The following is a 144,179-nucleotide window of genomic DNA, read 5'->3' as shown; positions in this document are numbered from 1 at the left end:
TCAACAGAGGATAATGAAATTTCTTGTAATGAAGAAATCATCATCGAGGAAAATAATACAGAGAACTTTGAATCGGATGTTATAGAGAAATGGACAGAAGAAAATATTGATGAAAGAGCAACAGGAAACACAGACACAGTAATGCAACCTGTAGATTTTCGTGAATTTAACGAAGTTTTGAATGTGGCACCTGGAGAACACAACACTCCAATAAGTGTGTTTAAAGACATTAATTCTGAGTTCCTGGCTTTTCCAACAATATATTGTGGCCAAGCTAGACCTGATAACAAAGACAGAAAATTCCTTTGCATTATAGTACACTATGTAAATGGGAACTGAGAAATGTGGATCGGAGATGTGCTACCTGTGTTCCAAATATCTTTTTCAAAATGAAAAAAACTGCAAATTAAGCAAATCCAAGACAAAGTCTCATTAGCTGTCAGAAAGTGCAAATTAAAGGGAAAGAAATTTACGGTTGCCCAGATATTGGATTCATGCACGGCTGATTCAATTATTCGACTCCGAGGTTCTCCACCTTACTGGGAGAAGGCAAAGAAAGACATATTTGGTATGATTAGACAACTGGGTCTTCCTAATTGGTTTTGCTCTTTTTCAGCAGCTGAGACAAAGTGGACCCCTTTACTTATAACGCTTGGGAAGTTGATCAATAAGGTTGAATATACAGAGGAAGATGTTTTGAAGATGTCATGGGAAGAAAAATGCGGATAACTCCGTTTACCTGATCAGGATATGGGGCTCACGGCGGGTGTGACCGGTCAACAGGGGATGCTTACTCCTCCTAGGCACCTGATCCCACCTCTGGTGTGTCCAGGGGTCCGTGTTTGCCAAACTATCTATTTTGTATTGCTTGTAGGAGTTATGAGATTGATCACTGTTCGTTATCTTCACCTTGCATCAAAGCTGATCCTGTTACATGTGCACGCTATTTTGACTACAGGTTTCAAAGGTTTTACCATGAACTCTTGTGTCATAAAACACACCCTGTAGGAGAAATTGTAGATTTCTTTTATAGAATAGAGTTTCAACAGAGGGGTTCATCACATGTTCATATGCTTCTTTGGATTAAAAATGCACCATCAGCAGAGTCAAATACAATTGGAGAAATTTCTGAATTTGTTGACAAATATTTGACATGCAGAAAAGAGCAAGTTGAGTCATTTCTCATTAATTATCAAATTCACAGGCACGCTAGAACTTGCATGAAAAGAAATAAACCTATTTGTCGATTTAATTTTCCAATTCCTCCGATGCCGTACACAACAGTTTTATGTCCACTTGAAAATGAAGATTAAGTACCAGCAGCCCAGAAAGATAATCAAAGGGTGTGCACATTTCTCGATTCCAAAGAAAACAGAGATTCGAACTTTACATTTGACAGTTTTTTTTAACAAACTTGACATGAATTTAGAGACTTATATATTAGCAGTTAGGTCTTCTACAAAGCAGAAGAAGATTTTCCTCAAGAGAAATCCCAATGAGAGTAGAGTCAATGCCTATAATTGCACACTGCTTAAAAGTTGGTTAGCCAACATGGACATGCAGTTCATTTTATATCCTTATGCCTGTGCTGTTTATATAGTCTCTTATGTTTCCAAAGGACAGAGAGGGATGTCTAATTTACTACATCAAGCACGTGAAGAAGCTAGGCGCTCCGATTCTGACATACGTCAGCAAGTAAGACGAATTGGAAACCAGTTTTTGACTCATGTGGAAGTAGGTGCTCAAGAGGCTGCCTACCTTGTATTACAGATGCCTTTGCGAAGAACTTCAAGATCATTTATTTTCATCGATATCCATCCCCCTGAAGACAGAGTTGTATGTTGAAACCAAGACATGTTTTAGAAGAAATGAAAGAAGATAGAACTGATGTTCAGTCGAACAATATTGTTGGACTTTATCGACAAAGACCAAAAGATATTGAAAAATGTATGCCTTGCAGATTTTGTCTCAAAATTTTCTGTTAAATACAAAGTGAACAAAACTGGAAATGAAGCCCAGATTAATCATGATTTGCTGGAAACCGAGTATGTTGAGGACACTTCTGATGACATTGAGTGCTCCTTGGAAGAGGATGTTTTGCAACATAGCTATGTATTTAAGAATGGCACAGAAATTGTGCTAAGGAGGAAACCATGTATATTACGTTGGGTTCACTTTGATGTCGAAACAGAGTCGGAGAATTTTTACAGAGAGCTTCTATTGCTTTTTACTCATTGGCGAAATGAGGAGAAGGATTTGATAAAAAAAAAATTGGTTCTTTTGAAGAAAGTTACTTGGCAAGATGTAGCTTCATCCAAAAGAAAAGATCAGAATATGAACACAATCAAGAACTTCTTCATGACATTGAACAAGCATGTCTGAACAATATCGCAGATGAAATGTGTATGGGTAATGTTGCACCTGAAAATGAACATCAAGAAGAAATTGACAGAAACTTGGGAGAAACGATATCTCAGCAACATGGTTGTTTTGATCCTGGACAAAATGTATGACGTTGGATTAGACCTTGGTATCAATAGAAAGCAGGTGGAAGAAAATCTTACTCATTGGGGAGAACTGGAAGATAGCGCTTACAGGGAAATGTTGAGAGGATTAAATGAACAACAAAAACAATTTATGTACCATGTTTTGCATAGACTGAAAACTTGTTCTGAACCATTATTCGCATTTGTCAGTGGAGGAGCTGGTGTTGGGAAAAGTGTTGTCACCAGAGCTCTATATCAAGCCTTGTACAAATACTTTTCACACAAATTGCACAATTCACCAGACAATTTGCATGTCTTGCTCTGTGCTCCTACAGGAAAAGCAGCTCATAACATTAATGGGTCAACCATACATTCAGCTTTCTGTTTACCTGTAGGACAAGGATTCAAATACAAACCATTGGATATGCAGCAGATAAGTTCCTTTCGCACAAAGTATATGCATTTAAAAGTTATTTTCATTGATGAAATATCAATGGTTGGATGTGGTATGTTTAATTTCATAAACCTAAGGTTACAAGAAATAACAGGAGTCAGGGCACCATTTGGAGGTATAAGTATTATTGCTGTGGGTGACCTTTTTCAATTGAAACCGGTGATGGATAGGCTGATTTTCTCTCAGCCAAATGTTGATTATGGGCCCATTGCAGCAAACTTATGGAAATACAATTTCAAGATGTTTGAATTAACACAAATCATGAGACAGAAGGACGATAAAAGTTTTGCAGAACTGCTTAACAGGTTGAGAGAAGGTTACCATACAGATGAGGATATTGAAGAATTAAAAAAAAAACATGACGGTCGAAAAGTCTGAGTACAAAGGTATACCACATTTGTTTACAACTAGGAAAGAAGTTGAAGCATTCAATTGCTCTGTATTTAATGCAGCAGCAGAAGATTTAAAAATTGTTGTTGAAGCTGTAGATTGAGTTATAGGATCAACAAATCCTGACTTGCAAGCAAAAATTTTGTTGCGAGTTCCAGATGACAGCACAAAAACAATGGGGTTAGCTAGCAAGTTAAAACTAGTTTTGAATGTCCCTGCTGAAATTACAAACAACGTGAGTGTTCAGAATGGCGTAACAAATGGATCCGCTTGCATAATAAAACGTTTTGAATATCTTGTGGAAGGATCTAACAGAGTCAGTATTATATGGGTTGAATTTGAAGAGGAGAAAATTGGGCAGAAATTGCGAATTGAATATGCAAGATTTTATCATTCAAGCATTAAAAAGAGTTGGACACCTATTTTAGAAATAACAAGAATGTTGAAAGTACAGTTCAATGGAACCTTTCAGGTGAAAAGGAGACAATTTCCTTTGCAACTTGCAGCAGCAAAAACTATTCACAAAGCTCAAGGTTCTACATTATAGAGTGCTGTTGTTCATTGTGGAACAAGGAAAATGGATCATATACATTATGTTGGTTTAAGCAGAATCACAAACATGGAGAAATTGCATATTTTGGACTTGAACAAAAAAAAAAGATATCGGTTTCAACAGCTGTTCTTGAAGAAATGAATCGACTTCGAAATGAAGCAAAGATAAGCTTAGTTATGAATCTCTTGAAAATCATGCTAATGCAGCTGCAAGAATTCTTTTCTTAAACACAAGATCACTCCACCGTTATTTTCTTGATTTGGAAAAAGACTTTAATTTGCTGTTTTCAGAAATCATTGCAGTGGCTGAAACGCGTTTCATTGAATCGGACAAAAATGAACATTTTTCATTGCCAGGTTTTCAGCTACATCGCTTTCATTACCCTTGTCAAAGTCTGCAAAGACCAGTATATGGATTGGCTATTTATGTGAAGAATAGTGTCTTGATCCAGAGTTTACAGAAAAACATGTATGGATCTACACAGGTACTTTCTGCTGAAGTTGCTTTGGGCCAAAGATGGATTACTCGAAAGTGCTTACATTTGCCACCCAAAACTTCTACTTCATGTGCACAAGAAATTCTAAGAATTGTACTTGGATCTGATTTGCTAGAAAAACCTCATGTGATAATAGGTGATCTCAACATTGATGCGCAAGCAACTTCACTGTTTCAGTCTTTTATGTTTGAACAGTTTGGTCTAAGATACTTGCCCACAGGTGTTAATACTGACTATAGTTCTGTGATTGACCATATTTACACAAATGTTCCTTTTGATCAGCTTATTTCTTGGGGCAATTAGAGACATACTATTCCGATCATAAACCCCTTTTTGTTTCCTTGAAATAAAAAACTATAAAATGTTCTCAACATTTGGTAAAATCAAGAGAGAAAAAAATGTGATGTATTCCAACATTCAGAAATAATTATTCCGTACCTTTTGATACTTATCACAAACTCCTTATGAAAAATACCCATTTATTACACATTATTTGATTGTAAAATCTCTTTTGCATATGTAACTTGGCTTGATATACAGCTTAAAACAAATTTCCCCCTTCAATTATTTGATCATCCTCTTGAACTGTGAGAGCTAAAATGTACAGTTTATCTATAATTACTTGAAATCACTCAAAACATGATTGTCAAGCATTTTGCTCTTTTGTATAAAAAAAATATATTGAATTCATTTCTTTTATTTTTAGATGTTCACAATAAGTAAGTTAAAGGGGACAAAACCCAAACCTTATTCAAACCCTCTTAAGGTCAAAGTCTGTGGTGTAGATACATCTGGAAGCTACACAACATCTGCAGGACAAAAGAAGGAGAGTGTTGTCATAGGTGTAGCGGACAGAGATTCTTCAATGAATGTGATCGTTTATAACCTTGAAAAGCTTTCAAGTTTGAAGGTATCAGACACTGTTATGCTCACAAACTATGTTTTCAAATTGGACCCAGAGCCAGTTGTGATCTTAACAAAGGTCAGCAAAATCATGAAAACATCCAGTATTGATGTCCCTCAAAAGGTCATTGATGAAGCAAAAAGCATTAGTCATCCACCACCTGCTGAGACCATCAGCCTAAAAACAGCAAAGACCTCTCCAGTTAAAACATTGATCAGTGTCAAAGGGAGAGTCACTTCGGTAAGTTGCCAAAATTTACATATAGTTTTCATCAAACTTGCCAACTATTTTCATTTATGCATTACTTTGTTATTGGTGTATTGAATTTCCAGGAAGAAATGGTGAGGACCGTTCAAGTGAAGGGACAGGATGTCGCTGTGCAAAACATCAAGATAAAAGATGACACCGATGAAATGAAAGTCAGTCTTTGGCGAGAAATTACTGCAACTTGTACTGTAGGAAACTTCCTAGAAATCACAAATGTAGTTGTGAACCATTTCCAGGAAGACATTTCCTTGTCAACCACTTCAAAAACACAAATACAGGTAAAACCATTAAACTAAACACATATGTAAATCTCACAGACATTAAAAGTGTTTCCTCGGAGAATTTTTAATGCGTTGGGGGAATTTCATTGAATCAAAGGTGCCCGGATGCACAGCACACCTCGTACATGTACTCCTGTAAATAAATTTATTTCTCATAAACATGATAATTCAATTTTTGAAATTAAAATGCAAATAAAAAAGACTACCAGTTTGTTGAAATTAAATTCGCAATCTAACTTTTTTAACTCACCTGAGCTGAAAGCTCAAGCGAGCTTTTCTGATCACATTTTGTTTGTCGTCTATCTGTCTGCCCTTCCATCTGTTAACTTTTCACATTTTCGACTTATCCAGAACCACTGGGCCAAATTTTAACCAAACTTGCCACAAAGCATCCTTGGGTGAAGGAGATTTAAGTTTGTTCAAATTATGACCCCCTGAGGTAGTTTGGGCCACAATTGGGGATCAATGTTTTACATAGGAATATTATGAAATTTTTTAAAATTCCTTTTCTCAAGAATAGTAGAGCAATGATTAGTTTTGTATTGATATGAAAGCATCCCTATGTAGTATAGATTCAAGTTTGTTCAAACCAAGACCCCCCAGGGGTATGGTGGAACCACAATGGGGGATCAAAGTTTTACGTAGGAATATATAGGGAAAAAAATTCAAAAATCATCTTCTCATGAATAGTTGAGCCATGAAATGTCATATTGATATAAAAGCATCCTGAGTTAATGTATCAAGTTTGTTCAAATCATGACCCCGAGGTGGGGGGACACACAATAGTGGATCTTATTAACATCATCTAAAATCAGTAATTTACAGAAAAAAATTCTTCTTTCAAAAAAACCCAGAGCCGTGATTAGATGTGTTGATATTGAAGGATGTTCAGGTAGTGTTGATTCATTTTGTTCAAGTCATGACCCCCCCCCCCCAGACGTAAGATGGGGTCACATCGTCAACTAGAGTGTTCCAAGGAACGCATGTGTTACCTGCTTTGAAGCTTCATTAAAGATGTAAATAAATCCAAGAGTAGTCAGCTATTGTAGAAACTGATAATCAAAAAGAAATATGGTTCCCCGACCCTCGAATAAGTAAACTTCAATTCTTAGAAATAATTATTTATCAATGTATTTATACTTTAGTCCAACAATCCTCCAATAGAGATTTCAATGTGATTTTACTGCAAATGTTAGTCGACACGATCCATTGTTGGAAAACTGATCCCAATTTATTTTCATAGTATAAGTTTGTGTTGTACTGTATATAATACACTTTCAAAGTACATTATCAGGAGTTTATAAACATGTATAAATACTAATTAGCAAATCTCTACCTCTCAAAATTCAAAAGACATAAGTTAAATTAACCCTCCTGGAGTATTTTTTGCAAAGTACTAGGTCTTGTATTTTTCATAATATTTTATGACGAACAATGCACCTGTTAAATAACACAGAATTAGCACTTAAATGTCAAAAGTACTGGTTATTTGCACAATGATATATTTTGAAAAGAAGCTCAAGGTCATGCTCAGGGGTCACAAGGTTGGTAACCATGGTAATTTGCAAAAGCCATGGTGACAACCAATATTTTTGCAAAATATCAAATCCATATCTCTTACGGTTCTCGAGATATGAGGTGTGACAGAGGGAAAGACAAACAGACAGAGGCCAGGTAAAGTGATCCCTAAGAGTCGGTCTAATCTGCAGTTATCACAAAAATCTTCCAAAGAACAGGAAATCCTTGATTAGTCACATGGATGCATCCTCAGATAGTGTAGATTCAAATTTGTTCAAATCATGACACCTTGGGGGGGGGGGGGGGTAGAATGGGGTCACAACAGATCCACTATATTTATTTCTTATGTACTTTGTTGAATAAGATTAAACTCTCATTTTATTTCTCACACTTACAACTGGACTAGTATAAAATGATTTTTGATAGAAAATTTTTCTCATTGTTAGCCTGACTGGGCTAGTGCTGAAAATTTTTAAGTGCACTCTGAACTCTGATGAACAATTACCCATCATCACCATAATGCTGATTCAAATAAATGTATGCACACATTTATTTTATTAAACTTATTTTTTTAGAAATGCGAAGCTCCACCATCCATTTTGAAAGGCAGTGTTATTGCTTATGAAAAGACTGAGTTGGGATTTTCCCTTATGATCGAAGAAGGAGAAAGCTTTCAAAATGTTGACGTATCAATGAACTTGGTCATGAAGGCTCTTCAGTGTCAAGAAAATGCAACTGAAACAACCCTGTCAGAAAAAATTCCATTCCAGTGCATTGTCCAAAATGTTAATGGAAATGTAGAGGCCTTCTCCACTGCTTGAACATCACAGAAGATGTGAAATGGATATATGTATAATGAAAACCAATTACATTGTATGCAGCTAGTACTTGTTAATTCAGTTATGGGTTTTTCTACTTTGTTAAAGATAACACATGATTTTTTTGTCCTATTCCAGACATAATTATTCATAAAGCAATTTTGTCAATGATACTACAATTACTTGTAATTGAAATAAAGGAAAATGCTCATGAGGTCATCAAAATTATGTTTTTGATTGTTTGGGTTTCTTTCTTTTTTGGGAGTGTGCTTTTTCTCCCTTTGATTAAAGTATTGTGTCATGTCTAGGGGTCCGTGTTTGCCGAACTATCTATTTTGTATTGCTTGTAGGAGTTATGAGATTGATCACTATTCGTTATCTTCACCTTGCATCATGAATACTCTATATGTAAATCTCTTGTTGACTGGACATTTGTGTTCTTAGAGAAATTTGTACTTTGTCAATATAATTTCCAATACTTAACACTTTTTTGTCTTCAACTAATACATTCCCTTTAAAATACAAATTGTGTAAGCTAACCACAGAGACGTTATGTTGTAAAGACAAACTTGACTGTATCAGCAAAGGATTTTTCACAATGATCGTCTCCAAAGTTAATTTGAAAGTGTGTCTCTCAACATTTATTTATAAATAGGTATTCTTTAATGATGCTGCTAGTCTTCTATAGTATATTATTACATTGTAAATATTCTGTTTTACTCATTTGCATTGACAACGTTTGTGATCAGTATTCTGAAAGATTTTTGTGATTTTGGTTTGTATTTTTCTTTGGACATGACATGTGCAAATAATTTGTACAGCTGCTTCTGTGACATCTTTTACTTGTAAGCCACAGAAGTTTCATATTCTTTTAGTTGTGATCTGAACATTGGTGTTACATTAGATTATTTTAGTTTAGTCAATAGACATTAGTGTTTCTTCATTTTCATTCCCATTTCTTGATGTGTCCCAATGAATATTAAATGTCTTCATTATAAATGTAACATACCATTTCTAGAGACATTTGTGATTTTGATGGTGCAGATTGTTCATTTATTGAGTATTTGTAAAGCACAGCAATTGTTAACAATTTTAATTATTGTAACATGTTAAGCTGAAGGTCTATTTGAAGTAGTGTTATTTAGGTATTGCTGTACTTGATTAGTATTTTGTTACATGTAAATATTTACATATACAATTATAAGTTTTTGGCATGTTTTTAAAATTTTCTCTCCGATTTTAAATATTCATGCATGTACAGTTTCAAGGAGAGGTAGAACAATTGTAAGTTAAAAAGGAATAAATAAAACAGTGTTCACCCTAGTTTAGTCAAGTCAGATATTGGTACATGTACATTCTGCACAAATGATACTGAATATTGTCATTTGTTGTTCTTTAAATGACAGCTTCCATATTTTGTATAACTTTTTCATTCAATAGTATACATGTAAAATAAGTAGTGTTTATTGTTTGTGACAAGTTTTAGATGGGTACTTTTGGTAAACTTGACTTTGTTCTGTATATCTGACAATTTTTATGAATAATGCAAAGTATTACTCATATACTCATCCTGATTTCTTATTAATGCTGTGAAGAATGTTGAAAATAGGATACACTTTTTTCTTTTGAAAATTACAAAATCTTGCAGATTTCCATTGTTATCTTAGTCTATTTTTTTTCTTTTTAAAAAATGAGCTCCTTTTTACAGAGCTATTCTAGATGCAGTGGTTCATCATGTGCTCATCTGTTTTCCATATTCCATTCACTGTACAATATTGATGGATTTTTAACTTTCATTTTAAGATATCATGTCCACGTATTTTGATGTAATTTCAGTTACTGTGCATGTACTACAGGATTGAATGTTCTGTCTTCCTTTTAAAACTTTATACCACTGGGATTTTTTTATTATTATTAAACAAGTTTACCACATATTGCTTGTTTTCTTTCACATTGCAAAACAGTGAAGTTTCATTCAACCATAATGCTTGTGTATTCTAAATTCATTGAAATTCACTGTGTATTTTTACAAGTAAGTGCTTAATAGGATGCTTGAAAGGATATTGTGTAAAAGTGTCAAATTCATGAACATTGAGAGTATACCTGATAAAACATTGAAATGTTAAGAGCATGGGATAAGGTGCTGACATGTATTACTTCACTATCAAAGTTTAACCCAGTTGCCACAATGTTGAATTTATGCTGCAAAAAGGATTGGAAATTGTTCTGGTCAAAACACATTGTTTATTTGTCTACAGATGAAAGAGACATGAGGATTCTCCCTCACACACTGAAAAAAAATAGTTATGGATCTTGTACATGTATAGTTTATTAATCACTATAAATTTCCAGCATCACAAGTCTGATTCCACTATATGCTTCCCATACTGTCAGGTTCATTCACCCCCTGTTTGAGCCACAGTATAACATCCCAAATACTTTGGCAATAAATAACATTATTTGACTAGTGTTTCATTTTTAGCGGAGTTGCGATGAAGTCGAACTCGGCTTATGATCTGATGAAGTGCCTTTGGGCGGGCAGGCGGGCACGCATCAACATTTCATTTCTGCACCATAGCTCTTGAGCAAATTATAGGATCTCATTCAAACTCAGATGGATTGTCACCCTCAGTAAGACCAGGAAGCCTATCGATTCTGGGATCACTAGGTCAAAGGTCAAGGTCACAGTGGCTATAAATAGACTTGAAATTTGGAGAAAATTTTGTTTTCCACACCATACATGTAGCTCTTGAACGAATTATAGGATCTCAATCAAACTTAGATCGATTGTCACCCTCAGTAAGACAAGAAGCCTATCGATTCCGGGGTCACAAGGTCAAAGGTCAAAGTCACAGTGGCTATAAATAGACTGAAATTTGGAGAAAATTTTGTTTTCTGCACTATAATTTTTTAAACAAATTATAGGATCTCAATTAAACTTAGATGGATTATCGCCCTTGATGAGACAAAGAAGCCTATTGATTTTGGTCAAGGGTCAAAGGTCAAGGTCACAAAGGATATAAGTCGGCTGAAATTTATGTACGCAAAATTTTACTCCCTGCTTGATAATTCTTGGAAACGTTTCTGCTGGTTCCCTCTATGCCCATTCCTTGCGCAACTCGGCTTGTGCATCTCCGATGCTGGACGATTTTTAATTTTTTTGCATTTCATTTATTTTGAGTTATTATACAATTATTTACCATTCCATTGATCCTCTACAGGACTGTAATATACTCAGGTGACAGTTTAGAATATTGGACTACCTTTTCAAGTAATGAATCCTTGGAATTAGCTACAACTAGGATTAAACTTGATTGTATATATACAGAGAAAAAAACTTCTTCATAACTGCAAGGCATTGATAACCATATTGATTTGAATGTTTGGGCCATAATATGTGGTCACATTTTTCATGAGAATATAAAGGGGTGAAATTCTAGAAAACAACAACACGACTTCAGTTACTCGAGGAGCGTTGTGGCCCATGGGCCTTCCATTATCCATGTTTGCTGTTGTAACGCTTTGAAAAACAACATTTGATTTGTATCTAAAATCATGATAATATTCAGTTATTTATCCCCCTCCCCTTCCAGTGCTATCTGTTCTAACTGAATTTCCACAATGTTCAACTCCCATGAGTACTTTCAGTACTTTGATATTAACAATGCATTTTGTTCATTTTATGTGCACTATATTTTGACGTGCAAGTGCCCATTTCAGGACGCTCTCCCAATAAGCAAACTCTCCCCGAGGAATATTTCATAACTTATGGAGGCAATGTAAACAAACGGCGATTCCGTAAATGAATATAACTATAAGAATTGAACAGCACTTTTGAGCTGTTCAATTCTTGAATATGATATTTGTAATAATATCAACAAAACTAATATATTCCCAAACTTTGTTTGGGGAACATAATTAAGGTAAGTAGGAAGTTCAGCTCTAGTTTGTCCAAGGACTTCATGAGGGCATTAAATAAGTTTTGAGATTTTTTTGTTTGTTTTGTTTTTGTTTTTGTTTTTTGTTTTGTTTTCTTTTCTATCCTTTTAAAAACAACAGAATCGAGTCTGGAATTTATTGATTTGATTTGCATGTATTTTATGAAATTGCAAAATATGTCATAGTGGATTACTTAGGATCTTCATTTGCATGGATTGTCATACGTATAGTCTTATTTGCCATAGCAAAGGAACAATTACATGTACAAGTATATAACGCCGCTTCTGCCTTATATTGTAAATCAGCCTTACGTTATGTCGATACATCTTTGTATTATGTGTTTACATCATTATGTTATGTGGTTACATCACTAAGTTATGTCGATACCTCTATGTTATGTGGTTAAATCATTACGTTATGTGTTTACATAACTACATTATGTGGTTACATTATTATGTTATATGGTTACATCATTACGTTATGTGGTTACATCATTATGTTATGCCGATACTTCTTTATGTTATGTGGATATATCATTATGTTATGTGGTTACATTACTACGTTATGTGGTTACATCATTATGTTATGTGGTTACATCATTATGTTATGTGGTTACATCATTATGTTATGCCGATACTTCTTTATGTTATGTGGTTACATCATTATGTTATGTGGTTACATCATTATGTTATGCGGTTACACCATTACGTTATGTGGTTACATCATTATGTAATGTGGTTACATCCTTACGTTATGTCGATACTTCTTTATGTTACGTGGATATATCATTATGTTATGTGGTTACACCATTATGTTATGTGGTTACATCATTACGTTATGCCGATACTTCTTTATGTTATGTGGTTAATCATTATGTTATGTTGTTACATCATTATGTTATGTGGTTATATCATTATGTTATGTCGATACCTCTTTATGTTATATGGTTACAACATCACGTTATGTGGTTACATCATTACGTTATGCCGATACTTCTTTATGTTATGTGCAAATATCATTATGTTATGTGCAAACATCATTATGTTATGATAAACTTTCAAGTGATCGAGATTGATACAGATGCAAAATAGCGCGCTAAAATTCACAGATTCAAACAGTGTGTTTCCAGGATTACTTTTAAAACAAAATTGGGATAGGGATGGTGAATGATTTGTGCCATTTTAGAATTTGTCGTCTTTTCGTTATTTCGAGGTGAAAAGACGACAAAACGATAATTAGCGACTTTTCGCCTTTAAAAAAAAACCGAAAGACAATAAAATACATGTACAGGTTTCCCTGTTATTTTTTCTGTCTGACTTAATATGAATTCAATATGAAATTTGCTGATGGTTGTGGATAATCATTAATTACACATACAAAGAAGGAAACATTTAGAATTAAATTATGGTGCTCAGATAATTGTATTCTACTGAAGAAATCTTTTTGTGTGAATGTTTTACCAGGCACGTTAAAACAGGGGGTTGGAGTGGGCAGGGTGCCTGGTCTGTCCCCTTTTTACAATTTACTTTTTCGTTATTTTAACACACAAATCCCATATGTTCTACATGAAAAGTTCGATTGATTTGCTGCCTCCTCCCCATTTTTTTAAAAGTAGTAATGAAAGGCAGTTGATGTTTGAAGTGCTGAATTGATTGATGAATTACATATACTGTTTAACGTCCCTCTCAAAAATATTTCACTGAAGATAAAGACGTCACCATTTTCGGTGAAGGGCTGCAAAATTTAGGCCTATGCTCGGCGCTTACAGCCTTTGAGCAGGGAGGGATCTTTTTCATGCCACACCTGCTGTGACACGGGACCTCGGATTTTGCGGTGTCATCCGAAGGACTGCCCCATTATGACAATCAAGGGCTACTGAGTACATATTCTAATCCGGATCCCCACGGGAAGTGCTGAATTGAAGAATAGGTGTAGTGAACTAATCTTTGCCCCACCCCCACCCCCTCCTACGATTTATAAGATAATGAGATTTGAACAGTTGCTTCTCAACAATTTTAATGCAAGTGCGAAGTGAACCCCGGCTGACCCTTCCCCTACTTTAAAAAACAATGCTACGTACCTCTATATTTCAATATCAAGAAGGAATTGTTAAACTTAGAGTTCCATGCAATTTGAGAGACTTTTAGTACTTTACAATTGAATATTTTTATGTCCAAACCCAAACTATTATTTTTTTTTTAAATTTCTAATTGAATTCAAATATGAACACTGATGTTACTCTTGTAAGTTTCCACTGTATTGTAAATACAAATTTTTTAAATTGTTGAAATTCATGAATGCTTGTAAGCTAACATTTAGTGATCAATGTTCTTTCCTCCTGTCGAATGACATTGTACATCGAAATAGGACTCTCTCTCTATCTCTCTATCTCACATGTATGTACATGCAAAGTGACGGTAAATAATTGTCAATCCAGAAGAGACAACCAGGGGCGGATCCAGGAATTGAGCCACTTTATGAGGCAGTGGCTCCTGGATTTTACAAATTTTATGGGGCTTGAAATATTTCTCCTTTTAAGTCATTTGTACTATTTTCTATCATTTTAATAAGGTGAAATTAATAAAATGACCCAAATTTTATGGGGGTTTTGGAAAAAATTAAGTTCTCCCTATAAAGTAATTCAAGAAATCAAAGGATTTTGTCATTTATTTCTCCTGGAGTGGAAGAAATTATTGCTTATTTCATCGTTTAGTACATTTTCCGAAACAAGATACCGCGATTTACCTTAAATTAAAAAATTTTAGGGGGGGGGGGGGGGCGGCTGCTCCCCCCTCTAAATCTGCCACTGACAACAAAGTTTGAAAACTGCACTATATTCCCTCCTATATACATTTTTTGTGTAATCAAATGTCTATTTTGGATTGTGCATGTCATACCCGTATTTTCACCCCCAAAATGTATGTTATCGATTATTAATCTTGCTTGTATATAATTGTCTATAAATATTGAATTGTGCATGCAATTTATCCAAATACATGCACTGTGTACATGTACATGCATTATCAGAAACTGCAAAAAACCTTGAGCGGTCAAGCATTGAATAAGGGAAAAATATTCGACTTCAATATTTCCCGATTCAACTTGAGGCATCCTTATTGGCACGGGTTTTCAGGTCCCTGTGGGTTCAGTGTGTCGCAGTCTGTATAATGGATTCACAACTGTCGAGATAAAAATGGAGTTTGTGATTTTGTTTCGTAGATTTATCAGCAGAACGAGCATCTAACAATTTAAAAGTACACATACATGTAAATAGCTGTCCGCATTTATACGTTTTCTAGGTAAGCATGCTATGTGCATTACTTATGTGTATGTACTGTATTTTGCAAGAATTTAATGTGTTGTATGTATACGATGCTCTTTGTGTATTTTATTCTATCAGTATGCAATTGGCAAATAATTTCTTCGCGTTTATTTCATGCTATTTAATTGATACAGTCGCTTTCATTTTGTCGTCTTTTCGCCTCAAAATAACGAAAAGACGACAAATTTTAAACAAGAGGCCCATGGGCCACATCGCTCACCTGAGTCACCTTGGTCCATATCAGAAGACTTTCCATATATATTTGCATGTAAAACCGTAGTCCCTATTATGGCCCCAAACCTACCTCTGGAGGCCATGGTTTTTGCAAACTTGAATCTACAAAGCTTTCATGTAAATGTGAACTTCTTTGGCCCAATGGTTCTTGGGAAGAAGATTTTTAAAGATTTTCCCTATATATTTGTATGTAAAACTTTGATCCCCTATTGTGGCCCCATCCTACCCCAGGGGGCCATGATTTTAACAAACCTGAATCTGCACTATATCAGAAAGTTTTCATATAAATCTCAGCTTTTCTGGCTCAGTGGTTCTTGGGAAGAAGATTTTTAAAGATTTTTCCTATACATTTGTATGTAAAACTTTGATCACCCTATTGTGGCCCCATCCAACCCCGGGGGCCATGATTTTAACAATTTAGAATCTGCACTACCTAATAAAGCTGATCTATAAATTTCATCTTTTCTGGCCCAGTGGTTCTTGAGAAGATTTTTTAATGACCCTACCCTATTTTTACCTTTTCTTGATTATCTCCCCTTGGAAGGTGGCCTGGCCCTTTATTTTAACAATTTAGAATTCCCTTTACCTAAGGATGTTTTGTGCGAACTTTATTGAAATTGGCCCAGTGGTTTTTGAGAAGAAGTCAAAAATGTTAAAAGTTTACAGACGGACGGACGCCGGAATACGGGTGATCAGAATAGCTCACTTGAACTTTTAGCTCAGGTGTGCATAAAAGGGCACAGGCCAGACAATGTTATAATTCTGAAAACACAACGTTTGAATTTAAGCGCGCCATTTTTCATCTTTATCGATCTCGATCACTTGAAAGTTTATCATAACATAATGATGTTTGCACATAACATAATGATGTAACCACATAACATAACGATGTAACCACATAACATAAAGAATCATCAACATAACGTAATGATGTAACCACATAACGTAAAGAAGTATCAACATAACGTAATGATGTAACCACATAACGTAAAGAAGTATCGACATAACGTAATGATGTAACCACATAACATAAAGAGGTATCGACATAACGTAATGATGTTACCACATAAAGTAATGATGTAACCACATGACGTAAAGAAGTATCGACATAATGTAATGATGTTACCACATAAAATAAGAGGTATCGACATAACATAATGATGTAACCACATAACATAATGATGTAACCACATAACATAATGATGTAACCACATAACATAATGATGTAACCACATAACATAATGATGTAACCACATAACATAATGATGTAACCGCATAACATAATGATATATCCACATAACGTAAGGCTGATTTACTCTATAAGGCAGAAACGGCGTTCCATATTATAGCAATGGAAGTAGATACATGTATGCTGACTCATGGTTGGTGCATTGATGTACTTTAAGTTTACGTATTCACGCAGTTCCATTCTTTTGACAGATGCCGGTTATTATATGTACCTAGAATCATCGACTCCTACTAATGTAAACGACACTGCGGTGCTTCAGTACAAAACACTTCCTACAGGGCAACCATTTTGCTTAAAATTTTGGTATCATATGTATGGTTCTACTATGGGATCCCTTCGAGTATTAGCAAAAGTGAGTATCACGAAATAGGGTTGTTGTTTTTTTTTTTAATTTAAAACAAAAATCATGTGTGGGCATTGTTTATAGTGTTTCAACTTTAAACTTTTTTTTATTTTACGATGATTAACAAAAAAAAGTCTACAGCTTCTTGTCGGCACTAATATTTGCGCGAATAAATGTGTTGCAAACATGGCGTCACCATATTGAATTCAAATTACCTGATTATATATGCTTGCCAAAGGAATTAGAGGGAAAACGATGTAATTCCTAGACGCCATCTTATGACATATATTCGATATACATGCATTCCTTTTCAGACTTGGGGGGTGGGGTGGGGGTGTATTTATATTTTGACACGATTTGTCTACTTCATGGTTACAGAACACCAAACATTTACTTTAGCAGATTTTTTCCCTTAAAGTTCCTGCTTTGAGAAATTATTTGTCATGTCACGTTATTTGCACTTAGTTGCTTTTCATACCAATATTATGAAGATTCCACTTCATAAAACAACCATTTACAGTCTAAATTCGTAAATTCTGAATCGTACAAAACTGTAACAATTCGGCGGTACTCATCTACCGGCTGCTGGACCCATTATAGTGTGATATTTTGTGTCGGGAGGGTGTGTGTGATATATATCAACAATGGTACTTTCCCAGAGAGAATAGATTATAATATACTGGTCGCGGTAGTTCAGTGGTAGAGCTTTCGACTCGTAACTGTGAGGACGTAAGTTCGTGGCCCTCTCGTGCATAAGACGTAAAGAAATAGGTGACTCCCGATGATTCAATTTTCGATCTCTCGAAGTGAAATCACGGTCCGGATGTTTTCTCTCTATATAACTAAGCAAATTCACTCTCGTTCTCTCGAAGTTCTCGATCTCTTCCATATTTCATTGTTTTTCACTCTCGATCTCTCGAAGTGGTGGTAACATATGTACATGGTTACTCTAGTGTATAATTATTTCCACTTGGACCCTACCTGGATAACGATGAATGCCTGGGGCTAGGTCGGCCGTGTTGATTAGATGTATATCTAGGTGAGACATGACCTGGGTTTTAAAATATGTGGAATCATCATTGTTCGAGGGAGTCAATGTCCATGGGTATTCAAAATTTTACTGGTTCGTGGCAACATAATTTCGTGGGTAGCTTCAACCAATCCACGGTAACTTGTTAATTGACACTCACGGGAAAATTGCATAGGAAACTTACGCAATTAAAGGTGTTCTATTTTTGCTGGACTATAAGACATGTATTACTAAATTACACAAAGGCTGGTTATCATTGTTATCACAAAATCATATTTTATTTTCATATTTAATCTACATTCAGCGATTTTTTCCCTTATATAACTGGTATCGATAAACGGTACCATTCCCAATGCCAAAAACCGTTGATTTTTCCTAATTTTGAGATTAAAAATTCTCAACTTACTTTCCGAAAAATAGACCGCTGACATCGTAATTTACTTAGTCTGAAACGTTGTACAACGTTGTACAAGTTAACTAAAATGTTCACTTCCGGTATTAAATCGAAAGTACAGATCATGGCAGTGCGCGTGTTTTGTAGAGCTACAGCGATTCTAAAACAATCTTACAGCGATTCCTTATGTCTCACAACAGCAAATATTACCGTAAAAAGTTTGTAAAGAGATGAATAGTTCTTGTTTTGTTCTCTTTTGTTCTTTTCTTTTAGTTAAAATCATTTGCTGAAACATTTGTAGAAAAGTCCCAATTTGTTCGATTTTGACGCTATTTTTCCCAATCGAGTGGGTAGAAAAAAAATCGCTGACATTACAAACTCTATCAGTCAACGATATTCGTTTAACGGACAGTTTAAGAGGGAACTTATACTGCCTCGCTAGAGAGCTAGCTTTTCTAGTGATGTGGTAGAGTTTCTCTCTTGATCACGCAAGTTAAGCAACGGCGAGCGTGATCAGCACTTGACTGGGTGACCGCTACACGTTACATTCGCATAGTTTCATGTTTATTAGGCCTAGGCCTATACGTGTAATCGTTTAGCTACACTAGTATTCCAAAAGTGTGTAATTTTTATTTTCTTATTATTAATTGTAAAATTCAGTTCAATTAAAATTGTAAATAAACCTTTCATTCTGAAATTCAAAAAGAAAATCATGAAGTATCATTCAGAAATTATAATTTATATGCCATATACTATATCAGTACTGATAACTAAACATGCTTATTTAAAAAAAAAATCCAAAAAAAAAAAAAATCATTAAAATAATATTTGAACAGCGGCGATGTAAAATGAGGAAGTAAATACCTGCTATAGAATTAAACGCAAGCAGTTTTTATATAACTTACGATTGTAAAATATCGAAGCAACCCCCCTCCCCTTCCCTATTAAAAACAATGATTTGTGAATTTTATACTTATATTGGGACACTACCTGATTATGAAGAACCGTGCACCAGTACGGCAGATGACATTCATGATACATTTGCCACATTTAGGGTACTCTACACCTACAACAACATTTTAGCGCTATTTCAATAGTATGTCCCCGTGGGCATCCGGGTTAGAATAGGTCCTCAGTACCCCCATTGCTTGTCGAAAGAGGTGGTCCTTTGAGACCGCAAAAACCGAGGTCCCGTGTCACAGCAGGTGTGGCACAATAAAGATCCCTCCCTGCTCAATGGCCGTAAGCGCCGAGCATAGGCCTAAATTTTGCAGACTTTCACCTGCAGTGGTGACGTCTAAATATGCTTGAAATATTCTCGAGAGGGGCGTAAAACAATATTCAATCAATCAATCGTATAAAAAGGAAAATGGGATTATCATTACAGATTTTAGACTATTTTTATTACAATAATTCATAAATGAAATGTACATAAGTTCATACGACTTCTAATCTTTTTTAGATGATACAGAATGTAGTTAAACAGCAGTATCCGATGGCATGGGGTCTTGAAATCCACAGGCATCTGATGTATGGACAGTACTACCCCCCCCTTCTGATTATTTTTTTGCGGCGATAATTTCTCCAAAATACGTGGATTCCCTGTCTAAGTAACACATATGTAATCATTTGACTTTCCCACTTCTTGTAAGATTTCGAGATTGGCCTCCTACTGGCTTTATTACCGGTAGATTATCGCATAAACATCACAAGATATTGAACATTCATCACAAGATTATCGAACATACATCAGAAGATATTGAACATACATCAGTAGATATTGAACATACATCAGAAGGTATTGAAAATAAATCACAAGATATTAAATATACAGCACAATATTTATATTACAAATCGCATTTTCCTCTATGAACCAACCAATTTCAGCGCGCGACACTATCCGTTCACATCGACTATGAACGGATTATGAACTACAGCCAACTGCCAAAAGTTTATAGACAAATGGCGGACGTCAACGTCTAAACGTCAACGTAATACGGATTTTCAGTGGCTATGAAATTACAAAGAGAATAAATCTTACCTCAGTATTTTGTTATATATCCCTTTGATCTGATCATTTTCAACATTCTGGAAGGTAGGGATCGATAGAGGTTCTGTATGTAAGTAACGGGTATGTTAATCCAGATGTCATTTATATTTCTCTCCAAGTCAGTGACATTGTTTATATTAGAAAGTCTGCGTTTAAGTTTATTTTTCAACAGAAACCAATGTTTTCAATTATATTTGCATCAGGTGACTGTGCTGGCCAAAACATACCTGGGATTCTGTTTATTTGTTTATATTCTTGTACAATTCGGGCACGGTGAACCGGGGCATTGTCATCTTGAAATATGTAATCGTTAGTAGGAAAAATTTTCACTACAACCGGCCACAATTGTTCTTCAAGGATATCAATATATTTATTTGCATTAATGTTGCCATTAACCACCGTTAGTGTGCCAACTCCATTCCAGGTAATGCATCCCCACAACATTAAACTCATAGCAGGTTTCGGTGGTGCGCCGGGGCTGATGCACGCTGGTAACCATTCTTCTCCTGCCTTTCTCCAAATATAAACTCGATTGTTTTGTCCCAAAACAACTTTACATTCATCAGAGAAGATCACTTTTGACCAGTTATAGTCAACAGTCCACCGTCGTTTACCTCTCGCCCATGCCACACGGTTTTTCCTATTTTGTTCCCGAATCCTAATTTTCTTCCTGCATACACGTCGATGGTACTTATTTTTTGACAAATAACGATGAATTGATCTTTCAGACACGGGAACTTGCCTACCTTGATTAAATTGTCCTGTTATGTCTTTTAATGGAGTGGTACGGTTAAATTTTACAAGCCGCAATAGTTGGCGCTCGTCTCTAACGTCCATTTTTCTGGGGCGTCCCGATTTTTTAGCATTTCCCGAACTTCCTCGAATTTCACACCGTTTTACAACAGCATACACGGTTTTCCGGTCCATTTTCAATACCCTAACAGTTTCAGAATAATTTCGCGTTTGTCTGTAACTGTCAACGACAATTTGTTTCACAGCTGGCGATAAATTCTTAGACTTTCCCATAGCTACATTCAGAAGCTTGTATCAGACGATCATCAAATAAATACCAACATATGACGTCACATATGACGACACAAGACCCTGTACTTATATGTGGTATGCATACGGAATTCCCGTTATCTATATATAGAATTTACAAAAGAAAAAACAAGCCACTTCCGTGAAGTTGGAATTTAGATCCGCCATTTTGTCTATAAACTTTTGGCAGGTGGCTATACACTAAATACCCGAAATATATAAAACTTTAAAGAAGGGGGAAATGGGTAATAATAATCTAAATGAAATAGAATAAACAAAAACAAAAAATTTAAAAAGCCAAGAAATAATGTTCAATTTCCTTCTCTAAGTGCAATATCACAAGAATAATGTTTTGATCAGTTTTAAGGTATTTGAGATTTTAAGTCTATCGGGTATTTAGTGCGTTCATTAAAACGGCAGCTCTTGTCAACAGTTGATGCTGCTGAGGAAAAATAAGTCGTGTAACGTCTACACGAAGAACATTATTAAAATATGAGGAAGTAAGTCGCGTATAATTGATGTGAAATTTTAATTGACAGGTCCGAAATCTTCCATACTAGTCTGAATTTCGCTGCTGTCATAGGCGAGAAACGACTCCGTGACCTGGACCGGTAAATGTCCTAGTAAAAATAAACAAGTGAAATCGAGAGAACGATGACGTATATCTTTGTTATTTTAAGAACCAGTGACTTGAAATTTGGCATGCAAGTAGTTAAAACATTAATCTATGCAAGGAAAACGACAAATTATGCATACCTTACCTAGTTTAAGATTTTTTAGGCATTTGAAGCGAGTGGTTAGTTTTTTATCTGTGTCAGAGTTAGACCCCTTTCTATATTTATGGTATCACAGAGTTCGGGCCCAAACCGGGCTTAGCCCCTGTGAACAAAATAGAAGCAATGTAAACAAACGGTGTTTTAGTACATAAATATAAATATAAGAAATGAACATCACTTTTGAGCTGTCCATGGTCAATATGAACGGATTTGGATTTGAGGCAAATTTTCTGTGAATCGCTAACGCGATTCACAGAATTTGCCTCAAATCCAAATCCGTTCATACTGACCATGAACAGCTCAAAAGTGATGTTCATTTCTTAAATATATTGAAAATACATCACAAGATCTTGAACATACTTCACAAGATATTGAACATATATCACAAGATATTGAATATACATCACACGATATCGATCATACATCACGAGATATTGAATATACACCACAAGATATTGAACATATATCACAAGATATCGAACATACATCACAAGATATTGAACATACATCACAAGATATTGAACATACATCACAAGATATTGAACATACATCACAAGATATTGAATATACATCACACGATATCGATCATGCATCACAAGATATTGAATATACACCACAAGATTATCGAATATACATCACAAGATATTGAATATACATCACAAGATATCGAACATACATCACAAGATATCGAACATACATCACAAGATATTGAACATACATCACAAGATATCGAAAATACATCACAAGATATCGAACATACATCACAAGATATTGAACATACATCACAAGATATCGAAAATACATCACAAGATATCGAACATACATCACAATATATTGAACATACATCACAAGATATTGAACATACATCACAAGATATTGAATATACATCACACGATATCGATCATGCATCACAAGATATTGAACATACATCACAAGATTATCGAATATACATCACAAGATAGTGAATATACATCACAAGATACTGATCATACATCATAAGGTATTGAATATATATACATCACAGGATATTGAATATATATCACAAGGTATTGAACATACATCACAAGATTATCGAATATAGTAACGTTTTACACACCATACTGGACTCTTGTTTCAAGAAATGAATTGATTTTGTACATATGAGCGAATATGTGAATATCTGATTAAATTAGAATGTATATGTAAATAAATCATTGACGCATTCCTTAATATATAATTATATTCTTTACATTTTTAATTATTTTGCAAAACATTAGCAGTGAATGCAAGGGAAACAGCTCTCATACTTAAAAACATTCTGCACACCGGACTTTGTGTATCCCGGATTAGCCCTCCATTATTAATGAGTTTAAGAATTTAAGACAACTACTTAGTCGAGTTAGATTTTAACTTAATTATTTATGTATAACCCCACCACCTAATACCCCTTTATCACTGTGGAGTTGGGTTTTTAGGTCACCTGAGTAAACTCAGGTAACCTATTGCAATTGGTTTTCGTCCGTCGTCGTCCGTCGTGTGTTAACAATTGAACATTTTTAACTTCTTAATAACTACCAGTCCAATTCTTTTCAAATTTAGTATGAAGCATCTTTGGGACAAGGAGGACATAATTGTAAATTTCAGGACTCCAGCACCCCTGGGGCCCTAAGGGTGGGGCAAAAACTGCCCAAAATTGACCAATTTTCAAAATCTTCTGAAGAACCCCACATATATAAGAAAAACTAAATGCATAGTGATATGTAGCAGGAAGGCTTCTACCAAAATTGTAAATTTCATGATCCCCGGGATAGGGGTTCTGACCCCAGGGCGGGGCCAAACTTGGTATATAGTGTTTATGTGTAAAACACTTCAATTACATCTTTAATGCTATTGATACTACAGGTAAATTAAAAGTAAATAGATATTTAGGAAGAACAGGTAGTCCTTTACCAAAATTGTAAATTTGATGATCCCAGGGGTAGGGGTTTTGGCATCAGGGTGGGGCCAAAATGGTCAGTTATTTAATGTGTGAACAATAAACATTTTTAACTTCTTCTTGATAACTATCATTCCAATACTTTTCAAAATTTGGTATGAAACATATTTGGAACAAAGGGAACATAAATTGTAAATTTCAGGATTCCTGCACCCCTGGGGCCTTAGGGGCAGGGCAAAAACTGCCCAAAATGACAAATTTCCAAAAAATCTTCTTCTCAAGAACCACACAAATGTAAGAAAAACTAAATGCATAGTAATATAGAGCAGGAAGGCCTCTACCAAACTTGTAAATTTCATCATCCCCGGGGTAGGGGTTCTGACCCCAGGGCGGGGCCAAACTTGTTACATAGTGTTTATGTGTATAACACTTAAATAACATCTTCTTTGCAGGTAGTCCTTTACCAAAATTGTAAATTTGATGATCCCATGGTTAGGGGTTTTGGTACCAGGGTGGGGCCAAAATGGTCAGTTATTAAATGTGTGAACAATAAACATTTTTAACTTCTTGATAACTATCATTCCAATACTTTTCAAATTTGGTATGAAACATACATGCATTTGGAACAAAGGGAACATAAATTGTAAATTTCAGGATTCCTGCACCCCTGGGGTCTATGGAGCAGAGCAAAAACTGCCCAAAAATGACAATTTTTCAAAAATCTTCTTCTCAAGAACCACACACATGTAAGAAAAACTAAATGCATAGTGATGTAGAGGTGGAAGGCCTCTACCAAAATTTTAAATCTCATGATCCCCGGGGTAGGGGTTCTGATCCCAAGGCTTGGCCAAACTTGTTATATAGTGTTTATGTATAAAACACTTAAATAACATTTTCTTTAAAGCTTTTGATACTAAATTGAAACTAAATGGACAGAGCAGGTAGTCTTTTACCAAATTTTAAATTTGATTTTCCCCAGAGTAAGGGTTTTGGTATCAGAGTGGGGCCAAACTTGGTATATATAGTATTTATGTGTAATTTTGCTGATACTGTATAAAATCTAAATGTATACTTAGGAATAGCAGAAAAGGATATACTTTTGTATACCCTTTTCTGCTATTCCTAAGTATACAATGGTGAATTTCACAACCCAGGATTATGACTTTAGGATGAGTCCAAATTAGTAATATATTTTGATGTTTTAATGTTAATACACCTATTATTTAAAGGGACTGGTTCACGTTTTTCGAAAAAAATGATTTTCAATTTTGATGTTAAAAATGAAAAATATTGCTCATTTAATGTTGACAACCAAAATTTGGACCGTCTGAATGCAAGGATAAGAGCAATATTTCAGCTTTGATTCTTTGTTATGTAAACAAAGACTCGAGTCTTTTAATGTAAACAAACAAACCAGTGAAACGTTAATTTTGTAATTTAAAGCATCTTCATTTTGTATAATCACAAATTTTAACTTTTAAATGACACATTTTACCTAAAGTATACTTGAGATGTGATATATATAATAAACTTGGATCAAAATCCATTTATTTTAAAAACCCCGTAAACAATAACACATCTCAATCTTTGTTTTCAAAACAAATGATAAACTCTCTATAATGAGCTTCTGTCATGATGAATAACCTTAATTTTTGTGTGAAACGTTCTAAACATATTAGACTATAAATTTTGATCATTTAAAGTGAAAAACAAAATTTAGAGGAAAATCGTGAATCAGTCCCTTTAAAGCCTTTCATCAGTGTATGCACTTTTGAGGGCAGTTTTAAGTTTTAAGAACACATCTTGTTTTATATTGTTGCTGAACATAAGAATTTAGCTTAGATATTCAGAAGAGGAATTTTTTTCTAGATTTCATAGCCCATGGAAGTAGTGATACTTTTTCACTAGTATTCAGGTGACCGATAAGGCCTGTGGGCCTCTTGGTTTTTTTGGTTTTTTTTAATTTATAAACAAGTTTTAAAAAAATACACATCAGTCTGCTAATCGGCATGTCATTGAAAATTATATATATATATACATACTTGAAGATGTACTACACTGGCAAACAACATATATTCCATGAGAATACTTAGAATAATTATTAATCATTCCAAGATATCTTGTGTGCGTTATTTTGTTTCATTATACAATGTACTTTCATGTAAAATACTTGAATCTGATTGGTCGAGACGTAATTGAAAAATCAAATTGTTACCCTCTGAGAGCAAAAAACACGCTTTAGGGTGATAGTATCTAGCAACGGGTAACAGACGTACGTTTTTCTGCTTTGTTGTATATATAACAGTCAGTATAATAAAACACCTCTGTTGACAATGGTTTTCTCGGGGTGAAAATTTTCAATGTTACCCTCAACTACATGAAATATTTCTATAATCATATTGAGGTCGGGTTGTTGTGATGACCTGAGAATGTTATGCTGACAGTGGGGACGTTTACAAACAAATTGTTAATCCGAGGCCAAATAGCGAACGATTACATTCAATTATGTCACAACTATGCATTGGGTAGGTCATTAGAATCATCAACACGTGCATCATTGTTTGTAATTGTTTGAGAATAAAGCGAACAGAGGAAAGTATAAACTGGTGTCCATTCTAAATAGGGATGCAGAAAACTTACTTCTCATTTTAATTTTTTCGGAGATCTATTACAAAAGGACTCTAGGTGCTCATAAACCATGAGTTCGGGACTCGCCTTAAAAAATCCTAGTGAAATCCTGGTAATAGTATTTATGCAAAACAAAGTCTGCAATGTGATAATCTACTTTTCAATGTCAAAAGGATAAAAGCTTCTGATGTTTGATATCGGAATCAGGACACAATAATATCCCTAGGTATGAACACAGAGCAGGTTTATGTGACGAAAGAGAAGATAGAAAGCTCGAGTATATTTGTTAACAAGAAGGCGGTAATCCAGGTAAATTGTTTTCATGGTTAAATAATTTTATAGCAAATGAGCTTTATATTGCCTATGTGTCAACAATATAATGGGAAAATGACAAGAGAAGGCGATTGATTTCTCTGTACATCCTGAACCCTTTTGTTCTGCTTGCTTTATGTTAGTATGATAGAATGTTACTAGTTTTATGTTAGTATGGTAGAATATTCCTAGTATCGATATCATTACTAGTGTTTAGTAGGTACATATAACACTTACATAGGCTAGAGGTGAAATTTTCATTATTAGAGACTATACTTTTGACATAGACAGTTGCTTGTTCAGCTAAAATGGAAAAAGGAAATATTCATATCTAGTGATCAGTCATTCAAAAAATTAACTTACTTTGTTAAACACCACTCTGATTCTACACACACATACTTTGATGTTGATATCAAAAAGATGTTGGAGGTCCACATTGATAATATCTTTGTGGTCTGTTGGAATTCCCATGGGCATGCATTGCGCTCCTTTGTTAGCTGACCTGTTTTTATGTTCTTCTAAGCTTGAGAAGAATAAATCTCTAGCTGTAGCCTTCAACTCGACATTTAGATATATCAACAACGTTTTATCTATTAACAATAATCATTTTCATTCATGTGTCGATTCGATATATCCCAGTGAACTAGAAATAAAACAGCACAGAGTCTTCCATATCTGCTTTGTATTTAGTTATTTCATGGAACATAAATGCTAACGGCAAACTAACAACTCAACTTTATGACAAATGGGATAGTTTCAGCTTCTCCATCTTTTTGTAGCAATATTCCTTTATCACCTGCCTATGGTGTTCGTGTCTCCCAACTGATTCGATATGCAAGAGATTGTTCTGTATATAATCAGTTTTTTAATCGAGGCAGGCTACTGACAAACATGTTTATGTTACAGGGATTTCAACAGTCGTTTAAAGTCAGCATTTCGCAAATTCTGTGGTTGTTATAATGATCTAGTTTGCCAATACAACCTGTCATTAGGTCAATGCTGTCTGACGTGTTTCATAGCTATTATTAGGCCGTTCTTTACACTGATTTTGACTACGGATTACTCCGCTTACCTGATCGAGATATCGGGCTCACCGCGGGTGTGACCTCTCGACAGTCGATGCTTACTCCTCTTAGGCACCTTATCCCACCTTTGGTATATCCAGGGGTCCGTGTTTGTTCAACTCCTTATTTTGTATTCCTTATGTGGGTTATATGATTGGTCAATGTTCGTTATCTTCACCTTTTCAATATAATACTGTAAGTCATCTCGATAGAACTTGATCAGATGGGAAATTGAGAAATTCTGAGATCTTCATGTCACCTGGCGTTCTGTTATAACTTATGGTATTTTGATTTCATGTTTCCAAAGAATTATTAAAAATGTCTGGCTCTTATCTTAAGACCTAGATGTCTTGTTTTAAAAATTGAGATAGGTCTATATTATATTGTTATGTTACCTTTGTGATCTCTCAGATTTTGTCATAATCAACGGGTGACATGCCTGAGAAATAATAATGCCGTAGAAAAAGAAATCCAAGATAATGAAAAATCGAAGAAAAATGTGACATATATTGCTTGACTGGAATATTTGAAGTGTTTATCAAATAGTTAACATCTTTATGACAAACCATGTGTATTAAGGAAATGTGGGAACCTGTTGAAATAACAGTGTAGGCAAGTTTGAGAGATGCACCGAAGAATCTAAATGTTAAGCACAGTATTTTGAGGAGAGTTGTCAAATATTTTAAAGAATTTCTTGAAATATCAGAACCTACATGTTGCAATGAATGTGAAATTCAAAGTAGAAGGTTGAAACATATTAACATATTAAAATATTTGAACTTGATGAGAATTTGTGACAAGTCAAAGGTATATAGAAAATATGACAAATCAAAACTTGTACATCCTTGTTTGATGTGACTGAAATCTTCACATGAGAAAATATTACAGCTGTATTTTAAGAAACTGTGAGAAATTGTGATACACACGTTCATGGGTACAATATACTTGTGTACAAACTCTTCTTTTTAAAACAAATCACATATCACAAACTATCACTACAGTGCATGATGATGAATCCATGTATATACACTGTATATTTTAGTTTCTTTTATGATGCCAATTTTGAAGCTATATGTGTATTGTCATTCATATTTTATGAAACTTGTTGATAAATGTATGTAAATTATGTATGTAAATAATAGTTGTATTTTGTGTGCTAATGAACTTAAGTAGACACGTTTGTTATTGAATTTTACAGTATATGCTTTTGGATGTATATTCCCTTGCACATGAACTGTACAACTTTCATGTTAACAAATGAGTTCTTTCCAGCCTTGTTGATCAGCAGCATTCACTTTTAATGTTATCAATTTTGCACATGTATACTGAACATCTTTTTAGTTCACCTGAGCCGAAGGCTCAAGTGAGCTTTTCTGATCAAAACTTTCCGATGTCAGTCGTTGGCGTCGTCGTTGTCGTCGTAAACTTTTCACATTTTCATCTTCTCCAGAACCACTAGACCAATTTCAACCAAACTTGGTACAAAGCATTCTTGTGTGAAGGGAATTAAAGTTTCTACAAATGAAGGTCCATTTCCCCTTTAAAGGGGAGATAATCACAAAAATGCAAAAGTAGGATGGGGTCATTTAAAATTCTACTCTCAAGAACCACTGGACCAGAAAAGCTGAAATTAACATGAAAGCTTTCTGACATAGTGGAGATTCAAGTTTGTTAAAATAATGACCCTGGGGGTATGCTGGGGCTACAGTAGGGATAAAGTTTTTACATGTAAAACTTATACGGTACCAATTTTGATGCACCAGATGTGCATTTCGACAAATAATGTCTCTTCAGTGATGCTCAACCGAAATGTTTGAAATATGAATATGTAGGGGAAATTTTCAAAAATCTTCTCAAGAACCACCTGGCTATAAGAGTGGAGATTCAAGTGAAAACGTCCAGGTATAGACTAGATTCAAATTTGCTCAGATCATGGCCCCCGAGAGTGGGGCACATTAGGGGATCAAAGTTTTGCATAGCTTCTTCTCCAGAACCACCGGGCCAATTTCAATCAAACTTGATACAAATCATCCGTAGGTGAAGGGGATTCAAGTGAAGGGTCATGCTCCCTTCAAAGGGGAAATAATCACAAAAATAGAGTGGGGTCATTTAAAAATCTTCTCAAGAACCACTGGGTCAGAAAAGCTGAAATTTACATGAAAGCTTCTTGACAAATTGGATTTATACGGTTGTAAAAATCATGACCCCTGGGGTTAGGGTGTGGCTACAATAGGGGATCAAAGTTGTACATGTGAAGGGAACAAAACTAAATGGCACGAAGCATCCTTAGATGCAATTTGTTAATATGAAAGGCCATACCCGTCTACAAGGGCATAATATTTAATGAATTTGTAGTCAAGGTAAATAATCAAGTTTGATAATTAATGAATTTTTAGTCGTTACCATTGAAAAGTTTTTTCTGAATCAAGCTGCTGGTGTAATGATAGTTTTCCTCAAGTTTGTTTATTGCTAGGAACTGATGCTCAGGTGAGCGATGTGGCCCATGGGCCTCTTGCATTAATAACTTCCTAAATTTTGCTTTCAATTGTACATATATTTCTCTGGCTTGTTTGGATTTACGTTTTCTTCAACCTGATTTTGAATTGAATCAACCTCATTATTGATTACCAAAAAATTAATTCTACTTTCATGTTTTGATTGCTACCAGTAATTGCGCACTGAACTCTGTAGTACAAGTCGTAAAGATGTATACTTATGTACATCTAAATGATTTCTGAAAAGGGGTGTAAAGTGTTTCATAACCCATTTATTATTATGTTGTGTTTTGAAATGAATATATTTAGCACTTGCTACGTGGTATACATACGTATGTAGTCAATATGTATTTTTTTTTGTTCAGTTGTTTGTTTGTTATTTTCTTTCTTGTCTGACAAATGTATCAAAGATTAGTTTCATTTTAGTTGTATTCTAAAAATGTGGTATGCACTCTTAAACTAGTACACAGTGGTAAGTTATTTATTAGATATGTAGTTGGTGTGAATGATAGGCTTAAAAGTTTCCATTCATTTCTATGGCATTTGGTCAGCGTCCGTCGTGCGTTAACGATTGAACACCTAGCTTCTAATAACTACCATTACAATTCTTTTTAAATTTTGAAACACTGCCAAAACTTCACCAATTTCCAAAAATATTCTTCTTTACAACCTCACATTTGCAAAAAGAATTAATTGCATAACCATGTAGTGCATGAAGGCCTTTACCAAAATGGTAAATTTCATGATCTTCGAGACAGAGGTTCTGACTTCATGGTGGGGGCCAAACTTGGTATATAGTGTTTATATTGTGTGTGTAAAACATTTCAATAGCTTATTCTTTAATGCTATTGATACTAAATTAAGACTAAAAAGATATTTAGAAGGAAGAGGTAGTCCTTTACTCTAGCTATTGATATTAATTATATTGTTTTATTTTGGTAATTTTACAGATATAAGATCTTATGACATTTAATTTCATTTAATTGTGTTTTAGTCCTCTTCTTACCTTTGTAAAGCGCCTTAGAGTAATTTGTTTTATATAAGGCCTATATAAAATTTATTATCATTATTATTACCAAAATTGTAAATTTCATTATCCCAGGAGTAAAGTATTGGTTCCCGGGTAGGGCCAAAATTATTAAGGTCTTCCGTAACAACGGAGACCTTCTACTGATTGTGCTGGTTAAGATTATTCTTATTATTCTTTTTCTTTTCTTTTTCCTAGACGCTAACTTTGAAGCTTCATATCTCGCTCATTTCTGCATGGATTTTGCTCAAATTTTCAGGGTTTATAAACTTTACAGAACAATTTTAAACTCATATACTACATTTCAGAAATTCCCTTCTGTTCACGAGTTATTCCCCTTTGAATGAAATTTTAGGGGCTTTGGTTTTCAGACAAAGGCTCTGAGACTGTATAAGCTTGAGCAGAAAGTGCATTGAAGATGAAAAGTAGGAGCATTGTAGTTGTGCACATCGTTTTTTGATTACAGCGTTCTAAATGGTAGTTGACAGGGTTAAAAAATTAGGAAGCCCAAAGGAGCAAAAAATTACACATATTTTCCTTTGTATCTCTTAAACTAAAAATATTTTGTTAAGACGTGTAGAACAAAGGTTGTGCAAAATGTTAAGAGCTTTCTTTTGATATCCCTAAAAAGGGGCTGGCCCCTTAATTAGGGATCTGGAGATCTTCAAAGTTTTCGCTTTATAACTCAAAAACGGTAAATATTTCGATGTGGCTTTCGCTGGAAAAGTTGTTCTTTAACATCTTATTGATCTCATAAACATAATATTTTGCTCGAGTATTGTGTTATATATGAGTAAAAAGCTTGACCCGCAAACAGGTAACCGTATCATTAGGTAGGTGAGGGGGGGGATATGCGTATAACTTAAATAAACTTGCTTTCATTGATAAATCTGACTTCATGAAATGCTAATATTCTTTTAAAATAAGGTTTTAACGAGATCTATGGTTCCTTTAAAATCATCTATCGACAACTTTCTTTTTTTATTATTTAGTGGCTTTAATATAAACAATCGTTCCAAAGAAAAAAGAGGAAAAGGTTATCTCTTCTACGTTTGTTATTAAAACAACGATATATTTAATTGAAGAAACAAAATTTCAAGCATAGAATAACTCAGTCATTAACTACACGTATCTTACATACACCGCGGGGTTTGTTTTTGTTTCCAATTACGTAACCGCCTCGAGGAACCATCACGTGTGAACCAGGGCATGTACACAGAGTAAACATTGTCGTCCTAAATATAACACAGAATGTTATGTTTTTGATCATATTGGATTTTTTGAATAATTCAGTCTTTCCGGGGATGTATATACTTGTTTATACGTCCCTGGTCTTACGTTTGATTTGTTTTAAATTCAAAACTCCAGAGCATTGAGTCAGGCATCAATTTTAAAATCTGCAATTTAATATACAGTTCGTTTCTCAATCACATTCAGTGTGTTTAATATCGGAGATGCATCACTGCTGGACTAGTGATCTGTGATTTCACACTACTATAACTGAACACACAAGCTTTACTCAAATTCTTTGTTGTGAAAAAGAAAATGGATACATTTTACAAACATAACGAATTATTTCTGAACATGTTTTGAAATCAATATTTTATAATCATGATTAAACCAAATCTAAACATGCGTATAGAATATTCAAAAACCCATGGCCGATCAGTCTCGTTTCAAATGATTTGTTGTTTTATTGTTTAAAAACAATGACTTTGATTAAACATTGATTCAGAACTCCTGGTCCAAATTATGTAACTTCGGCACGTGCCCCTGGCGTGAAATTCATACGCGACTTCTGTGCGCACTGTGTACATAATATGCCTACATGTATTTACGCAGATAGATATTAAATTTTAATAAAATATTCAAGATTTGAGAGCAATTTATTTGATTTGTATGTATAAATAATTCAAACTCGATGAATTATTCTCTTCAGTTTGAATATTATGCTATCATAATTTTGTTGTATGATAAAATATTGGTAACAGCTATAAACCTTTATTGTATGTCCTGAGCCATAAATTTCATAAATTTAAATAGTAATTTTTTCTTCATTATTGGGACTGAAAAGTTAAATGCTGAAAGAATTTAATCCCACATACACGCGCGCCTCAAAAGACTGATTCGTGGAATGAGATCATACACGCATGTACTTGAGTAGTATAAATTTATTAAACACCTAACGATAAAAATTTATAGTACACCTTTATAGCTTCATTCTAATGATATATATTAAATTCTCAAACTATTTCATAATTACATACGAGAAGTCAGAATCGCCAGCGTAGCCAAACTACTTATATCGTTACAACAGATTTTCATGTTAACTGAGGCTGCATTAGGACCTTTCCCAAGGACATATGGTCAAGTTCACGGTTTTTATGTCACACAGCTCCGACAGAAGACCCCTCGTTGCTTTGCAACGAGCTTTGCTCTAGTTATTATGACTATTGTGTTTATCAACGTCATATACAATTTATATTTCAACATGGTTGACAGTTTTAGGACATTGTTTTCCACCAATATCTGCTGTTTTCTGACATAAAATGTAGTATTTAGTTGTGTGCAAATAAAGAATAACGCTATTTCCCTGTGGTTCCTCCTCATTAACATTACAGACGGAATTTATGAAGTCATCTTAGCGCTTTTCAGTACTTTGATTTCTTTCTAATTTCATTGTGTAAACTAAATATCGTTGGATATGGATGAAAACCGTTCATGTTTCAAAAATATATAATTATTTGGTGATTTCTTTATTCATGATCAGGACTGTGTGACGAAGTCCAGAAGGGAGTTGTGGAAAATGACTGGAGACAAAGGAAATGCATGGAAAGAGGCATGTCTTACCGTTGAGCAACATGGTCACGACTATTATCTTCAATTCGAGGCTATGCGTGGTTCGGGTTACCATTCAGATATCGGGATCGATGACATTGTAGTCAGAACCGGATCATGTTTTTGTCGACAATGTGAATATTTTCTTGCAAATTTTAAGAAAACGAAAAGATTTATTATATCGCTAGGTCTTTTCCAGTGATCTTAAAATATCACTGGGGAAAACAATTGTACTGCGTCTGCTTTTGTTTTGTGATTTTTGTCTGGTGTAAACTTTACATTTTCGTCTCAAGAACAGCAGAATCAGATTTAAATTACTTGCCGTGAGCTACATGTATTCTTGGGTGAAAAGGATTCTTTGTTTAAATGATATTTTCCCTTCCAAGATAGTTAAGGAATAGGGTTTTAGACTATCTTCCATTCAAGAACGACATGCTTACCAGCTTCTTTATTACCAAGTTTGTTCACACTGTCCCACTATGAGGATGGTACCACAGCAGGGTTTTAAAGTTTGAAAACATACGGATTGATAGGAAAGTTCCTCACAAAATTTATTTTTAAGATCCACAAAATATCAGATGAAAATCAATCAGCATCATGTACATATAAGTAGATTCAAGTGAGTCCACAAGGGGAGTTGAACGTTTTACGTGGGAATGAATTTAGATCAAGATTATATCAAACTGATATGTAAGCTTCTGCTTCAAGTGGATATTCCAGTTTATTCACATAATTATTGTTGGATATTTTTAAGAATGAATCAAATCTTGAGGATTTTGGATTATTGTTAACATTGTTAGGAATCAAAACTAGACCTTGGATAAATGTAACTGTATATATTTCAAAATCCGGTCTTATTTCTTTCAGTAGTTAATATTCATTGCGACTTTGCGAAGGACATGTGCGAAGGTCAGGGATTTGCTGCCCAATATACCTCAGAATATGTTTTGCGATGGATTCGAAAATCAGGAACAACGCCATCCGTGGACACCGGACCGGACAGTGATCATACCACAGGTTTAAACTGGATCTCAAATTTTATAATTTGTAAAATCGTTATTGTTACGTAAAGAGAATCGAATACCTCATTATTCCACCTTGGTTCTCTCTTTTATATATTCATTACGTACTGCCTAATGACATTTTTTTTCCGGCTCACATGTTATTGTTTCGACATGCTGTATATCAATAAACACACGACGTTCATGTGCATGATTCAGTATCAAATGGATATTGCATTAAGTAAATCAAAGTACTGACTGTACAGGTAGACGGGAACCGAGTTGATCAATAAACATAGGCCTACTTTCCTTTCATGCAACTTGGAAACAATGAGAACTGAAGTACTATATACATACTCTAGAATCCACAAAGATCGCAGTCATATATAAGAATGCTGTTCTATAAGCGTTTCTCAAATTTTATCATTTCCCACTTCTCTTGACTTGACTTTTCAAACTTTCATTGCTCTGGCTCTGAGATTACAACTTGCACTTTTAAGATAGATTATGTGTTTGTATTTTCCCGCGGTTTTGGATTGTCAAACCCTTCCGCGTACAAAATGTATTTGTTGGTGATTTGTTTAAATATAAATACCCTATAAGATTATTCATTTGATTATGAAATTCATGTATGCTACATTGTAACAAATGCATAATAACGTTAACATCTTGATAAATAGTGCAATGTCAAATGCATTATTTTATGAAGCATAGCAAGAAAATGAACTAGGACAGTTGTAATAAGGCCAGTCATCGCTCGAACCTGTAAATCTGAGGAAGGGAAGTTCTTTTGGTAAATGCAAACAAGAATAGCTTATCTAGTCTTTGTAAATTGTAAAACATCCTTGAACGCGTTTTTCAAAATCTCAGATACCTCCTAGGCACCTGATCCCACCTCTGGTGTGTCCAGGGGTCCGTGTTTGCCCAACTATCTATTTTGTATTGCTTATAGGAGTTATGAGATTGATCACTGTTCTTTATCTTCACTGTTCATGCAGGTATACAGAAAATCCCTTTTTGTTATTACAATACAAATATCCTGATAATGAAAACTGCATGCTCATTTTGGCGGTGAGTTGGATCCCATTCAGATTAATACGCGCAGATCGGTGATCCCGATAGTCGTTTCCAAGGACCCCCACTAAATATGCTTGTTATTTACATGTACTTTGGGCTTTTCATATTTTCAAAGTATACAAATTTTTTTGCATTTTGTCTTACCTATGGTTGTAGTAATTAGTTCTAATAGTTCGTTCGCCGAAATATTGCGATAATTAACCACAATACAAGCCCCGATTTCAAAAAGGTTAGTTACATATGTAATTAGCTGGGTAGTCACGTGGTACCGTGACGTCATAAGCGACCTTCATCGATCAACTCATTGTGAAAGTAGTGTTTGATATTTTTAAAAACTTGGGATTTAGGGGCCTAATTTATTCCCCATGGACAACATTTGATTCGATGTTGACAAATTTCCCGAGTCTTGTATGTTTTAGTCACCGGTGCATTCAAATAGCGAGTAGCGACCCAAATGAAACAAGGAAAGCGAGTAATTGCAGAGTAAATAATGTTTACATGGGGTCGTTATCTAAGCACTACTTGGTCATATAATTCCTTTAAATATATGTAATTAAATATGGTTGTTGTTTTTTTAAATTAAACAGCGCATTTATAATTAGATTTATTTTTGGATTAGATAAATAAATTACATGTATGATACAATATATCAATGCAATATGATAATAAATTTAATTGAATACTGACAACTAGGCCTACTGTAACGGGTGCATTTCGAAAAAAAATAATTTAAACTAAAAATGATCAAATTTATAGTGGAAATCACAATACTTTATTTCAATGAAGCAATTTTATTTTTTAATCTACATGTTGTTAGGAAGTGAGAGAACTGCGTTTATAACTAATACGTACTGCATACGAGTATTGTTGTTACGTGTTCATAAAAACGAAGCATTATAATTCAATTCAAAGTTAGGAAATACAATATTTCACAATTGAAAGTTTTGTAAATCTACCAGTTGGTAGAAGTTATGCCTATATGTTTTTAAAAGGTCAGTTGATATTGGTGCGAGTATGTATTGAATTTGAAGACCAGAATGGAATGCATATGCTGTAGGCCTACATGTAACAGTGCTTAGCTTCGATAGAACTATTTTCTCGCAGTTTATCTACGTCTCTGTCCAAATGATTTTTTGGAAAAGTACATGCATGCATATAGGTTCTTTTATGACAAAGTCCTTGCGCCGACAAAAAAAATATCCACGTCTTTTTCCTCATACCTTCCTTCGAAAATTGGAGAGAAAAAACACAGCCTTAATCCTTTCTACTGACAGCTATTGCATCTTTAAACGACACAAAACACCCTAATGCAGTGTTATTATTTACAAGCCGTTAATGTGATAATTGGTTCTTTTGTCCATTAAATGTAATCTGTGTATAAAATGGCTAATAGCTGTTTTGAAACCTCGTTCGAGGTCGCATATTACGTTACACATACATGTAATGGCGCGTAAAATATTCAAGTAAATATGCATCGCTTTCAAACTCCAAAACTACGAAAATTGTTTCATTTAAAACACATGTAAAGTAGTTTTAGGCATGAAATGAATTAATTTTGCTGAAAAAATAAAAAAAAGTTTAGAAACATGCGATATGTCTTTTAATGATATTGCATCATTTATCTTTATATCTAGGTAGCGGCTATTATATTTTCGTTGAGACATCTGGAGGTACCTCTGACACGAAAGGTTCATTTCAATCACCCGAGTTACCTATCGGCCAAGAAGCGTGCTTGAACTTCTGGTACAGTATGTATGGAGCAGATATGGGAGCTCTTGATGTAATTGTTGAGGTGATTTTTTTTTTAATTTTTACTTCTTTAAAATGAAATGTGGAGAAGATGACGTATTCACCCATTTTGATCTGTTAATGTTGGTCTGTTAATTGATCTGTCCACAAAATATGTTAGTGGTTTGGTTCAGGATGTGTTAATGTATGCAGCTCCTTTTTTGGAGTGAAACAATTTCATTTGTTAAGGTAATTGTTCATGTCAGCTCTCTCTTGAATATAATGTATTTGTTTTTCTTTATTTGATGGTTAAATGCGTTCTACCTACTAAATGTAGTTGAAATATTGATTGCTTGTAAACATTTGTAGCCGATGGGTGGTAGTGATTTCAACATATTTCATGAATCTGGAGATCATGGAAATCGGTGGTTGGAAGCAAAATTAACGATTCCAAAACAAACTCATCCATACAAAATCGACTTCCAAGCAACAAGAGGAGCCAGTTTTCATGGTGATGTTTCGCTAGATGATATTTCTATCAAAGACGGTCCTTGCAGCTAATGTTAAAGGCTTAGACATATACTGTTATTCGTTTATAATAAAACGTTGACTGTCCTTTGAAAAACCGTTGAAGTCATGGAGTATTTACGGAAGCATACAGACCTTAGTACTGAACAAAACAAAATTCAAAATTCCTAAATACGATCGTACATAATGCTTTATTTTGAAACGAGATATATTTGAAATTACTTGGATAAATGGGTGAAAATAACGAACAGTCATCAATCTCATAACTCTTATAAGGAATACAAAATTAAGAGTTTGACAAACGCAGACCCCTGGAATTACCAGAGGTGGGATCAGGTGCCTAGGAGGAGTAAGCATCCCCTGTCAACCTGTCACACCCGTCGTGAGCCCTATATCTTGATCAGGTCAACGGAGTAATCGGTAGTCAACATCAGTGTGCAAAGAACGGCCTAACAATTGGTATGAAACATGTCAGACAGCATTTGACCTAATGACATGTATTGTAAACTAGATCTTTATAACGACAACAGAATTAGCGAAATGTTGACTATAGATGAGACTGTTGAAACCCCTGTAACACCAGCTTGTTTGTCTTTAGCCTGCTTTGATTTAAAAACTGATCACACGCAGAACAAGTTCTTGCGTATCGAATCAGTTTACAGACATAATCACCATATGCTAATGGAATACAATGAAACTTCTCTAAAACGGTCGGCTCTTGGACCGAAAAATCGACCGGTTTAGAGGGGTGGTCGGTTTACCGAGAAATTAGCATTTAGAGACATTTTATCTCAATTTTCACAAAGTAGGTACCGTTTTATTATTACAAGATATATTCTCGCTGAAATCATCTAATTTTAAACTGAAAAATCTATAACAGGATACATAAAGAAAACACAGACTTATTATTGGAATTCCTCTTGCCAATAAAAAAAACTGTTTACGACTATTGCTTATGTCATTTTGACGTTTCTGAAAAGTACAGTAGTAAATATGAAATTATAAATTGAATATTTCTTATGAATTCTAAGTCTATGGAAACCAAAAAAAAAATAATTTATCTTTTGATAATTATAATCAACAGTTATGGTACAACAATATGGCTTTAGATACTCTATTCATTCAATATGTCCCAATATCTGTTTATTACATTTTGTGCATAATTTGTAAGGGTCACTTGGATTAGCCACGTGTCACGTAACACCCTTGACACCACAGGTAAACCAAAGAGATTATAGAGGCCACTTGTGTTTTTCACACCTCCGGTCGATAATTCCCCACCTGGCTGGTCGGCCAGTCATTTTTCACATCTGACCAATCTTGATCGCCTATCGGCCCAAATTTCTCATCTTCAAAAAGTGGCCGGTATAATCAGGGTAAATTATACATGTTGGACATCAAATGTTCTTGTATATCCAGGGGCTCCTGTTTGCCCAACTCTCTATTTTGTATTCCTTATAGGATCGTTATGATATTGATCACTGTTCTTCACCTTTCATGTGCAATAAGGTTTCAGAATTTTCATTTTCAAATTGTCATTTGAAAAACGTTTTTCTATCTAGCCAAATCATCGATTGGGAGATGATTGGTGGTGTCCTGTAGATGTGAATAGGTTTTCGAAATTTTCTTTTTCACCATGAGGGGCCAATGGGGTGGGAAAACGACGAATAAAATCCTGGAATTCAGTGCATTGTGTTGTGTGCAACAAGATCATATTTGTTTTAAGGGTTGCAATGTATCATTTAAAAAAACTGAACAATAAAAAAAATGGTTGAATATACTAGTAGATGTTTCGTTTAAAGCAGATTTTCAATTTACAAGTTAATTTTGACCACAATTAAACAGTTTCTAGTGTTTACCACATCTCATTTTCTTTGGAATATGAAATTTTTATTATATACAAAACCCATGGCGCGAGCCTTTTTTATATAACAAAGAATTGTGAGTGCTGTATCTCATTTTTAACTCAGAAACTGACTTTCAATTTTTTCTGACCATTAGAAATACCTCCGTTAAGCATTGTAAACATCAATAATGGGAAAATAATATTTGATTTTTTTTCCAGTTCAAATAGTTCTCATTTCCCTTTAACACAGGTGTTTGACGATTGATAATAATCAACTGAATTCGGGTAGTGTCACGGTGATAAGTGAAATCATTATACCCCAGTAAGAGAATTCTATGCAATTGACCACAATTGAAATTGGAGTCCGCTCATCTATACATTGTATGTAGCTGATAAATTTAGACAGTCACGTGCCAGGGACGACAAAACTTCATATCTCCCTCTCAAACATCATATCTCCCCATCATATTTCACCCATTGGGCAGCCTCGGACATTTTCCATGAGTTTAACGTCAAGGTAGACGAAATTTATTGTGACGTCACAATAAGTCCGAGTTGTACTTTCATAGTTCGTAAGGCACAAAATATGCGGGTCTCTTGATACACAGTCTAAAAATCACCTGGTTTTGGTTCATACAAAAACAAGCATGTAAATCAGCATTCAAGGAGAATGGAAATACAAAACCTGGTTATCATATCACTGTATTTCGTTATTTGCACGTTTTAATACGTTGACGACGCAGTGTTACCATTAGGGCAATCTCAGCTACATACAATGTATAGATGAGCGAACTCCAATTTCAAATACGTTTTTGGAGTTTTGCTTTGTTTCGGTATAATAAACAATTTATTGCATGAATGTTCGGGAGATATGAAGATTTATTCACCCCAGAAAAATCCTATTCCCCTCGGGCGTATATTGCACATTCTGTGTACATGCAATTGCTTGTTGCATTGTACAAACATTCTGTTTATAGCTGTAAGTTTCATGTATTTTGTTTGTTATTGAATCTATAATCATTCTAAAATGAAATTGTGTTAACATCTTATGAATTATGAAACTTTACACTATATAGGTGCCCAATAGATCAATTGTCTATGATTTGGCTTTCCTGTAGATTAGATTCTATGCTAAACATTTACCCAATCCCCTTCCGTAGAAATCTGCCTCCGAGACAAAGCAATATCTCCAGGCCGATACACAGCCTTTAATGACAGAAATGGTTGATATGTAAGATACTAACACCTGGTAAGGTTTATCTGTACTTTATAGGCAAATTGTACACCTCTGGTATTACCCCCTACCACCTCTAATTCGGTAACCATCAGAACCCCATACACATTTATAGTTATAGCACCTCCAAAAGCTCAAATCGTGTGATCTCAATCCCTCTGGATCACGCTCGATTTAATTTCCCCAAAATGTATGAAAAGTGATTCTGGTTTGAAATAAAGTAAATAATCACTATTTTCAAATTGAAAACTTACCTGATAGGGCCTCTATACTCATAATGTTAACGACCTTAAAATCATGGGAATTCGCTAATTTCAAAGACTTCAAATATTGAAGTGTATATGGATGAACATTTAGTCCTGTAACTTCAATGTGAAGAATACTGTGACTACCTTAACAGGTACACTGTCTGTAGACAGTGCCGTTACAGGGAATGACTGATTCCGAGACCTATCAAAAGATCGGTATGTATCTGACGACTGTAATGAATATCATGGTGTAAATCGCATGTGTTTTGTTTGGTATTCAATCTATTTTCATTTTCACTCCACGCACAAGTACTCTGAAGTTGAATTAAAAAATATGCTAGAGTTTCTCATTAATAATATTTTCGTAGTCTTTGGTGATCAGGTCTTCCAACAGTCTTTTGGAATTGCCATGGACATGAATTTGCGCTCCTTTGTTAGCTGACCTGTTTTTATATTCTTATGAAGCAAAATTTATTCAAAAACGTTTACGTCAGTAAATAATCTCTTGCTGTGGCCTTCAATTCGACATTTAGATATATCGACGGCGTTTTATCGATTAACAATAATAATTTTCACTGTCGATTCAATATATTCCTGTGAACTCGAAATAAAAGATACTACAGGGTCGTCCACTTCTGGGTCATACTTAAGATATTTTAAGATAGATATTAACGACAAACTAACAACTCAACTTTATGACAAACGGGATGATTTCAGCTTCTCCATCGTCAATTCCCATATTTATGCTGCAATATTCCATTATCATCTGCATATGGTGTGTATATATCTGAACTAATTAGACACCAAGACCTGGGATCATGTGTCTATGGGGAGTAAGCATCCCCTGTCTATCGGTCACACCCGCCGTGAGCCCTATATCCTGATCAGGTAAACGGAGTTATCTGTAATCAAAATCAGTGTACCAAGAACGGCCTATCACACGTCAGACAGCATTTGACCCAATGATAGTTTGTATTGACGAACTAGATCGTTATAACGATCATAGAATTTTCAAAATGCTGACTTCAATCGAGACTGCTGAAACCCCTGTACCATCAACTTGTTTGTCAGTAGCTTGCCTCGATTTAAAAACTGACTATACGCAGAACAAGCTCTTGTGTATCGAATCAGTTGAGAAATATATACACCACATGCAGGTGATAATGGAATATTGCTACATAAATATGGGAAGTTGACGATAGAGAAGCTGAAATATCTGTCATGTTTGTCATACAGATTAGTTGTCAGTTTGCTGTTAATGTATACTTACAATAGAAAGTATGAAGCAGAAGTGGACGACTCTGTGGTGTCTTTTATTTCGAGCTCACGTGGATATATCGAATTGACATACAAATGAAATTGATTAATAATAGAATTGACTACAAGACCATGATCTGGCCTGAGGCATCTTATAATTAACTGGAAAACTAATTTGATTGTAATGTATATATGTATACAGCACAGCCAGCTGTGAGACATTTGGCCTACTGCCTGGATTGAATGTGACCATGACCTGATATAATGATGAATTAATCAAGTAGGTATGTCTGCACTTAGCTGGCTGCCCTTGTAGTCCTTGATAAGCTGCTTAGCAGCAGGATTAACAAGAGTGATACAAGTTTGAATATTTATTGAATTCATCAGAAACAGGATGCAACAATTACATATATGTTGGAAAAGGTCGCATAGAATTTTTTTGTGGGGAACTGGGGAGGCGGTCATTGTACCAGTCTAACTACCAAAGTAGGGGTAACACCGGGGCCCTATGTGAACATAGGTGCCCAGCCTGAACGGGTGACCACGTTCTAAGGGGGGTGGGGACCTCTGCACATCTCACCTGTCTCCTGCGTGCTACCTGGTTTAATTAGCAAGTGCGGATCAAGCTGTAGACCCCCTACAGTTGTTGCAACATGCACCAGCCTGAAACATCCCCTCCCTTGGTAGGAGGTGGATGTGGCCCCAGCTATGAACTAGCCAAGAGCCCCACGAAATAAACTTTACCGACTTATTCAAGAAATTTCTATATTCATTAATATTGACTGACCCTTGACCTATGTAAGTGGTCATCTGGAGGGTATACCTTAACTACCAGCCCCGTGCTTTAGTAGCAGGAGGGAGGAGAGCCGGTTTTGGCGCAGAATTAGTTATCAACTACCCCAACGCACTCCCCAGTCCGCCACAGACATTGTGACAATGTCCCCCACAATAAATTTGATATACATTAGTGCCCTGAATACTTGAACTTAAAACTACTTATTAAGCCGACCTAGGCATGTACGTGAATTACCTAACTTAACCCAGGAGTAAAAGTAGAAATTGGCTGTCTAGGCCAAACCATGGAATCAAAGGGGTCACTGAGGGGAATGGGTGCTGTTTTCGTCTTGGGAGAAGAAAGATAGTAACCCTGCCTGTAGATTATTGAAAAATACTTGGTTTCCCAAGCTAGATAAATGGGTGCCATCTTGACGGAATAACGGTATGTCTGAGAACTTAATAATAAGATCATGATCTATATAAAAACCTTGAACTTCCTTGGCCATGAACTTTAGCATTAGTTTGTTTAACCTTAGACGTTTTTTTTTTTGTTTGTTTGTTTTTTTGTTGATTTTGGACCCATTTTTTAAGAATACCTGATGCCAGTAGCGCTTAGCCAGTAAACCTGACCAGATGAGTTTGGTTGTTGGTCACAGAGCATTGTATCTATCTAAAGTGCATTGAATCATGTTGGCGAGGGATTGGGAAGTGATGTCAGAGGAAGTAAGATCGTTTGATCCAACATGGAAGAGCTGGAAGGGGGACATTATTGACCATGTTTGAGATTGTCTTTTGCACTTGACTCCACTTAAGGCCCCGAATACCGTTCCAAGTGATCCATGCTGGTAGGTTGAGGTAAGATCCCCCTGGCCTGTGCTGTGCTGCCAACCCAGCCCAATACGGGATAGATTATCCAGATAGACACACCTGGAATACTTGGTTTGAATTAGACATGTGATTTTTTAACCTTGACAAATATATAGGGATGGCAAATGGTAGAATTAATACTATGAAAAGATTAATCTAGGAGATGGGGCGAATGTAGGTCAGGTATGCACTGAAATTCCATCGCCCCATAACTTTGATCTGAGTGTCTGGAACCCCCTGCTTGGCCAACTCGGTAGCCATACCTATACGAAAGCTATGAGATCTGTAATAGTCTGGTACCTTCAAGCATGAAAGGCATTTTTGTAAAATGGATTGAAATTGAAAACGTGTTATAGGTTTGCCATTGATATGTACTAGCAGAGTACTTGTGATGCTAGGTCTTGATTTAACGTTAGACCTGACTAAGTTTACTGGACAGAAAGCTCCAAGGGTTTGCTTGTTAATTGTTACAGTGGTTGACCGTCCTAATTGATCGGTCATAGACTTGGGAATCGTGAATGAAATGTGGCCAGATGACTGGACAAGTAGGTCGGATACCTGGATATATAGCACTTCGCTAACTCGAAGCAACCCAAAATAAGTTAAACAATATGTAGCTGTAAATAGGGACGATTCGTAAGGAGATCTACAAATGGTTGGCAAGACCTGAATGATTTTTGGTAAAAAGCTGTAGGGAGATGGGGTCCCTGAGGTCCTTATTGTGACCAATGGACCTCCGAAAACCTTGCAATGTTTTAGACACAATGTAGATGTTTGTGGTGTCTGAATAACCTTTAAGTTTATGAAAGTGGGAAATGGCATTGATGTAAAGTTGGGATGTTCTAAAAGCGCCTCCTCGAATAGATAAGTAGGCTAGATAATGCAACAGCTGATCTACAGGGGCAGGTCATGATTGAGGCAATTTGTACTGGGTGTGAAAAATTTTAAGTCAAATATAAAGTTATAAGTCAAATGGGTGTTAGATGATAATGAGTTGTGTAAGAGTCTTGCTGCTTCTTCCTCTAAATGTCCCACATATGTCGGGGTAGGGGGTGGTGGGGAAGAATTCTGCTTCTGGTGCGAGACGTCGGAATCTGGCCCACTGTGAACGAGATATTGAATCAACAATAGAGTTAGATTTTGTGGGGATATAGGTAGCATGAATTTGGATGTTGTGTTGTAATGTGAGGAGCACGAGTTTTCGAACTAGGCACATGACTCCGGGGGGTTGGGGGGTTGCTTGTGGAGTTGTTGATAATGTGGACGACGGACATGTTATCGATGTGGAAGAAGAGTTTGGAATTTTGGAAATATTGATGCCATAGGGTGAGAGCTACTACTACGGGGAAAAGTTCTAAGAAAGTCATATCCTTGGTAATACCCAGTGTAGACCAGTGTAAGGGCAGGACCCCTATGCCCATTTGCCACTGAGATAGACCCCAAATCCATCCTGGTCGCCCCCAGTAAATAGTTGTATTGAATGGTCATCTAATGTTGGGGTTTTAGTAACTGAAATACCATTGTAAAATTTCAGATAACTAGTCCAGACCAGAAGGTCCAGCTTGATGTTGACAGATTTTTAGAATTTTGTATTCCTGCGTTTTAACACCGATTGTGGCATTGATTAAGCGTCTGCTGAAAGCACGACCGGGGGCTACAACTCGACAGGCAAAATTCAATAGCCCTAACAGAGACTCCATTTCGCGGCTGGGTTTAGGCCTTCCCATAAATACCAGTGCTGTAAAAATATACTTTACCACATTGGCACATTACATGACGTCACAATGAAATTGCGTCATGACGAAGGTTATGACGTACATATCTACAGTCCCCTTTACGATTGGAAATGTCAAAATATTTTTCCGTTATTTACTACCACTGTCAAACGATAAACCACAATTGTGTAAAAGTTTCTTTCAAATGGGTTATTTTAATTCTCTTTGATATTGAAATAGCTTCAATTTCTTCTTTATATAACATCTATGCTAAAGTAATATCCATATTATATTGTGATCTTGATCTCGTCCCTATAATCTGCACGTATAGTGACTTTCACAATGGACTCATTTGCATAAACAGGGTTTCCGTACATAAAATTTAACTACCATGTCCTTGAGAATTCGAGGCCGTCTGAAGGCTGCCATTGGTGGCTCTATTTTCTACCGCCTCATATTACCAACGATACAACGCCTTGCTTCACCAACTGGATGCATAGCAGTACCAGCACTGCCAACATCGTTGGCACTCATCAACAAGTTCCATTTTTAGTTTCTTACAAGTAACCAATAGTTTAGACATTACGCCAATTTCATTTACTATTATCTGAAATTTAGATTTTCAACAGTTTGATCTAGGGGAGAATACCACGATGTACGGATTAATTGTTTCACCTTTTGATCGGCCAAGTTAGTTCGTCCATTAATGAATTTCACACTTTACCGACTGATACCACAGTGACCAGACATGATGAGTTCACGCTCTGATTCTTATTCTTTTTTGAGTTAATAACGGAGCCTGCAACATGTAATCCGCTGGGAAAGTGTTTAGCTAGTTTTGTTTAGCTTTAGTGCTTATTGTTAATTATGTCTCCGAACACAAAGTGTCGGAGACATATTGTTTTTGCTCCGTTTCTTATTATTCTTATTTTCTTCTTCTTCTTCTTTTTATTCCTCTTCTTTCCAGAGAAATTTGTCCGCTCGATTTTATGAAAGTGTTTCGACAGATCCACTTCAAACTTTGTGAGCTGATAGGGGGTCATGAGGAGGGGTGCAATCAATTTTCAAAATGGCCGCCTTTTCAAAATGGCGGCCAAAAACGTCCAAAAATCAAGGTTGTCGGATTTCAACCAAATTTTATTTCTAGGGTAATTTGGTGACCCGAGTTCATTCCCACCATCAAAAAAAATTTGAGCCGCCATTTTCAAAATGGCCGCCATATACCAAAATATTTGAAAATGTTAAAATCTCTACAACATTTGGTTTCTGGGGTAATTGGGGGGTCCACAGTTCATTTCTAGCATCAGTATTCCCTTCCAATCTATTTTCAAATGTTTCAAAATGGCCGCCATTGAAGAAAATGGCGGCCAAAAATCAAGTCCGTCGGATTTCAACCAAACTTAGTTTCTAGGGTTTTTTGAGGATCCTGAGTGCACATCTGGCATCAAAAACCATTTCTGACATGGGGAGGTGTTCGGAGACATTTGTGTTGGCATCCCAACACAGTTATAGCTCGTTATTATTATTTTCTTCTTATTTTTCCTCTTCTTTAGTGAGAAATTTGTCCGCTCGATTATATGAAAGTGCTTCGACCGATCCACTTCAAACTTTGTGAACTGATAGGGGGTCATTAGGAGGGGTGCAATCAACTTTTCAAATTTTCAAAATGGCTGCCGTTTCAAGATGGCGGCCAAAAAACGTCCAAAAATCAAGGTTGTCGGATTTCAACCAAATTATATTTTTAGGGTAATTTTGTGATCCCGAGTCCATTTCCACCATCAAAAATTTTTTTTGAGCCGCCATTTTAAAAATGGCCGCCATATCCCTAAATATTTGAAAGTGTTAAAATATCTACAACATTTGAGTTCTGGGGTAAATTGAGGGTTAACAATTCATTTCTAGCTTCAGTATTTCCTTCCAATCAATTTTGAAATGTTTCAAAATGGCCGCCATTGAACAAAATGGCGGCCAAAAATCAAGTCCGTTGGATTTCAACCAAATTTAGTTTCTAGGGTTTCTTGAGGATCCTGAGTGCATATCTGGCATCAAAAAGCATTTCTGACATGGGGAGGTGTTCGGAGACATTCGTGTTGGCATCCCAACACAGTTATAGCTCGTTATATTTGTGTTTTCTCCATAATGTAATCCTTTCCCGTCCTGACGAGGGGACAGGTTGTCCCGAAAATATGACAATTCCAGTTGTTCATGTCGTTGGTCATTCTAGTGCTTATATATATATATATATATAAAAGACTCTAAAGTGCGATGGTTGCTCCAAAGTGCGAAAATCACGCCAAAGTGCAATGGTCTGCGCCAAAACGCGATGGCTTGTTAACGTTACAGACGCCAAAGTGCGATGGTCACGCCGAAGTCCGATGATGCGGAGCAATCGTAACTACTCGGCTATTTCCGTAACCGCAAATGAACCTGTATGTGGATCGACACCATCACAGTCTGTTGCCATGTGTACGCAAATGTAACCATGACGTCACAGCCGTACGTTACACTATGAAACGCGAGCTTTCAAATGCATCTAAGATATCATAAATATCTATGACATTCTACCACCATCATTTTCCACTTATATGTTTATGTATTACAATGAAAAAGATGTTAATGATACCAAAACCGAATCTTTGGTGAAAATTTAAATAACACAATATACAGGGATTTGGTTCTGGCCTTTTAACCTCATCCACAGGCGCGTTTCCGGCGAAGAAATGCATCGATGTGATGCAATTCTTGCGCTGATCCACGTCCGAGTCTTCTTACCGGTTACGGAAAAGGACGAGCACGTCATTCGATTGGGTGCGGAGTTCAGTAACATTTGTGACGTCACGTTATTGTGACGTCATTTTTAACGTCTTTCAAAAAAAACACGAAGAAATACAATATGAACGACAGCAACGGCAAGGTTTACACTTCACCCAAACACTCTTTAATTCATGACCATTTATTACTTTGACATACACGTATTAATTCCTGGGGGTATGCTATGATACAAAACATTCTATTCGATTTTGCGTTGGAAAATGTTGTGTTTGATAACACGACAACTAAATGGTAATATAATAATTTCTGATTTTTACTTCTGTGCATGGATTTTGCACTGAAATTTTGGTGAAACAACACACAGTTGGTTCAGTATGTACCAAAACACTATCGTTTACAAACCTATGGATTTCGGCATGTCACACCATCGCACTTTGGCGTGTCAGATCATCGCACTTTGGCGAATGAGTTTAGGCCATCGCACTTTGGCGTGTCACACCATTGGGGTTTGGTGCAGACCATCGCACTTTGGCGTGACCATCGCACTTTGGAGTCCCAATCGCACACCCAATGGAGTCCTACACACACACACACACACACACACATATATATATATATATATATATATATATATATATATATATATATGAATATATATATATATATATATATATATATATATATATATATATACATATATATAATATATATATGTTCTAATCGAGCGTCAAGGTAAGTAAAAAAAAACCTTTTCTATTTAGTTTTCTTTTCTATGTAAATATTCTATCGTCCTTAGGAAGGGAGAGGTCGTCCCGGAAATTTGATGATTTGTACATGTTGTTGGTCATCCCGTAAAGAAATGCAGAGGAAAAAAGAAACGGATAATGTACTCCAAAAGATACTCGAGGCGATTAGTCTAATGGAAAAGAAAATGGATACCACGAACGAAATGTTACATGATCTTATAAAGGTATGTGAAAACAATCCAAGGAACATGGGCAATGAGGAGATATTTTTTAAATCCGTTACAACCAGAATTGGGGCATGGATCCTGATCACCCCCTCCCCTCCCCCAATTATTACTGTTAATTTTTTTTTTCGACCAAAATGTTTTTTTTTCATATGTTTTGTAGATATGCATTTAGGATCATCCCAAAATTTTACTTTTCGTCTCTGTTACGTATTAGTCAAAATCACGTTCCCAGTCATTATAAGGAGAGAAGGCATGCAACTCTTTTCACGTCGTCTGTCTCACCTGGTTCAAACTTTGCCTGTTTTTTCACTCAAAGAAAGTCAAAACATTGGATATGCATACATCAATAAATTGGTCAAACTTCCTTCTTTCCTTTTGTGTTTTCCTTATATTTTTAAAACTCGCAGATATTTTATTACATTAATCAAATCACTCACAACTGGGGTAAATTTCGCTGTTCTGCATTAAATGGCCCGGAAGTGCACGAACGATAACCCAGACTAATGTTCCAAATATTATTAGCCACACGATGACACCCGAAGCTTCCGAGGGAGAGAAATTGGCGCTGATATTTGATATTGAAAAACCGGCAATTTTTCTAAACGATGGCAAGAAAATCAAAATACGCCGACAAAGAAATTGTTGCTTGGTAATTATGTTTGTTTTAAGACATGCAAGGTGAAGATAACGAACAGTGATCAATCTCATAACTCCTATAAGCAATACAAAATAGATAGTTGGGCAAACACGGACCCCTGGACACACCAGAGGTGGGATCAGGTGCCTAGAAGGAGTAAGCATCCCCTGTTGACCGGTCACACCCGCCGTGAGCCCTATATCCTGATCACGTAAACGGAGTTATCCGCAGTCAAAATCAGTGTGCCAAGAACGGCTTAACAATCGGTATGAAACACGTCCGATAGCATTTGACCTAATGCGAGGTTGTATTGACGAACTAGATCGTTATAACGACCATAGAATTTGCGAAATGCTGACTTCAATCGAGACTGTTGAAACCCCTGTAGAGGTGCAGGTACAGGTAAATGACTACAATTCTTAATTTGAAAAAAGAAAAAGAAATGATCAATCAAATAATATTTTCAATATTAGACCTATTATAAAAATTGATAAATGAAAAAAAAAATATTCCAGGTTTCTTGACGATATATGTGAAGAATCAGGAAAAAATTTCTTGCATGAAATAAATCAGACGAATTCTTTCTCCAAAGGCAACTGGAAATTTGATGAAAAAATTATTTCCCAATGCCCAATGTAAAAGAATAAGACAGAGGTCAAATTGGGAGAAGAAAGAAAGAGTTTATGTTTTTATTGGTGTTTGTACACATAATAAAGTACATGAATACAACAAGTTATATATAATTATCATTATGTGCATAATCAAACACCTGAATGGAAGTGTTACACAAAGCAGCATTCCCATGCACTGAGTCTCATAACATTGAATATCAATTTGAATATACATTAGACACCGTCACAAGATCCAATGAAATGGATGTATATTGAATATTTCTCATTCAGACGAAAAAATGCTAGTCTTCCCAAAACATTTACAATATATATTCAGATTCTAATAGTGTCCAATGTCCTTATCTAAAATGTGTGCATAGCTCATAAAATATATAAGAATTAGTTTTACTTGCATGTTCACACTCATGCAAGACATAAATGTATCACAAGAAAATTTAACTTGTTATATAGAGTTTTTACAATAAGTTTTTTTCTATGAAAGAGTACCAGTGGTTTTATTGGTAGTATTAGGTGTTATTTCCATAAAACAAAAAGGCTGCACATGTACTATTTAAAGCTTGAATACTAAACACTTTGCATCTCCAATTTGAATGAATCAAAATAAGAAGACAATACACTAAAACTTGATACAAGATGTTAATACATCTAATATTCAATAATGGATGCTATTCAAAAAAGGTCATATATATCTGTGTGTAAACTTGAAAATGATGTTCTACCTTAGTATCTAAGTGAATCATAATGCAGGACTTAAAGATAAGGTTAGTGACTTGCAGGTTTATTGAACTTGAGAGTGATAACCAGTTTGACTTTTTAAAGCAACTTTAACAAAAACCCTAATGAGCAAAACAGTGCAACAACTTTCAGTCTCTGTAAATTACATCTGCATGGTGACCTCGGCTTATTTTCATCTATTCAAAATTGATCTTCCTTCCTTCTGAATTAACCTAATTTGCACTCACTACACACATTTACTCAACAACACAACTATATCCTATACATGCATTTCCTTTATTTACTATACATTACGAGTAATGTTTAAAACTTTTAAAATGATAAAGTATAGTGGTTCATATTAAAACAACAAAGTTTCTTTGTGATATGTGCAATAAGTTTATAGGAGGATAAAGATTCATGTATTTTTAATGTCTAGTCTGAGAAACAGATTAATGAAATCATGTATCAAGATACATAAGGTGTCATGTTTAATTATTTAAAATTTCAAAAATGTTGAATTTGAAAAAACAAAATCGGATCAGAAGGTGCAGGATTATACTCCTGCTTATGTGATTTTATATCATAGTGATTTATAATATATATTAAATTTAGGATTAAATAAAGAGATGTTCCACTGGATGCTGACTGAAGCAAAAAATAAAAATATGCCACTAGAAGGCTATGAAGGTGGACTACTAATAGATGAGATGAGTATGGAAGAGGACATTCAATTCTCTAAAAAAAAAAAAAAAAAAACAGGTGGAATTTTAAGATGGTAGGGTTTAAAGATGTTACTGAAGAGTCTGTTGCTATGGATGTACTAACGTACCATAGAAAAATGTTCATTTGTCAACATATGTTCTGCAATTTCTTTTCTTGGGCAACACTCGATTCCGATTTCCATTCACATACTTTGCTTCCACTGGTGCATCAGCTTCTGAGTTATACTTGGTTTTTTGGAAAGCAGTAAATTACCTCGCTATGTTTGGTTTTACTGTAACATTCCTCAGCATGGACGGAGCACAATCCAACAGAGACTTTATGAACATTCTTATTCACCAACAACCAGCAGGTTCATTCCCATTTAGCAATGTTTTTAATCCAAGCCGTCCCAAGATCACAAGCATCATGAACTTTTCACATGTAATGAAAAATAGGTAATAATATATCAAAAAGTGGCAAGACAATAAGAAAACATTGACTCTTGGTGGAAAAGATATTCTCTGGGAACATTGGAGAAATGCATACTTGTGAGACATTTCATCCAACCCTTTCCCAATTCACAGAAAACTTAATCAAGATCATTTCTTCCTGACAAGTGAATCTAAAATGAGGAAACATCTTGCAGAAGATATGATTGATAAAGAGATGCTCCATTTGATGAAAACGTACAGGGATACTCTTGAATTACATGAAAAACATAAGTTGGACAGTTCTATTTTGCTTCTGGAAAACACAAGTATTCTTATTAAGAATTTCAGAGATTCGAAGCCATTAACAGATGCTTCAGACTCGAGACTTGTGGAAAATGACAATGTCCTATCATGGTTTACTTCTTGGGAAAGAGAAATCAAAGAAAACAAATCCAAAAAGAATCAGGAAAAGTGTATGATTTCTCATCAAACCCGACAAAACATAGCATCCTTATAACCGGGTTTAAGGAATTTTGTCAAAACATTTTCCTGCGACTAAATACCTCAATAAACCCCAGTAGAGTGAACAGTGATGTTATCGAAAACAATTTGTGGCCAAACCACAGTCTCTAAGAAATCCAATTCTGGGGGAAATTCTGCAGAGCCATTTCAGGTCATGCCACCATCCAATAAGAAACTGAAAAAGTGAGGTAAGTTAAAGTAGTTGTATCATGCATGTTTTAAACAAGAATTACTATATATGAAAGTTAGATATGACAGTGACATCAGATTATGTTTTTAATATACTGTACATGTACTGTCAGACATGTTGAAAGGAAGAGATAATGATAAGAAAGTTAAAGTGTAGTTATTTAGTAATAACATGATGGCACCAGTTAGCAACATAATCAAGGTTACAAGATCAAAGCATATTATATCAATAAAAAGAAGGACTTACCAAATACAAATGTTAAATTATATATGAAAGTCTAATCATTACCAAATCAAAAGTCATGGCCAGTGTTAAAGTTTTATGCCATTACAGACAGACTTAAGACTACATACTCCTGAATCTTTGATTTGGCCAGGGCATAAAACATCATACCATTCTGATTATATATATATATATATATATATATATATATATATATATATATATATATATCAGTCATGCCATTGTGGCATTGTCGTTCTGCTCCATTGACAAACTGCACCATTAATTGTCATCATGTTCACAAGGAGTCCTTACAGGTATATCACTCTGAAAGTGAAAATAAATGGATCAAGATACATATCAAACATGCATACAATGTTTATGCATCATTAAAAAACATTCTGATGTGCTCAGAAAAATAAATACTTGCATAGACTTTTACAACTAATGCACATGCATACATTTACACACCTGAGTCTCAAGTGAATCTTCAGGGTGCTTAATTTTCTTTTACTCCCCTTTCCCGCTACCCTTTCTTGTCCTAGTGCATGTACTCACTAAAACTCTTTTTAAACCTGAACTTTGCTTCCTTTGTTCTTCCTCTGAATGATAAGATGTTGATGGTAATGTCTCTTTCGTATTATCATTTTGCTCTTTGAGCTTTATGAGCTTCTCTGGATATGGCATATCATTCACTCCCATTTTCTGATGAATCAATGCAGTCATGTCATCTTTCTTATAGCGAATAGGAATTTGAAGTCCATACCCTTTCCCAATTAGAATTAGATTGTTTTTGGTGAAATTACTTGTGAGTAAACTAGGATCTGTTGATTGTTCTGATTTTAAACGATAATGACTTGAAGATTTATTTTGAGTTGTATCTGAAAATAGGAATTCAATGCCAAGCTTCTTAACACACTTTTTAGACTTTTCCATGACTTTCTTTCTCAAAGCTTTTCCCTTTTCTTTTTTCAGAAAAGTTAAGTAGTCTTTCCTGGATTGACTCGCACACACTTTCATAAATAGCTCACATATTTCTGTTTTCAGGTCAAGAATAATTTCTATTTCTCTCAATTCCTCCATGAGTACACCTGCCCAAGCAAGAGTCAGTTCCTTGTCACTAAGAATGCACATCTTCAATTCTTGAAAAGGGTTTTCACCATAGCTTAACAATGTTTTATAACTCAAGAATGTCCAACATTTCATCAAGCACCATAAAGAAGGCAAACACAGAGTCGATAATATTGATCAAGCTCTCCCTGATGTTTTGTCTCCTTTTTGTCTCTTCCAAACTCCCTGCATCAGATGTACATGCAACCAACTCAGTTTCTGATATACATACTGACTCAAGTAGATGCATTTTTCTTTGCAAATTTGCGAACCTCATCCATTAATTTCATGTTGAAAAGTTTATTTCTGAGTGATGTTGAAACTAAGTGTTTTAATTTTTCCACACAGTATCCAGCAATGTATCTTATTTTACCCCTTCCACCAGATGAAATGCTTTCATTACTTACATCACATTTAATTGTAGGTAGAGGTTCACAATGAACAGTATCCACTAGATCATTTAAGATTTTTTCTGAACGTTAAACATAACAGACGACATGACATGGTTCTCGACTTCAAATTTCTTTGATTTGGTATAACTGTAAATGACATCTGAGGTTACATATTAAACTCTTTATAAAAATTGTTCATATGTTTGCTGGTAAATTTAGATTCGACATGTGGAAACACTGCAACTGAAATTTCTTGCATTTTTTCCATTTGCTTGCCATACCAAAGTTGAAAAATATTTGGTTTGTAACACACAAGTGACTGGAAAAGTTTTGCCTCATTTTCCGTAGGTGTATCACAGTATTCATTGACTGTGTCTTTCAAAATATCATGAACAACATGATTTACATTTTCATCAAACATTTCATCAATTTCTTCAAGAATAATTGTTTCAGCATCAGAGAACTCTGCATCATTATCAAAGACAAATTCACATTCATCACTTTGATCACAAGAATTATCAGTATCATCACACAAAATGGTGCCTGTGTTTACAATATCCCTACAACAGGACAAATCATCATGTATGTCTCCAACTGAAATGTTTTCATGAAAAGAGTAAACTTTACTCAGGTGTTGTTTACAATGAAATCGTTTGAAATTAATAACTCTAAGAGAATTCACATTTGTTGCTCGCCCAACAGCAACATCCTGGGAAAGAAATGTTATTACAATGTACTACAACTGAATCTAAAGACATACCTTGTGCTTTGTGTATGATACTACCATAACTGGGTTTAAGAAGAAACTGAGTCCTTTTTTGCTACAGTCATCTTAAAAACAGGATCATAAGTAGTGAACATAAATCTTTTAATGGACACTGTCAAATGTTTTAGGGTCACTGGGAACACAACTTCTATATCATCCTGACCTATTTTCACTACTCTACCAATCAAACCATTGACAAGGACTTCAGAAAGATTTGTCAGCAACATTACACTACACATTTCTTCAATGGCAAGCTGTTTGGGTGCTATAATCTTATTTAAATAATGCCGACTCCCTTCATCATTGGATGCAAAACATGCCATGACGCCTGGCAGTTGTTGCAATTTTTGCATATTGTACAGATCGGCGTCCAAATTTCTTGCAAATAAATGTACAGCATCACACTCATTAGGTATTGGTCGTGATAATGAATTAAGGAAAGCTGATGTTTCATTTGTAAGTAAACCCTTTTCTAAATTATTAATAGCTGTTACAAGCAGTTCATCTTCTTGTATGTGAATGATGTATAGAGCTATCTGATGTTTAATCAAAGATAGAAACCAAGATGATTCGAAACAGAAGTGCCCAAAGTCACCATGAAGCTCATTGCTAACTGGGGGTAACTGGTAAAAGACACCACAAAGTATGATTTGAATGTTACCAAATATATGATTAGGTTTCCGTATTTGGCGACAAACAATTCGACCTGGTTTAGTACACGACTGCTGGTCATGGACACCTCATCAATAATAAGCACTTCAGTCTCCATAATTCTGTTTTTAACATCATGAAATTTCTCATCAGTTAAAATGATGTGCAACAGCTCTATATTTGTATAGCGACCGTCGTTGAGACCAGCCCATTTATGTAATGTTGTAGAACACAACTCTCCATAATGAGTTGCTGCAATCCCAGTGGATGCAGTGATCGATACACTCTTTCCAAGAGTCCTTAAATTCTTGACAATATTCCGAACTAAAAAGGTTTTCCCTGTCCCTGCCTGACCGGTTATCAGAATGTTGTGACCTTTACATGCAAGGTCGTATGCTACTCTTTGATCTTCATCCATCCCAATGAAACATTATACCAAAATTACGAAATTCGCCATGACTTACCGTGCATGTCCAACCTAAGCAAATTCGAGTTTTTTCTCCCTCGAAAGCTTCGGGCGTCATCGTGTAGCTAATGTCATTCGGAACATTAGTCTGAGTTGTCGTTCGTGCACTTCCGGGCCATTTGATGCAGTTGTGAGTGATTTGATTAATGTAATAAAATATCTGCGAGTTTTAAAAATATAAGGAAAACACAAAAGGAAAGAAGAATGTTTGACCAATTTATTGATGTATGCATATTCAATATTTGACTTGCTTTGAGTGAGAAAAAAAACAGGCAAAGTTTGAACCAGGTGAGGCAGACGACGTGAAAAGAGTTGCATGCCTTCTCTCCTTATAATGACTGAGAACGTGATTTTGACTAATACGTAACAGAGACGAAAAGTAACATTTTGGGTGATCCTAAATGCATATCTACAAAACATATGAAGAAAAAAATATATTTTGGTCGAAAAAAAAATTAATAGTAATAATTTGGGAGGGGGAGAGAGGAAGGGGGGGGGGTGATCATGATCCATGCCCTAAGTGCCTGTGAAATTGAACGGAACCCAATATCACTCACCAAGTGAAATTATTCAACAAGAAATAAATGAACTTGCCTTACAAAAGGAACCTAATAAAATTAAGCAAAAACTAAAGGTGATATGGAGCAGGATGCTGAATTCAAGAAAGCAGTTATTTTTTTTGGGGGGGGGGGGGGAGAATGCTAAAGACGCCGACCAGTATGAAAAATGGCTTAATGAAGAAATTCACGTTTTACCAAAGAAATTTAAAATAACTGAAATTCGTGGGGAACCCACGGAGCAAACAAAAGTTCAGGCGGATATGGTGATAGAGAGAGAGAGAGTAAGAGGAGAAATCCAGCTTATGAGAATGCGGTCCAGTGATGCTCAAAGTAAAGTAATTCATATCGATGAGCAAATGAATGACGAAATAAAAAAGAAAACAAGTGGACGTATTCTAGGAATAATACAGAGTTTGTGGAAAACTGATTGTAACAAAGAGGAAAAACGTTCTATGGACAGATGGGGATACAAAGAAATTTGGTATTTGGGTTACGTCTGAAAATACGGACGCAATGTCATAAAAGAAAAAATACAGAAAACCATCCCAGAAACAAATAAACAAATGAAATCTCAACCACCTGCCAGCAACCCGCCACGTTTTGCCCAAATAGTGCACCAAAATCAGGCGACTGACATAAGACTCTAATCAGGAAAATTCGTCGCCACCCCGTCAAATCAGAAAGGCTCAGCAGAACAGACATGGGCACCGAGGAACAACAAATAACAATGATTCCAATGTTATTTATTACAATTGTTTTGATTGGACAAAAATAAAACTGAACAAGAGTTTATACATCAATAAATCCGAAAACGCGATGTATTCATACAGGCCTGAAAACAAATAACATAGTGCGGGGAAACTATTCAAATTTTTGCAATTGTTAATAAAGTGAATGAATTGGAATTATAAGAATCAAACATTCTTTTTGAAGAATTTATCGATGTGTAAACTCCGGACATTTTACTCACAAACTTAACATAAAAGTGCGAAGCACTTTATTCAGTTTGTGAGTAAAATGTCCGGAGTTTACACATCGATAAATTCTTCAAAAAGAATGTTTAATCCTATAATAATCAACGAAGATTAGAAAATGGACCAAGAGTAAAATCTTACAGGTACAAAAACAGAAACCAAATAGTTAGGAACCACCAAGGTAATTTGTACAGAGAAAATGGTGTCACTTATATTGGAAGAAGAGTAAACCAGTATTTATAGGCGGGGGCAAACCAAGCTGCGGTCAGAGATTCAAAAATCCAAGGCTTCAACAATAACTGAGTGTCAAAATCGCATTGATCCAAAAGTTATAAAGCTATGAAATAGAATGCTAACTAAAAGTAAATTAAACTTTTAACAAAAGGTTTAAAATTTACCCCTACTCCAAAAAGTAATCACCAGGAATTGAAAAGAGATATCAAAGAATATACACGGAAAATAAGACTGGCGGAGTTCTTTCAAAACGGTGAGTGATGATGAGAATGCTAGTGAAAGAAAAGACTTGGTTAAAAATAAATCAAACTTTAATCCAAAGAAAGGGCGTAACAGCGTATTGGAAAAACACCAGAATTGCCTAGCTACAGGGCGCCGCCATTGTGGACACCCAAAGTTGTGCGGAGAAGAAAAGTTGACAGGAGATCTGATTGGTCATTAACAGAAAATCTTTGTGATGGAATTTAATAGTGAAATATAAGTGATAAAAATGACAGGTGACATAACAGAATATGTAGAAAGATACAGAAGTTATAAGGGAAGATCTGAGTGGAGAGGTGATATTTGGATGGACAATTTCATTCAGTGCGGATCTACACTAGTTGTTAACAGGCCAAAATTTGAAGGAAAAACGCAACGGCAAGCCATATATTTTTTGGTGGAATTTTGAAGGGGAGATGATGAACTTTGCTGAATGGTGACTGATTTTTTGAAAATTGGCTTAATAAATAATTGACAGTGATTGGAATTTGTATGGAAGTCTATGGGAAAACATTTGGTGGTGTTTGTCCTATACTGAGGTAGCGAGAACCAGTTTATGAGGTAAGTGTAAGAAAGTAGTGCATTTTTAGCGCCATTTGTCAGTTTTACAATAAAATGGATGCATTTTTTGATAATTTGAAAGAAAAAGTAAATCGTAGAAGTGTACGGGGCCCCCAAGGGGGCACCTGCATCATTTGGAGGGGTAGGATTTCCCCCTCTGGCTATGGGCTACAAACTGTCTACTGGCCAGAGGAGGGAAGAAAGGTGGAAAAGGCCCACAGAGTTGCCCTTATGGCAGAGTGGAAACTGACTCGGAGTCTGTTTCCACGTGACAATGTAGAATGTAGCCACCTCTGCCATACCAAGCTGTGTGTGAACCCCCAGCATTTGGTAGTGGAGTCCCACTCTATCAACCAGGAGAGGATTCACTGACAGTTGCAGGGGGTGTGCAGCAAGTCACACATGCCCTGGTGCATTGTATGTAATTATATGTATTTTACATGTAAATTTCATTTCATTTAGCATATTTAGATGGTGGTTTTGAATAGCTGTGCTCAATTTTTTTGCATAATTTCTGCTCTTTTGATGATTTTGAAAGCATCATATTTTTTCTATAGTTTACTTCTTCCTGATGTTGTTCATAAAGTTTATTAATATCAACTAATTTCTTACATCTTTTTTTCATATCAGACTTGTTTAAGGTGATTACTTTTTGCATAATGGTGTTGCTTGTTTTTTGTAGAGAAGACTCGGCTGGAGGTGGGGTGTTGGTTGACATGAGGATTTTACGAAGAGAAGAACTGCCAATGGGGGTTTGACTGAGACCTATTTGTAGGCCATAGTTTATTGCTGCTGCTTTCCTTCCCCTGGAACCGGATTCTACTTCGACATAGAGGCTATACATTTTGGACACGTAGGTGCAGGTGTTACATTTAAGCCGTAACCTAGTGCCCAGGTCACGCCTCTCTTCAGAGTCCAAGTCCCAGGTTACGTCACCATCACAGCCTGGATTGGCCCGCCCATGTTCTTTGAACTCTGCGTTGAACATGCCACATGTCTTTTCCAGATGCAGCAGTCTGTAGGAGTCATTTTCACACCTGCCGAAATCAGTTATGTACCTGATTACTTCCTAACCAGGCAAGTTCATTTTCAGAAATTAGAGTTACTTCCCTTTGACTATACTTGTTCTCAAAGTTGAGTCAAGAGGCTCATCACAGTCCCTAACAACTGTTTTTTGTAACTTTCTCTTCGTATGAATGAACAATTATTGTAATGTTGCTATAATTTAGAGAGTTTATTAATTATAAAATTAATTAAGCTAATTAAATTTACAGGATCTTAGGGATACCCCTTATTTCAGCCAATTTGGCCATATGTGGGCCTATTCTAAGAATTAGAAAAAATATTTTCTACTCAAAGAGGTTTTGTTTCATAATTTAAGAAAGTTAGAAGAATTGTAATCGTTACCCTGAGGATTCAGCCTGATTTAAAGTCTCATGGTTTCCTTCCTTTTTCAGGGGTCTTGGCCGAAGCAGTCGGTGGCACCCAGGCCTGAGCATCATTTCCTGCTCCTCGCACAGAGAGGGTGGATGCGTCACCAGTTGTAGGGTTTCCCTGTCAACTCTCGTGAATGGTGCAGGTGAGTTTTCTTTTTTTTTTCATGTAATTTCCCCTTGTTGTGAGGCACATATTTTGGCTTAAAACCATAATTATTCCCTTTTTTGAATTTTCCCATCTTTGAAAACTGACATATAATTCTGCTAGGAATATTCTGTCTGAAGTGAAATTCACTTGTGATGTGCTTTTTCCAGTGCTCTATCAGCATCATGTCAAGTTTAAGTGATATTGTGTAATAATTTATTATCATGATAGGAATTAGCAAGCAACCCTCACTGCAAAATGTATCTGAGTTAAAGAGGGTAGTGACAGTTTTACTGTTACAGAGAAACAACACTACTAGATCAGATTACCCCTCATATGTTTTAATAACCTTCTATTAATTGGCTGTCAGCAGCTTAGTGAATTCATTCTGAATTGGAAAAGTAAATGCATTTTGAAAGCATTTTTCCTTGATAAATTAAGATTTTTTGGCCATTTTTTCAAAAACCGGGTAGAATGTACCCTGAATATGTAAATTACATGTGAATCTTCACATCCTCTTGAAAACATAAAAAATAAGACAATAAGACTGTTATTTACATTTTTTACTTCAATAAGCACTGTAAAAAGTCATTATAAAGTTGACATTCAACACAGCTTCATATCACAGTTGAGTTCATCATGTGTGGGGGGTTACATTATATAGATAGTCATAATTTACATGTTTTTTCATGTAATTTTTTCATGTTACATATTTTACATGTACTATGTGCATGTTATCTAAAAATGTCAAATTGGCCACTTTTTCACTTTGTTTTCCATTTGGTTATACTGAGGTAGCGAGAACCAGTTTATGAGGTAAGTGTAAGAAAGTAGTGCATTTTTAGCGCCATTTGTCAGTTTTACAATAAAATGGATGCATTTTTTGATAATTTGAAAGAAAAAGTAAATCGTAGAAGTGTACGGGGCCCCCAAGGGGGCACCTGCATCATTTGGAGGGGTAGGATTTCCCCCTCTGGCTATGGGCTACAAACTGTCTACTGGCCAGAGGAGGGAAGAAAGGTGGAAAAGGCCCACAGAGTTGCCCTTATGGCAGAGTGGAAACTGACTCGGAGTCTGTTTCCACGTGACAATGTAGAATGTAGCCACCTCTGCCATACCAAGCTGTGTGTGAACCCCCAGCATTTGGTAGTGGAGTCCCACTCTATCAACCAGGAGAGGATTCACTGACAGTTGCAGGGGGTGTGCAGCAAGTCACACATGCCCTGGTGCATTGTATGTAATTATATGTATTTTACATGTAAATTTCATTTCATTTAGCATATTTAGATGGTGGTTTTGAATAGCTGTGCTCAATTTTTTTGCATAATTTCTGCTCTTTTGATGATTTTGAAAGCATCATATTTTTTCTATAGTTTACTTCTTCCTGATGTTGTTCATAAAGTTTATTAATATCAACTAATTTCTTACATCTTTTTTTCATATCAGACTTGTTTAAGGTGATTACTTTTTGCATAATGGTGTTGCTTGTTTTTTGTAGAGAAGACTCGGCTGGAGGTGGGGTGTTGGTTGACATGAGGATTTTACGAAGAGAAGAACTGCCAATGGGGGTTTGACTGAGACCTATTTGTAGGCCATAGTTTATTGCTGCTGCTTTCCTTCCCCTGGAACCGGATTCTACTTCGACATAGAGGCTATACATTTTGGACACGTAGGTGCAGGTGTTACATTTAAGCCGTAACCTAGTGCCCAGGTCACGCCTCTCTTCAGAGTCCAAGTCCCAGGTTACGTCACCATCACAGCCTGGATTGGCCCGCCCATGTTCTTTGAACTCTGCGTTGAACATGCCACATGTCTTTTCCAGATGCAGCAGTCTGTAGGAGTCATTTTCACACCTGCCGAAATCAGTTATGTACCTGATTACTTCCTAACCAGGCAAGTTCATTTTCAGAAATTAGAGTTACTTCCCTTTGACTATACTTGTTCTCAAAGTTGAGTCAAGAGGCTCATCACAGTCCCTAACAACTGTTTTTTGTAACTTTCTCTTCGTATGAATGAACAATTATTGTAATGTTGCTATAATTTAGAGAGTTTATTAATTATAAAATTAATTAAGCTAATTAAATTTACAGGATCTTAGGGATACCCCTTATTTCAGCCAATTTGGCCATATGTGGGCCTATTCTGAGAATTAGAAAAAATATTTTCTACTCAAAGAGGTTTTGTTTCATAATTTAAGAAAGTTAGAAGAATTGTAATCGTTACCCTGAGGATTCAGCCTGATTTAAAGTCTCATGGTTTCCTTCCTTTTTCAGGGGTCTTGGCCGAAGCAGTCGGTGGCACCCAGGCCTGAGCATCATTTCCTGCTCCTCGCACAGAGAGGGTGGATGCGTCACCAGTTGTAGGGTTTCCCTGTCAACTCTCGTGAATGGTGCAGGTGAGTTTTCTTTTTTTTTTCATGTAATTTCCCCTTGTTGTGAGGCACATATTTTGGCTTAAAACCATAATTATTCCCTTTTTTGAATTTTCCCATCTTTGAAAACTGACATATAATTCTGCTAGGAATATTCTGTCTGAAGTGAAATTCACTTGTGGTGTGCTTTTTCCAGTGCTCTATCAGCATCATGTCAAGTTTAAGTGATATTGTGTAATAATTTATTATCATGATAGGAATTAGCAAGCAACCCTCACTGCAAAATGTATCTGAGTTAAAGAGGGTAGTGACAGTTTTACTGTTACAGAGAAACAACACTACTAGATCAGATTACCCCTCATATGTTTTAATAACCTTCTATTAATTGGCTGTCAGCAGCTTAGTGAATTCATTCTGAATTGGAAAAGTAAATGCATTTTGAAAGCATTTTTCCTTGATAAATTAAGATTTTTTGGCCATTTTTTCAAAAACCGGGTAGAATGTACCCTGAATATGTAAATTACATGTGAATCCTCACATCCTCTTGAAAACATAAAAAATAAGACAATAAGACTGTTATTTACATTTTTTACTTCAATAAGCACTGTAAAAGGTCATTATAAAGTTGACATTCAACACAGCTTCATATCACAGTTGAGTTCATCATGTGTGGGGGGTTACATTATATAGATAGTCATAATTTACATGTTTTTTCATGTAATTTTTTCATGTTACATATTTTACATGTACTATGTGCATGTTATCTAAAAATGTCAAATTGGCCACTTTTTCACTTTGTTTTCCATTTGGTTATAGGAAAAACACCAGAATTGCCTAGCTACAGGGCGCCGCCATTGTGGACACCCAAAGTTGTGCGGAGAAGAAAAGTTGACAGGAGATCTGATTGGTCATTAACAGAAAATCTTTGTGATGGAATTTAATAGTGAAATATAAGTGATAAAAATGACAGGTGACATAACAGAATATGTAGAAAGATACAGAAGTTATAAGGGAAGATCTGAGTGGAGAGGTGATATTTGGATGGACAATTTCATTCAGTGCGGATCTACACTAGTTGTTAACAGGCCAAAATTTGAAGGAAAAACGCAACGGCAAGCCATATATTTTTTGGTGGAATTTTGAAGGGGAGATGATGAACTTTGCTGAATGGTGACTGATTTTTTGAAAATTGGCTTAATAAATAATTGACAGTGATTGGAATTTGTATGGAAGTCTATGGGAAAACATTTGGTGGTGTTTGTCCTATAAGACGTAGCATGTGATATGCTGCAAAATTATCCATTGACTGAAAATAGTAGTGTGAAGGCCATTCAAAATTTATCAAAAGTAGAGGATGATGCTTAAAAATCCTTATCAAATGATGAAACAATCGTTATAAAAGAAGCCGATAAGGGTGGTGCTGTAGTTATAATGGATTCAAATTACTAGAGAACAAAAATCATGCAGATACTTACTAATACGGAACTCTATGCAGAAATTAACGAAAACCAAGATTTAAAAAGTCTCACAGAAAATAAAAAAAACTGTTGAACAAATATCCGTCGTCACTTACGGAAAATGAACAGGATTTTGTGACAAACTTTGATTTTAGAGAGAGTAGTTTTTATGGGTTACCAAAGGTCCATAAATCGGCAATGATAAAAGAGGCAATAAAAACTCAAAATTCTGAGTGCATCACCTGTAAAAATCCAGAGGATCTCACATTCCGTCCAATTGTAGGACATTTAGCGCCGACTCAACGTCATAGCAACCTTTTAGATATTGTTTTCAAACCGTTGTAGCGGATGGTGTATTTATGGGAGGAAAAAGCCTGTGTTACCAAGCGTTTACTTCTGCGTACGTGTCTATGTACAGGTCTACATTTTCAGCACTCGTAGTCTCGCCACTTTTATTCATCATAAGGGAGCAATGTGTTTTTTTTAACAGACTTGGTATTTCATCGGTTTATAGGCCTAAAGGTACATGTATGTTAAATTTACTTGCGTATTAAGTTAATGTCGTAATTTGTTCCAGTTGTGTTGTGCCAATTTGAATAAGGAATTTTGACCTTCTTTACATACATTACATGTATGTACCTCTTTCGTGTTTACAAACACAATTGAAGTCTCACCTACGATAATTACATTATGACATGTAAGACCATATTCTGATTTAACTTTGCATCTAATTTTTAAAACTAATTCATGACAATAAATTGATTGTGTGGTTGCTTTGTGTTGGGGCTAATTTTAGCCTTCACGTGCATGTCATGGCTGCGCACGTTCATTTTATTCTTTGTTTGTGTACATTAAGAAAAAACGTCGACCAAAAACAACACTTATTGTAAACAAAAAACAACCAACGGGAGACTATATCTATCAATATTGGAGTTTGGGTTACCTATTTCACCAGTTCCTTACATTGATACCGAAGAGGACCAGTGGGTAATTTTATTACTCTCCATGAGGTAACTATTCCTATTGTAAATCTTACTGGTATCAGTTTTATTCATCAGTAGAAAACGCTACTATCATGCATAGGTAGTTGAATCCTGCTGATTATGTAAATGAAGTTGACCTTTACAAATGTTACATCATATGGTGCAGGCTACATGTTTGCATGAATGCGGTATATATTATATAGCTTTCGACTTGGAGAGCCTAGAATTGTGAGTCTGTTAGACCATTTCATCCGTCATTCATTCGATTTGGCGTCATCTGCTGTTCGCTTTTAAGCTATGTTTGCTTATATTCGACTTTTTCTAAGTTTTTGCCTCAGCCAGGTGTGCTGGTACGCTTTTACAAATGATGATATACATATTTTATATGGTGACTAGTCTATGGGCTGTTTAAGGTATGCTTGCTTATACGTTGCCCATTTTCCTTACACTACGTCTCTGTATATGTCAGCTAGTCCACTATTTGTTGGCCATTTTAAGCTATGTTTACTTATACGTTGGTCATTCCCTTACACTATGTCTGTGTATCTGTCAGCTAGTCCACCATTTGTTGGCCATTTTAAGCTATGTATGCTTTTACGTTGGCCATCACTTGACTGGACGCAGCCATGTTTGCTGTTTCCCCTTCACCACCACCCACCTTGGAGGAGGAAATTACCTCAGGTTTGTTTTCACCTGTCTGCTTCACCCCACCCACTTCAGTAACCCTAACACTAGGGGTTGATGATAGGACTAGGGCTAAAATTCACTCAGGTGAATTTGTTAAGTTCTCTTTGCTTCTTCCGGCTCAAAACACCGCTGAAATGGAGAACTATCGCTCCATCGAGAAGGATGGCCAATTACTCTTCCTGAAAACGAATGAGAAGGACTCCAACCGTACGATATCCAAATGGATGGAAGCCTTCCATATATTTGTTGCCATTTACACAGAGAAACATCCTAAGGAAATTGGCAACTTGATGGCGTATGCCCATACAATCCAAAAAATATTTGAGGCTTGTGGAGACAGTGCATCTTATGATGAGAAGTTCAGGTGTTGGCGACAACGAGAGCCCGAATCATGTCCCTGGCAGCGGAAAAATGTAGAACTGTACCAAGAGGCTGTGTTTGCGAGCCTTGAATTTAAGTTTTTTTATGGGGTGTTAACAAGGTGGCCCGATTTGTATGGGAAGCAGTGACATAACAAATCTGCCTACCTTGTTAATGTGGCGAGGTAACGCCCCATAACTGAAGTTTTTATTGAATGATCTCATTTTTCTAGTCATATATACTAGTACCAGTATTTTTGGTAAAATACCAATGACGAACTTTTGTATATATGTTACCAATTTAGTGCATAATGTAGCATTAGTCAACTCCTTTTTATTATTTGGAGTGTTTGCCTGGTTGGATGTTTTATTCATTGCATGTTGTGTATTTTTCGTATACCAGGCAGCTGTTTTTTATTCTGATTGATTTGTTGTCATTTATACTTAATAAATGACCTATTTTATCTTTTAAACGGAGTTGGTTTTATTTGTGGGTAGCAGACAAACATAAATAGTATCATGCATGACTGATTTTATTCAAGTTTTATGTAGCAATGGTTATAATAAACATACCAGTGGTGGATCAAGGATTTGTGAAAGCGGGGTGGGGGGGGGGCACATGTGAAAGTGAAGTATTAGCTAAATTAATCAGCCATTTTGGGTGCCAAATCTGGAGTTTTCATCTATATATCTTTGATAGTGGCACACAACAAAATACGCACACTTTCATGAGCGCCGCCATTACTGCTGGCACTTTGAGTTCCTGGAATATTTACGGCGATTCCCAATGGTCATGTATTTTAATGAGTTATGCGAAAATATCGGCGTTGTGTCCCACGGGAGTTAAACGTAGTGCGACCGACCGTGGGTTTCGGACGATGCCCCTCTTCTGACAGCTAGTACACCCGTAAGCGACACAAAATATCCTAATGCAATGCTATCTACTAGCCTTTAACGTGATAATTTGCTTGTATGTCGATTTAATATAATCCGTTTATATGACGTCACACATAATGGCGTATAAATTTTGAATTTCATCATTTTTAAACTCGAAAACTACGCATAGAATATCATTCAAGACACATTTCAAATAATTTTTGGCATGTAAAAAATTGATTTTTCTTGAAAAAGTTATAAAGTTTAGTAACATGCGATATGTCCCTTAATGAACATTAATTATTAGTGGATTTTATAGCATTAGTGGTTGCTACAGTGATGGTACCATACTTCTGTCATGTATTACAAAACACATACAAAGCACTAAACTGCAAATGTTGGAAATTATCAAAATAAATTTAAAATTCTTTTCATTTTATTTTTGCAAAAAACATGGACAATTCTTTTCGAAACCTCTTCTTTAAACCCACCTATAACTCCCCAAAGAAACCCCAATTGATATCACAGCACGTTTATTTCAGAATAAAAATCAACATTTGAGCAATTACAGATTGCAATAAACGAATGGAATGCACAACTGTTCTACGAAAATTCTATCTACAATTTATTTAGCGTAAAAAGTAAACATTAAAGGAAAAAAATACTGAACAAAATATCACAGACGAAATCAAACTGAATCAATCACACACGTGCTTAAAACCTGGATAAGAATTAACAATGCGATGTAGTGTCCGATGCATATTTGTTTTGGAGTTTACATAGGAAATGTATCTGGATATTGTATATATATATATATATATATATATATATATATATATAACAAACGACACGAACGATTCTTGACGCTCTTACCGATCAGACTTTTTGTTGCACCATCTTACACTCATTCATTTCAATATGTAGACTTTTGTTTGTTATCAACTATTGAAGTTTAGATTTAGTGTTATGTAGTTGGCATTTTTATTTAGAATTCATTTCTATGTAAATATTCTATCGTCCCGAAGAAGGGATCGCTTGACCATCTTGGCAAGCCGCTTTCATTGACAATGGAACGCCGTCACACGCTACACGATCAATGTATATATATGTGTGTGTGTGTGTGTGTGTGTGTGTGTGTGTGTGTGTGTGTGTGTGTGTTCATAAATTGAGAATAACGGTCCCCTGGAAACGCCAGAGCTGGGATCAGGTACTTATGTAATCTAATCGAGGATGATTGATACAACTACGAGAAATATAATGAATTTTACACAACACGCAGACAATAAAAATGAACTTAGAATTTAATGTAGCTCTCTAAAACAGCTTCCCAACAGTTTAAAAGACATATTCTGATAATTTAGAATTGATGTATTACAAAATAAAGTAAAAATATGGTAATCTTCACGCAAAAATATTTGAATTTGATAAATGAAGTAATAATGTTCATATTCCATTGCGGTCTCCTCTAAAGCTTTAATAATGTGACAACTTCAGCTAACACAAAGAAAAGGTGAAGATAACAAACAGTGATCAAACTCATAACTCCTATAAAGAATTATAAATTAAGAGTAGGGGAAACACGGATATACCAGAAGTGGAATCAGGTACCTAGAAGGAGTAAGCATCCCCTGTCGATACATATCAAAATATCATATCAAAGTATGCAACACAAGGAAGGTATATTGAAAAGGATACAATCATAAAATACCATGCATCGAATTTGTATTATATAGTCCATATCTAAAATTTGAAATACCTTTCAAAACCATTTTCAAGAATTTAAAGTTCTTCAGTCAAGATGAATTGCATTTATTTCAAAATGTATTCACGTTATCTTCTTGTGCATTCACTTGTGCTACAGGTTCACGTTTTCCATCTGCAGATTTTGTAAATCGAAGAGCGGCTTCCATTTTCTTTTCATCCTCTGTTCCTACGTTTATTCTGTTTCCGGTTCTACCAGCTTGGGTAGAGGGTCGACTTGGCTGTTTTCTAAATGTGCTGGAGACGGGTGGCTTAACTTGGTATCCTTATGGACAGAAAATAATCAAAATTAATCAAACCATTGATGAATGCAAACACTATATATTATCGAACGGTCTCAAGGGCCACTCGCGTAGTGAGCACTAAAGATTAGGCCGAGTATACATCGGATGAATTTTCAACATGTTAGTAAATACTGCCATAACCCCATCGATTGATATCACATCTCGCTGATCCGAGATTATGAACTTGCGTGGATCATCTCTTTGTAACCAACCGTCAAACATCGTCTACTGCTCCTCAAATACATTAAATCGCTAAAAGGTGGACGGAAGTTGACATAATTATGCAAATGAGAATTCTTTTGCTAATGTACCCGCTGACGCTTGTGCAGTGGGAAAAGGGGTGGCAATGAATACAGGGTAGTTGCAGCCCTGCAAACATTAAAATTTGGGCACAATTGTGTGATTTTGGGACAGGCTGGCACGGGAAGTTAGTAAATCTATCGCAATACCAAAACAACATTGGGAATGCTCCTCATGACCCCCCCCTTTTTTTTTTTGCTTCGACTCCCCCATTGTGACAACACTGAAAATTTACAGATAGCAGGACAGGACATTTGGATGTTTAAATGTCAATGTGAACGTTTGAGAGTATAACCACGTGTACGCGCGCGAGCATGTGTGTTTATTTAATTGTGAACTTCTCTTATTACGTATGACATTTACTTTCAACTAGGATAAGTGAAGTTATCATGTTTAACGTTGTAAAAAAAAAATGATAAAGTATATACATTTGTACTAATAGATCCATTACCTCGCTCTCTAGAACATATGTACTGCTAATTATTATATTTACTGTTTTTAATTTTATCGACCAATAATTATGTCAACTTCCGTCCACATTTTAGTGATGTTTTGCATTTGAGAAGCAGTAGAGGATGTTCGTCGGTTGATTATAGCCGATAAATGGACTTATTTCCAGTTCACTATGACGATGCGAGAGGTAAGACCTTGACAGAGTTGCTTATAAACGGTAGGGGTTTGATTATCATATTATATCGAACTTTTCACCGAAAATTGCAAGCGATGCAGCTGGTAAAGCCGAAAACCAAGTGATATAACTTGTGAATATTATGTTTACAGGAAGACAATTCTTTATTATAGATATTTAAAACATCGAGTGCCTGTGATATCCAACTACAAAGCATTGAATATCCTCTATGTATTAGATATAAAATATCATCGACGTACATTGAATATCTTTTAAAGCTTAACTGAGTATAATGAAATTGCAACATGTATTTGTAAGTAGTGAGTGCAGGTGCTCTGAACCAAATAAACCATATACAATGTATCGTGACAAATCAATGTAACTGGCAGTGAAGTTGATGCCAGTTGCGGACAAAATAGCATTGTTGTGACCAAATATTGAACAAGCAAAAGATCCCGCTGTGGTTCCGGGTGTTAAATCGTCCGTCACACTTTCTTCTTCCTTAAACTCCTCTTTTATTTTAAGAGCTGTCTATGATAGAACCATACAAAACCAAAAATTTATGATGATTGGTGTTGACGAATTTTCAGATCTTTCTATATTTCAAAAGTATTTTGCTAGTTTTATCTTGTGGCAAAATTGATGAATATCCCCGAACTCACATTTAAAGGACCATTCTATTTTAGCACATTATTCATGATCAATTTCATGCATAAATGGGGTAATTTCAATCAGTCATTAGAATATCAAATATAGAATAATCACATATAAAGTTAGATCCATATAGTCTTTGTATTAGTGAACATAGCTTTTCAGTCCATTCTCTGGATTTAAATCTTATAGTGTTTTAATTAGCCTAGTAAGATTGTGTAATTTCCCAATTACAATTTAAATGCTATATGGCTATAAAACCGAAAGAAACTTTAAATAAAGATTCCTGGTTTAAAACACAGAATTATGCATAAATTATTATACTAAACATGAATTTGGTTGCAATTAAATAGAAAGTCATTTATATTGGGGATAAAATTTGGAAATTTTATCAGAAAAGTACCTCCCTTTGTCGAAGTATACTTCAGCACACTCGAGATCGGTGCACTTCTAGTTTTCCGGTCCCCAGAATATGGCGCTAAAATAAGTGCTGTCGAAGGCGGTTTAGTATATACAGTATGTATATACATATAGTACGATCGCGTGAGTGATCGATAAAATCCTTAAAACGGCAAAAAAGTCGCAAAATTACGCTCAAATTTGAATTCCTTGTGCAAAATGAAGTTTAAATAACTGTGTGTTTTTAAACACAGTTTTTAAAATTCGAAATAAAAACAGAATGCAAAAATTTATGTTCCAAAATAGATACATGTACAATCCGTTGTTCAGGAAATAATCACGTGTGCGTTATTTTTCCTAATTTTTCTGAATATTCATATCACTGATATTGATATAAGAAAATTGATACTGATCTGGGATTAAGAAAGGATATTGATTCTTCCTATTTTACGATATGTATTTTAGCAAGTACGGCATTGGGAAAAATACTTTTAAAAATGTTTTTTCAACATTTGAACCTACGGACACTTCTAAATGGGAACTGCCCCCAAACATCCCTGATTTTATCAGGTTCCTAGCTATTATGATTTTTTTTTTTACCTGTATATGCAACTCGTTTGGTCAGCTTGACTTGGCGAGGGCTGCCGTCCCAAGCCCCGCTTAGTTTCTCTCTTGAAAACGCCGCTGGGCATTCTATTAATTAGTCATATACGTTTTACGATGTGACCGTTGAGACGAGCGAAGACCCGTAACATTTTGCAACACGACTTTAGACATTTAATCCGCCTATTCATTTAACGCGGGAAACAACACAGTCGGTGTCAATCGGATCACACTTGTCATTTTCCGTAACTCGGGCGTGGATCGGCGGATATATTGCATCAAATCGATGCATTTCTTCGCCGGAAGCGCGCATGTGGATGACGTTTAAAGGCTAGAACTGAATCACAAAACGCCCTAAAACTCATTTTTATAAATTAGCCATTTAAATTCTAACAGGTATGAACTGTGACTGTTTTAATTATCAAACACCCTTAAAGAAATTTTAAAAAAAACCTTTTAAATATATATCGATCTTAATTACAGTGTTTTGTTTTGATAATTTTACAGATACAATATCTTATGTCATATTGTCATTTACATGTAATTTCATTTAATTGTGTTTTATTGTTGTATTGCTCTTTTTACCCCTGTAAAGCGCTTTAGAGTAATTTGTTTCATATAAGGCACTATATAAATTTTATCATTATTATCATATTACTGTTTTAAGGACAAGAGGAAGAAGAAAGTCTGACGGATAGAAGGACCATATTCGAACTTTCTTTAGAAAGTGCATGTATAATGAAGTAATATATGCAGCTAGTTCACAGCAAATGATATTTGCTACATCTACATGTTCGCAACAATGGTTCTATATTTAGAGGACAGGGTGCTAATTGCAGTAATTGTGGTAAATTGTTCACTGCACGTTTTCTGCATATTTGTGGCATTGTGTTGCAAACAGCAATGCTCTATACAAATTTCTAATATAATCGCAACAAGATACAAGCAATGTTGCAGCTGATCTGCAGTAATGTTTGCATCAGGTGTACATCAATTGTTTTGCAGCAAGGAATTGTTTTGGTAAAGGTGTGAAAGAATAAGGGTGACGACTAATTGTGATGTTGTGATAGTTATCCACCCTTGTTCAGGGTGACGTGACATCAACAGTGAGTACCTCTTCCACAAAGCCGATAGGGTCAGGATAGAGATCTGGAAAACGTGTACGTCGTAAGCTGATTATCTTCTTCTTAACGTTTTACACAATCATGGTAGGTGTATCGTTACTGAGATATTTATATGTATAGAAGAAAATATTTCAAAGTATGACAAGAAATCTCAGATCAAATGATACGAGACATCTCAATAACACAAAAAGATCAAAATTGGGATGTCAAAAATTCCCGAACAATTACATACACTCGTCATTAGTACCAAATATCAATCGAACTGTCATTGTACTCACTTAGCATTCGTTTTAATTGCTCCGGATTGTATTACAGTACGATGATGATGGGGATGAAGAAAATTAAAATTCACAGGTAAATTGATGATAAAATGATGATAACGCAATAAGAATCTGCCTTGATATACACTGTAACTAGCAATAAAAAAGCAGAGAGCTTCTTGCCTTCAGACTCACCATCATCAGCTTTTTTTAAAGGCGGAGATGGGATTTTTTCCTCAGTCTTCCTCATCTCCATCTCATTCGGTTCTCCGGGAACGCCAGGATCATTCAACACTAGTCTACAATAATAGGACACATTCATTAGCGCTGGTGGACAGCGGTTACTTTTAAAGAATTTGATTGCGTGTAGCCATAGACAAGAAACAAAGTGTTGGTAGTTTGGGATGGAGTGGGGATAGGGAGAAGTTGGAACTTAACTTGTCTAAAATTCTTCACAAGCAAAAGAATTAAAAATATATATATAAATAGAATACAACAGGTTCTTGCCCGATCTTCAAAATTCTAAATCGTATAGTGTATATCGAGTGAGAAAGGAATATATGGTCTTAAACAGCTAAAACTGCTTCAAAGAAATTAGTTTTCCCAGTTTAGGATAGCGGCTCGGAAGTAAATATACTTTGACAGGGGGTGAGTCCATATACCCTGCCAAGAATCCATATAACTAATGATAATGATAATATATATATATATATATATATATATATATATATATATAAAGTCAAAAAATAAAATCCAATACTCAAAAAACATGTTTTGAAAAAAATTTGAGTAATTGGATTTATTTTATTTTTTGACTTTATTCTACCCCGATACCAAGAAAAAATTTATTGAATATATATATATATATATATATATATATATATATATATATATATAAAAGCACAAAAACCCAACAACACCTACTTTCTTAAAGTGTCGGATCTGAGAAGATGCAAGGCCAGTAAAGAAATTTATAAAAGCACTGAAAAGGCGACGACAATGTTGGTTATTTAAAACTCAAGTTTTAAATAACCAACAGTGTCGTGGCCTTTTCAGTGCTTATATATATATATATATATATATATATATATATATATATATATATATGCTCTGAAAATCATCCTATTCACTTTATTCATAAGAAAGTTACAGACGGTTTTTGTATTATCCAATCAAAATGATTGAAAAACAACACAGTGATTCCGAAGTTAGTGTACAAAATATTCCCAAAGACGTGCATGTTAAAATGACATTCATTCTGCCCAACTATCAGCCTAAAAAGGTTTCATCTTAACGCGTTGTTTAGTTTCTGAGAACACTTTCAGTACAATTAAGTTTTTTCTTTTGCATCAATCATTCTTCGTTCTAAGGACATTATCATAAAACTTAAATATCACCTGAACTGTCATAGCCAAAAAAAAAACAAAAAACAAAAAAAATAGAGATCGAGCAATCGCAATAACGGTATTGATTCTGAAAACAGGTTGAATTTAACTGTACTTATCAGACACTTTGGTAGAAATTTTGAAATCCCCAGTGATTTGTTTCCACGCATGAGAATATCAAACAAGAAGTCCAAAGGTCGTATCGGTCATCTGAATATTATTTAAAAGTTTCACTAGCCCCAAGGGATATGAAATCTATAATATTTTTCCTGTTCTCCATTTCTAGGTTAAATTCTAATATTCAGCAACAATACAAAACAAAATGTGTTCTTTTAGAAAAGCATAAAGGCCCTCAGAGGTGTTCATACAGATGAAAAACTTTACACAATATAATATATCTTACATTAACACTATCTGACTATTCTGCATCCGCCCTAGAGTTAAAACCCTGAGTTTGCGAAACTCACAATTTTGATATTTCCTTTCCTGTTTTCTTTTAAATATACATTTACCAAATCAGCAAAATTAAAGAAGTCTTTCAAATGATAAAGACATTTAACCACTATGGCCATTCTGACCCCACCTTGGTAACTAACCCCCGGCCCTACCCCTAGGATAGTGCAATTTTTGATTTTGGTAAATGACTACCTGCTCCTTTAAAATATCCATTTAGTTTCAATTTAGGATCAATAGTATTAAAGAAGATGTTATTCAAATCTTTTGCACATAAACATTTCATGCCAAGTTTGGCCCCGCCCTGGAGTTAGAACCTCTACCCCGCGGGGATCATGAAATTTACAATACACTGATCCACAGAAGTTCGTGACCTTGTATTTTGACAAATGAAATGCGCTGAAAAAATAAGCACCTCCCACCACCACGAGCCTCGGACAAACATCGGACATCCGTCATTGTTTTGTATAGTAAACACAGAAATGTATCGACCGATCATGCGGTAATGATACAGTGTGTATGTATCTTCTTGTATGAGGAATGATTAAACATTTTTCTTTGGAATCTGTAAATCACACAGTAGGTATCCAGACAAACTTAATGGAGCCAAATTCACACAATTTCCTTCAACGAAAGACAGATTTGCAGAACTGTACATGCCGTTTATTGCCTTGTGTCACAGGCCTCAAAATCAGCTAAATATCCACAAAATAACGAAGATACATATCTATGAACTCGGTAAAATGTTTTGTTGTTTATTGTACTACACAGACATATATAATCCAGGCACATAGCATCGTTTTTCAGGGGGGGGGGGGGGTAACTTGTTGATACAAATCTTCAATTTTTATGTACACTCTTTTTACAACTGTCACAAAAGAGGGGGGGGGGGTAGAGGAAGTGTACATCAGTATATCATAGCTGAAAAAAGAAGGAAAACTGTCATTGTAAGGGGAAAAGGGGTCGATACATTGTCACACTACATTGCACTGAGCACTACATGCATGTTTGCAAAGTTGCAAAAACACATGCAACTAAAATCCATTTTTTGCAGATCGTACTGTGCTTGTTAGCCATGGATTACATGCCAATGACATTGATAATTAATGCATAAATTTGTATAAATGTATCAGTTAAACTTAGTAGCAAATATTTCAACGAAACTTAAATAATTACCCTACCGGGATCTGCTAAACGTAATTTTGTTTTGTTTTCTTAGCAATATGATGAGCCAGTTACTCAATTAGCGGGGATCAACCCAGCCCCGTGTGACGGGAGAAAAGGCACCTGTCATGATACATATGGTGATTGGATCGAACAATAAACCAAATCAAGTGCTTTAAACTTTTCAGTAGAAAAATCAATATCACTACATAGTTTACAAATGTTTACTCATAATCTTAGATATTAATGTATATTTTATCAGAAATTATTAATGATTGTGATCATTATATTGCTACATGTATTTTAGTAAGATAAACGGAATTGCTAGTGATAAGAATGACATATATAAGTTTGTATAACTACAAAAAATATATTCTAAATTAAAAGCCCACTTAGTTTAATTGCCCCCCTAGTTGCCCCTACCACTAATGAACCAAACTAGTGCATGGAAGCTTTGGAGAAGTCTGGTTTAGTGCAGATCCAAGATTTGTCAAAAGGGAACCCAATAGGCTAGGAACTCTAAGAGTTTTGAGGCATTTTTTGTTACTTTTATGGGTTATTCTTGCTATTCTTTATATACATAATAAAATCAATAAATAACAACAATTATTCATAGTACCATTGTGTAGGCTACTATTGCTGTTCGTATTTTACAGAATAGCTAAATGCAGACAACTGCAATCTATTATGGAGCTAAGATTACTATGTATATAGATCTAATGATTCAAAAGAGAAAAATACGTGAGCACTCATGTTAATATCCAAATCAGAACACGTCTTCAGTCTGTAAATGGGTGATCATCAACTTATCGAATTTACCGAAACTGTAATCATTACGATATGTTAACAAATTTTAATCAATCTACTGACCAAGGAATGTAAATTATTAATTCAATGGATGAAAAACAAATCTCAACAGCCTGCTTGACAAGAGCAATGAGAATTAAGCATTACAAAATCCGAGTGAGGATCGTCATCCTATCGTTTCGATGTGATTTCTACACTTTTATGAGTGGTTACATTGATTGTATCTTGCTTAACGTCTCTCTCGAGAATTTTTCACTCATATGGAGACGTCACCAAGACCAGTGAAGGGCCTCAAATTTAGGCCTTTGCTCGGCTCTTACGGCCATTGAGTAGTGAGGATTCTTTAGTGTGCCACACCTACTGTACTTTGACATGGGACATTCGTTCTTAAGGTCATCTCCGAGGACCCGTGACATTCACGCCTGATGCCGAGCGTTTGGCGATGGAACTGTCACTGCCTGTTTTAACGACTTAGGTTTGTCGCGGCCAGGATTCGAACCCCTGTTTTCCGCATGCGGGGTGAACGCTCTAACCTCTAGGCCACCGCGGCGGTCTTTTGTGAGTGGAATGAAATATATTTGAAAGCATACAAATTACAATTGAAAGTAATCTAACAAAATTTTAACCGGGATTATCTCGAAAGCGTTTGCAGTCGCCGCCATTGTTTACTTTCTTTGTCCGAGTCTCCGTTATTGCTATGATGTAACCATTGTAGGCGGGGTTTATGCTGTGACAGTGGATCGGTGTGTTGTGGTAGAGGCCTTCTTCCTCTACATGACTATGCCAAATACATGTATATATGCATCTAGAATAACCTAGGTCAATTGATATGAAAACTATACGGACGTGACATACTTCAAATTGGTCAATACAGCATCAAATGACACCGATATATATTGGGATTTATGCAATATGGATAAACCTGGTTATTCCGTGCAGGTCCGTTTACTAGTACTTATTGTTCAAAGATCGATAACTTTTCCTAAGTGTGTTTAGTGGTAACTTTGTCGGGTTCGACGTTTAAAAGTTATTTACATCTGCGCATGTCAACTGAGTTCTTCCTTTTTATTTCATAATTTAAAGAGAGCAGACGGGGGAAAATCAAAACCCACCCTCCCTCGCATTTAAGTTTTGACGGTTGTTTTAATTTCTCTTTTCAGCGTCATGGCTAAGATGATATTGTGATGAATCAGGTTATACCAATCTAAGAAAATCGGGTGGTATGAGGTTTTTCCATGGTGATAACATGTTTTCCCTACAGTGAAATGGACTGGGTCAGTGCTATATATACAGCGGTCGACCGAAGATCAGTCAGTCTGATCTCCGCAGCTGTGCAGAGAAGTACACAAAAGAGAAGCTGAATAAGCCGATCCTTTGTAAGTAAAAGGCTACGTTAGGGCTGAATAAACCTTATATGTTAGGTTATCCGGCTGATCAACCATCGTAGCTTTGACACTTGGCAATAAAGGCTCAATAAGTATGTACCCCAGTGTCAAACTGAGACATCAACTGGCAAGAAACCTAAGGTCGGTAGCCTAAACCATTGGTAAAGACCAATTGTCCGGGTTCATTGATCGTTATAACGACCATAGAATTTGCGAAATGCTGACTTTAACGAGACCGTTGAAACCCCTGCACCATCAACTTGTTTTCAGTAGCCTGCCTCGATTTAAAAACTGAACATACGCAGAACGAGCTCTTGCGTATCGAATCAGTTGAGAGATCTAAACAACATATGCAGGTGATAGTGGAATATTGCTACATGAATATGGTAAGTTGATAATAGAGAAGCTGAAATCATCCCGATTGTCATAAAGTTGAGTTGTTAGTTTGTCGTTAATATCTACTTTCAATAAAATATCTAAGTATGAAGCAGAAGTGAATGAATCTGTGGTGTCTTTTATTTCGAGTTCACAATGATGTATCGAATCGATATATGAATGAAAATTGTCTTTGTTAATAGATAATATGTCGTCGATATCTAAATGTCGAATTGAAGGCCACAGCAAAAGATATTTTTCTTCTCGTGTAGAAGTTTTTGAATAAATTCTGCTTCATCAGAATATAAAAACAGGTCAGCTAACAAAGGAGCACAATTCGCGCACATAGAACTTTCCTTACTCCTTGTAACTATGAATAATTAATGCAAATTAGGTGATCTATGACGTCGCAACATTGAAGCGGGCCATATATTGATACGATCCTATCAGGTATGCGCATTTCTATTTTCAGACGGGATTTTCCCTTTGCACATGCGCACTGATCTGAAATTGAGAGAATATAAATAAGCGCTTCGTTGGGAAAAAAATTATAGAAATTGATCAAGAAATGAATTTTTAATGAATTTTTTAATATTTTCGACTGGTTGTGATTAAAGAGATTGATATACTCCCAATTCGGTGATTAAACTAATAATTGTTATGAGGATATTTTGATTTGAATCTTCGATTTTTGTAAGTAGCTTGAATTTCCTCTGACGATTAAGTTGCAGCAAGTCCGATTCAGAGTTTTTTCCTCATTTTCTGGGTAAATCATATTTCCTTACAGCAAATTTTGAGAAAAATGCTACTTCCGGTTGATTGTTTTCATTATTAAACGTAATTTTTCGTTAGATTTTTAAATTTTTCTCGGCTTTTGAAATGATATTTCAAAGAGAATTTGATTCAAATATGCATTCTTATCTCTAAAGTTTTCAAATTTAGGGAATACACTTGATTTTAGTTCCCATTTCTATACAAACCCCCATACAATAAAAGAAAATCATCAGTTATCTTCCTCAAGATTCAATAATGACTTGTTCTGGCAGATGGGGCAGTGCCTGTCTGAACTGTTTTACTTATTGCCCCTACACCACAGTCAACAATGTTTATTGTCCACTTGCTTTCATTTATATCAAAATTTAAAAATCATCTGATGTGCTAAGCTAAATGTGTTTTTATCCAGCCCTCTGCATACAATATTTTGTACAAAGACTACAAGCTCTTGACTGAAGAGGGGGGAATACTAATCCTGAAGAGATTATTTTGCCAATGGCATGGCCTATATTGAGACATCAGATTCCGTAACAAGGAAATCAAAATTTGTTGTAAGTCAAGATGATTCTTTCATTCGTTTGGCACCTAGCGCCCCCACTGAGCATGTAACTAGATTACTTCACCGTCTGATAATTCTTCTATTTTTAATTTCATATATGAATTTTCTTCTTGAGGTGGATAAGTAAAATTTTTAATTTCCAACTCTACTTTTCGCCATGTACGTAGCCTTACTAAACTCAGCTCAGGGAAGGTAGAAATCGCCAAGACATCGTTTACTGAAAATTTACATACACGTGCTTCCGCTTCTAAAAATACACCGGATGTTGATATTTTCTTACCTATTTACGTATGCCCTAAAACACGCATATTAAGTACATCCGGTAGGAGCATGATTAGTTCAAGGAAAGTTCTATGTGTCGCGCCCATGGGTACTGTGTTTAACAAAGTAATTTTTTGGATGACTGATCACTAGATATGAATATTTCCGTTTTCCATTTTTGTTGAAAAGCAAACGTGTATGATGTCAAAAGGTGTAGTCTAATTTATCGCGAGGAATTGTGGTATAAAGTGTTGAAAAATCATACGTTTTGATGTTGATTTGAGAAGTTTTGAGATTTCAAATTTACTAAGAGTTCTCTAGAATTATTTAGAATCCACATTTGATTTACACCACTTCTGGCATATGTAGGGGCACAGTACGTTTAATGTTTCTCTTTCACAGCTGTTAATATTTTTGTGAGGAGAAAAGATAGGGGCTTGGTAAGTATGTCATCATTTGGGGTAACAAATTGGCTTACAAAGAAAATAACATTCTACATAGACAATGATGAATCAGGCTCTTGTTGCAATACTTCCAGATCTGAGCTCGTTATGGTATTAGTTCGAGCGCGTGTTTTAAAATGCATGGAGCATGACATTTTATTCCGTGCTGAATATATTTCAGATAAATCTAATATTATTGCTGATGCCATTTCTCACAGACAGTGGACCAGGTAATGCCTAGTGCTATTCTGATACACTGTGGGGGAATGGTTTGGGAGATATTTCAGTTAGAAAACTCAGTTTAGTTACCATAAAAACTTTTTTCAATTTTTACAGAACAACTTCCTCCATTCAAAGGTGATATGGTCTTGTATTCTCCCACGTATGAAATGCCGTTACTCTGACAACACCCTTATTATGGAAACCCTACGTAAGCGCCTAAACTTTTGCTCATCTAACTTGACCTTTTGGTATGGGGGTGCAATTATAAGACGCCTTGATATAAAGCTTCACCCAACATTTTTTTCTGTGATGATGGTGGACACTTATTCAAATTTGCAAATGCTATGTTAATTGTTTTTATCTTTGTTAAGCCTTTCCAACAAATAACCCACCCTACCCACCCATTAGATATGGTTTCTGCTAGTTTTTTCCTACTTTTTCAGTAATTTTCTGATGAAAAGTCATCTGGAACGGCTGTTGTATGCCACTTCGAGTATCCAAGTGACATGACATGAATGAGTGGCACTGGTGATCAGAGACCAGTGTATGTTTGATTATCGTAAAAGACATGTAGGGATTGACTTCCCATGGGTCAATGGTAAATACTGAACTATTGCACCTCCCAGAATCAAGGTATTACAATTTTGAAATTTGAGTGAACTTTACTTGAATTTTGCGAACTTTGAATTGTTTGAATGTTGAATGATTATTGAATTTGATGTGATTTATTTTGGGGTATGCCTTTGCCCATTACCCTTTAAACAACCGCCCCCAATTATCGCCAGATTCAGTTAAACAATATCCAAAAATTTCTATCTTGTGATTTGTCATGCACTTTTCTGAGATAATAAAATTTATCTTAAATATTACATTTTAAAAGGTCGCACGCTGGGTGTGTTCCCCAATAATTCCGCAACTGCTCACCCCTCCTTTGTTATTTTTTTCTTGATCAATAATGCAATACATGGATGTACAAAAGTAGAATTTATTTCGTTTCCAATTCCGTTTTTTTTTTCTGGATAATTTTCGGATATTGATTAAGTTAATTATCGCTAATAAACTAGAAGCTTCTATTTGAAAACTTCATTTAAATGCATTGACAATGTGTATGATTTTCAAAGAGAGAGACAATTTTCACCCGACCCGCGCCATTCACTTTACCAGTATTAAGGCATAATCATTATATAGAAAATATATTCTGATTATTACATACTTTCAATTTCATCTCTTCTTTTTTCTTTAAAAGTTTGCGGGCATATATCACACGATATATGCCCGGAAACATCTCGGGCCGCAAACATTACGTAACAATTATTATAGCTTTCGGGAGCGCGGTTGCCTGTTTACAATATATGGTGCCAATTTTTGGGGGGTCTTTACATTACACTTTGTACACCATATATTTCTATTAAAATGACTTTCTATCACCAAAAAAAAAAAAAAATGCCACAGTATGAACATTAATTATTTGAAAAAAAATTAAATGCATATAAATGTTTGGACTTTTTTGGTTTTGATATTTTTATTTCACATTTACTCATTTTCCGACTTCTAGTACCGGTATTTGCTTCAAAGAATTGAAATTAATTACAATTAAAATTCTAAGAACCCAAATGTGTGCATTTTTCTGTTTAAAAATTTATTAACATATTTAATTGATCATAGTAGTTACTCTTTTAAAAATCCTATTTGATATTCTTCATTGTAATACATATTTTATATATACAATAAATTAAAAGAAAATCGGTGAAACATAAGCGAAAAAAAATAATTAAGAATATGGTATGGCGCGAAATCATAAAAGAAACACGACATGTCTAATTGGCCGCCGTTGTTCACTCTGTCCGCAAAACAAGTTTATCTCTCGAACGCGTTCTTATCACGTGACTGAGTCTTTTATAAAATCTTTAGAAATGATACCCGTATTTCTACTGACACGTATTTCTCGACTTGTTTGCACACATGGAGGGGAACATGGAAATAGAAAGTCTTTGGGACTTTGGGACCATTGACGATATTATCTTGTCTCAAGCTTCAAATGAGATTGAGTGCGAATATTTATTTGGAGAACTTAGTCTGAGTCAGTTATCCGTGTTTGATATGTGCAATTTTGATCTGAAGGAACTTCATACAGTGGACAGTGATGTTGTTTTTTTCGAGTTTGTGGGCGGGGTTTGAAGAAAAGTGTGGGTAATGTTCAGATACCCGATGAGCATGGTCATAATGACACGCTCCCTCGTGTCATTATGACCACGCCCATCGGGTATCTGAACATAACCAACAATATTAAATGGGGTAACTACTACATACACAAGCCGGAACTACATTGTACGTCGTCAATTTTCAAATTTGTCATGTTTTTCACCTTTTACTTAGTTAAACCAATAAAAAGAATTACTAAAAATAAAATTATTGTTAGTTTCTAAATGAAATTGAAAGTATATAATAAAAAGGTTATAGACTTTGTATGGGAAAATATGACGACCTCGTTTGTTTTTGTTTTCTGGGTTTTTTTTTTTTGGTTTTTTTTTTTTTTTTTGTCACAAGCTCGGTCCGTCTACACGCCAAAAAGTCGGTCGTTATATTTTCCCATACAAAGTCTATAACTTATGAATACAACCGTATAATGGTTGAAACATATGTACTGCCGGTGTTGTAGAATGAGCCTTCCACCATAATGAGACTCTCCCCCCAGCCCCGGAAGTCTGGCTCTAGAGTGAGCCTTCCCCTGGAAGCCTGGCTCTAGAGTGAGCCTTCCCCTGGAAGCCTGGCTCTAGAGTGAGCCTTCCCCCTGGGGGAAGGCTGGCTCTAGAGTGAGCCTTCCCCCTTGGGGAAGGCTCATTCTAGAGCAGGAGAACCCACGGGGAAGTCTCACTCTAGAGCCAGACTTCCCCGTGGGAAGATCTACTCTATCACTAGTTATAGAGTCAGACCTATAGCAGGATTTCCCCCTTCATTTATTCCTGGTAAACTATTATCACTTTCAGCAGGGCATTAAATGATTTTGCTTAAGGAAGTACTCTACATCGTCATAAAAGCACGTCGACTGCTGAACCGTAGATCGTGTTTCAGATATTGCAGATCCCTATAAACATGTGCATGCAAACGCTGACTCTTCCCCCATGTGTACGGTCACGCCCTACCCTGGTAAGTTCCAGGTCGAGTGGTCAAGCTAAAGTTTTCCTCGTTGCAGCTGGTGACTCCCGAGTCAGATAAATACACATTTGTTCATGCCTAAGCTGCCATAGCATCCGATTTAAATTCTACGCAATAACTTCATTTTTTGATAATCATGAGGCTACGGACTGCGACGCTTGACATATCCGTGCTTTATATGCCGGCGTGAAGCTTCGCAGTTCATACCCTCGTGTATTTTTTAAAATGAAATTTATTTCTTCAATGTGCGATGAGGCTGTTTCTTCTACTACAAACCACTGCAAATAAAGCAACAAAGTATGTGCTTGTTCAGAGTCAAACCACACTGAAATCTAGCGTGAAATACACACCCCTGCATAGCACTGAACATGTTCATGTTTGCATTCTCAGGATCAAGAGAAGCGATGGGGTCTCTGATCGTGAGTCTGTAAAATACAGATTCTTAAACCTAATAATCTAAAACACAACAACAATCATTTCTTTAAATCAATTCAAATTAAGACGTTTTAACCAACTGTACTAACACCATCTGTATGAAATTATGCAAGTATATTGATTTGCAATTTGCAAGTAATCGCTACTATCCACATTTAAGCATCATTATGTCACTCTCAAATACTTAGAACATAATCTTTTTTCTTTTCAATCATTTTTGTTATTGCCAGCAAGTACAAATTCATTAATAGGTAAATTAATTATTTCCTTTTTTTTTTTCTTTTTTATAAAACTTCGTTAATCATTTCATTTAGTGATCTTGTTCAACCACTCAAAGTTGTGGTAAACGAATAGCTATTGAACAGTTTCTGTACCTGTCTGATTTATTTCCTCCCCCGATTATCTGACCCGTTTCATTTATGGGAGGGAGTTTTGTCCTGTTGGAATCGTCAACATAATCTGGTTTGACATCCCTTTGGTAGTATTCGCTCTGGGAACCGATGGCCGACCTTATCAGGTCCATCACGACTCCTTTCTCTGCAATAGAATTTACCAACTAGTTATTAATGAAAGGTGAGATAACGAACAGTGATCAATCTCATAACTCCTATAAGCAATACAAAATAGAGAGTTGGGCAAACATGGACCCCTGGATACACCAGAGGTGGGATCAGGTGCCAAGGAGGAGTAAGCATCCCCTTTCGACCGGTCACACCCGCCGTGAGCCCTATATCTTAATCAGGCAAACGTCGTTATTCGTAGTCAAGATCAGTGTACCAAGAATAGTCTAACAATCGTTATGAAACACGGCAGACAGCATTTGACGCAATGATAGGTTGTACTGGCAAACTAGATCGTTATAACGACCATATAATTTCCAAAATGCTGACTTTAAACGAGACCGTTGAAACCCCTGCACCATCAACTTGTTTGTCAGTAGCCTGCCTCGATTTAAAAACTAACCATAGGGAGAACAAGTTCTTGCGTATCGAATCAGTTGAGAGGTATAAACACCAAATGCAGGTGATACTAGAATGGGAGAATCTTGGTCTACGTCGTTGGATATCTTCGATTGATTACGCTTCGTCCCTCTCTCCATCACTTGTGGGACTATTCATACCAATTGGCTAGTTGTCAGGAATACATGTAACTAATCAGGCAATTTAGTGGTCGCTCAGGGAGGACCAAACGCGATCTTGTTTAATTAACAAGTGATACTATCTTTAAAAAAGACTTCCGTTTCTATAACGATTAATTTGATTGTACAGTACTTAAATCATTAATCATAAAAACGAGCGATTTGGTAAGACCCATGGGTGATGAAGAGCATCGGCGGTATCCCATGATGCTGAAAACTACTAAATTTGAAGTAGATGTTTTGTATTATTAAACCATTCATTTAAATCATTTACGAACTGACATTGTAAAAGAATAATTTTATTCACTGTAAAGTCTACCTCTTTCCCCTGCGGAACAAAGCCAGGCTTGAATGGCATTGATGTCTTCTGTCTGTAGAATCTGACTTAACATCTGAAGTATCTGATTAAAAGAGAAACAAGATATTGAAAACATGTCTAGATTTAGCAATTAACCATTTTTAACTTATTTTACAGTGTGGAGGTTTATTCTACCATGGTTTCCATGTCTGGTTCTGCAGCTATATGTTGCAGGTTTCCGTAATATTTATCTCCGCCTTGTCTAGAAACAGTTCTACCACGTGACATCGCGCGTGATGGTGGTGGAATAATTCTTCCTGTTGTTTCCGAATACTGTGTTCTGGGTCTTTCCGTAGCACCAGGAGCTTGAGGTTTCTTGGGTACCACCTCTTCAAAGTCAAGTCCGAGAGTTTTCGTTAAATGTTGGAGTTCATCACGCCATTGTTCTGTGACGGGAACTATATATAATAGTATGAAAACATAATTTATATGATATTTCGGTGGTAAAATAATCTGAAGATTATTGATTTTAATTTTAAACTGAGAAAACATATTACACTAAAAATCAAATTACTTTTTAAAGAAATAGAAAATTAGTTGAAGCATTTATTTATCAAGATATCAATTTATCAAGAATGTTTGTTCAGATAACTTAATATTATATATATATATATATATATATATGGGTTCTATTGTAAGCACAAAAACCCAACAACACCCTACTTTCTTAAAGTGTTGGATCTTGTCACCAATGTAGTTTATCGATACTTGTCGTTTTTGCGTGTTATTTGTTTATGTAATATATGTCTCTTGATAAAGATGCGGGTTGCGTCGAAAATTCGAGTTTTAAATAACCAACAGTGTCGTGGCCTTTTCAGTGCTTATATATATATATATATATATATATATATATATATATATGTATGTATATATATATATACGTCACAATCTGTTAATATGACGTAATAATCAGTTGTTATTTTCACTGTAATAGTAAAACTATCATTTTTATTCAATGGATAAATTATAGTATTTCACTGTTGAAAATGTAATAACAGGTGATATCCACTGGATTGAGGAGTAAACATGTGATAAATAGAGGATATTCAATGTTTTGTTGTTGGTTTTAGAATTTATTTTCATGAGTGAGACAGGATTTTTTTTTTTTTTTTTTTCACGAGTGCGAAGCACGAGTGAAAATATAAAAAAAATCCTGTCTCACTCGTGAGATAAATTCTATATTCAACAACAAAAACATTAAATGTTCTGTTTATTACATTTTCTTCGGTTTTTTCTTCAGCACTTTTAGCTGTCCCTGTATAAACACTGATAAATAGAAATAACTTGCACCGCGCAAATATTCACTTTCAAATATACCAACGAAGCGAGAAAACGCCATCTTGGTTCTATTGTACTTTATTTATCAAATTTGAAAACGCAACGTGGAGTTTGCAACGAACCTTGATAAAAGAATATATTTGTAGGCTACATCACAGCACAAGATCGACTTTTGAGTCGCTCTGACAGAAAGTACCGGAAAGTTTAAATCTAGGCCCGACATCACACAAAATACGTCATGTACCAGAAAAAGCTATATAATTTGCACTTTTTGTATTTAAAAAGTTTTCAACATAACTTATCATAGCATGCAGCATTGTCGCCAAATTAACTCCAACACTTTGATATGTGGATCAAGCACCCCCCCCCCACCCCCCACCCCCAAGTAAAAATTAAATGATATTTGGGCATTCAAATAAAAAACCCATGAAAAATCAATTATACATAACGTAAAATGAAAGTGATCTTATGTATTGCGGATGAATATTGTCGGCAAATAGTCCCGGCTATTATTTCCACACTGAAAATAACACTTTTGTTATTTTCACACTGAAAATAACACTTTTGCTATTTTCACACTGTGAAAATGACACTTTTGTTATTTTCACAATGTGAAAATAACAACACTGAAAATAACAACTTTTATTTTATGGATAAATTCCAGTCTTTCACTGTTGAAAATGTAATAAATAGCAATACACGTCCGAACGTTTTGTTAATTTCATTATTCGACTCTCACCTTTTTCAAATATTTTTGGCTCAATATCAACCATGATGTGTGTGTGTGTGTGTGTGTGTGTGTGTGTGTGTGTGTGTGCTGGCCTTGAACGTTTGTAGTTTAGTGTTTTATTCTAAACACTTGAGGATCGTCAAGCCTCTACATCTAAACGAGCCTACTACATGCATATCTATTAATAGAACACTCCTGTTTTCGACATGATGATGAGTAAGTTGATGTGTAATCACAACACGTACTTTCTTACTAACTCATTTATTGTTCAACAATGATAATGTAACAACAAGTTTAAAGCAACAACAAAAATGAGTCTTCAAAGAAATTGTACACAATTGAAAAGATCAATAACGTTATGCATAAAAGCGCTGCATGCCATGTGAATTGTGAAATAGGTCAAAGAGCTGATTAATAACTAATGTGAAAAGAAATTGTCAGCATTCACCAAGAGGACCACTCGAACACACGCCTGCGACCTTGAGTGCTCTTTAAAAGCAGTAGTGTCACAAATACCGACCTCAAAAGCCCCAATTTTATCACAAATGCATATCGTGATGCCATGAGGAATTCAGATCCTCGGCCAAGCTCTCGCCCTCATAAATATCTTCGCGCGGTAGCTCCGTCCGGAGACGAAGCTCAGTGCGTGGGCGCAGAGGTGCAAGAGAGCGATGACCCAAGGACGTTTTGGCACCATATTGGTAAAGTCCTGAGACTGAATAACCTGTTAGATAAAAGCAAATAAATCCTAAAGTAATAGTGACATTTGAGATCGAAGACTGATTGTAAAGAGTTTGGACAGAACTCCATGAATAAACTACCAGGCACAGTAGTGTGAACATTGAGGCAGGTACATGTAACTAGGTTTGTCGAGTCAAATGCAGTAAACACCGTTACCACCTTAAAGATAGTGTTCTAGAGAACAAAAAAGTGGAGGTGTTAATAATAAGCAGAACGTTTATTGAAGTATGAAGTATTACATGTTGGGATTATTACTGAATGTAAATACCGAAGCAAATGGGTTTATTTAACATAGGATTGAGCATATCCTAATTGTTTGCAAATGATATTTTGTTCGTGGATACAGGACACTTATTCTCGCTCTACATTGTATGCTTTTGGGATTTAAGTCCAGGTGTTCACATTTTCACAAAACTGAGTAAAAGTACATTGCTATTTTAATCAGGAATAATTGAAGTTGTAATATCCATAAATTCCATTTTAAAAATGGAAAATGTTTTTGGTTTACAATGGCTATTTTGCCACAAAAAAATGAAGTACATATATTTGGTCTTCTTGTTGTAGTTATTTTATCTACCATACCGAAAATTAGTTTATAAAAACATGTATTTCGTAATAAAATGTTTTTGCTTTTGATAACACTGCAGTGATTTAACAAATCTGAATTATTCTATTATCGTGTCTACAAATAAAAGTGTAGTTCAGCATAAATAGTTCGTAGGTAAGACAATGTACTTATTGGAAAAGGTAATTAATCGATATGTAATCCTGACCCTCTGGTCTCAAGTTCAAGGAGTTCAGAAAATTTGTCTGGTCGTCTTTCGATGTTGTGCAAACAAAGCCAAACCACAACAGTTTTTTCTGATTCTAATATAGAACGTGATATGCCAACTTACCCATTCCCACTCTGGGCACCGCCTTCTCACGGAATGGGTAGCTGTTTAGTCCAGTAAAATACTGCAGTCCGGTTACGGTGTTAATTGGGTGGGTTCTGGAGTTGACATTGATGGCGTTGACAGGGATTTGTCCCTTCCATTTGTTCATCTGTTTGTTGTTGAAGGCGTTGGGAGGGAACTGGAGAGAGTATTTGGGATTGGAGAAGTATCCATCATCATTTACAGCACATATTGGTACATCTAGAAGACCTGTAAAAGTAGCGGAATATTCATTATTTACAATACAGATTAAAGTATCTATAAGATCTGTATTACAACGCATATTACTACATCATTTGGTATATTTAAAAGGACCGTATCATAGCAAAATATGGGTATATTTAGAAGACAAACCTCTACATAGTCCTGATTAATGATACATGTAAAACTTATACGGTACCAATTTTGATGCACCAGATGCGCATTTCGACAGATAATGTCTCTTCAGTGATGCTCAACCGAAATGTTTGAAATCCGAAATAACAATGAAGTTTTAGAGCTATATAAGGGAAAACAGAGTGCCAAAAAGTGGAGTCAAATTCGTCTAAGGATAAGAGCTATGCGTGAGGGAGATAATCCTTAATTTTGAGATGAATTTCTAAATTTTATAACAGCAATTAAATATACATCCGTATTTTCAAGCTAGTAACGAAGTACTTAACTACTGGGCTGTAGAGACCCTCGGGGACTAAGAGTCATGTAAAACTTATACGGTAACAATTTGATGCACCAGATGCGCATTTCGACAAATAATGCCTTTTGAGTGATGCTCAACCGAAATGTTTGAAATCCGAAATAACAATGAAGTTTTAGAGCTATTTTAGGGAAAAACAGAGTGCCAATCATCTAAAGTCCTGTATAAAGCACAGATTAGTATATGTGAAAGACCCGTATTACATCACAGAATGGTACATCTAACACACCCTAAGTCAATGCAGCAGCAAGCAATGGTACTAAGGGTGGACATATAGGCATTGGTGGGAAAAAGAAATGTTCTTAATGTCAGGGAGCGCATACTACTACATATGTAGTAACTATTGTGTATAGTGTGTATGAACTTTGTGAGTATTCTGTGTATGTGTGGGGGAGGGGATAACATAGTGAAGGGTGAAGTCAAAGTGTAGGCACCAAGTAGTTCTTTCTAAATGATATCTAATCAATTCGCTAAAAATTCTATCATTTTGAACGAGATAACGAACTAAAGTTGTAATTTAAGTAGGGGTCTAGTAGCGTGACGTCATGTCCGGATCGAACTCTGGTATTGGTTCACGTACTATTATTATCAAACGTATTTTTACATTTACCTGGATGTTTTTTAATTTAGAAAATGAATACAATAACACTCAATCACTTATATTTGAGTAGACTATGGTTCCAATCTTCTTTCCATTTTTTGTCATCTAATTCACACATAAAACCAGAGGTACATATTTGTTTAATTGATATACAGGGGTATTACATGTTAAAATTATCTGTAAATTAAAAAAAATTCATGATATGCGATAATGCACTTGTGGAATTAAATAAAACAACTCTGCACTTGTTATATATTTGTTATCTTGTTATATATTTGTTATCTTCTATTATGTGAAAATCATCTTCAAAATGGCTATTTTGGCCAAAAAATGTAAATATAAATTGAGATGCTGTGAAAATATTATGCTGAGAAAGGGCAGATTTTTTAAATGTATTTTAACAAGCATTCATATATGAACATAATATGTGAGTTTGAATGAAAAATCACAAGTCAAATTTTTAAAATATTCATATTAGTGGTGTTGCAGTGCCGTATTTTTGACTGCCGAGGGCCTGTATTGAGTTCAATTTTGTACCACCATTATTAAAAAACATGAAACTGTGTTAAAATTTCACTTTTAATTATTTAGTTAAACATATTTATTTCATATTTGAGGAAAAAAATTGCAGCATCATACCTCAAACAAAATTTTATGGACATATTCTAGGACTTCTTCAATGAATTCTGTTATTGCCGTTTGACAAATGGGGGTACACGTAATAAAAATACCATAATTTACTCATTATACTGACAACCCCCCATTTTTTTGTTTTTATCATACCCTCAAATGAATAATCTAAGTATTTAAACTCAAATTTTTGAGAAATCACAAGTAGGTCCAGGACTAGGGACCTACCTTAATCATTAATAATTGAATCTACGTTTTCCAAGCTGTTTAAAGATTTTTGTCTGTATCTTATAATCTTTTTTAGTCAAAAAGGAATAAATGAGAGGATCAAACGGTAATCGCTTTTAAAGACATGCTGTTTTGCAAATGTTTCAATACAAATTGCAGTACGTAATTTTAATGAAATGTCTTATTATATACCCATCAATGTTTCGTTTTTTGATACTGTTGATTTCACTGAGTGTGATCTGATTTTCCCAATCACCACACTGTGGTCTCTTGATTCTGTATCAGTATCCTCTGAAACTAGTGACATCACAATGCAGCAACGCAACGTTTTTTGTGGAAAATATCGACCACATCACAAACAAAACTGCGTACACAAAATACAATTTCACTGTATGTCTGTGTGGGGTTTTGGTTTTTTTTGTTTTTTTTTTGGGGGGGGGGGGGGGGAGTTGGTAGTTGGTTGGTTTTTGTTGTTGTTGATAATTTGGACTATATATATTATCTTATAAATGTGAGTTTAAAAATACATAAGGGGTTATGTAATAAATTTATCATTACCACAGCAACTTGATCCGAAGAGTTGGATCACGTCTTGTCGACAGGCGCGGATCATCAGATCAAACTCGACGCTTTGTGTCCCGTGTGATCTGATGATCCATACAGGCCTGTCAACTTGACGTGTTTCGACTCTTCGGATCAAGTTACTGTGGTAATGGATTACCATTTAGTGTATACGAAATGGAAAAAAGTAACTCTCCTCCTTATTGTGTGAAACATTTATTGGATTTTACAAATACTGTCTTAGACATGTTTTTCGTGACATTTCGTACATGTATACAAATGTATAGTATATTTATTTCAGACTCCACCGCGCTTGCACAGGTATTTATTTTTTATCAAGTTATCGTCATTTATCGAAAATATTTAACTTTCCTTTCAATTATTCAATTAGTAAAAAGTAAATAACAAGAATAGACATGATATTCATCGGGTCATTTGATGTTGTATTGACCAATTTGAAGTAACCTTTACGTCTGTGTAATTTCAGTTGCATTATCTACTACGTAATGACATTGATTGTTGTGCCGAGCTTGCTATTACGGAACAAACCTTTAAAAAGAAAAAGAGAAGTTCGTCACTTGGAAAAAATATTGGTCCTCTAGGAAGATTTTTGAAAAAGAAGTTAAATTAAAAAAAAATTTGTTTGACATTTGAACGTTCTTAGCATGTTAGAATCTAAAAAGCCAATTTATAAAAATAATGAGTTTCAGGCCGGATTTTTTTTAATTACAAGAGATGTTGACTTCTTGATGATATCTGGAAGGTCATTCCAGAGATGTGCAGCCCAAATGGAGTTGGCTTTGTTCGTATCTGTTGTTTTGATTTTGGTACAAGCCGTGATATCAATTCAGACCGTAATGGCTGACGTGGCTTGTATTCATTTAAAGACTTGAGATATATGACGGTACAGATCCGTTGAAGGAACAATATGTGGGAAGCCAATGGAGTTCTACCACAATCGGAAATATGTTCAAGAGTTGACACAATATATGATATGTAATTAAGAGATCAACAAATCCAGAGATGACAATTTGCAAGTTAAAAAGTAATTGAAAACTTTAAAGAGATGATACATGTAATTCTTAAAACAATTTGAGCAGTACTTGTTTCGACAACATAGACTTAATTTCAGGTTACCTGAGTAAACTCAGGTAACCTATTGCAACTGGTCAGTGTCGTCCATCGTGCGTAACAATAGAACTTTTTTAACTTCTTCAATTTTTGATAAATGCCCTTCCAATTCTTTTGAAATTTGGTATGAAGCATTAACGGCAAGCTGACAACTCAACTGTATGACAAACGGGATGATTTCAGCTTCTCCGTCGTCATATCTATGTAGCAATATTCCATTATCGTGTGCATAAAGTGTTTATATCTCTAAACTGATTCGATACGCAAGAGTTTGTTTTGCGTATGGTCAGTTTTTAAATCGAGCAAGCTATTGATAAACAAGTTGATGGTACAGGGGTTTCAACAGTCTCGATTATAGTAAGCATTTCACAAATTCTATGATCGTTATAACGATCTAGTTCGTCAATACAACCTATCATTGGGTGAAGTGCTGTCTGACGCGTTTCATACCGATTGTTAGACTGTTCTTGGCTCACTGATTTTGACTACGGATAACTGCGTTTACCTGATCAGGATATAGGGCTCACGTCGGGTGTAACCGGTTGACAGGGGATGCTTACTCCTCCTAGGCACCTGATCCCATCTCTGGTGTGTCCAGGGGTCCGTGCTTGCCCAGCTATCTATTTTGTATTGCTTATAGGAGTTATGAGATTGATTATTGTTCGTTATCTTCACCTTTCATCTTAGGGACAAAGGTGACATAAATAATAACTTTCAGGACTTCTCCACCCCCTGGGCTTAAGAGTGGGAAAATATTGAACATTTGAAAAAAAAAACCCAAACATTTCTTCTCTACAATTAACCCCAAATCGTCAGGAAAAACTAAATGCATAATGATATAGAGCTGGTAAGCCTCTACAGAATTTGTAAATTTGATGATCGGGGGAGATGCTTTCTAACTACAGGGCGGGACCAAACTTGGTATAGAGTGGTTATGCGTAAAACATTTAAATGATATCCTTTTTAACATTATTGATACTAAATTGAAACTAAATGGATACTTTGAAGAATAGGTGGCCATTTATCAAAACTGTAAATTTCATTATCCCAGGGTTTAGTGCCAGGGTGGGGCCAGAATGATCATTGAGATTAAATTTCTTTATCATTTGAAAGACTTCTTTAATTTTGCTGATTCTTTATAAAAACTGAAAGCATATTTAGGAAAATCAGAAAGGGATATACAAAAATTGGGAATTTCGCAACCCAAGGGTAGGTTCAAAAGAATCACGTAGTGTTAATGCAAGATACATTATACTGTGTGACGTGTTTCATGACTAGGAATGAGGGCCTCTGTGGTTTTTTAAAGAACACATCTTATTTCATACTGCTGTTAAATATAAAAGTGTACCCTATATATACAGAACAGGAAATTTATTATAGATTTCGTAGTCCTTGGAGCTAGTGATATATACTTTCAAATAATGCTCAGCTGACCGATAAGGTCTCTTGGCCATTTGTTTGATATGATCATGCGTGGAAATAAATCACGGAGAATTTAAAAAATCCCACCAATGTGCCTGATGAGTAGAGTAAATTCCAACCTGTTTTTAGAATCTTTATTCGAAAATTTATTCCGGCATGGTAATAACTCGATCCCTAGTTTTCTTTTTGCTATGGCAGTTCAAGTAGTATTAAGGTTTGAATAATGTCTTTAGAACGATTGGTTGATTGATCAATTGATGTTTTCCGCCACACTCAACAATTTTTCAGTTATCTGGTGACGCCCAGTTTTTATTGGTGGAAGAGAAAAACCAGATACAATGTACCTGGGAAGAAACCACCGACCTTCCGCAAGTAAACTGGGCAACTTTCTCACTTACCGGCGGGATTCGAACCCGCGCCGACCAGAGGTGAGAGCCCGTGTGATTTTGAGCGCGATGCTCTAACCACTCGGCCACGGAGGCCCCTCCTTAGAACAAAGAGTGAATGATGTGAAAAGAAACTTGATTGCACTTAAAATGATGAGACGAAAGGACAAAATAATTACGAGAATTTTTTTTTTTAAAAAAGAAGGGATTTCTGTAGAGAATGTATAACTGCTAACATTCACCAAGAATTTGATATTTTTTCTGAAGGAAGCTGTGTAGCAAATTAACTTGTCTATTGTCATAAAGAGGTGGAATAAAAAATCGCTAGCAGACTGAATTCACTTGTCTGTATATTGTTCATAAAGAGGTGGGGTGAAAACTTGCTAGCAGAGTGGATTGCTCCAAGAAGATGATTTGCTGTGCCGAAGAATTTTGTAGCAAAATCTCAAGCTAGTAGTTTATCAAAAAGTGTAGACTCAGATAAAAAGAGTGCTATAGAGTTTCAGTCTAGTCCCCAGTCACCACCTTAAAGTGGTTATCAATATGACTAATCATAGCCCGGCTGTTTTTGACAAGAAGGTATTTTCCCATATATTCCCATGTAAAACTTTGATCTGATATTGTGGCCCAACCCTACCACCGGGGACCATGATCTGAACAAACTTAAAGCTTGATGTCAGGAAACTTTCATGTAAATTTCACTTTTTCTGGTCCACTGTTTTTAAAGAAGATTTTAAATGACGCCACCATATTTTAGCTTTTCTTCACTAACTTCTGAAGGGGTCGTGATACTTCATTTAAAAATATGAATCTCCCTTATCCAGTGTTCTGAAGAAGAAGACCCCAATGTGAAAAAGTTTACAGACAGACGACAGACAACAGGTGATCATAAAAGTTTACTTGAGCTTTCAGTTCAGGTGAGCTACATGTAACATGGTCAAAAGTTTTGATAAATGATAACCCTATCACTCACCATTCAAACGCTATGAGCAAAGTTAAAGTTATGGTTAAAGTTTTCGAGTCAAATTCCAAGGTTAAGGACAAAAGGTCAAAGATCAAGGTATAAATTGTAAGGTCTTGATATAAGGAATGCACATATGAAATATGAGAACCCTATAACTCCCCATTCAAAAGTTATGAGCAAAGTTAAAAGTTTCACTTAAAGTTTTGAAATTTGGATCAAACTCCGAGGTTAAGGTCACATAAAGACCTTGCCATGGGAAATATATATACAAAATATAAAAACCCTACCTTAAACAGTTCAAGATGCATTGCCTAGGCTAACCTTTCTTAAAAGTAGGCCAAACTTCAAGGTTACAAGATCAAAATTATGGTACCAAAAAGGATTTGTCACAAGGCATGCACAATATGAAATATGAGAGCAAAGCACTCACCATTTAAAACTTATTAGCAAAATCATAGTTTTGGCTAATGTTTAGAATTTGTGTTAAACTCTAAGGCCAAGGACACATGTTCAAAGATCATGATTGAAATATATATAAAGGTCTTGCCATAAGAAATATATATGCAAATTATGAAAACTCTACCTTAAACAGTTCAAGAAGTTTTGCCTAGGTTAGGTTTTTTTTAAAAGTAAGTCAAACTCAAAGGTCAAGATTACAAGGTTAAAAACTTTGTTTTCAAAAGAAAGGTAATGTCACAAAAAATGTACATATGAAGTATGTCACTCACCATTCAAAAGTTATGAGCAAAGTTAAAGTTTCAGACAGACATATAGACGAGACAAAAACATTATCCCACCCCTACTATAGTCGTAGAAAAAATTTGAATGAAAAGGTGAAGATACATGTAACTCCTTTAAAGAATACAAAATTAAGAATAGGACAAACATGGACATCTGGTCATACCAGAGGTGTGATTAGGCGCGTAGAAGGAGTAAGCATACCCTGTCGACCGGTCACACACATCGTGAGCCATATATTTCGATCGGAAAAACGGAGTAATCCGTGGTCAAAATCAGTTTGTAAAGGACGGCCTCAATTGGCACATGTATGAAACATCAGACAGCATTTGACCCAATGACAAGCTGTATTGGTAAATTAGATCGTTATAACGACCATAAAATTTACGAAATGCTGATTTTAAACCCCTGTATATCAACTTATTTGAGTAACCTGCCTCGATTTAAAAGCTGATCATTCTTGCGTATCGAATTTGTTGAAAAACATAAACACTATGTGCTCCCTCGATTTATTGCCCGTTATAATGCCAACCCCGCATAATGCCATATGCCAATGATTTTCACAAACAAATGGTCAAATATTATAGGGTTTGCCCTTGATAATAATGACAATTACCTAACTCCCATCAGTAATCACACATGTACTTTGATAGGGGTGTGGTGAAGTGTGACAATTCGGACAATGTATTCATGTGACCAAGTTAATTATTAATAATTGCGGAATTAAACTCAAGATAATTTAAATATTTATACAGAATGGAGTCCAAATAACTTTGTGGTATTGAATTTCTTATGACTGCTCAGTGAATTGTCCGTAATGGTGAATTCGTTATATTGCCACCTCCGCTTTATTGCCCATATTCGTCTTGAAAAGAAGTTGGCAATATATCGAGGGTGCATGCAGGTGATAATGGAATATTGCTACATATCTATATGGGAAGTTGACGATGGAAAATCTGAAGTCATTCCGTTTGTCATAAAGTTGAGTTTGCTGTTATCATTTATGTTGCATAGGATCGCTAAGTATGAAGCAGATGTGAAAGACTGTTGTGTCTTTTATTTCGAGGATATCCACACAACTTAGTTACTTGCAGTTTGATCTGATTTAGTGTAACCCTGCTAATCTTGAAAATAATTTGCTTTAATTAATATTCTGTATATTCCAATGTAAACCTTTGATCTCCCAATCGTACCCCTGAATTGTACAAACTTGAATTTGAACTACATGAAGTATTATATGACTAATCATGATCCTGCTGTTTTTGAGATGAAGATTTTTAAAGATGTTTCCCTATAATTTCTTATGTAAAACTTTGATCCCCAATTGTGGCTGGGGACCACAGTTTAAACAAACTTGAATTTGCGCTAACTACGGATGGTTGCATATTAATGTGACTAATCATGGCCCTGTTGTTCTTGGGAAGAAGATTTTTTTCTATATATTTCCATGTAAGATTTTGACCCCCATTGGGGCCACAATTTCAACAAACTTGAACCTGTACTACCTGGGGATGCTTACATATTAATACATGTATAACTAACCATGGCCCTCTTGTTCTTGAGAAGAATTTTCATATATATCCTCATGTAAACATTTGCTCTTCTAGTGTGTCCCCACCCTAACCCTAGGAGCATGATTTGAACAAACTTGAATCTACTCTATGTCAGGAAGGTTCCACGTTCATTTAAACTTTTCTGACCCTGTGGTTCTTAAGAAGATTTTTCCTATACATCCACAGGTAAAACTTTGATTTCCTATCATGGCCCCATCCTACCCCCAGTGTCATGATTGTAAAACTTTGATTTCTTATCATGGCCCCATCCTACCCCCAGTGTCATGATTGTAAAACTTTGATTTCCTATCATGGCCCCATCCTACCCCCAGTGTCATGATTGTAAAACTTTGATTTCCTATCATGGCCCTATTCTACCCTCAGTGTCATGATTGTAAAACTTTGAGTTCCTATCATGGCCCCATCCTACCCCCAGTGTCATGATTGGAACAAATTTGAATCTACTCTGTGTCAGGAAGCCTTCCTGTAAATTTAAACTTTTCTGGCCCATTTGTTCTTAAAAAGATAGATAAATTACTCCTTCCTAATTTTTCCTTTTCTTGATTATTTTTCCTTTGAAAGGAGCATGACGCTTCAATCCCCTTTACTTGAGGGGTTGCTATTTTTAAATTCTAAAAACAAGAAGATTGTATTATAAGTTGCACAAACAAGCTCGTAAGTTATATTAAGTGTCAAGCCATAATGACTTCCTCCTACTCGGTGGACATATGTGCAAAATATGTACCCGGAAGGCCGGGATATTATACAAAGGATAATATTTGAAGTACATATTTTCATTATCACTGAGAGACCGAGGACATATTTTTTAAATACAAATATTGTAAATATGGGTGTTCTCTAACAGCTGAACACATTTTTGATATAATTTTAAGCACTACACTCAGACTGATTGGTGTTTGAAAATAAGTGATTTTGTGAAATTCTTAAATTTCTTGAAATTTGTTACCTCTATATAAGCTCTTTAAGACAGTTGTAAAAGGGGGGGGGGGGGTAACCAAATGACAAACTAGTTGCTTCTTTAGTTGGTTGAGAAATATCTGTTTTGTTTTTTTCTTCCATATTTTAAAATAACAAATAGATTTTTAGTAGGAAAATTGGTTGATTATTTTCAATACACAATATCATTTCCAAACACAAAAATGTTACACTGGAATGACCCTGAATACATGATTATTATTATAATGTTTGAATATATATAAATATTATTGAAATGTTGGTGAATTTTCCAATCAACAATAAGTACAAAATAAATATCTAATTATCAGAATAAATATGAATTATATATTCTTATAAATTTTGTAATTAATCAGTTTCCCCCTGATCCCTTAAAAATGCTTTGAAATGCAAGCTTTACATACATTTGAACCTTTTATATCTTTTCTGTACTTTTAAAGTTACCAACCAATTTTATTTTACAGATATAATATTTAGATGACCCTTAACAAAAATATAGATTTTATTTTTCCAAGGGCGGTTGTAGGTATTAATTATATAGCGATAAGCTATTTTTGAAAATCAGTAAGTGTGAAAACTCATGTTTTTCTCCGTTGTCATGGCAACAATTGCCCTGGAAAATTTGAGCGTTGATTTTTGGTTTTTTTTTTTTTTTATATAAATGGGTAAATCAAGTAGATAAAATAACATAGAATATTTACTTACAGGTAATATATCCCCCTAATATAGCTAAAAATCATTGATTTTCACAAGAATTTGTATACCTGTTGCTAAGGAAATGAATGTCCTTAAATACCAGACCCGAAATGCGTCCAAACTCATTTTAAAGTTTGTTTTTGTATTAAATGGGATAAAATCAAATATATATCAGCAGCTTTTGAAAAACTAAATTTTTGACTTTCCATGAAATGCTTGATACTTACTGATTTTGACTCTTAATTACACTCAATTACAATTACTTTTTTAATTACCCCACCCCTAGTTCGTATACGTTAAGGTGAACTGTTGTAATGGTGTTGATTCTACCTTTTATGTGACGCACACGATGAGGATGAGGGTTGTGTCGTGTGAAGAACGAGTTCTGACTAAGTTGTCCAAATCTGTACCCCCCTGTAGATCCCTGAGTTGAGGGCCTTTTTCGGAAGGTGTCAAGAGAGCCCATGTATCCTTCATCAACAGGCCCTGGGCGTGCAAAAAGTTCGCCATTGGACGGTCGGAACACTTCGGATTGACTCATGCTGCAGAAATAAATGTTCATAATTTTCAACTGCAGTATGCAAACTAACCTTCATATATATGTACATGTATTTACTGCATTGTGGTACAATAATACACCAATATTGTCCTCATTGTGATATGATGATAGGTGGATTGCATATACGAATGTTTGACAAAAGTCTAATGCTATGATTTACTAGCTAAAGGCCCTGTTACACTTTCACGACTTTGAGATACGATAGCGCAGTAAATCGCAGTAATTCGGGGTTTATCGTAGAGATAGTTGTTGGTTGTTGGTTATCTTCATGCATCGCAGTAAACGGCAAACGCGGCGATTGTTTTGAGTATGTTCAAAACAATCGTGGCCACAGTACGATTTTTTTTTTAGCTATCGTAGATTATCGCGCGACACTCGCACTGCACTCGTGTACATATTCGTATTAATCTTCGACATTCATAGCACACTCGAGGAACTTCGCAGTACTTGTGACATGTCCTACGAGTCACCTCGAGTATCCTACAAGTTACTACGAGTATTACTGGACTAAATAGGAAGGAGTGTGATTTCATGCGAATACGATACGAAAACAGACGATTGATGGCAAGTGCAATACGAGTATTGTGCGATTGAACTACGAATTTGTATGACAATTGAATATACGCGTTGAATTATAGAACAAGTTGTCTAAACCTTGTCAAACAAAGGAAGAATGGTAATAAGAGAAAACAAAAAGAGACAGGGTCCGGGGTGGCCCCCTGTCCCGGTCCCCTGTCTCTTCTTGTTTTCTCTTATTACCATATTGCTGAACTGTAGCAGTGCTTAAATACAGCCTGTTGTTCGATTGCATCCAAAAGTGTTGTCCAGATCTGTAAGATTATCTCTCCAGACCCCTGGGACCACATGATAATTATTGTCCTCTTGATCAAGATTTCCGTTTTGGATATTTGGAAATCGCAATCTCATCAAATTGTGCAGACAACAGCATGCTAGAACAATAGATGAAATAGTTTCTGGTTCTAGGCGCATGGGACTCAATAGACATTGCCATCTGTTGGCGAGTATTCCAAAATCATTTTCTACAATGCGTCATGCTCTGCTAAGTCTATAGTTGAATACACGCTCTTCAGGTTAAGTTCCTTCTCGAGAATGATTTAATGAGCCATGTCCTGAGAGAGAAGGCATCATCACCAATAATGGAATAGGGGATGTTTCTTTCATCATATGAAAGAGGGACAGCTTCTGGACATCCAATAGCATTATTTTCAATTACATCTTTAGTTCCGAGTTGTTAAATACAGTGGCATCTGATGCAGAGCCGTTTGCACCTACGTCAACCCGAATAAAGTTATAATCAGCATCAACAAGCCCCATAAGGAGTGAAACTATTTGTAGCTGTATTAAGTGGACCTCCATTTCACGGGCATTTTATAGCAATATGCTTCCCATCCAAAGCACCAAGAACATGGTCAAAGTTCAATCTAACTCTGAACTTCTCAGCCATCCGTTGCCATTCGTGTAGTTGTTGTACATGCAATTTCTGCATCGGTATATTTTGTTATTATACTTTCACAAACTTCTCGAATCAGCAAAGACATCGTAGTGTGCGGAACTCCAAATCCGTACATTAAACTTGTGTATGACTTTCCTTTTGCTACATATGTAAATACCGAAGTGTTGTGGCCAACTTTAATCCAGGTTCCAAAGCCTTTCGGAACCATGTGTCATTTCTTCGTAATCTGGCATCCGGTCTGTCTACAAGCTCACTAAACATATATGATTCGACTTTGAGGAAGTTTTTGAATGATAATTCAAGGGCAATAACTTCTATGGTGGAATTTCCTCTACTGAATGTCTATTCTATATTGGTTTCCCTAGTATTCACTATTAATCTATACATATTTATGAATTAGCAGGTTTTTTTAAACTGTTGATATTTAAATTTTGTTATTTCAACAAGTTTTTATCTGTTTTTATTATTCTGTTTCACGAAAATGTGTGATTTTCTGATTTAGATGTATACTTCTGTTTTTGTATGTCTTGTATCTTTAAAAAGGTGGCAACATATATATTTTCTTTGATTATTAATTAAATTAAACTATATTGAGTGGAAATTAATAAAGTTTTTCCACTTTTAACCATTAATATTGATAAGTCACATGAGGATGGAGCTACCTTAAGGTAGTTTTAAGCATGGAAAAAATTAAATTTGCTGACGAAAAATGAAAAAGTTTAGAAACATGAAGTCCACGGCTTCTAATACAAATTTAAGAATATCTCCATAAATGTATATCATGCAAGTCGAAGATAACGAACAGTGATCAATCTCATAACTCCTACAAGCAATACAAAATAGATAGTTGGACAAACACGGACCCCTGGAAAATACGGGATCCGCGCTGGCCGTACTGTATCATACACAATCGTAGTAAGATTTCCACGCGTTCGTTACGTAATCGCTCTAATTCATACAAGAATCTCATCCTGTTATCGCACAAACATTGCACATTGTTGAACAGATATCGTAGTCGTATCGTACTTGATTCGAAAATAACATCATCTGTAGAAAAATCGCAAGACAGGCCTGGCGAATAATGGCGATTTTTAACTTTGATCAGTTCGTAGGAAATCGTAATATAAATCGTGACAATGTGAAAGGGCCTTAAAGTCTTTTTTTTCAATTACCTTCATTTAAGCTATAGTTAAAACTTTTTTGTTAAGGTCAAGAGTAAACATGACCTTTAACTCTGATCTTTTGGTACATCAATATTGTCAATTTCCCAAATATGTGTTGTTTTAAGGGTAAACATACCCGGTGATAGTAAACCAAACTAGAATTTCTGCCCACCCCTACCTCCTTTGATCTTATTTGTAGCCTCTCATGGAATAACAATGACGTGTTAAATTGATGGATAAAAGATTTTATTGATCAATATGACCAGAAATATGACGTGTTTCCAATCAATGAAATAAAAAAAATAAGACATGTTTTTTAGTAAAAGATACCTTAGATTCTTGATTTCAATTTTTTTTAAAAATCATTTTACACTTCCACTTCTTATGTCAAAAAACTACAGTGTTAAGCAGAATAAGCCGATCCTTTGTAAGTAAAAGGCTATGTTAGAGCTGAATAAGCCTTATAGTGTAGGTTGACTACGTTAGGGCTGAATAAGCCTTATAGTGTAGGTTGACTACGTTAGGGCTGAATAAGCCTTATAGTGTAGGTTGGCTGACTGATCAACCATCGTGGCTTTGATATTTGGCAATAAAGGCTGAATAAGACTGTACCCCAGTGTCAAAGTGAGCTGGAAACATCAGCTGGTAAGAAACCTCAGGTCGGTAGTCTGAACCATTGGTAAAGGCCAATTGTCCGGGGACATTGGATTTAGGGAAGTGAAGGGTAAATTGATATTGATTAGGTAAATTGGCTGAAATAATCATCGTAAATATATTGAATAAGTTCGTTTTTTGCCTTGTAGACAACAGGCATTCCTGTAAATCATATGCACTGCAGAATCCCGGTTGTAACCGGGTACGTGTCCACAGATAAATAGTGACCACTCGGCTGGTCACAGGTTACAGAATTTTTGGTGGCAGCGGTGGGATTTTGCAGTGCTTGGAGTCACTTGATTTGTTTTATAATTTCTGTTGCTATATAATAAAAGGTATAGTGTTTTAGTGTTCAGTATGTATGATGGCTACTGCTGACTTAGAGTGGGAGATGACAGTTCTCCATGAGGAAATAAGAGAGCTGGAATCAAGTATTAGGCAGCATGAAAGTGTTATGCATTCAACGCCAAGACCTCGTGAATCTGAAATTCAGGACAAATACGACTCGGGGATTGCCAGTGGTCGACCTTCGATTACTCCCAGAAGGCTGATCATTTTCCAGATATTAGACCCGATAGACAATATGACAATGCTCGTGCAGGAGTAAGGTTTCATGAGAAAATGGAGGTGAGAGATGAAACAGAAAGGGCACTGGAGCTGGAGTAGATACTGGTAATATCACCGAAAGGCGTTATCGCAGACCAATTGTCCAAAGAAAAGAACCTGAGACTAGGAAACTAAACAGAAGGGATGTCAACGCCGCAACGTACGATGGGAGTGGTTTGTGGTTGGACTATAAGACACATTTTAATACAGTTTGCAAACTTAATGAGTGGACAGAAGAGGAGAAAGGTTTAATTTTCGCGGCATCTCTTCGTGTTCAGGCTCAAGCTGTCTTTGGAAATTTACCAGCTGAGTGGTTTTAAAAAATGAGGCAAAGAATATTTGACCAATTTTGCATGTTTTACAAACAGTCTGGGTGAGTTTAGGGATACCATAGTTTGTGTCATGATACTGTGCATCTGTGTTCCAAAAATCTAAGAGATATCTAAAAAAAAAACAAAAAAAACAAAAAACAAAAAAAACAAACAAACAAACAAAAAACAACAAAAAAACAATGAATTGGTGTCCTAAAATGTTGCTAAAAATGTCAGGAGTGCAACACTTTTTATGACATAAAAATAGCTTTTTTCAAATTTCTGTAACAAAACAAAAAGATTTATATGAAAGAAAACTATTGTTTAAAAATCTTCAATCTATATACTTTTAAATTCCAAGGGTGATGAAACACGTAAAGCTTCAGATATGACTTTAATATCAGCTCAAGAATATGTAGTACCATGTCACGAGTGCAACACAAAGAATGACCAATTTGTGTAAAAAAAAAAAAAAAAAAAAAAATGGGGGGGGTCTTTTGAATTAGATGATGTAAAATGAACATAGTAGAATAAAATTTTAATTAAAGTATTTTGACAATATTTCACAATTTTAATTGAAAAACATGAAAAAATCCACTCCAAATTTGATGAAAATTTCATTTGCTCTGATTATTTTCTCTAAAAACTTCAAATTTTCTCCTGATATTTCATATATTTTCTTTATAATTGATGCATGTAGTTATTGTCAGGAGTGCAGCAAAGTGAGGGGAAATTATTTTAAAACAAAAAAAAAGATACGTGTATTGTTGTCCTTCAGGCTGATATTTGAATAAAAAAAATATTGAGTACTTCTTTCAAAGGTGTTACTCTAGCATGGAAATTAATTTATTTTTATTTTTGTTAATATTTCTACCCATGTACTTGATACAAAATTACTGTCTGAAATTATTGATTATTGTTCCTTACATCATTTGCAAAGTAAAGTTCATGTTTTAAATTTGTTTTTAAATATTCTATGCAATGTGCTTATACTCTAGCATTTTTATAAAATTTTGTGAAAACCTGATGATAAAAAGACTGCAACTTATTCAGTTCTTTATTGATTATAATGCCCTTTTGGATTAATGAACTTCAATGTATATACAACCTACAATTACAAAAGAAAAATGATTTCAACTTACTTGAAAAATGACAAAAATTTTCAGTTTGTGCCTCATTTTTTTAAACCATCCAGCCTGTGATAACACCGATTTTTACTACCTTGTACAGGCTCTAAAAGAACGCTTTGACCCACCCAATCAAACGGAGTTGTATAGAGTCCAATTAGGGGAAAGGCGGAAAAGAGCAACAGAGACTATGCCAGAATTGGGACAAGCTGTCAGAAGATAAGCAAATCTTGCGTATCCAAACGCCCCATCCGAAGTAAGGGAAACTCTGGCAATGGAACAATTTCTGGATGCCTTGCATGATTCGGACATGAGAATAAGAATTAAACAAGCACGCCCTAGGGATCTAAACGATGCCATAAAGCATGCAGTAGAACTGGAGGCATACCTAAGGGCAGAAGACAAACGAGGTTACAGGGATTACCAACACCAGTTAAGGGAAGAGGTCACTACTAATGAAGATTCTTTCAAAATGGAATTGAAGGACTGGATGGCATCAATAGAAAAGAATATGGCAGACATAAACAAGGAAATTCAATAACTCAGAAAGGGCGGAGGGCAGAATAACAGGAAGCCTTTCAAAGTGTCACCTCAACCAAGTAAATATATGGATACACTAGAATGTTATGGATGCCATAAGAAAGGACAATATAAAAGGAATTGTCCTGAGAAAAATAAAAGTATCCCTATTGATACGAAGAGTTCAAGAGAGAGAAATACAATGGTTCAAATGGTCATCTAACTGGAAGAATTGAGGCATGCTCAAATGAAGCAGGAATGTTTATTTATGTAATGGTTAATGACATAAAAGTGAAAATGTGAAAAGGGGCCGCTGTCACCATGTTCAACAGCGTCAAAGAAGGAAGTACAAGACCATGGGGAATTACAGGTCCAAGAGCCTGGCATGAAAGTTTTTACTGCAAATGGCGATGGATTGATGTTGGAAGGTAGAGCCAGTATTGAGATGGAAATTGGGAAACATAATATCAAGGTGTTAGCTTTGGTAGCTGATCTTCAAGTAGAGGGAATTGGAATTGGATATGATCAAATGTTTTGATATGATCATAGATGCAAAACAAGGTATCTTGTCATTTCAGGATTATAGTATTCTAGTGTATGAAGGTAAATTTGGATGCTACAGAGTGGTGGCTAAAGAAACAGTCAGCATACCATCTCGAAGTGAATTAATTGTACCAGGGAAAGTATGCACCTTGAGAGACAATTACAATCCCAAGGCATTGTAGAGTCTAAAGAAAGAGAAGATACAAACAGACCATTGACAGCCAAAACATTTTTCCAACCTTTTGAAAATAATATTGTACCAGTAAGGTTGTTGAATGTGGACCCTGAACCAAAGGTGGTGTATAAGAACACCGGGATTGGACAATTCTAAGAGACAGATTAGGTAAACTCAGATGACTCCTGTTATCCAGCAAAACGAGCTGATATCGAACAATTGTATCAAGACTCTGTAAAGCATCTAACAAAGATGCAAGTCAGGGTAGTGAAATCTTTTCTATGGAAGTACGCATCTTTGTTTGCCAAGAGTAACAATGATCTTGGGAAAACACAAGATTGATACCGGGGACGCAAGACCGATAAAACAACCTGTTCGCCATGCTCCTGTGCATTTATCGAAAGAAATTGAAAGAAATATTGACGAAATGTTGGAGTACAATATCATAGAACTTTCGATAAGCTCTTGGGCCTCACCTATTGTGTTGGTGAAAAAGAAAGATAATTTCTATCGGTTTTGTGTTGATTACAGGTGTCTTAACGCTTGCACAGTTAAAGATGCATATCCTTTGCCCAGGATTGACGAATCCTTGGAACAATTGTCTGGATGCAGTTGGTTCTTCACCTTGGATATGTTTTCTGGATATTGGCAGGTGGAACTTGACCCTGCAGACAAACTTAAGACAGCTTTTGCCACACGGAGAGGTCTGCTTCAGTTCCGAGTAATGCCCTTTGGACTTTGTTGTGCACCAGTCACGTTCGAAAGATTAATGGAAACAGTATTGGCTGGATTACAATGGGATGTATGCCTGGTCTACTTGGATGATATCATCATAATGGGAAAACATTTGATGAAATGATGGTCAATTTAGAACTAGTGTTTGACAAAGTTCAGTCTACTGGGTTGCGATTAAAATCCAAGAAATGTCATTTGTTCCAGCGATTTGTAAAGTTCTTGGGCGACGTTATTTCCGAGGAAGGAATAACAACAGATCCTGAAAAGATTGATAGCGTGACAAACTGGTCGATACCCACCAACGCAAGTGAGGTAAGATCTTTTTTTGGACTGTGTGGGTATTATAGGAAGTTGATAAAGGACTTTGCAAAGATCGCTAAGTGCTTGCACAAGTTGCCTGACAAATCAAGGCCATTTGTCTGGGATAATGATTGTCAGGATGCTTTTGATTTATTAAAACAAAAGCTCATAACTTCTCCAGTGTTAGGTCATCCTGACTTCGCAAAAGAGTTTATATTGGATACAGATGCTAGCAAAGATGCCATCGGGGCTATACTTTCTCAGGAACAAGACGGTCATGAGAAAGTTATTGCTTATGCCAGTCATACCTTGTCCAAGAGCGAAAGAAGTTACTGTATCACCAGAAAGGAGCTCCTTGCAGTTGTCCAGTTTATTAAGGGATTTGGGCATGTTCTTGAGGGAAGAAAATTTCGTATAAGAACGGATCACAGTTCCCTGGGATGGCTAATGAAATTTAAAAACCCGAAAGGCCAACTGGCAAGGTGGGTTGAGGTGCTAAGTACATATGACATGCTGATTGAACACTGACCTGGAGCGCAACATCAAAATGCTGATGCCCAAAGTAAGATACTGTGTAAACAATGTGGTTTCTTTTCTTCTTGGGATCAAGAAGTGTCTGGATCTGTCAATACAATTAAGAAGAACGAGGATGAAACTCAATTACCAGATGTCTCTTAAAAGTATTCAAGAAAAAGATTCAGATGTTTCTTTGGTCATTAAATGATTGAGGGCCGGAACAAAAAAAAAATCAGAAGAACTGGCAGAAAAAAGTATGTATTTTTGTCAGAGACATTGCGGGACAATGGGGCATGTTACTCATTATGGATGGATTACTTTGCAGAAATAGGTAGCGGGAAAGGGAAATCCCATCTTTCAGGCTGTTATACCAACGAGTGAAAAGCGAAAAGAACTCCATTTCTGTTATTATTTTATAGGGGATGGACATCTAGGTCATAAGAGGACACCAGAAAGAGTATCATTGGCCTGGGTGCAGGGAGGATGTGAGAACATACGTTGTGAGGTGTGAAAAAAAGTTCTAAAAGAAAAAGTCCAAATCTCACAAAGAGAGCTGCAATGAAGATGGTTGAATCTGGAATATCCATGGAAAGAGTGGCCACGGATATTTTAGGAAAATTGCCAAAGACGGATCAGGGTAATCCGTATATATTGGTAATGTCCGACTATTTTACCAAGTGAACAGAGAGTTTCGCCATGCCCAACACGGAGGCCCAAACTGTTGCTAAAATATTGGTGGAGGAAGTCTTTGCAAAATTCGGGGTAGCTAGAATACTTCATTCGGACCAGGAAAGATAATATGAAAGCCATTTGTTCAAAGAACTGTGTGATCTCTTACATATTGAGAAACCAGAACATCACCTTACCACCCGCAAAGCGACGGGATTGTAGAGCGGTTTAATAAAACTCTTGCCACCATGCTTAGCGCTTACGTGAACGAACATCAAACAAATTGGGATGAATTTCTCCCATATGTAATGCAGTGATCAGTAGTTCACGAGACCACTGCCTATACCCCTAACTTTTTAATGTTAGGTAGAGAGACATCTACACCCATCTCATGTACGAATAACCTGGAGAGTTGAAAGAAAGGTGAAGATAACGAACAGTGATCGATCTCATAACTCGCACAAGCAATACAAAATAGATAGTTGGGCAAACACGGACCCCTTGACATACCAGAGGTGGGATTTGGTGCCTAAGAGGAGTAAGCATCCCCTGCCGACCGGTCACACCCGCTGTGAGCCCTATATCCTGATCAGGTAAACGGAGTTAACCGCAGTCAAATTCAGTGTGCCAAGAACGGCTTAATAATCGGTATTAAACACGTCAGACAGCATTTGACCCAATGATAGGTTGTATTGTTGAACAACCATAGAATTTGCGAAATGCTGACTTCAATTGAGACTGTTGAAACCCGGTATCATCAACTTGTTTGTCAGTAGCTTACCTCGATTTAAAAACTGACTATACACAGAACAAGCTCTTGCATATCGAATCAGTTGAGATATATGAACACCATATGCAGGTGATAATGGAATATTACTACATAAATATGGGAAGTTGACGATGGAGAAGCTGAAATCATCCCGTTTGTCATACAGTTGAGTTGTCAGTTTGCCGTTAATATCTACTTCAAAAAAATATCTAAGTATGAAACAGAAATGGACTACCATGTGGTGTCCTTTATTTCGAGCCCACAGGGATATATCAAATCGACATATGAATGAAAGTTATTATTGTTAATAGACAAAACGTCATCGATATATCCAAATGTCGAATTGAAGGCCACAGCGAGAGATTTTTTCTTCTCACGTTGAAGTTTTTAAATAACTTCTGCGTCATATGAATATAGAAACAGGCCAGCTAACAAAGGAGCACAATTCGTGCCCATGGGAATTCCAACAGACTGTTGGAAGACCTGATCACCAAAGACCACGAAGATATTTTTTATTTCAACTTCAGAGTACTTGTGCGTGGAGCCAGAGTGGTGTTTAACAAAGTAAGTTTTTGGATTACTGATCACTAGATATGAATATTTCTGTTTTCCATTTTTGTTGAAGAAGCAACTGTCTATGATGTCAAAAAGTCTAGTCTTTAATTTATCGTGAGGAATGGTCGTGTATAGTATTGAAAAGTCATAGGTTTTAATGTTATTGATTTGGGGAAAATTCCGCGATTTCAAATTTACTAAAAGTTCTTTAGAATATTTTAGAACCCACATTTGATTAACACTACTTCTGGAATATGTAGTCGCACAGTAAGTTTGAAGTTTCTCCTTCACAGCTGTTAATATTTTCGTGAGGAGCAAAGATAGGAGCTTGGTAGAGCACTTACTGGATCCAGCAATGTATTTTTGTTTGTAAGGGTTTTATGTAGTTTAGGAATCCAATATACATGTAGGTACGGTAACTCACATTCATTCAACCCATTGACTAGGATATTAAATGTGTCTAAAACTGAAGCATGGTTTTGAAGAATTTCATCTTTTGAAAAGGCAGTTGGAGTATATAAGTACGATTACCAAAAGTGAAATTAATACCAAGTTCGTTGAAAATACAGTTGTAATAATGAGCCTTACAAACAAAGACAAAGTTGTTACTAGCTTTATCAGCTGGAACCAAAACATATTCCTCATGTAACCTATCTAAAAAATTTATCACTTCTGGTTTACTAAGCACAGAAGGAGACATGGTACGTACTTTTGTTTTCATATGTCTAATGCAGGATTTTAATATTCCTCTGATGCTTTTAATCCATTCTGGCAATGTATCAAGTTCTTCTTTTTCATATTTAGCCCATCGTCTGGCATAATCTTCGACAGAATTCATAATAGAGATGAAGTTCTGTCGCCAATTAAAAGACCGAGATTCTCTGTATTTAGGACATTTTAGAATAAGTGATTTGAGGTCCTCATTTTCAACTATATCAACATCACCAGTAATGACATGTACAGCTGGACTATAGTTGAAAGAAGATGAAGAACAAGAACACGTTAGTGGATTACGTATAAGATGTCTATATCTAGGCACTGCAAAGTTTGTTTATAATTAAAAAGTTTGGATGCAATAGTAGAAGTATAGCTGTAGGGTGTAGACTTGAACGTGAAATAAGTTGGAATACACGACTGAACCCTTTTATGACGAAAACATATGTTGACGGCATCTATTCCTTTGTTTGTAAATTTGAGCTTAAGAACTGGCGGCATGATTTGGAAGGAATATCATCCATGACCCGTGCTGGTTTAAAGAGCCTGTGATAGGCAACATCCATGATCATAGAGTTCAGTCTATATTCAGGTGTTGAAAAATCCAAGTATAGACTAGCCATGGCTTCTTCAAATAACGTGTGTAAAACTCTCAATGGAACAGAGTAAAGTTTTGTACGAATATGATATGGACCTAATTGTCTGTTGAGGTAAGGCAAAAGTGAATCAAACGTGACATCATTTATACTTGGTCTTTTATATGAACGATGCCCATGACTGCGTTTCCGTCTTTGGGTATTGGGAAAGAGTCCCATCACATTCACGTCATTTCCTTGTGGACTAGTCAAAGTCCCCATATTATCATTGCATCCATATGAAAATACAGTGCTTAGGGTCCTGATCCAGTGATCTTCTCGTTGTCTATGAAAAGGGGTGCTTAATGTTGGATTGTTTGTGTGATGGTACATTTTTTCCAAATTCCTTACCCTCATGAACAAGATGGATGCATTAAAATGCTTGTAAACAAGTTGGTTACTATCATTATTAATTTGAAATATATGCCCCGATATCCTTTTATTAAGTGAACCCTTGGTTTCTCCCACATAAATTAAGCCACACAGGTTACACTCAAAGTCACTCCTCGAAACCAATGGGTTTGGGAGTTACAAAAACGCCTAGAAGAAGCTCAGAGAAAATACAAAGCAAGCTATGTGTCGTCAAAAGACATATCATGATCGAAAGATTAGCTTCGAAAAGTTTGTCCCTGACGATATTGTTTTTGTATGCTTTCCGGTTAGGAAGATAGGAAGATCCGCAAAATTGACCTCATTCTGGCATGGTCCGTACAAGATCTTGGACAAATGTTTAGAATTAAACTATAGGGTGGACTGTGGACAAAAAGGTAGAGAACAAGTTGTCCACGTAGATAAGATCAGACTCAAATAATCCCAACTTTTTTGGCATACAATTTTTCCTTATAATAGCTCTAAAACTTCATTGTTATTTCGGATTTCAAACATTTCGGTTGAGCATCACTGAAGAGACATGATTTGTTGAAATGCGCATCTGGTGCATCAAAATTGGTACCGTATAAGTTTTACATTATGACCCCTGGGTCGAGACCTCTGCTGGTGGACTTGTTAGTCCCCGAGGGTCTCTACAGCCCAGTAGCTAAGTACTTCGTTACTAGCTGGAAAATACGGATGTATATTTAATTGCTGTTTTAAAATTTAGAAATTCACTTCAAAATTAAGGATTATCTCCCTCGCGCATAGCTCTTATCCTTAGACGAATTTGACTCCACCTTTTTTGGCACACTGTTTTTCCCTATAATAGCCCTAAAACTTCATTGTTATTTCGGATTTCAAACATTTCGATTGAGCATCACTGAAGAGACATGATTTGTCGAAATGCGCATCTGGTGCATCAAAATTGGTACCGTATAAGTTTTACATTAAGGGGATAAACTAAATCCAGTGGACTAGATGAATTAGTTAATCAAGGAAGTCTGAAAGATACCTTTAAATGGAAGGTATCTGATGTAAAAGATGACTTTGAGAGTGTTGATCAGCAGGTAGATGAGGAAATGTCAGAGTCAATTTTGGAACCAAAGGGTCAAAATGGCATGCGGTCACTAGACACTATTAAAAGGGAAAAACGTCCTCCAAGGTGGATGTCAGACTATATCAGAAATGAAGCTCTTGTTTTGAAAATAAATACTTTTGTATAGTTAGATTAGTGTTTTTGATTGTTAGATAGGTAGTTTAACATCTGTGTTGTATTTTGTTAAGGTTACGATGCCAAAGACAGATTACTGTAAACAAGGGCAGAAAATATCCATTATGTCCTCACCGGTTCATTAAAGATGAAGCATTGATAAAACACATAGCTGAATGTAGTAAGGGACTTCTATTTTGCAATTACTGCTATTTCAGCTCTACAACTTTCAAGAATCTGAGAAGACACCTCAAGAGACAGCATGGTATTGGTGAAGACAATGGTGGTGAGGTAGGAGCAGTTCAAAGTAAAGCTCACTGTGAAAGTCACGAGTCTGATACAGAATTTTGGGTCAGACAGGATCCTGGAGATCTTCAAGGAGTGCTTCCGGAAGATATAAATGATAGTGAGAGTGACAATGGAGACATGGGTGAAGGAAAGAGTAAGAAGAAACCTCCGAGTAATGGTGATTCGCAGATTGAAGAAGGTAGACTCTTCCGGAAACCAACTAGGCCCATGCCTGTTTTTGTCCATGCCAGGATTGCTACTGTTTTAGACGCTGTGTCTTATGAACTCATAGTGGAGAAACCATCCACCCAACACAAAGAGTGTCAGACTGACCCCGTTTACTTCACAGAAAGTGTGAAGATAGTCACCAGATGGGTTGAAGAAGGTCAGATCAAAAAGATTGAAAAAAAGAAATTATTGCAAATCATGAGTTGTGTAAAGCAATGAGAATGCGCAAACTTGACATATAGAAATATATTCTTGTGTCCCTCTTTAATTGTGTACCAATGATAAGTAAAAAAAAATAAAAATAAACTGTTACTCTTTGTTGCTTTCATACAGGACGTATGACTTTAAGGGGTGGGTGGTGTGATGAATCAGGTTATACCAATCAAAGAAAATCGGTTGGTATGGGGTTTTGCCATGGTGATAACCTGTTTTCCCTACAGTGAAATGGACTGGGCCAGTGCTATATATACAGCGGTCGACCGCAGATCAGTCGGTCTGATCTCCGCAGTTGTGCAGAGAAGTACACAAAAAAGAAGCTGAATAAGCCAATCCTTTGTAAGTAAAAGGCTACGTTAGAGCTGAATAAGCCTTATAGTGTAGGTTGACTACGTTAGGGCTGAATAAGCCTTATAGTGTAGGTTGGCTGGCTCATCAACCATCGTGGCTTTGATATTTGGCAATAAAGGCTGAATAAGTCTGTACCCTAGTGTCAAAGTGAGCTGGAGACATCAGATGGTATGAAACCTCAGGTCGGTAGTCTGAACCATTGGTAAAGGCCAATTGTCCGGGGACATTGGATTTAGGAAAGTAAAGGGTTATATTAAATCCCTGTTGAATTATATCTTGATTCGTAGTAAATTGATATTGATTAGGTAAACTGGCTGAAATAACCATCGTAAATATATTGAATGAGTTCGTCTCTTGCCTTGTAGACAACAGGCATTCCTGTAAATCATATGCACTGCAGAATCCCGGGTGTAACCGGGTACGTTTCCACAGATAAATAGTGACCGCTCGGCTGGACACACAATACATTATTTACCTCAAACCTTCATACTTAAAGGTATTTCAGGCTTAACGTTTTTGAAAAGTAAGAGTCAAGATTAATTCTAATTTAACAGCGTTTGAAAACGCCAATGCTTTATTGATAAATTCTCTACTGCGTTAGTCTCCTGACTATTTACAATTTCCAATATTTGTTTTCCTGAATTTAAAGGCTCACACCCGTTAATCAATTCCCTATTTCAATAACATTTCTTTTCAACGACATTTTTTTTTTTAAATGGAAGCGTGCCTAGCGACGAATTGCGTCCTTCATACGCCATTTTTAAAAAAAAGCCGCTTATTACAGGGCCTGCTCAAATACTCCTGTGCGTTGAATGACACAGAAATATATGATGGTTACACGAGCCTTAATTGTTACTATTTAAACCGTTTTAACCATTTTAAAACAAAAGGCCCATATATGTGTGTGTGTGTGTGTGTGTGTGTGTGTGTGTGTGTGTGTGTATATATATATAGAGAGAGAGAGATGTACATCTTATACTCAGTCTAGAAACGAGTCTCATATGTTGATCATATATTGGAATGTTTGAGGTATTTAAACACATACCTAAATTGTAAATGTTACAATCCAATATAAGGAGAATTTCATAAATATAATCATTATTTTTTACGCTTTACTCCAATCACCATGCACTCCAATTTACGTATGATGCAAACTCATAAATCAACGATGAGAAAAACACATTCTTGAAATCAATATTCGTTTCAAGACACCGAGTGTTTGTACACATGCATGGCGTTTCTGAAATTGTTAACTATACAAATTTTACAAAGCCATTTAAAGATTTTTAATAGTTTGCCATGAATATTTAACATAAATCTGACAAGAATCCATATTTGTATTTCAAGTCTTCATGGGCATTGATCATGATCATGATTAGTCAGCAAATTAAACCATGTATTCATAATAAAGCTAACTGAAATCTGTATTCAATGCACACAACGTGTAAAATTTCTCCATGTTACGCATGGATTTAGAATTACTGACATGACCTCGATTTCTGAATGGATTTTGTAGCTTCGCCAACCCCCCGATGGACTCCTATACTCCTTGTCTTTTCACGCCCCAAAATACCCATTCTCGTTCTATGTCTGTAAGTCCATACATTATGTACAGTACCACACTTACAGTCCGGGGCTAGTGTAAAGTGATAATTTGACACTGTGTGAATTGAATCAAGTATCACGCACTTCTTTGATCTGGGTATTGATTAGGCCGACAAATGTATATGTTCATGCATATGCAGTCCCTTGAATTTCTCTTTAATCTAACCCTCCAGGTTTTATGACAGATTTTACAAACAATGGCAACTGTTGATAGCCACTTTCGCGAAGAAAAGGCGCAACTTTTTTTATCAGTAAAACTTAAGACAGTCTCGAATCTCTGTTATGCTCTTTCTTGGGCAGGCTTGTACAATTAAAGATTTCGAATACTCCTACCAAATATAAAATTCTTTGTAAAATTTGACAAATGTTTTACTTTCAAATGTTGTGGGTTTTTTTTAAACCCAAACAAACAGATCCACAGGAACAATATGTGCAGGTCCATGAGGTTACAGTGGTTCAATACAAGGCAAGTAGAATCATAAGGGGGCACTTTTTTTTTTACAATGATCATTATCTGTTATTTTCATATGCGAAATAAAGATATAGTGGGTGAAACCCTCCCTCCAACTATTTTTGATAGTAGGAATGAAAGTTATGAATTGAACCCATGTACATTTATCGAATGCTAATCGCTCGCCATTCGTCTCCCTCCCCAACGATCTAAGAGATCGTAGCCTGGAAAAATAAATTTGAGGCAGTTTTAGCTGTCCCCTCTGCGGTTTAGGATTTTAAAGATTGGGCACAAACTTTTTTTGTTTATTTTTTACTGCTATTTTGCTTGTGAAGAACTTCCTCCGGCTGTCATCCCATTCCTTGCCCCATCCCTTTGAAAAGCGATGCTATATGCCTGGGTACATCAAACTTAGTCAACTTCACGGGTTCAATGACATGTTTTTCCTTTTAATTACAAGTAAATGAAAAAGGTTTCTTTACGAATCAGGGATAAGTACACTTTATCAAAAATAAATCTTCGTTTAAGGCATTTAAATGTAACTGAAGGCTGTAATTCATGTTGGTTGCCGTGCAATTTTCTACTCGTTGGTGGAATAAAACTTTCATTAAATGAAATGCTTGATATATGTTAACATTGTCAAACTAATGAAATTGGTCTACCCAATAATCGAGTTTGAGAATCGGCCATGTGGCAAAGATCTTTTCATGAAGTAAGTTTCGATACTTCTTTTGCATTACTGTTGGCATCCACACAGTTATTGTTACCGAAAACATGTTTGTTTTGTCATTTTAGTGTTCATTACACCACACAATTTTTGATAAGCAGGCTTACTGTTTAATTTGGTAAACCAGTATGAATCGTCTTTTTGAACTAGTTCTAATTGTAACGGGGTTATGGATGGTTCCCAAACGTCCCCCATTTAAATTGAGGCATAACCAATCATCTTATAATTAAATTTTTTTTAGTATGTACCTATGATGTCAATACCATTCCATTTTCCCCAATAATTAGAGATTTAAGAGTTATCTAAATATTAGCAAATCAAAATTGAACACGCGTGTGTGCGCCTGTTTGAAGTGATTTTGATTATGATACTAAGTAAAGTCCAACTCCCACATAAATTTCGAACCATTTCATTTACATCTCAAAAAGTTACCTAATGAAAGAAGGTAAAATTACAACGCACGTGCATTCACGCGCACGCAAATTTGATTTAGCGCCTATGGTTCACACCATTCATTAATAGGGATGTCAACGAATATTCGAATATTCATTCGATGAGTTGATATTCGAATATGAAATTAAGATTCCAATATTCAGTTATAATCGTATATACTTGGACATTTAGACCTACACAAAGCTACCTAACGATTACCGGACACCATATTATGCAAGTACGGGATATCGAAATCAATGTCGTATGTACATGTTCGATGCCAGAGAGTCACACTGCCATTAATATTGCGTTATGTAAAATAAAAGAAATTCTAAAAGATTTTGGTTTGTTAAAGAGACACTACAGAATTGCTGAAATATGTCTGTGCTAGATTTCATTTAAACTGCTGTAGTTGTTGATTGACTGAAATTTTTTGTGACCCGTTATCTGCATCATTAGGTTGACAGGTATGTTAATTTTTCTGAATTTTTTGAACAAAATATTTGCGAGCACTGTGATGTATTATTTTAAATAATATGTTGTCCCCAAATAATACCGATGCACAAAATTTAACTCCACCCCCACCCCCACCTCGGTCGTTCGTTTCAACAGTATTGTTGGGATTTTCGCTCTCTGGCATGTTTGTAAACAACGTAGCCTACATCCATGTAAAATCCACGTACATATGTGATGACGTCACACGCGGCGTAGGAGAACATAGTGGAATATCCAGAACATTTGTAATGGGTGATATCCACTGGATAAAGCAGTAAACAAGTGATAAAGTGGGATATTGTATTACGGATTTTTCTCTGGCTCTTTAAATCTAAAATATTCATAATCTTCGTGGAAAAGGATTCCTTCGGGTAATCTGTGATCCATTATTTGATCACAAGGTGGTATAAATCTTCTATAAAAGTGCAATATAGAGCCCATTGAATCCTATTATGCAAGAAGCCTACGTTGACATTATGCGCTATACCAAAACTGATTGATTGAATCTCGGGGACTTTATTATAAATTCTAAAGCAAAGCTGGGATGAATGATAATATCTATACGAAGCAATTTAGTATTTGTTTAAAAATAATGAAACATTTTACTTAGATAATATTATGACCAACTGATGGAAGAGTCGATGAATCTCTTCCTTTGTAATTCAATATCCGAAATACTAGTATGCATTTTCTTGACTCATACGCAAAGCTTCGAATTTGAAATAAAACCAATCTGAAACCTTGGTTCAGAAGTAAGTGGATTATTCATTGTCATGGCTGCTACATACAGTGTATTTGCAAACTTAATGGATGTATCGGAGGAATAAAGATGATAAAGAATTTATATCGTAATTTTGAATTACAGTTTTCATTACGGTATTCAAAAAGAACACTCTCTCCATTAATAGCGAAGAATTCCATCTGTATAATGTGCTTACTTAATTCATATTTAATATTTACCAACACAGATAAGGGGTCCGGGGTGCTCATTTGCTGCCGATAATCTTTCAATAAACCGAACACCTTCTCCAAAAACACGGCGCTTAATGGTATTCATTGAGTGTTTCCTGAGAGGTTTCGTCAATTTACAATAAGTGATCAAATCAGGTTCTTCAGTGTCAAAATATTAAAACATACGACAACGTTTGTAGAATTGATGTCAAGTCACGAAATGAATCATATGCTTGCATATCCACTGAACATTTTCAACAGATAAAATCCATCTTCCTATGCCCTGAAGCGCAGTACTGTGCAATCATTCAAAGTATAATTAATACACAATTCTTGCAAGTGTCTTAAATTCATTATCATTGGAAGTTTTGCTGATCTTGTGAATTATTTGATTATAGCAGTCAGAAGCGTAGCTGCCTATACGCAAGTACGCAACTGCGTACACATCATTTGAGAGAGAGAGAGAGAGATCGAGAGAGAGAGAGAGATCTTTGTCAGTAAAATATCTGTGCCTAAAAAAACAACTGCATCATATAATCCCGGTTAATAATTCAATCAGCATCATACTGTATCATCCATTCCACGCATTTAAAGTCCTTTTTGAATTCCAAATCAGTAACATCATGTCGAATATCACTTAAAATATAGTCCATGTACATCAAGGATCAAACGTATTTCTTCACTTTTAGATTTCACTATATATTTATTACAACTTGCATATTTCAAAAACTTCGCCAAAAACTGATAAGTAATGTTATCATTATATGTGTGCAGAATTCACTCAAGATTCATGACAAATGTTACTTTTAGTGTTATTTTTTTAATATACATTTCTGTTGGTCAAATTATGAATTACGAGGTAGGCTTTGTAATGCTAATCAATATTATATAGGTAAGATGAAGTTCAAATAAAGTTCATACAACATGATTATCCTAGCGAGTGTTAAAGCAGATAACCATATACACAAAATAACTATAACAGATTTAAATCTAGGCGATCATGCATGATTTGTGAAATTTTTATTGTGATGGCTGCAGTAGAAATATTTTTATCCGTGCTTTAAAAATTGTATTATTGAATGAATCATATAGTGAAATATACTCTTGACCCTTGATTCTTTGTTATCAGTAACATTTGCCATATATATACAACGAGAGAGAAAAGTATAACGAATGTAAAATCAGTCCAAGTACAATTTACATACGATGAGTTGGCTTAATAAAATACTTCGGAGAATAATTCTGTGAATTCTTTTGGGTTTGGAAATCCCCAAGAAACCCTGTTTCTATGCACAAGAAATAGGTGATTTCATTGGTGAAGCCCAGGAGCTTCGCCCCCTGCCCCTCACCAGGATTTTGCCCTGGACCCACTGGGGGCCGCCTCCAGACCAAAATAAATTATTGTTTTCGTTTTTACTTCAGGAAGTTTTTCCTAAAGTTATTCATGAGTGCGTAAGAAAAAATCGATTAACACTTGTGTATGATATTATTTGTTATGCATAAATCTTCTGTTGACAAAAGGAAAATGTATTATACCTGTAACATCTGCACAAATAGCAACGTTTTTAAAACCGAAGAAAACAATTAATTTTGGCTTCAACATACACAACTTTTTTTTTTTTTTTTTTTTTTTTTTTTCATTTGTTGACGTAAAACAGAATTTTTAGATAGACAGTGAATATCATTATCAATGCACTTCATACATTGTACATGATATGAAATATTTCTCCCTTTTCATTTATCGAAGAACTCATAGATACCCGGGGTGTTCGTATTGATTGTGCCATAATTATTATTGATAAAGTTTCCTAAAATGGTCTTTCTTTAGATATAAATCATTGCTGGTGAATAAGCATGTGTCGATGCATAGAATCCAAACAAAAGATTAAAATGTGATCAAATCATGCATCATTATTCATCTCCTCAAAAAGGTAGAAATCGACTCGTTACGATTAATGTGTACGTTGAAATTGTCGTAAGGTTGTAATTGATCTTATATTGTGTATATGAGAGAGAGAGAGAGAGAGAGAGAGAGAGAGAGAGAGAGAGAGAGAGCAATTACAGAAAGATAAGTTTACACAGGTACATTTAAAGTCCCTTATTTAATCCTCGAATTCAATAGAGGCTTTAAAAACAATTACTGTCATTTCTTATGACATACTTCAGGATAATACCCCGCAGGTATAGATGCATGCAACTTTTAATTTCAGTGCAGTTTCTTCTGAGCAGGGGAACCGTGTCGCATACACATATTCATACGTGAATCACAATCCTCATTTAAATGAGGTCTATCAAAATTCTATTCATTTTAGCAACTCTTCATCTGGTAGGTGTTAAACATGGCTCTCTGATCGCCATGAAGGCTGGCATTCTTTCAATGTTCGATAAAGTGTGTTGAACTTTTTTCGAATACGTTCAGTATATTTTAAAAACACACACAAAATGGGCGGATTTATTAGTTGTCAAATAGAGAACTCTGTATAAGATCATTAATTAATGGAAATTATTTCAGCGTATAATCCTTTGATTCCGTTTCTCATACTCTCGTAATTTCCCGTCCTATTGGAATCCTTTGATTCCGTTTCTCATACTCTCGTAATTTCCCGTCCTATTGGAATTTATGAGAAAAGTATCAGCGTGTGATCATTTGATTCCGAAATCATATAATCGCTTATCTAACAATCTATCATTATAATAGAATTTGATCCATACGAAAGAAACACTCCACATGTTGGGATTTAAAACAACATTCCTCTTAACAAAATATTCAAGGGTTCGTTTTCTGTTTAAAATGTTTTGAATACAGTACAGAGACTTCTCCAAGGATACAAACGTGACATGTCATCAGAAAGTCGTGCAAGCCTTACACTTCGGCAACAATAACTGTCGGTTTCTTCAATTTGTATTAAATCATTTTGAGAAATATACAGCAGATTTTACCAAATCTACTTTAAGAAAGTGTTTTCCTACCTTTGAAAGGACTAGAAGAACTGCTATCCTTAAAAGTTGTGGTAAACTCAGAATTACCCTCAAGTCACTGTACAGTAGTCCGAAACGCGGCGTTAAAGCCCGAGACTGGTAACCAAGGACGCCGCGCAGACGAACGATCGGCTTAGTCAATAGGACTGATTAATACACTAACTGGAACAATACACTGTGGAAAAAATAGATTATACCTCCTAATGCAATCTATAGGTATACTTGTTAACAAGCATGAAGTATTAAATTATGTGGGGTTTTTATGCTTTGTTTGAAAATTCTCTCTAAGGTTTTTTTTTCCTTCGGTCATGTGGAGTTTATTTTCCTTAAAACAGAATTAAATGCAATGAAAACGTCACAATTTTGACAAGCTGTTATCATATCGGGTTAGACAGAAACGTTAAATGGACAAATATATCTGTAGGTTTAATAGATAAGCCCTGTAATAGCAATAGAAACTGCTTCAGTAAGACAAACACAATATCAGTTGTGAACAATGGGTATACTGTTTCAAGATCAAAATGTATTGTTGCAAATGTTACGGGTTTGATAACACCAGGAATAATACCGTTGAACTTCAGCTTCGAGATATTTTCGTTTTCTCACCATGGACGTCTGTGCGACTTTTGCAATCGCCAATTTGTCTCAGGTCTGGGGATTTCTTTGGTCTGCTACTACAGATATATGAAACATACTCGTACATCACGCCAGGTATTCGGATACTAAGAACCGGGTCAAAATTTTGGGATAAGTACAGCGATCATATGCTCACAAAAGAAGTGAACTGAACAATCATCTTAGTTATGATCGTGCTTTGTTTTATGGTGCAAGCGGATATTAAATTTACACAACCGTTGTATTATCAGAAGCGTCTGAGAAATCAACGAGTTTTTAAACTTTACTCGCCTATATCTACTGAAGGAGAGCGAGATCCGATTCTATTTTTATTTATGTACTTCCACCAATCTAAAATATATAATACATTTAAATATTAGACTTTCACTTGATGTTTATATCTCAAAATTCATATTTTTTTTTTAAAAAACGGGTGTGGGAAATTGGGCACAAAGGACCACGGGTTACCTAAAGTGAAAGATACTAAGAACGCGGACTTTGGATACCAAGAACAAAGTGATATATAGCTTCAGACAAGGAATTAATCCGAATTATAAGTGATACCCAGGGATGATACAATTATTTTAGGGTACTTGAAGCAGTTTAAGTATGTTTTAAAATATCAATATATATTGCAAATAAATACCAAGGGGGCATAATTAATATATTGAATTTAAAGGCTGTGCATTTCACATATTAGAGGGACATACATTGCTTTTTGGTATACTCTACGTTCAACGCTTGCAATACTTTAATTTCGATGTAATAATTTTTATGAATCCGTGTAGATCAATGTTGAAAAATGTTGAAAAATACCCGTGCTTGGTGATCGGTTACCCCCGATTTAAGGTTTAAACCCTTTGAGAAGACCTTCGAATTCTAGAAATTTCGTCAATACTGCAGTACGATTTGACCCTAATTTTTGACAAGCGAAAAAAAACCCCATAAAACAGTTAAATAGATAAATAATGTAAAGGCTTGCCCAAACACATCAAAATCGTATATCGTAGCGGGGGGGGGGGGACATAGAATTTTTTAAATATAATTCATTGGATTGGTCCTGAGGTTTACGAGTTCAATTCACAATTTCCACTACCATTCACTACTAATACATCTATGTTGACAGTGCTATCATTAGTGTGTGTGTGTGTGTGTGTGTGTGTGTGTGTGTGTGTGTGTGTGTGTTAAGTGATTTCTATAAACGAAAACACCAGAAAAACACTTACAAAGACATATATAACCAAATAAATCTGACAACTTACAGAGGGTCAACGAAAATGCGAACTATGGTGTTGCACCCTACAAAGCACGTCTGCTCTCCTTAGAGTTCGCAGGTAAGAGAAAGAGAATTGCATGTGCTGTCTCAGTGGACTCCCGAGTCCAACCGGAAATCACTAAATCCCACCATTTTGAAGAGGAATGTCCCAATTCCGATAAGTTTAACCTGCAGCACTGTATCTTACAATAGATGCATATAACCTCACAAATAAATGAATGAATCACACCCATGATTTACAGTATAATAAACTTTACTCCATAAAACCATAGCACTTTAGCAGTGCAAAAAGTTCACAACACAGAAAGTCACGATCACACAACGCATCACAAAAAATCCAGTAACAGGAAAGTCACATCACAGAGTCACCGTATGGTTACAAATTTCGTCACAGGGCAGATATCATCATGAACAGACGCATCCGGACAAACACCACAGAGAACATCGCAACTTCCAGGACAGCAGATGGATCGCTACAAGAAAGGGCCCCGCCTACCAACGGCGGGAGTATTGCAGACTCTTTTTATCCTATCCCGCATTTTGGGGGCCTGCGAGTATGCAGGAGTTCACACCCCTCACATGACAACTCACCAATTTTCTTTCGTACCCCCTTGCGATGACTGGGTTGTCCCAGGTTCACTTGAATCTGGGTCATATAGCCAGCACTCAACGACCAATGGGAACTCACGAAACCACTTGCAGTTAACCCATTTCATTCATTATCTAGAGGTTTGTCAGGAGGAAGACTCTCAGTCTGAGAGGGAACACTACTATCCCACCAGACCAAACCGGACGGAGATGCAACTCCCGCATCCGTGGGACCACCTCCATGAAACCCAGACACGATGGTACCTTTATCAGGTGCCCTTGGGACAAACTCTCCAGGGAACTGATAAGCCACTGCTTTAACCATGACGGGGGCATCAATGATCAGACTATGCCCCTTGGCAACAGTCTCTAGCACTACCACTGAAGCCTGTAGGCTTTCACTCTCACATGACATATCCACACATACCTCACCACCAACCCCAGCATAGACTTCCGCCTGCAACACCCAGACTCGCCAACACTACACTCGAACGCGTCCTCGTCCTCTGCATCCGAGAACTGACCATGGTGATCCTCAAAATGCCAGACCTTCATACCTTGCTGTCCGGCACTACTGGTCCGACAATTCACACTGGAGCTCCCGCTTTACGGAGCACTTGCCCCAACCGATTTTGAGCCCCGGCCCCTGAGATGTGGACAACAAAACCACGGGAATGCCGAGAGTTACCCCGAGAAATCATAACACTATGGCAACCGACACTATCCCCGGTGTCCTCCAGCCAACAATCCTGTTGACTAACACCTACCTCAGTGCCCTCCGGCCAACCACATTTCTCACCTGTGTCTGGTAGCACCCCGGTCTGTGTCGACCCCGTATCCCTGACCCTTAAATCATTCCAGATCCTCTGAACACCCACACTTGTCGACCACAAACCTCCACTGCTTATTATTAGGGCTTTCCACCTTTCTGTGGAAAGTCCTCTTGATATTGTTCTGTTTATTATTAGGGCTTTCCACCTTTCTGTGGAAAGTCCTATTGATATTGTTCTGTTTATTATTATGTCTCCGAACACAAAGTGTCGGAGACATATTGCTTTTGCTCCGTTTCTTATTATTCTTATTATGTCTCCGAACACAAAGTGTCGGAGACATATTGTTTTTGCTCCGTTTCTTATTATTATGTCTCCGAACACAAATTTCTTATTATGTTCCCCAAACAAAGTTTGGGAACATATTGTTTTTACTCTGTTTCTTATTATTAAGGTCTTCCGTTCTTCACGGAAGACCTTATAGTGATTCTCCTGTTTATTAAGGTCTTCCGTCTCAACGGAAGACCTTATAGTGATTCTTATGTTTCTTTTCCTCTATTATTATTAGGGTCTTCCGTCTTCAGCGGAAGAACCTTCTATTATTCTATTGTTTCTTTTTCACTTTTATTATTAAGGTCTTCCGTCTCCTGCGGAAGACCTTACTATTATTGTTCGCGTTCTTCTTCTTCATTAAGGTCTTCCGTCTCCTGCGGAAGACCTTACTATTATTGTTCGCGTTCTTCTTCTTCATTATTAAAGTCTTCCGTCTCCTGCGGAAGACCTTACTATTATTGTTCGCGTTCTTCTTCTTCATTATTATTATTATTTTCCTTGGTAGTACACGCGTTTTTCTCAACCATTTCTCGATCGATTTTCACGAAATTTTCAGGAAAGATGTCTTTTGGTGACGAGACTTTGCTTGCAAAATTTCGTGCTTGACGTCACTTCCGGTCAGGAGTTATCTCTCTTTTAGTGACTTTTTGAAGGGCCTTGTTGTCCACACATCTCCTCCGTTAGTTTTGAAGCTAGAGTCTTGAAATTTCTACACAAGATAGAGTAAACATTTTAGAAGATTTGTGGGGGATTCGATTTTACCGGACGCGATTTGCCTAAAGGCTCGCCTGGACCTGAAAAAATGGATGCCAAAATTTTTCTCCGATTTCGGCGATTTTTGACCTTTGATCTCCAATATCTTTTTTCTTGCAAATATTTTGTTAAGACATGTAGAACAAAAGTTGTGCACATTTACGAGATCTTTTCGAAAATATCAAGATTTAGGGGCTAGCCCCCTAAAATTAGGGATCTAGAAGGGCTCAAAGTCTAGATCAAATATCTCAAAAATCGTTAATATTTTGGTATAAGTCAAAGAACAAAAAATGTTCATCTCAACAATCCAAATCTATTCATATAAAAATTTAGGTCATATGTTACGTAATAAGGGATTTTAAGGGCCAAAACCATAAATTTTTTACCCCTTGTATCTCGAAAACGACAAATATTTTGAAAAGCAATAAAGAACAAAAGTTGTTCAGAATGATGATCTGAACAATATGCATATTTCGTTTTTACCCTATGTGGCCCCGTTAGGGAGCTACAGTTTGGCCCCTAGAAATTACTTCTAGAAATAACTCGAGAACGGTAAAGAATTTCTAAATACTTGTTGAACAAAAAATGTTTGAAATGTCATGACCTTTCTTACGATATCAAGCAAAAGGGGCTGACCCTTTAAATTAGGGGCCCAGAAGGGTCCAAAGGTTTATGAGAATATCTCAGAAACTATTAATATTTTGTAATAAGTCATTGAAGCGGAAATGTTCATCTAAACGAGCTTGTTCTTATCAAATCAAAAAGTAGGTCATATGTTACGTAATAAGGGATTTTAAGGGCCAAAATCATAAATAATTGACGCCTCATATCTTGAAAACGACAAATATTTTGAAAAGCATTATTGAACAAAAGTTGTTCAGAATGATAATCTAAACAATATGTACATTTCGTTTTTTCCCTATGTGGCCCCGTTAGGGAGCTACAGTTTGGCCCCTAAATATTTCTTGTAGAGATAACTCGAGAACGGTAAAGAATTTCTAAATACTTGTTGAGCAAAAAATGTTTAAAATGACAAGGCCTTTCTTACGATATCAAGCAAAACGGGCTGGCCCTTTAAATTAGGGGTTCAGAAGGGTCCAAATGTTTTTGAGAATATCTCAGAAACTATTAATATTTTAGAATAAGTTGTAGAAGCGGAAATGTTCATCTCAACGAGCTTGATCTTATCAAATCAAAAAGTAGATCATATGTTACGTAATTAGAGATTTTAAGGGCCAAAATCGTAAATATTTGACGCCTCATATCTTTAAAACGACATATTTTTTGAAAAGCATTATTGAACAAAAGTTGTTCAATGTGTCATAACCTATCGATCAATATCAAAAAATGGGTCTGTGGGCCTCATGGCTCGCCTGTAGAGTCGATTTTTGTCGATATCAGTCGATTTCAAAAACTTGTAACTGGTAAATATTTTGTAAGGACATATTGAACAAAAGTTGTTCAGTTTATCAAGATCTATCGATTGATATCAAGAAATAGGCCTATGGTCCTAATGGCTCGCCTGTAGAGTCGATTTTTTGTCGATATCGGTCGATCTCAATAACTTTTTACAGGTAAATATTTTGTAAAGACATATAGAACTAAAGTTGTTGAGTCTATAGAGGGCTAACAAATGATATCAAGAAATAGGCCCCTGGAGAGTCGAATTTCAAACGAATTTCACCGCAATTTTGCTTCAGAACCTTATGATATGAAAAATTGATTATATTTAAAGTGTCTTAAAGTCGGAAACTAAATTGGGACTCATTTGTCTTTTTTTTTTTTTTTAACTCCGAGTGCATCAACAAATCGGACGGAAGACCTACTCGTTGTTTGCAACGAGATCGTGTCTAGTTATTATTATTATTATTATTTTCCTTGGTAGTACACGCGTTTTTCTCAGCCATTTCTCGATCGATTTTCACGAAATTTTCAGAAAAGATGTCTTTTGGTAACGAGACTTTGCTTGCAAAATTTTGTGCTTGACGTCACTTCCGGTCAGGAGTTATCTCTCTTTTAGTGACTTTTTGAAGGGCCTTGTTGTCCACACATCTCCTCCGTTAGTTTTGAAGCTAGAGTCTTGAAATTTCTACACAAGATAGAGTAAACATTTTAGAAGATTTGTGGGGGATTCGATTTTACCGGACGCGATTTGCCTAAAGGCTCGCCTGGACCTGAAAAAATGGATGCCAAAATTTTTCTCCGATTTCGGCGATTTTTGACCTTTGATCTCCAATATCTTTTTTCTTGCAAATATTTTGTTAAGACATGTAGAACAAAAGTTGTGCACATTTACGAGATCTTTTCGAAAATATCAAGATTTAGGGGCTAGCCCCCTAAAATTAGGGATCTAGAAGGGCTCAAAGTCTAGATCAAATATCTCAAAAATCGTTAATATTTTGGTATAAGTCAAAGAACAAAAAATGTTCATCTCAACAATCCAAATCTATTCATATAAAAATTTAGGTCATATGTTACGTAATAAGGGATTTTAAGGGCCAAAACCATAAATTTTTTACCCCTTGTATCTCGAAAACGACAAATATTTTGAAAAGCAATAAAGAACAAAAGTTGTTCAGAATGATGATCTGAACAATATGCATATTTCGTTTTTACCCTATGTGGCCCCGTTAGGGAGCTACAGTTTGGCCCCTAGAAATTACTTCTAGAAATAACTCGAGAACGGTAAAGAATTTCTAAATACTTGTTGAACAAAAAATGTTTGAAATGTCATGACCTTTCTTACGATATCAAGCAAAAGGGGCTGACCCTTTAAATTAGGGGCCCAGAAGGGTCCAAAGGTTTATGAGAATATCTCAGAAACTATTAATATTTTGTAATAAGTCATTGAAGCGGAAATGTTCATCTAAACGAGCTTGTTCTTATCAAATCAAAAAGTAGGTCATATGTTACGTAATAAGGGATTTTAAGGGCCAAAATCATAAATAATTGACGCCTCATATCTTGAAAACGACAAATATTTTGAAAAGCATTATTGAACAAAAGTTGTTCAGAATGATAATCTAAACAATATGTACATTTCGTTTTTTCCCTATGTGGCCCCGTTAGGGAGCTACAGTTTGGCCCCTAAATATTTCTTGTAGAGATAACTCGAGAACGGTAAAGAATTTCTAAATACTTGTTGAGCAAAAAATGTTTAAAATGACAAGGCCTTTCTTACGATATCAAGCAAAACGGGCTGGCCCTTTAAATTAGGGGTTCAGAAGGGTCCAAATGTTTTTGAGAATATCTCAGAAACTATTAATATTTTAGAATAAGTTGTAGAAGCGGAAATGTTCATCTCAACGAGCTTGATCTTATCAAATCAAAAAGTAGGTCATATGTTACGTAATTAGAGATTTTAAGGGCCAAAATCGTAAATATTTGACGCCTCATATCTTTAAAACGACATATTTTTTGAAAAGCATTATTGAACAAAAGTTGTTCAATGTGTCATAACCTATCGATCAATATCAAAAAATGGGTCTGTGGGCCTCATGGCTCGCCTGTAGAGTCGATTTTTGTCGATATCAGTCGATTTCAAAAACTTGTAACTGGTAAATATTTTGTAAGGACATATTGAACAAAAGTTGTTCAGTTTATCGAGATCTATCGATTGATATCAAGAAATAGGCCTATGGTCCTAATGGCTCGCCTGTAGAGTCGATTTTTTGTCGATATCGGTCGATCTCAATTACTTTTTACAGGTAAATATTTTGTAAAGACATATAGAACTAAAGTTGTTGAGTCTATAGAGGGCTAACAAATGACATCAAGAAATAGGCCCGCGGGCCTTATGGCTCACCTGGAGAGTCGAATTTCAAACGAATTTCACCGCAACTTTGCTTCAGAAGCTTATGATATGAAAAATTGATTATATCTAAAGTGTCTTAAAGTCGGAAACTAAATTGGGACTCATTTGTCTTTTTTTTTTTTTTTTTTTTAACTCCGAGTGCATCAACAAATAGGACGGAAGACCTACTCGTTGCTCGCAACGAGATCGTGTCTAGTTATTATTATTATTTTTATTCTTTTTTTTTTTTTCCTTACCGATTTTGTGCAGAGGATTTCTCAGAGATGGCTTGATCGATTTGCTTCAAATTTTCAGGGTTGATGCATTGCTATCTGAAGTTTATATCTTTTTTTGGATTTTCGAAAATTCACTTCCGGTTGGAAGTTATTCCCCTTTTATCGATTTTCAGATGACCATTTTGTCCGGACAAAAACTCAAAAACGACAAAAGCTAGAATGCTGAAATTTTCAGTGATGTTAGACGACATGTTGTAGTTGTGCACATCGGTTTTCAAAATTTCCGGAAGTGCCTAGTATGGAAGCTCGGTAGGGGTCGAAAATGGAGTTTAGAAAAGTGCCCACTTTTTTTCCACGTTTTAAATCAGAACTTTTTATTCGTAAATATTTTGTTTAGACATATATAACAAAAGTTGTACAGTTTATTGAGGTCTTTCGTGTCATATCAAGAAATGCGCCCATGGGCCTAATGGCTCGCCTGAACCATTGAATTTCTGTTACAATGATTAACTTTTTTCTCACGAAACTTTTGATAAGACATGTAGAATGAAAGTTGTTCAGTTTTGGAAGATCTATCTAATGATGTCAAAAAATAGGCCTCCAGGCGTCATGGCTCGCCTGAACAGTGGAATTTGTATCACAATCAATAACATTAATAACTTTTTTCTCGAGAAACTTTTGACAAGACATGTAGAACGAAAGTTGTTCAGTTTCGCAAGCGTTAACTAACGATGTTAAGAAATAGGCCTGTGGGTCTCATGGCTCACCTGAATAATTGGGTTATTGTTGCAATCTATTACATTTTTGTCAAGAAACTTTTAATAAGACATCTAGAACAAAAGTTGTTCAGTTTTGCAAGATCTTTCGAACAACATCATGAAAAAGGCGAACGGGCCTCATGGCTCGCCTGAACAGTTTGATTAGTGTCATAATTACTAACTTTTTTCTCGAGAATCTTTTGATTAGACATGTAGAACAAAAGTTGTTCAGTTTTGCAAGATCTTTCGAACAACATCATCAAAAAGGCGAACGGGCCTCATGGCTCGCCTGAACAGTTTGATTAGTGTCATAATTACTAACTTTTTTCTCGAGAATCTTTTGATTAGACATGTAGAACAAAAGTTGTTCAGTTTTGCAAGATCTTTCATACGATATCAAGAAAAAGGCCCACGCGCCTTATGACTCGCCTTCACAGTCTGATAAATGTCGCAATCAATAACTTTTTTCTGAAGAAAATTTTGATAGGACATGTAGAACAAAATTTGTTCAGTTTTGCGAGATATATCTAGAATGATATCAAAAAATAGGCCTTCGGGCGACATGACTCGCCTGATCAGTCGAATTGTTTTCGCAGTAAATAACATTATTAACTTTTTTCTCGAAAAAAGGCTGACCCCTTTAATTAGTGGCCGAAAGGGGCAGAGAGTCTTTAATTTATAACACTTAAATGATCAATATTTATAAAACATTACCGAAGCTAAATTGTACGTCTAGACAATATATTTGTATCATTATTTATGAACGAAAATCTCAGTGAAATTCTTATCTCATCACATCTAAAATTGGACGGAAGACCCACTCGTTGCTCGCAACGAGATCGCATCTAGTTATTATTATTTTTCTCTTTACACATTTTGTGCAGACGATTTCTCAGAGATGGCTGGATGGATTTCTTTGAAAATTTCAGGGATGATGTATCATGATCTAGACCTGATACATGTTTGGTTTTTTTTTTTGAAAAATCACTTCCGGTCGAAAGTTATCGCCCTTTAACTGATTTTTCAAGGGTCATTTTGTCCAGATTAAAACTAAAAAATGGTTAAAGCTAGAGAGCTGAAATTTTCAGTGATGTTAGACGACATGTTGTAGTTGTGCACCTGGGTTTTCAAAATTTCCGGAAGTGCCTAGTATGGACGCTCGGTAGGGGTCGAAAATGGAGTTTCAAAAAGTGTCCAATTTTTTTCCACGTTTTAAATCATAACTTTTTACTCGTAAATATTTTGTTTAGACATATATAATAAAAGTTGTACAGTTTATTGAGATCTTTCGTGACATATCAAGAAATGGGCCCATTGGCCTCATGGCTCGCCTGAACCATTGAATTTTTGTTACAATGATTAACTTTTTTCTCACGAAACTTTTGATAAGACATGTAGAATAAAAGTTGTTCAGTTTTGCAAGCACTATCTAATGATATAAAAAAAAATAGGCCTCCGGGCGTCATGGCTTGCCTGAACAGTCGAATTTCAATTGCAATTAATAACATTAATAACTTTTTTCTGGAGAAACTTTTGACAAGACATGTAGAAGAAAAGTTGTTCGGTTTCGCAAGCGTTAAGTAACGATGTTAAGAAATAGGCCTGCAGGTCTCATGGCTCACCTGAACAGTTGGGTTATTGTTGCAATCTATAAAAATTTTGTCAAGAAACTTTTAATAAGACATCTAGAACAAAAGTTGTTCAGTTTTGCAAGATCTTTCGAACAACATCATGAAAAAGGCGAACGGGCCTCATGGCTCGCCTGAACAGTTTGATTAGTGTCACAATCAATAACTTTTTTTTCGAGAAACTTTTGATAAGACATGTAGAACAAAAGTTGTTCAGTTTTGCAAGATCTTTCAAACGATATCAAGAAAAAGGCCCACGGGCCTTATGACTCGCCTTCACAGTCTGATAAATGTCGCAATCAATAACTTTTTTCTCAAGAAAATTTTGATAGGAGATGTAGAACAGAATTTGTTCAGTTTTGTGAGATATATCTAGAATGATATAAAAAAAAAAAATAGGCCTACGGGCAACATTACTCGCCTGATCAGTCGAATTTGTATCGCAGTAAATAACATTATTAATTTTTTTCTCGAAAAAAGGCTTACCCCTTTAGTTAGTTGCCGAGAGGGGCAGAGAGTCTTTAATTTATAACACTTAAATGATCAATATTTGTAAAACATTACCGAAACTAAATTGTTCGTCTAGACAATATATTTGTATCATTATTTATGAACGAAAATATCAGTCAAATTCTTATCTCATCACATCTAAAATTAGACGGAAGACCCACTCGTTGCTCGCAACGAGATCGCATCTAGTTATTCTTTTTTTCTTTCCTTACCGATTTTCTGCAGAGGATTTCTCGGAGATGGCTAGATCGATTTGCTCCAAATTTTTAGGGTTGATGCATTGTCATCTGAAGTTTATACCTCTATTTCAGTTTTTGAAAATCAACTTCCGGTCGCAAGTTACGGCCGAATTTCCGTTTTTCAAATGACATTTTGTCCGGGCGTTTTCTTATAAACGGTTAAAGATTGAGTCTTCAAACTTTCAGGGATGATAGATGGTGACTTGTAGCTTTGTAATAAGGTTTATCATTGCGATCCGTCACTTCCGGCCGTCACCGGAAGTGAACAAAAGAAACGTCAAATTTCAAATTTATACTTTTAAAACGAAACTTGCATAGATTAATTAGGTCTCTCTCGGCGTTTCAGAAAATGTTAGACTTACCGGAAGTTTGACCATCAACTTCCGGTTTTTAGAGAAAAACTTCGGAAAAATGGTTTTTCTTTGTCCTCGTATATCTCACTTATTTATCAAGTTTTTAATACGATATTTACAGGTGTTATTGACATTATCCATATCAAGGGTATCCTTTAACACTATTTCAAAATTCACTTCCGGTCACAAGTTACGGAAGAATTTCTGTTTTTCAAATGACATTTTGTCCGGGCGTTTTCTCATAAACGGTTAAAGATTGAGTCTTCAAACTTTTAGGGATGATTGATGGTGACTTGTAGCTCTGTAATAATGTTTATCATTGCCATCCGTCACTTCCGTCCGTCACCGGAAGTGAATAAAAGAAACGTCAAATTTCAAAATTATGCTTTTGAAATAAAACTTGCACAGATTAATTCGGTCTCTTTCGGTGTTTCAAAAAATGTTACACTTACCGGAAGTTTAACCAACAACTTCCGGTTTTCAGAGAAAAACTTCGAAAAATTGATATTTCTTTGTCCTCGAATATCTCGTTTATTTATCAACTTTTTACTACGATATTTACAGATATTATTGACATTATCCAACTCTATTGTACCATTTAATACTATTTCAAAATTCACTTCCGGTCGTAGGTTACCGCCCAATTTCCGATTTTCAAATGACATTTTGTCCGTGCGTTATTTCATAAACGATTAGCGATTGAGTCTTCAAACTTTCAGGGATGATAGATAGTGACATGTAGCTCTGTAATAATGTTTATCATTGCCATCCGTCACTTCCGGCCGTCACCGGTAGTGAACAAAAGAAACGTCAAATATAAAATTTACGCTTTTGAAACAAAATGTGCATGGAATAATTAAGTGTCTTTTGGAGTTTCAGAAAATGTTACAGTTACCGGAAGTTTAAACAACAACTTCCGGTTTTTAAAGAAAAAATTCTTCTTTCTTTGCTATCATATCTCTCGCTTATAGATCAAGTGTTTGATATGATTTTCACATATATATTGACATTATCTATCTTCAGAGTATAGTGAATTATTATTTTTTTTAATTCACTTCCGTACGTTAAAAATCTATGATTTCTGGGGGTTTTTCTCCAGGCGTTTTCTCATAAATAATTAAAGATTGAGTCTTGGAACTTTCAGGAATGTTAGATAGTGACTTGTAGATGTGACATATGTGTTTCAATTTTGTTGCCGTCACTTCCGTCATCCACCGGACGTACCTTAAAAATATGTAATTTTGCATTTTTTAAAAATTCTAATGCTCATAACATTATTTAATATTGAGTAATGAGTCATACCATTTCCACCGGAAGTTGGTTGTTCGAAACCGGAAGTTCTCCGAAAACTCAGTATTTTTTCATGGAAATTTTAGTCTGGGTTCCTAAGCGGTCAATGTGGAATTTTTAGTCGTTTTTTGGACTCCCGAGATGCTCAAAAGTGAATAAAACAAAACCAAAATTGTTTATAATTGATAAATCACGTCTTACATGTACGTGTTTATTTCTTTCATGTATAGTCGTTCTTCACTAATTGAATTCTCTCAGTTAAGATCCTATCTCGTCAGACGGAAGACCTATTCGTTGCTCGCAACGAGATCAATTCTAGTTATTATTATTATGTCTCCGAACACAAAGTGTCGGAGACATATTGTTTTTGCTCCGTTTCTTATTATTTCTTATTATTATGTCTCCGAACACAAAGTGTCGGAGACATATTGTTTTTGCTCCGTTTCTTATTATTCTTATTTTCTTCTTCTTCTTCTTCTTCTTTTTATTCCTCTTCTTTCCAGAGAAATTTGTCCGCTCGATTTTATGAATATGTTTCGAAAGATCCACTTCAAACTTTGTGAGCTGATAGGGGGTCATGAGGAGGGGTGCAATCAACTTTCGAATTTTCAAAATGGCCGCCGTTTCAAAATGGCGGCCAAAAACGTCAAAAAATCAAGGTTGTCGGATTTCAACCAAATTTTATTTCTAGGATAATTTGGTGACCACTAGTTCATTCCCACCCTTAAAAAAAATTTTGAGCCGCCATTTTCAAAATGGCCGCCATATTCCAAAATATTTGAAAATGTTAAATTCTCTACAACATTTGGTTTCTGGGGTAATTGGAGGGTCCACAGTTCATTTCTAGCATCAGTATTTCCTTCCAATCTATTTTCAAATGTTTCAAAATGGCCGCCATTGATGAAAATGGCGGCCAAAAATCAAGTCCGTCGGATTTCAACCAAACTTAGTTTCTAGGGTTTTTTAAGGATCCTGAGTGCATATCTGGCATCAAAAACCATTTCTGACATGGGGAGGTGTTCGGAGACATTTGTGTTGGCATCCCAACACAGTTATAGCTCGTTATTATTATTATTTTCTTCTTATTTTTCCTCTTCTTTAGTGAGAAATTTGTCCGCTCGATTTTATGAACATGCTTCGACTGATCCACTTCAAACTTTGTGAGCTGATAGAGGGTCATTACGAGGGGTGCATTCAAGTTTTCAAATTTTCAAAATGGCCGCCGTTTCAAGATGGCGGCCAAAAAACGTCAAAAAATCAAGGTTGTCGGATTTCAACCAAATTCTATTTCTAGGGTAATTTAGTGACCCCGAGTCCATTTCCACCATTAAAAAATTTTTTTGAGCCGCCATTTTCAAAATGGCCGCCATATACTGAAATATTTGAAAGTGTTAAAATCTGTACAACATTTGGGTTCTGGGGTAAATGGAAGGTCCACAGTTCATTTCTAGCATCAGTATTTCCTTCCAATCTATTTTCAGATTTTTCAAAATGGCCCCCATTGAAAAAAAATGGCGGCCAAAAAATCAAGTCCGTCGGATTTCAACCAAATTTAGTTTCTAGGGTTTTTTGAGAAACCTGATCTGGCATCAAAAACCATTTCTGACATGGGGAGGTGTTCGGAGACATTTGTGTTGGCATCCCAACACAGTTATAGCTCGTTATTATTATTTTTTTTTTCCCTTTCGTCTCCGAGACCGTTGGATGGATTTTCATGAAACTTTCACAGGTTATAGGGAACAATGGCACCTCTAGGAATTTTTTTCATTTTTTCAAAATTCACTTCCGTTCGTCAGATACGTCCGATTTTCCGGTTTTTGAAAGAAACTTTGTCCGGGGGTAAACTTGAAAACCACTAAAGATAATCGAATGAAACTTTCAGGGATGATAGATCTATATTCTCTATGGTGCATCCACGTAATATTTTTTGTCGCCGTCACTTCCGGTCGTCACCGGAAGTGATTAAATAAATCATCAATTTCAAACTTTTTTCTTTCAAATTGAAACCTATATCGGTTTACTAGGTCTCGTTCTAATTCTTAAAAAATGTTGACCCCACCGGAAGTTGAATCTCTAACTTCCGGTTATATCAAAGAAAGACCAATTATTCTCTCATTTTTCAGTGACATAAATCTCGGTCATGAAACTAGTTAATGAGTTGAGTTTTACATATATTATAGTCACTATAGATGTCTAGAGTAACATGAGATGTTTTTGTAAAATATACTTCCGGTCGGCAAATACGGCTTATTAGCTGTTTTCGTTGTTCAGCGGTTTTTTTCAGAAACTGTAAAAGATAGAGTCATCAAATTTTCAGAGTTAATAGATCTCACTAGGTAGGCGTGCAGTAGGGGGTTAAGAATGTCGGCCATCACTTCCGGTCGTCACCGGAAGTGATTAAATAAATCATCAATTTCAAACTTTTTTCTTTCAAATTGAAACCTATATCGGTTTACTAGGTCTCGTTCTAATTCTTAAAAAATGTTGACCCCACCGGAAGTTGAATCTCTAACTTCCGGTTATATCAAAGAAAGACCAATTATTCTCTCATTTTTCAGTGACATAAATCTCGGTCATGAAACTAGTTAATGAGTTGAGTTTTACATATATTATAGTCACTATAGATGTCTAGAGTAACATGAGATGTTTTTGTAAAATATACTTCCGGTCGGCAAATACGGCTTATTAGCTGTTTTCGTTGTTCAGCGGTTTTTTTCAGAAACTGTAAAAGATAGAGTCATCAAATTTTCAGAGTTAATAGATCTCACTAGGTAGGCGTGCAGTAGGGGGTTAAGAATGTCGGCCATCACTTCCGGTCGTCACCGGAAGTGATTAAATGAATCATAAATTTCAAACTTTTTTCTTTGAAATTGAAACCTATATCGGTTTACTAGGTCTCGTTCTAATTCTCAAAAAATTTTGGCCCCACCGGAAGTTATATCTCCAACTTCCGGTTATATCAATGAAAGACTATTCATTCTCTCATTTTTCAGTGCAATAAATCTCGGTCATAAAACAAGTTAATGATTTCAATTTTACATATGTTATAGACATTATAAATGTCTAGAGTTCATTTAAATATTTTTGTAAAATTCACTTCCGGTCGTGAGATATGGGGTGGACATATTCATACCTTGTTTTTTTCAGTTTCTCAATAATGAATATAGATAGACGCTTGAAACTTGTAGAGTTGATCAACTAACATTAGTCCATGTACACATACATTCAATTTTTTCGTCCGTCACTTCCGGTCTATACAGGAAGTATTTGAAAAAATGTCGATTTTCCGATTTCTTCGAGTGATTTCTCAGAGATGGCTGGATATATTTTCTTGAAATTTTCAGGAATAATGTGTTATGAAATGACCTTCCTATAATTATTTTTGTTTTTACAAAATTCACTTCCGGTCGGAATATATGGCCGATTTTTTGTTTCTCAAAAGGAATTTTGTCCAGCATTTTTCTTGGAAAAGGTAAAATATAGGTCCATCAAATATTCTGGGATAATCAATCTCCGTTTGTAAGCGTGCAGTAGGGGGTTGAACATGTCGACCGTCAATTCCTGTCGTCACCGGAAGTGATGGAAAGAATTGCAAATTTTAAACTTTTTCTTTTAAATTGAAATCTATACTAGTTTATTAACTCTCTTTGAAAGTGTCAAAAGAATATTGAGTCTGTCGGTAGTCAAAACGACTACTTCCGGTTTCTTGATAAAATACCTTTTTACTTTTCGTCTCTTTGTCCCCATAAATCTCGCTTATAGTTGAAGTGTTTGATATGATTTTCACATGTCTTAATAAAAGTATCAACTTCTAAAGTTTTGATAATTTTGTTTTTCAAAATTGACTTCCGGTCGGTAGTAACCTACTACTTTTTCTTTCTTTAGTCTACTTCTTTTTGTTGAGAACTCTTTCAGATAGAGACGTGAAATTTTCAGGGAATATAGACAGTAAAGAGTCGCTGTCATTTATAGGAAAACGCATCTGAATGGTACTTCCGGTCGTCACCGGAAGTTAAGAGAAAGGAGTAAAAAATTCGACAATACACTTCTCATTGATTGCTAAGGCACATTTTCTGATACATTTAAATGGTTTTCGTAGGAATAGAAAGCTATTTACCGGAAGTGGTCTAACGGAAGACCTACTCATTACTAGTAATGAGTGTCTAGTTATTATTATTTTTTTGACCAAATTTTCTGCAGGAGTTTTCTCGAAAACTATACAGTGGTTTTCAGTGAAACTTTCAGGAAAAATGCATTTTATTATGAACTTTGTTTATCACAAAGAAAATTTGGAAAATTGTATTTCGGTTCCAAGTTATGGAAAATTTCCTGATTTTCAAATGGAACTTAGTCCGCGAGTGATCTCAGGAACGGCTAAAGATATGAACTGGAGACTTATTAGAGATGATAGAACATGACTTATAGATTTGCAGAATCGCTATTTTGTACGTCGTCATTACTTCCGGTCGCTACCGGAAGCGAATTTAAAAAATGTTTTTTTCAATTTTTTTGTTTTTTAATGTTTTTCTTTGATAAAGGTTAGATAAATAGAGACTCTTTATAGAATGCTGAATATGATATTTGTTTTTAAATTGATCAAACCAAACTCTAGATATTTGTAATTTTCATTTTGAAACGAGGTCCTCGCTAGCCTAATGGTTAGCGTGGTGGATTTTCATGCGGGCGACCCGGGTTCAATCCCCCAGATTACTCGAATATTTTTTTCCCACTTGATAACAAATGAAGAATTTAAGGTGATCTACTGGACACGGAAAGAACGGAAGACCTTTTTGTTGCCATGGCAACAAGTTTCTAGTTATTATTATTTTTTTCCCCTTTCGTCTCCGAGACGGTTAGATGGATTTTCATGAAACTTTCACAGATTATGGAGAACGATGGTACCTCAAGGCTTTTTTTTCATTTTTTTAAAATTCACATCCGTTCGTGAGATACGTCCGATTTTCCGGTTTTTGAAAGCAACCTTGTCCGGGGATAAACTTGAAAACGACTAAAGATAATCGAATGAAACTTTCAGGGATGATAGATCTCTTTTTTGTATGGTGCATGCACGTAATATTTTTTGTCGCCGTCACTTTCGGTCGTCACCGGAAGTGATTAAATGAATCATCAATTTCAAACTTTTTTCTTTCAAATTGAAACCTATATCGGTTTACTAGGTCTCTTTGTAATTCTCAAAAAATGTTGACCCCATCGGAAGTTGAATCTCCAACTTCCGGTTATATCAAAGAAAGTCTATTCATTCTCTCATTTTTCAGTGCCATAAATCTCGGTCATGAAACAAGTTAAGGAGTTGAGTTTTACATATATTATAGTCACTATAAATGTCTAGAGTAACGTCAAATATTTTTGTAAAATTCACTTCCGGTCGTTACATATGGTGTGGACAAATTCAGACTTTGTTTCCCTGATATCTCCGGAACGAGTATAGATATACACTTGAAACTTGCAGGGGCTTTAGATTAGCAATAGTCCATCTTAAATATATTTTGTATGTGAGTGTACGTCACTTCCGGTTTCAACAGGAAGTGATTGAAAAATTTACTATATTCAAATTTTTTCAACACGATTTCTCAGAGATGGCTCAATGGATTTTCTTGCCAATTAAGAAGATGATAGAGAATTGTAGTACCCTTAGACACGATCTTTCATTTTTACAAAATCTACTTCCGTTCGTAAGATATGTCTGATTTCCATTTTTCAAAAAATCATCTTGTCCGGGGGTAATCTAATATATTGTTCTAAACGAAACTGACCATCGCTCATTGTACATGTATGTTGTTGCGTCAAATCTTGCAAGTCAGTGTTTACGTTCATTTACATGCTTCATTCAATTCTTTGAAATTATGTGGAATTGATATTTTTTTTAAAATTTCCTTTGTATGAGATTAGACTCCTTCTAGTTGCATTATCGTAGCCCTCGCGGATTTTTTTCTTCTTATACATTTGGACAGGACCATATAGGCACTTTAAAAAAATGGAGAGAGAGGGGAAAAAACAAACAAATAATTAGGCCTATTGTAAAGTATTTACATTCAATTCTGGGATCGTACCTGGTCAATTCCAGGGTTTGGGGTATTCAACAATAACTAATTTAAACTAATTGGTATGATTTTAGTGGACTGCCAAAATATACAAATATGTCCTAACCTTATCTAGGTTAATTATCATCAAACAGAGAATCACTATAACGATAAACTGGTAGTGCTAACTTAAAATGAAGAGCCCAGTCGCCCTCGGATTACCCCATATACTGTAGGACGCCTTATTCAGGACGGACAGTATATGTGGTAGCCCTTCAACCACTACACTC

General features: G+C 35.7%; 3 protein-coding genes and 2 long non-coding RNA genes across 11 annotated transcripts in view; 4 read left to right on the top strand and 1 right to left on the bottom strand.

The window, feature by feature from the left end:
• The window catches only part of LOC125671000 (MAM and LDL-receptor class A domain-containing protein 1-like), a 121,758-nt gene extending 82,503 nt beyond the window's left edge, over positions 1-39,255 (top strand). The window contains exons 13-17 of the mRNA XM_048906476.2: positions 17,103-17,263; positions 34,757-34,958; positions 35,692-35,841; positions 38,537-38,694; positions 39,000-39,255. Coding sequence (XP_048762433.2) covers positions 17,103-17,263; positions 34,757-34,958; positions 35,692-35,841; positions 38,537-38,694; positions 39,000-39,191 — 863 coding nt within the window. The 3' untranslated portion in view covers positions 39,192-39,255. The remainder of the gene's footprint in view (positions 1-17,102; positions 17,264-34,756; positions 34,959-35,691; positions 35,842-38,536; positions 38,695-38,999) is intronic.
• Positions 4,993-10,101, top strand: LOC130054182 (uncharacterized). Its single transcript, XM_056162795.1, has 3 exons — positions 4,993-5,523; positions 5,616-5,828; positions 7,925-10,101. The coding sequence occupies exons 1-3, from the start codon at positions 5,086-5,088 to the stop codon at positions 8,168-8,170; spliced, it is 897 nt and encodes a 298-aa protein (XP_056018770.1). The 5' UTR covers positions 4,993-5,085; the 3' UTR covers positions 8,171-10,101.
• Positions 39,256-60,401: 21,146 nt separating the features above from the next.
• On the top strand, positions 60,402-65,821 carry LOC125671050 (uncharacterized). 2 transcript variants are annotated; one of them, XR_008802460.1, is made up of 4 exons: positions 60,402-60,875; positions 62,333-62,454; positions 63,955-64,851; positions 65,644-65,821. It is a non-coding gene; the product is annotated as an uncharacterized LOC125671050 (long non-coding RNA). The 2 variants fall into 2 exon arrangements; XR_007368472.2 differs by lacking the exons at positions 60,402-60,875; positions 62,333-62,454 and having other exon boundaries at positions 63,868-64,851.
• A 3,884-nt stretch (positions 65,822-69,705) lies between these two features.
• LOC125671016 (protein TBATA-like) lies at positions 69,706-124,845 on the bottom strand. 3 transcript variants are annotated; one of them, XM_056162792.1, is made up of 10 exons: positions 124,698-124,803; positions 111,073-111,165; positions 102,708-102,919; positions 91,760-92,008; positions 88,250-88,512; positions 88,076-88,157; positions 86,993-87,155; positions 86,534-86,608; positions 75,395-75,498; positions 69,706-71,215 (listed from the first exon to the last, which is right to left on the bottom strand). In XM_056162792.1, the coding sequence occupies exons 2-10, from the start codon at positions 111,084-111,086 to the stop codon at positions 71,004-71,006; spliced, it is 1,374 nt and encodes a 457-aa protein (XP_056018767.1). In that variant the 5' UTR covers positions 111,087-111,165; positions 124,698-124,803; the 3' UTR covers positions 69,706-71,003. The 3 variants fall into 3 exon arrangements, with proteins under 3 accessions (XP_056018767.1, XP_048762455.1, XP_056018768.1); XM_048906498.2 differs by lacking the exon at positions 111,073-111,165 and having other exon boundaries at positions 124,698-124,845; XM_056162793.1 differs by lacking the exon at positions 86,534-86,608 and having other exon boundaries at positions 124,698-124,801.
• LOC125671071 (uncharacterized) lies at positions 71,683-88,370 on the top strand. 4 transcript variants are annotated; one of them, XR_008802464.1, is made up of 7 exons: positions 71,683-74,975; positions 75,255-75,293; positions 78,257-78,341; positions 80,169-80,384; positions 83,142-83,235; positions 83,471-83,660; positions 88,232-88,370. It is a non-coding gene; the product is annotated as an uncharacterized LOC125671071 (long non-coding RNA). The 4 variants fall into 4 exon arrangements; XR_008802462.1 differs by having other exon boundaries at positions 78,257-80,384; XR_008802463.1 differs by lacking the exon at positions 75,255-75,293 and having other exon boundaries at positions 71,685-74,975.
• Positions 124,846-144,179: the final 19,334 nt, after the last annotated feature.

Source organism: Ostrea edulis, chromosome 4 (assembly GCF_947568905.1).
Source record: "Ostrea edulis chromosome 4, xbOstEdul1.1, whole genome shotgun sequence".
Classification (NCBI taxonomy): domain Eukaryota; kingdom Metazoa; phylum Mollusca; class Bivalvia; order Ostreida; family Ostreidae; genus Ostrea; species Ostrea edulis.
The sequence above is the reverse complement of the archived record's forward strand: the minus strand, read 5'-3'. Positions and strand labels throughout refer to the sequence as shown.

Coding starts and splice junctions, on each gene's coding strand:
- LOC130054182 (XM_056162795.1), top strand. CDS start 5,086: ATGTTCACAATAAGTAAGTTAAAGGGGACAAAACCCAAACCTTATTCA. Junction 5,524..5,615: donor TCAAAGGGAGAGTCACTTCG/GTAAGTTGCCAA, acceptor TTGAATTTCCAG/GAAGAAATGGTGAGGACCGT. Junction 5,829..7,924: donor CTTCAAAAACACAAATACAG/GTAAAACCATTA, acceptor TTATTTTTTTAG/AAATGCGAAGCTCCACCATC.
- LOC125671016 (XM_056162792.1), bottom strand. Junction 87,156..88,075: donor TTGTTCCGCAGGGGAAAGAG/GTAGACTTTACA, acceptor ATTCTATTGCAG/AGAAAGGAGTCGTGATGGAC. Junction 86,609..86,992: donor GGAGGAAATAAATCAGACAG/GTACAGAAACTG, acceptor TGTATTTTACAG/ACTCACGATCAGAGACCCCA.